The sequence below is a fragment of the Tachysurus fulvidraco genome, chromosome 11 (genome assembly GCF_022655615.1).
Source record: "Tachysurus fulvidraco isolate hzauxx_2018 chromosome 11, HZAU_PFXX_2.0, whole genome shotgun sequence".
Taxonomy (NCBI): domain Eukaryota; kingdom Metazoa; phylum Chordata; class Actinopteri; order Siluriformes; family Bagridae; genus Tachysurus; species Tachysurus fulvidraco.
In genome coordinates, this window is record NC_062528.1 from 16100732 (window position 1) to 16231248 (window position 130517).

The following is a 130517-nucleotide window of genomic DNA, read 5'->3' on the forward strand; positions in this document are numbered from 1 at the left end:
CAGCCTTCTTCCCCTTCAGCCTGGGCAATAGCTCTGTCTGCAGAGATGGCAAAAGTTCCTCCATCACCAGGTTGGCCAACACCTGCTCCAAAACACACACATACACACACACTCAGTTTGCAGAACTCACAAAAATTGTGTCAGTTCTAAAAATAAAACCTTACCCAATACCCTTTAAGTAACGATTCTTAAAGGGTTTTACTCTGAACACGGACACTTTTAATTGCACATGTTTGCAGTCTGTGTGAAAAACGAATGTGATCTTCATTATGAATAAACAGACTGTCCCTAACTCTGAGAACCTTCACCTATGTACACACAAGACAAGTTTGCCTAACAGTCAGACCAGGCATAACAAGTCACATGTCATATTTTACAACACAAAATTGCTATAAGTGTATATGAAGCCGAACTAACAACTAAACACAACAAACAAACAGTCATCAAATGAACAGACATCATTAACAAATCTATAGACATAAAAAATGATGCACTGTTAACGACCCGAGGCAAAGCATCTTACATATATTTGAAAAACAAGGAAATTGGTTATATAAATACAAATAAATATTTTGTCCTCATGATTATCTTCACTTAAAAAGGTGAAAATTTTGTTTTTTTAATATAAACGCATACTCTTCAAATTTTATAATATTGATTATGAATACACTATAATATTAATTACACTATAATACTGATTATGTTTCTTTAATTCTCAAATGCATTTGAGGACGCTACTGCAGTACATTGATCAATTTCTATAGACAATCAGGTGCTAATAATCTAAAATATAGAAGAGAAATGACAAGCTTGTGCTGTACATAACTTAGGATCTCTAGACCACGCTTTTGCATTTTGTTTTTCGAAAAAGTAAAATTCCAGTCATGTACATGATGCAAAATCTATTTTCTGCTCATCACCTGCTTTACATAACAAGTCGATATGTTTTTTGTGAGATAAAGATACACTACAGGGACAAAGATTCTGTGTCCAACACCGAAAAGGAAAGCGGAGGTGTTTCCTTCACGGCTCCTAGACTTCCTGTGGTTCAGCTTGCAGTCTTATATTTCAATCCCCAATATGGTATGGGATAACATTGGATATGAGGGATAATAATAGCACTATTATTATGGTCCAAATCTCTCAATGCGCTATTATATTCCAAATCAGAAGATGATGAAAAATTCAGATGATCTGTTCTACTGAGCACACAAATATCTTATGATCCTTGACACATCCTAAGAGAAATACGTTGAATAAATAAATCGGTGAAAGTAAATATATATATATATATATATATATATATATATATATATATATATATATATATATATATATATATGTAAATGTGTTCGTAATGCATACTCAGTTGCTCTGCTAGTCTAAAAAGTGTACAGTTGTTATTCTAGAGCGTCTCAATAGAATTAGTGATTAGCAATAACCACATTTAGTGATGAACTACATTAAATTTCAGAACCATTTTATTTTTTACCAAATATTACTCAATGCATTAGGAATGTTTCTTGGTGTTTGGTTAAAGAACCATACATTCAACACCCACATCTCAGACAGCGAGGAAAATGCAGATGATATATTTGTAGCTACTGGAATTCCCATTAGCAAATTCTCTGTAATTTACCGAGAAGTTGTTTTGATGGTTATAAGGCTAAAGGGCAGGACCATTAACCACAGTAACGGTAGAATTATTCTTGTATTTTTTTAGCTTTAAAACCAAAAGTAAACTTAGCCAAGGCAAAAAGAAAACTTTTCCCTTGTGGTCATGGCAGTTAAACGAAGCTGCGACTCAGATACGCCTGTCTGACAGCTGAGGACACCGCCTCTCTCTCCACACACACACACACACACACACACACACACACACACACACACACACACACACACACACACACACACACACACACACAGAGTCACACACACACACACACACACACACACACACACACACACACACACACACACACACACACACACACACACACACACACACACACACCTTTCTCTCTTTACAGACACACAACCTTTTTACAAAGACACCCATCTCTCTCCCAACTCTCCAGATACACACCTCTCAATTTACACACACCACCTTTGTGCACAGTTATGATGTGCTGTAGTGTTTTGCAGTTGTTTTTTTTAGGTCAACATTATTAACAATAAACTAAATACTTGATAAGATGCTCACTTGACAGTCTGTGCCCACCAACATCTCCCATGATTCATAATGTCCTTTCTCCTGTCTGTAGAAATGAATGGCCTTAAGGAAGGCTTGGACTTCACATGTCGTCTTCTTCAGAGCGTCTGAATGTAGACAGAGGAGGAAACAGATATTAATGATTCATCAGTCTGAAATGCTGGATTGGTATTGTGTGTTAGAAAAGATGTGACCCATTTGCCTGTGCAAACCACCCATGTGTTTTCCTACATGGCATATGTGTGGTAATATGTAACACATATCCTGCACATGGATGAACTAAAAAAGTTTTATGTTTTTTAAAATAATTTTGAAATAACATAGTCAAAAGTGTATGGTCATCAGACCGTTACACCCATATGCGCTTTTTCTAGATGTAATCTCCCTTTGCTGTTAGCATAACCTCTAGGCTTTCCGTTACATTTTGGAATGTGGCTGTGGGGACTTTTGCATGAGATCAGGCGCTGATGTTGGCTGAGGAGGCTTGGGTGCAGTCAGCATTCCAGCTCAACCCAAAGGTGTACAGTAGGGTTGAGGTCAAGGCCCTGTGCAGGACACTCATGTTCTTCCACACATCTTTTTGTGCATAAGGACACTGTCAAGCTGGAACAAGCTTGGGCCCTTTAGTTCCAGTAAAGGGAAATCTTAATGCTTCAGACAACTGCATGCTTTGGCATATGGGTCTGATAGTCTGGAGTCTGAACATTTGGCCATATAGTGCATATTAAATAGAAATAAAAAAAAGGATATTCATTACATTGTCTTAATATAATTACCAGTGAAATCTTGATAAATAAGCAACAGACACATAAGCTTTCTGGGAAATAATACCTATAAACTATTTCTTTATTGTTAGTTAATAGAAATAATTACAAATGGAGGTCATTAAAGCAAAACCTTTTAGCAAGATGTCAGTATCAGCTTTCAGTTGACTCAGAGCTCTGGTTTCTGGTACACGTGCAACTCTAATAAAAATGTATATATTTTATATTTATATAAATTTGTTCATGTGACGAACTTCTGAGAAACTTCTCCCTTGTGGTCAGTACGATACCAAAACCAAGACAAAGGGAAGGATAAACTGATGAAACTGAAAAAACGCTTTAATTAGAAACTGGGTTACGAAATATCTCTTCCAACATTCAATGCTCATCGCTTACACAACAAGTGCTAGTAACTTGGATAAGGAATTTCTTAAATTATTATTTCTATAAGAGATGCACAAGCACCTTGCTTCAATTCTGATCAGTCAGTTAATCATCATCATGTAGAATGTGTAATTTTGTGTATCCTTTGACAGGATCGGTCACTTTCCATGAATTGACAGCGTGTGCTATTTAAGTAATATGAAACACACATATACAGCGGGTGTTAAAGCAGCAGGTGTTGAAGCAGCACAACAGCAGCACAATCCACGCTTGATGCTACAGAATGTGTAACCGTGCTCTGCAGAGGAGAAAAACCGCTAAAACCACTGAATGTCAAGTCATCGAGACCATCTTTCCTCCAGCGCAGGAAGAGCAGCCTCTGTACGTGTGATATTATTAGTGTTACCAAGGCCACCAAAAAAAAACACAACAGCATCGACCTTACAGTTTTAAGTAGGCAAGACATCTTTAAGCTCTTTCTCCTTCAACTCTATTTATCTGTCTACTGAGGAAAATGTTTTTACAGTAGATGTTTATCAGGCCCATCATTCTAAAGGGAATCCCTTTAGAAACCTTGGTTTCACACTGAACATTTTAAAGAGCCCCACGAGAGGAGAAAGTGAAGAACCTTTTAAGGTTGTTAGAAGGAAAATATCTATCTATCTATCTATCTATCTATCTATCTATCTATCTATCTATCTATCTATCTATCTATCTATCTATCTATCTATCTATCTATCTATCTATCTATCTATAAATATTAGTTATAGTATCTTTATTTGTGTGAATGAGTGTGATTAAGCTGCATGTGTCTGACTGTGATTCTGTGTGTTTGAATGTAATGTTGGTGAATGTGTTTATGTCTGTTAGTCAGACAGCTGGTTTAAGGTGTTAGAAGTAGTATTTTATAGAAGTAGAAGGATGTCTGCCAGTCTGCAGTACTGTATCTCTCTGTCTGTGTTTGAATTTACTCTGTGTGTGTGTAGGTGTGTGTGTGAGAGAGACAGATAGCTCTCAATGAGTGTGTGAGATGTGCCATATGTTTTCTGGTAACATTTTAACCAACAACGAGATGTTGAGAAGGTGATACATGACATACGTAATGCAGCCTCTGTTGTTGAGTGTCAGGTGCTTCCCCTTTCAGATTCTAAACAGTGGCCTGTCTCTACTACATACCTCCTCTCACAGCACTCACCGTGGTTTTGATGGCGGATGCAGTCAGAGAGAATAGAGACAAAACGAATCTGTTTGTCCTCCTCTTTGAAACTGAAGTAGGCATCTCTCCTGTATGGGAGTTTCAGGAAGACAGGAAACGGACCTGGAATGGTCACCATGGGTGTAGCGACCTCCTCTTTCGAGCCTAAAGGGTAAGGAGTAGGGTAAAAGGAGAGGGTGTGTCAAAGATCTGTTTGTTTTGGGTGGCTTGTTTGTGTTTTTTTTTTTGTTGTTGAAAGAAATTTGAAAATCATCAATGTTATACACAGTTCACACAGCAGGGCAAATCTAGTTTATTTTTAAACACTGTTCCAAGTGAGCAAATCTGATTTGTTTGTCTACATTTTTCTCTTGCTTGAATGCCAAAAATACTTGCATTAGACAAACACTTGAGTCCCAATAAGGCTTAAGACATCTGAAACAACAGAACAACTCACTGTTCAGGTCAGGGAAAGCCTTGTCCACTAGAGCACAATATTTCTCCTCCGAGGTCAGCACAGTACCCCCTGTGAGCTGGAGTGTTTGACGTGCAAGAGTACCTTTTGCAAAAGCCTGCATATTATAAAACATTCATAAAACAGTGCATTATGAACGATCGCAACAATCAAATAATACTTTAAAGATTTGCTTGCATGTAAACACAAACATATTTCCAAATAATTATGAAGGTACATCATGCTATGGTGAAGGTACATCATGCTATACTTCTGCTATGATTGTAAATTGTTTGGATGCCTTATAATTTTTTTGTGATTTATTTTCCTAATAATAAGTTGCATTATTGGGTTGTTGTGGTACCTCCTGGCTGTCATGAAGCTCCACACTGTAGTCTGCCCGCACTGTCGCAAACCTCTCCTTCCATTTCTTACTGTCATCAAAGTACAGAATGCTGTCCTTATACACCAAATCAGAGGCTTGTTGAGGCTCCTTCACACACACACACACACACACACACACACACACACACACACACACACACACACACACACACACACACACACACACCACACACACACACCACACACACACAAACACACACACAGACAGTTTAGAAATATACAGTGTGAATGTTGCTCCTTGCTACAACTGTACAATACCCTGTAGCTTAGAAATTGTTAGCTGTTAACTAACCTTCGAAAGAAGATATTTGAGTCTAGATTTGCATTCTTTAGTTTATGTAACAGCAGCCAAATTATAAACTATATAGTCAAAGGTTTAAGAAGACTTGACCCTCAAACCCATATGTTGGCATTCCACACCCAAACTATTGCCACAGTGTTGTGTGTGTATAGTGTTTGTGTGCTGTAGCATTGCAGTATCCGTTCACTGGAACTAAAGAGCCCACACTGGTTTCAGCATGACAACACCCCTGTAAAAGACTCATTATTGTAATTGGGTTGGTTGTAATGGGTAAAGTACCTTCTGTTTAAGGAGCTGTGTGTGAACTGTCTGCTGCTGCTCCACTTCATCCTGGAGCTGTGAGAAAAACGCCACACAATACTGCCTCTTATAGTGAGGGCTGAAGTTGTTCAGCTCAGCCTCACTCCGTCCTGCACACACAAAAAAACACACATATATATAGGTTTAATATATACAAGTTGTGTATTCATTCCACATACACAGTGGCAATTGAAAAATGGACCACAAAATGCAGATATAATGAAAAAAGGTGTGCCGTCTTTCCCAGCTTAGTAGACGTTACAAGAGTAGCTGCTCTTAGGGTTGTTTTTCCATTACTAATATATTCATTTAACATTTTTAAATTATTAATTTTAATAATTGATTACAAAGGATAAACTCTGAAACTAAACATACTGTAGGCTTTATAAATGAAATACCTTTATTTTGTCATAGAGGTGTACAAATATTGTACAAATGCACTGCTATTGGAATGACTTCAGTAGTGAATCTTTAAAAAAATATCTATAAATAATCTGATGAGAGACCAAGAATGTTGCCATAACTTGGTCATTAATGTGTTTTTAATCATGGACAGTATGTAAAATTGTTTATTGTATATTATGGCTGCAACATTTAAGTGGTATACCCCATTTTGTATGATCTTGTGTCTTAAAAATCCATTAAATCCTCACAGTCTGGTCTTTTTTAGATGTTGCATTTGTAAGAGGAAAAACAGATCTACAGTCAGAGCCAACTCTATGATGCATTATGGAGAAATTTGAGCTGAAACTTAACGCTTCACTGCTCTGCCAAAATAACATGGCACAATGATGCAGAGTCTGCATTTCCTCCTATTTCCACTCTCGAGTCCAATGACTTTCTCCATTTTGTATAAATCTCCTTATTTTCAGAGAAAATCTGCCTGAGAGAGAGAAAGAGAATAATGTGTTTTCCTCCATTCATTATGATAAGTGTGATAATAGGTTTTCCGTCTCTCTGGTTTTGATTACTAAATCATCAACATTTAATTTAATGAAGCTATATGCTCACATTGTATTTTCGTACTACACTAATTGCCTAATATGTTATGGAAGGTTCATGACACTACATTTGTCTGTATTTTTAATATTATGGATTAAAACTGTCTTTAAGGTCCTTTAATTTTGCAAAGGGATGGGACATATGAAAGAGTCTTTGTATAATGATTAAATTAAATGTGTGCCTGATTCCTGTTATCCAATCAGCCTGCTCTTCATCTTTTGCTGATAAGTGAATTAAGAGGCAGAGGGATGAGATAACGGTTTCCTGTGAGATTCCTAACTGGCAGATTGTGTGCTTTTCCTCTTTAAGGCGCATAGCAGGCACGCACACACACACACACACACACACACACACACACACGCGCGCACGCACACGCACACGCACACGCACACGCACACGCACACGCACACACACACACACGCACACAAATTATGCCCTTATAAAATCCACTCAATAAATCCACTTTAGTGTTCATTATAACTTCATCTTCAGTGACAATTCCGATACTCTCCAACTCATCCATTACAAAATCAATACTCAACATTTCAGGAAGTGACTGTGCAATAATGTGGTCAAGTGTGTTGAAATATATACAGCCATGCAGAATAATATATCTTTTTTGTGCCCAAGCTTTTGCAAAGGCAACAATAAGAACAAATCGTCCCTGAACAACTTGTATATTAATCTGTTTGATTAACGTATACTCTTCAATACAGCATTTATTTTGACAGGTAGCGTTAGCTAGTCCACACAGGCAATAAATTTTCTAGGGTTTTTTTTCCAACAACATTTAGTTCATACTATAGTGACCCCTAAATTATTAAACACAGTCATAATCACACATATTCCAGGTTTGGTTTGAGGAAGAATTAAATAATCACACTGTATAGCTGGATGCAGTACGCTATGACTGTTGCTTTGGGCATGCATTTGGAAATTTGCTTAAGTGATACACTATCCTAGTATCTTGGTATTTACATACTGGTTTTTAGCTTGAACATTAGGCATAGTACTCACAGACCCCTTTTCAGTTTGGCAGAAGGCTTCAAGGGTTGTAGGTGTAATTGAATGTAATTGTGCCACCATTATAGCTACATATAATTGCAGGATGTTGATGAAGATAACACTGGAACATGCTGAGGCAGACAGAATTAAGCTAAATTCATAAAAGCAGCTGTTTTATAAGTCAAAATCATAAATGTATAAAGCTTTTCGAAACACAAGCAGCAAACTAAGTAGCAAATACTTAAGTAAACACTGTGAGATTGTAAAACTTGAGTTATAATATACACCAAATGGTCAAAGGTTTGTGGACCACTGACCATCATAGCCATATGTGGTCTCTGCTAAGCTGTTGCCACAAAGATGCACAAGAAGCACATAATTGTATGTGATGTGGTTGTATGATGTAGAATAAGATTTCCCCTAACCGGAACTAAGAAGCCCAAATCTAAGTGCCTCTGTACACAAAACGAGCTCTGTGAAGACACGGTTTGTCAGTGTTGATGTGGAAATGTCCTGTATACAGCCCTGACCTCAACCCCACTGAACACCTTTGGATTGAACTTGAACACCAACTGCACCACAGACCTCCTCATACACCATCAGTAACTGACCTCACTAATGCTCGTGTGGCTAAAATCCCCACAGCCACGTGAAAATTTAGAGAAAGTGAAAAGTAAGAGTTATATAATAGCAAAAGGAGACTAAATCTGAAATGGGATGTTCAACAAGCAAATAGGTGTGATGTTTAGGGTCCACAAACATTTGGCTATATAGTGTACATGCTTTAGGAAATAGTCAAATTTAAGTTCGGGGTTCCATTCACTTAATTAATCTATGGTGTGTGAACGGACTTGCCTCCATTTCCACAATATTATCTGCTCCACAGTTTAGTGTGCTATGACCTGCAAATTAATGTGATACCTTTACATTTTTTTTAATTAAATTATAATTAAATATTATTTTAAATTAATATTCGATTCATTTATTTTTAATAATTCGTTCAATGAGTTAGAAATGTTTGTGAACCAAAAGATGCACTTTCTGGCCAACGGTAGATATTATTTATTTATAACAGTCTGCAATTTTACTTATAATTAATGCTTCAAAACTTTCAGAATTTCCACTATGTCATTTAATCCTTTAATGAACATGAACAACTAACAACAGTGGTGGAAAAGACGGTGTAGCGCAAAGGCATTTACGCAGATTTGGATATGTATAAAGAGTTGTGTATATGTATAATAAGATTTAAGGTCAATAAAAAAGCAGCTATATATTTTGGCCAATCAGCTGGATTTAAGATCAGAGTTTTATTTTAGTCTAAAACTTTGCTTTAGGTTTAAAAGATTTACAGTGGGTCTGAATTTACTCCATGTTTACTGTTTGTGTGTAATGCACTGTTTGGGACAACATTTTGTAGTGTTTTTACAAATGTCTGATTTCTCAGCAAACACATTATGTTCTCTGAATGGTGAATTATTACCCACAGTGCATTATAAATCCAGTATATGACTGATGTTCACTCCTTCACCACAGTGTGTAGAAATTACTTTCGGCTCAATTTTACTGGTCATAAGTTTCATATTTACATGATAATAAAAAAGTGTAATGACTACTAAAGCTGACATTTCAGTGGAAAATTTAATACAGTAAACAACTTTAAATACTTCTGTATTTTGTGGTCTTTATTTGCTTATCAAGTGTCAAATGTTCAAAATATCTAATGGTTGTTTCACCTGTATTTTCGTTCCACTCACTGGACCAAATGTTGATGTAAAATTTGAAAGGAGTCAGGTATTTCTTTTGTTAGTAGACACTAACAAAAGAAATACCTGACTCAAAATTTACGGGAATAGCACTGTCTGACTGTTCCAGAGTTGAAGTGGAAAGACAGTGATCAGAAGAGTAAGATCTAAAATTTACTGTATATGGAAGCAGCTCAGATCTTTATAAATGTGAATGGTTTTTATCTAAAGATTCTTTTTTAATTGAATTCAGTATAACAGATCTACATGTGAAAAGCATGCAAAATTCATTGTCTTGATACCTTCAGCAGATGCACAAGATTCGTGCAAGAGACTTTCAATGTAGGGGTAAACAAACACAGCTGAAAACTAGTTCTTTATACTGACATCTGGAGTGGTTTCAAACTGCCCTGCATCATGCAACACGCGAACACAGCGCTTTTATATCTGGAAATCCTGCACAGGAGGGTGTCTGGGGCTATGCTTTTGTTCATGCTTATGGCACTGATTCTTTCATCCAGCTGTCTGTGTACATGTGGGTTATAATGTGTATGCATACGAATGCAGTCTTAACCAGGATTTCACAATATGATTATGTCATATCTCAAGACAAACTTATAACAGTGCAATAGTCTTCCCTCCCTCACACATACTCTGTTAAATCTATGAATGAATTGTATTAAGTTTTAAGGAAAACTCTCAGAGCTGAGCAGCTCCATTATTGCAGAGGGTGGAGCTAAATCCAAGGACAAAATAATATTAAACAAAAGCTAGAAATAAAGAAAGGAGTGAGATACCCTGAATCACCATATTGTGAATCAATTATTTTATGGTTTATAAAAAAAAAAAACGAAAAAAAAAAAAACATTATTATTGGAAGTTTAGAAATAATTACAGATTAGACCACTTTTAACGTCAGCAACTATTTTATTATTTATTTTTCATATCTCAGAAAAAGGTCAGGTATTCTGATATTAAATATTTTTGACTCAACCCAAAACTGACCCCATCTTGATCAAAGATCTATTGCCACATTGGCATGAGGCAAAAACAGTTTGCCTTTTAAATAATATCCTTTCTAAAAGTCTTTCTCAAACATTCTCAAACAGACAGGTCATAAAAAAAACCAAAGTGAACAAAACAGTGCTTTATGATCTGCTTTATGTCCTGCAGCTTTCAAAACCATGCATCTACTCTAACACCTTTTCTGCAGGGAGTCAGAACTTTATTTCTGCACAAAGTTTGAAGCATGAAGTAATTTCCTGTAGTGTGTCCCTTGTCGCACTTAAGCAGCTGTGAGATGAAACTTTCAGTGAGAATAAAATGTTTACCTGATTTCATTTGATCAGTTACTTAAAACTAAAACAATTACATTTACAAAAAAAATCTTTGTACTCCTACTGTCATTTTTGACATTTCTCAAATATCAAATGTATATATTTTAATCTTATTATAATATGTAACAACAATTTCTTTAAAAATGAAAAAAAAAACCAATGTTGCTAAAAATGTTTCACAAACATTTCCCACTTCTCCTTACCCCAAAGAACAGCCATATAAGCAACTATAAACATCTCTTGCTCATTAGCTACGTTGCTCTTCCAACACAAAAATTAAGAAGCAAAGTTCAGACCCCAAATATTACGGCTGGTTGACTACGTTTAGATGAAATGGGTACAGGGTTGAGCTGAATTTGGATCCTATCCTATGAACACTGGATCCTTTATGAAACCAATTTTTACTTTTCTTATTCCTTAATTTGCATTCGTGCTCAAAGCGGGAACCGCTGCGGTGTCAGAAAAAGTTTCTATCTATTCATCTCTTCTAGTTTATAAGTTTCTATCTATAATAGCTCTTCATCTATATCTATTTATAGATGATAAAATTGAAAAACGTTCATTTTATAAAGCTAAAATTGGGTGGTTTTACCTAGTAACCAAGGCACATGTACACAAAGTAAAAGGTCAACATAGTGATGCATGTAGGGAAAACCCGATACAACAAAATGGAAGATAGCAGAGGCTCACCAGTGGTAGATAGAAAAATAGTCTTCTATGCATCTATGTTTCAATTTATGCATCACGATGAAACAAAAAATGAGTAATAAAGAAGGAGCAAGATTGTTGATAGGATGAAGTCATTCCATCTTCCTGTTGTGAAGGGAGGTGAAGTAATAAACATGTGGGAGATCAGGAAGTTGTGGAAACCAGTGAACGACAAAGTAACCAGAGGCATAAGGCAGAATAGGGCTTTAATGTGTACCAAAAATTGCTGAACACTATGTCTGTTCATAAAAGTTTGTGGCAGTTGGAAAATAGTGTCAAGATGCTAGGCTAAGCAAGGAGTCTCTCTGTTGCATGTAACAGACGTGCATTGTGTGGTTGTGCTGAAATATTATTATCTGTATAGCAAAAATGAATACAGTTAAGTCATTCATTCACTGAGGAAAATGTAATTGGTTTAGTGAGCGCTTAATGTAGAATGGAAAAAACACCTCAGATAAGACCTGTGATCTTGACCCTAGTAAATCTAACCTCATATCAAATTTATTTTCAGATCTGAACATCCTGAAAGAAACTCCATGTGTGTCTATGTGAATGGTTAATTCACAACTAGTTTTTTTATTAATTGCCTTAGTATGACATTTCGTTCTTGCTCTGTCGATATTGTTTGACGTTATGCTGATAACATGACGACCACATCCTTTTGTAATGCAGCAGATGTTTTCTGGACCTTTTGCTGGATATTATGCCTTATTCAGGAATACAAATACATAGTGGAAATGATGGTTACTAGTCATAAAACTACTTTTTTATTCAGTGTCAAACAATATTTCAACATAAATTGATAGCATGGCTTGTTTAGCTGCATTTGTTGGCTCATTCCACCAGAAAGATGTGAGAAAAAAGAGCTCCAGACGGACCACATCAGACTGTGAGATCTGCTTTCAGCTGGCCAACATATAACACAGAAAAGAAACAGCTGGTGCAGAATGAGATTTGAGCAGAGGGAATATGTATGTAGAGCAGATTTTACTCTTATGTTTTTATACTTTAAAAATGTTTAGGAATGAAAATGAATTAAAATAAACTGTGTGGGTCGAATGTCTGTGGTCTATCAATTCGCTAATGACTCTCACTCACGTTCCTCCTGATATTTTGTCAGTAAACACTGAAATATACTGAACTTAGATGCTGTTAAAAGCTGCCATGTGGAAGCACAAACACTTTATTCTGCCCTGATCCTCTGAACAGTAAGAATAGGTTAAAATAAAACAACTTTCAAACCTGAAAAGCCAGATATAGAACGCTAATTATCTAATGGACAAATACATGAATCATCTATTTGTTTAGCCCAAGATACATCACCTAACTAGTATTAGACGTTAGATGGGTGGCATTAGCACAGTCTATTTACTAGAGGTGTATAACTCTACTCAGAGAAACATACCACTATGGCCGACATCCAAAGCTAGAGACATAAAGGTGCATCTGTAACATTTTAGCATGCCCACATTGTTAGGTATCTAAACACTGCTGAGAATATTAACCGCAAATAGTGGAAAATTTCAACCCCCAAAAAATCAGCAGAGCAAATGGAGAATGTGCCAGTTGTGGAAACACAAACATGTCACACGTGTGCTTCTCTCACAGGGAGGAGGCAGTGAGGGGAGTGAGTCTAAAATCAGAACGGCCTGTCAGAGAGTGCGAGTAATTTCCCCAGGCCCGAATGCAAGCCAGAAAAGAGGGCCTATCCTGAAGTGACCTTAAAACACCCACACTGAAATGCACGAGAATAAATACTGCCAACCGAAAAATAGGATGTGGCCGATTTGAAGGATGATAATAAGGAGCTGTTCAGGCCATAGAGACGCTTGGGTTAGCGATCGCATCCTAAATCATTCTGTGCTGAAACTCGACTTCTTTTCCGAACATGACAGCTGGAAACAGTTTGGTCAGAGTCAATTCATAGATTCCTCTTTCTCTGTCTTTCCTTCTGGCTTATTCTAACCCTGTCTCAATCTGTCTCTAGTAAACACACTGTCAACTTTGTAACAGAAGGGAAGCACATCAGGAGATTTTCTGAGTCACAGATTTCTTTCTCTGTGCTCATGGTGTGAGTGATTTCACCCAACCCAGAGCCCTGTACCATCTTTGAAACTCTTGAGAGGATACAGGCAGCCTGAAAGGCCTAAAACAGCTGGAGTTCAGATAAACAGACGTGTCATCTGAATTTCTTTTCAAGCAGCTTTAATGGTAGAAATTCACTACAGAGGTACTTCAAAATACCTACCACTGAACCCTGAGCAAACATAAGGATTCACATCTGTAATAAATGCCTGCATGAATCCTTGATTTCAAAACTCTCACATGTAAATATGAGCAATAAGGAGCAGCAACATTACTTTTCTAAGCGTGTAAATTATAAGTAGAATCTTGAGGTTTGTAGCAAATGTAAAAATATCTATAGCAGTAGCATACTAAAGTGCAGCCATTTATTTAGTTCACCATTTCATCCATGAGTCAAACATAGCTAACACATATGCAAACTGCATGTCTAAAGCATGATACTAGCTGTAAAGTTGTTCTGTATCTCAAACAGGAGACCCTTTATGACTCTGCTTTTGCTGCTTGGTTACAGTTTCTAGCTCAACCAAATGATCAACAGTGAGGGTGTATTTCCATTTACATGTAAATGTAAATAAAGCTGTACATACTAGACAAAGCTAGTCATAAAAATGTTTACAAGGGCTTTAAAATGTGAAACAGACCAGCTCATGTCCGTGCCATGGATCTACTGTACCGAAAGACCCAAAAAAATGGTCAAAATGTTCACAGAATACACTAAAACTTATGTGTTTTTTGTGTCCAGTTTATTCTAATTTCTGTGAAATTAACTATGTAAAAAAATGATTACCACCTAGAATATTGTGTATTACATATAATTAAAAAAAAAAACAGGTAAAACAAAAATCTGCACATTAAATCAATCCAGATAATAAATCATGACATAATTTAGAAAACTGCTGTACATCTGCTTCATTAGTAACTCATTCTATTCATTTTTTTAAGCTGCTGTCACTGTGATTACTACCATATGATCCTCCAACTTACTCCAAGGTCTACTCTTTAGTTCAGGGTTTAATGCATGAAGTAATTTCCTGTAGTGAGGCCCTTGTCACACATAAGTAACTGTGAGATCAAACCACTTTTATCGAATGCTGCAGAGTCTATAGTAGGGTTAATGTGTTACAATACTACATCATCCTTCACTAATCACTTACTAAACACTGAAATAGAAATCTCCTCAATTTTGCGATTGCCATCAGCCGTGACATGTCTGGTGTCTAACATATGCCTCTTTAGTTTGACAAACACAGTGCAGCTAAAAAGTAAAAACACAGCCTCCAGTATTGTATCATGCAAACTACGTAACTTAATCATCAGGGTGGTACTACCTAATGTGAGCCATGCTCCATAGTTCGTTCCTGATTACATGCAACCACCTGCATAAGAGTAAAGAGATTAATGATTGTGAGTTAGATTGTGATTAATAAAAAAAACTCAACACAGTTTGAGGTGAGTGTGTGATGATTTAAATATAATCTTGTACCAGTATCTACAAACTGCTCTTACATCTCAGCCCTATTAGTCTTGCAGCTTTGGTACAAATCTATGTATCATAAATAGATTTGGGTTTAGGTGAAAGTGTATATGAAATCAATCAATCAATCAATCAATCAATCTATCTGTCCGTCCGTCCGTCCGTCCGTCCGTCCGTCCGTCCGTCTATCTATCTATCTATCTATCTATCTATCTATCTATCTATCTATCTATCTATCTATCTATCTATCTATCTATCTATCTATCTATCTATCTATCTCATCCAGTATGCTTTTTCTGTGTCCTTTAAATCCATGAACTCTACTCTCACATCTCTCTTTGTCCTATATCTCCCTATGTCCTTGTCTGTCTTTCAGTCACTTTCTTTCTGTCCTTCATTCACTTTATCTCTTTCATTCAACACTCTTTCCATTTCTACCACTTTCTGTTCATGTCTCATGATTCTCTCTCTTCTCTTCTCTTCAGATCATCACTTTGAGGTCACTGTGAGGAAGAGGTCACTGTGGCATCAAGATTGTTGCCTAACTTTACACTAAGCTGTGAAAAGTATGTAAGAAGGAAGTAAGTTCTCCAGTCCAACTGATCAAGCAGAACAATCCAGACGGGTGCAGAACAGAGCTGGTTTCCTCTTTTATCCGACACTTCCCCTAAATCAGCAAACAATCCTCTGGACCAGCTGCTCTCAAACACAGGAAGGAAACACGTTCTCCTCATCATGCTGAACCCCACATGACATAAAATCCTCTATGCCTCTAAGCCTAAAGAGTTGGACAGATGTAGCAGTGTTCTCAGAGTCCTGCTGGATCAATTTGTACGGCATTTAGTGCAGAATTTAACGCATACCATCCAAGTGAAATGGATGGCATGCAGCATGTGTGGTGCAGGGTAAGAGTTATACTGGAAATATGTAGACCAGTGATTCTAAAAGTGGATTTTGGGGAAACCCAGAGATACAGTATGTGATTCATAGCCAGGGGATCATTTTCTTTCTTTTAATGGGTCCATTAGTCACAACTTTATTGTACACATTTAAATAATGACCATAATATTTGACTAGTTAGATCAGTTAGATCATGTTCATAAACTCAATCTGTCCTGTCTTTTGTTTCTGAAATGTATCAATCCCTGACTACAAAAAGTTTGAGAACCTCTGAATCCCAATTTCACATTAATTACAATATGTACATTAATACAATACCATGTACAATATCCCATTGTGTGCAACATCATAGTATGTGCAGTATGTTCTAGTTCCCTAGCACCTTTGTACGTTTGTATACATTTTGTATATATATACAATATATATACTTTAATTATATTTATTTCTCTTGTTATTTGAAGAGGTCCTGGCAAAAAATCATTTGGGATTAATATCTTATCTTTTCTAATCTTATCTTTTCTTATCTTGTCTTATATCATCTTGTCTTATCTTATCTCATCTTGTCTTATGATCCTGAGTTTCTGTGCATGTTCTTCCTGTGTCTGGATTCTCCAGTTCCCACACACTTCCAAAAACATGCCAGAAGATGTCTAGGCTATGTTAAATTGCTTATTGGTGTCAACAAATGTGTAAATGTGTGTGTGTGTGTGTGTGTGTGTGTGTGTGTGTGTGTGTGTGTGTGTGTGTGTGTGTGTGTGTGTGTGTGTGTGTGGAGCCCTGTGTCCTGATCAGTGTGGGTTTTTTTGCCTCTTGTTCAGTATTTCCTGGATAATTCCCCACAACTCTGACCAGGAAAAAGAAGCAACTGGAAATGAACAAATTGTGAATGAATCTATTTTTGTTCCAACTGTTTAAACATTCTTCGTTAAATTATTTAATATCTTGTGAAGGTTTTGTTAGTAAAAACTAAATATTCAAACATATCTAATATTGTGATGATATTTTACCATGCCGTCAAGCAGTACAGGGAGTCCTAATATTAACTAAACTGAAAGGAAAGAAGTCAAACTTAGCTGACCGACACATTTTTTATTGCTTTTATACTAAGAACATTGTTATTAACCTACAGTATCCACATCCTGGACATACTGCACTCTACATACATCAAAACCTCATAGATATCCTGCCTAGAAGTCTGATCAAGATGATAAAAAAGCCACACAAAAAAAAAAAGAAAAGAAAAAAGAAGAATACATTTTAAGATAGAGAGAATGCAGAGAAAAGCAAAACAACCCAAACGACACAGTTACTCTACACAACGTAAGGCAGAAAATAAAAGTAACAGTGGCTACAATGAATCATTTAATGAATCAATTACATAGACTTTAAGATATGTCTAAAAACACTTCTTACCTCTGATGTAGTTACATTTACTTTCGTCTAAAAGACTGGAGGAAGAAGCTCCCATGGTGCACAACGCTTTCTCTGTGTCCGTTAACTCAGTTTCTCAAATTCCGCACGTCTTTACTGTCAAGAGAAACTACTAGGGCTGACGCGTGAATCGCAGACGAGTCGGATCTTCATAAGTGATTCTTTTAAACGAATCGATTCCCTGGAGCTTTGTTAGCTATGTTCAGTCCCTTCTCTGAAACTTTATACATTTTTCAAACTGTAGCGCCGCCTGTTCACCATTTTCAGCAGTGACCCTACATTATAGAAACACTGGATTTTATTAGTTAATTGCCGTAAATAATTTTGTACTATATACCAAATAGGACAAAATGTAATAGTAGCAGTAGTAGGAGAATTATCAGTCTATGTAGGGATGTGTCCTGAGCCCACTGCTATTCTCCCTCTACACTGACTGCACTTCAAGTGACCCGACTGTTAAACTCCTGAAATTTGCAGATGATACTACGCTCATCTGTCTCATCCAGGATGGTGATGAGTCTGCATACTGTACCAGCAGGAGGTGAAGCGCCTGGTGCTATGGTGCAGTCAGAACAGTCTAGCGCTAAACACCCTCAAAACTGGCGATGAGAGTGGACTTTAGGAAAGACCCCTTAACACTACTCCCCCTCACAATATATAACAGCCCTTTCATCTGTGGAGACCTTCAAGTTTCTTGGCATTACCGTGTCCCCAGACCTGAAATTGGAGTGCCACATAAACTCCATTATCAGAAATGCCCAGCAGAGGATGTTCTTTCTAAGTCAATAAATGAAAGCAAAGTCTGCCAGTCATTGAATCTGTCCTGTGCACATACTGTACATCCATCACCATCTGGTTTGGTGCAGCAACTAAACAGGACAGGAACAGACTGCAACGCACGGTAAAAACAGCAAAAAAAAATTGGTGCTTCCCTGCCCACTCCCAGGACTTGTACCAGGAAAAATCACTTCTGAATCTTCACACCCTAGACACAACCTCTTTCAGCTCCTCCCTTCTCTCAGGCGCTACAGAACTTTACCAAAACTGCCGGATACAGGAACAGTTTCTTTCCCCATGCACCAGACAATCACCCTGATTAACAACTCACCATAATTATTTTCCCTGCATCATATCTTTGGCTTCATATCTGGGGCATGTGGAAGCCTAGTGGTTAAGGTCTTTTCAAACAGTGGTTGAAGACCTACTTATTCAGGAAACATTTCAACTAGAACTTCTTTCCTTATCTTTTGCATTTATCAAAAAAACATTTGAAACTTTTTCATTGTAACTTTGAACGATGTTTTAAATTCATGGTATCTTAAGTATGTAACCCATTGAACCAGCATTAATGTGCCCAATAATAAAGATTTATGCACTTACGTACGTCACTCTGAATAGTGCGTCTGCCAAATGCTGTAAACGTAAATGTAAATGTCTTGGGCTGCCAATTGTAAGGTTGTGAGTTCGATCCCAAGTCCACTAAGATGCGACTGTTGGGCCCATGGGTAAATAACGTAAGTTGCTCTGGATAAGGGTCGTCTGCCAAATGCTGGAAATGTAAATATCTGTAAGTACTGCATTATCAGAACCATCATGTTACACACGCAGTAGCACAAAAAGCACAATATTTTTATTTGTACTTCTCACACTTTATGTACGTAACTGATTTTTCATATATTCTGTATTCATATTTAATACTCATACTGTCTATATTGTAGCACATCTGTATTGTCTCGTATAGTCTGTATTGTCTTGTATAGTATAGTGTTATTTATGTCTGTATTGTCTTGTATAGTATGGTGTTATTGATGTCTGTATTGTCTCGTATAGTACGTGTTATTGATGTCTGTATTGTCTTGTATAGAATAGTGTTATTGATGTCTGTATTGCCTTGTATAGTATAGTGTTATTTATGTCTGTATTGTCTTGTATAGTATAGTGTTATTGATGTCTGTATCGTCTTGTATAGAATAGTGTTATTTATGTCTGTATTGTCTTGTCTTGTATAGAATAGTGTTATTGATGTCTGTATTGTCTTGTATAGTATAGTGTTATTTATGTGTGTATTGTCTTGTCTTGTATAGTATGGTGTTATTGATGTCCGTATTGTCTCGTATAGTACGTGTTATTGATGTCTGTATTGTCTTGTATAGAATAGTGTTATTGATGTCTGTATTGTCTTGTATAGAATAGTGTTATTGATGTCTGTATTGTCTTGTATAGTATAGTGTTATTGATATCTGTATCATCTTGTATAGTATAGTGTTATTTATGTCTGTATTGTCTTTTATAGTATAGTGTTATTTATGTGTGTATTGTCTTGTCTTGTATAGTATGGTGTTATTGATGTCTGTATTGTCTCGTATAGTACGTGTTATTGATGTCTATATTGTCTTGTATAGTATAGTGTTATTGATGTCTGTATTGTCTTGTATAGTATAGTGTTATTGATGTCTGTATCATCTTGTATAGTATAGTGTTATTTATGTCTGTATTGTCTTTTATAGTATAGTGTTATTTATGTGTGTATTGTCTTGTCTTGTATAGTATGGTGTTATTGATGTCTGTATTGTCTCGTATAGTATGTGTTATTGATGTCTATATTGTCTTGTATAGTATAGTGTTATTGATGTCTGTATTGTCTTGTATAGTATAGTGTTATTGATGTCTGTATTGTCTTGTATAGTATAGTGTTATTTATGTCTGTATTGTCTTGTATAGTATAGTATAGTGTTATTGATGTCTGTATTGTCTTGTATAGTATAGTGTTATTGATGTCTGTATCATCTTGTATAGTATAGTGTTATTTATGTCTGTATTGTCTTTTATAGTATAGTGTTATTTATGTCTGTATTGTCTTGTATAGTATAGTGTTATTTATGTCTGTGTTGTCTTGTATAGTATAGTGTTATTTATGTCTGTATTGTCTTGTATAGTATAGTGTTATGTCTGTATTGTCTTGTATAGTATATTGTTATTTATGTCTGTGTTGTCTTGTATAGTATAGTGTTATTTATGTCTGTATTGTCTTGTATAGTATAGTGTTATGTCTGTATTGTCTTGTATAGTATAGTGTTATTTATGTCTGTATTGTCTTGTATAGTATAGTGTTATTTATGTCTGTGTTGTCTTTTATAGTATAGTGTTATTTATGTCTGTATTGTCTTGTATAGTATAGTGTTATTTATGTCTGTATTGTCTTTTATAGTATAGTGTTATTTATGTCTGTATTGTCTTGTATAGTATAGTGTTATTTATGTCTGTGTTGTCTTGTATAGTATAGTGTTATTTATGTCTGTATTGTCTTGTATAGTATAGTGTTATGTCTGTATTGTCTTGTATAGTATATTGTTATTTATGTCTGTATCATCTTGTATAGTATAGTGTTATTTATGTCTGTATTGTCTTGTATAGTGTTATTTATGTCTGTATTGTCTTGTATAGTATAGTGTTATTTATGTCTGTATTGTCTTGTATAGTATAGTGTTATTTATGTCTGTATCATCTTGTATAGTATAGTGTTATTTATGTCTGTATTGTCTTGTATAGTATAGTGTTATTTATGTCTGTATTGTCTTGTATAGTATAGTGTTATTTATGTCTGTATTGTCTTGTATAGTTTAGTGTTATTTATGTCTGTATTGTCTTGTATAGTATAGTGTTATTTATGTCTGTACTTTTGAGAGTCACAAACAGCTGGAACCGAATTCCTTGTGTGTGTCAACATCAACACACTTGGCCAATAAACCTGATTTTAATTCTAATTCTGATGTATCTTATCTGTCTATTTGAATAATAAATGTATCTACGGTCTAATCACATAAATCGACAGAAAATCCGGATCAGAACGTGTAGTTTTTAGCTCTTGTCTCGTTGTCGCTACACTAGCAGTCCTACATTTCCCACAACCCTTTTCGGGGTAGTCATAAAATCCGCCATATTGAGATTTTCATAACGCGCAGTGTCGAAGGGGAGAGTATCCACAACAGAAAAGGGTAAGTGTGTAAACAAACTCTATTTGCGATATATTTACACGTTTTCAAATGGTTATAAAGAGTCCGTTGTAAACAGCCAACTGGTTAGCCTATTTACTGTACGATAACGATGTAATCTAGCCTACAGAATCATGTTTATGTTGCTAATTAAAGCTACATCCTTAGCTGCATTAGCCAGTTGGTTCGTCGCCGTCGTTCCTAGGCTGCGATTTTTCTTGACAGCGCGAGACAAAACTATATATTCACTATAATATGTAACGTTTGTACAAGTTTGCAATTAGTTCATGGTCTAATGCACACGTTTATTGCTCGAGTTTGTCTGGTTTGTTGTTAGACCTTCCTACGTCGTCGCTAGCACAAAGAGTTGAGGTCCTTTAGCTATTAGCTTTAGCCCTTTTCTGTGTTTCCCTCAGTAATGTGATGGACATTATAGTTTTCTGCTTTATTACATCTGATTAAACCAGATCTGATGTTATATGAGATTAGACAGAGTGTTGGAAATCATTTAAATGAGGAATAAGGGGCAGATTGTGGGGAAACACTGGCCTGATTGACTACACTGTTATTAACATGATCATTTGTTATTTTACTACATTCATTGAGCCAGTTAGTTCTCTAACATGTAAATAAAACTGAAGTGAAAAGGTTCCATGAAATAATCTGAACTTTTACTATTACGTGGTAAATACTGCAGGTACTATAAGGATTTGACAGGTATTGAGAATGAATGTCATTATAGGTTTCAGCCTAGGATTGTTGGAAGAGTTGTTATGTTATATGTCTGCTTCTTATGGCTGATCGTGATCTAGGGATATGACTACGAATCATACCAAGGTAAACATGAATCAGTGTTTTAATTCGTTTCCCTTCTGCTCACACTATCATAGACAATTCTAATCTACAACGATGACTCAGACAGTGCAGACTAACGGGGTTCAACCCCTGAGCAAGACCTGGGAGCTCAGCCTCTATGAGTTACAGAGAACTCCACAGGTGAGTGGTCAGGGTGGCAAAACATTATATGATATTGGCTAATAACATATTACACATGTGTAACACTTTAGTACTAGTCTTATCCCGTACTGCTGTTTCATTGAGCATGATTTACTTTAAAAAAAAAAAAAAAAAAGTTTGCACATAAAGGTTGGGGATTTGTCACAGTAAAAATCTTAGGACCTTGTTTTCTGTTTCTGTGGAATATAACATTTATATAACAAGATAAGCTAATTATTTTGTATGTGTGTGTATGTATATGTATATGTGTGTATATATATATATATATATATATATATATATATATATATATACACACACACACACACACACACACACACACACACACACACACACACACACACTGGTTTGGGTGCTACAAAGAGCAGCAATAAAAATCTAATTATTACCAAAATTGGAATAATCTGATGATGAGCAATACAACTAACAGTACAGTAGTTATTACTGCACCCATAACTCAGTCATTAAATTAGACTCCTGGTGTTAATCTCTGTGGATGCTGTCCTTCGATCAGGAGGCCATTACAGATGGTCTGGAGATTGCTGTGTCCCCTCGGAGTCTACACAGTGAGCTGATGTGCCCCATCTGTCTGGACATGCTGAAGAACACCATGACCACCAAGGAGTGCCTGCACCGCTTCTGCGCAGACTGCATCATCACAGCGCTCAGATCCGGGTCAGTCATGCACTGTTTCCTAAACAACACATTAAAGCATAAACAGCACTCTATATAGTTGTCTCTGCCACCACACCTACCCCTGCACATGTAAATGTATATGTGTTTCTTTCACTCGGTGCTGTAGACTGGAATGGTTAAGTAAAACGCACATGTTAAATCATCTGCAATTGTGAAATCATAAATAAAACAAACAAAAATATCCAACAGCTAGGAATAGGTCAGGGTAAACAAAGACGCAGCAGTGTTTACAGTAAAGACAATTGGGTGTGTTGTAGACAGTCTTGTACTTAATTGAAACTTTTGTAAGCGCTTATAGTTATTTGAAATGTAAGATCTACTCAGGCATGATACAGAAAGAAGCAGTTCTTATAGTATAGTATGACTGTAAAAAGCATATAAATGATTAGATTGAACCACATAATATGTGTAAGTCGGGGAGGGGGTGGGGGAAATACAATAGTTCTTGAAAAGACCTAATTTGCATGTGTTAATGGAATCGTATCGTATGGTATTTTCTGACCGGAATATCGGAAGCCCTGAATGAGTTTTCAAAGATTCCAATTTCCTTAACAGCCGACATTTATGTGTCACTTAGTGCAAGCCTTATTATGAGTAACCCATCATTTGTGCAGGAATAAAGAGTGTCCGACATGCAGGAAGAAGCTGGTGTCAAAGCGCTCGCTTCGTCCTGATCCAAACTTTGATGCCCTGATCAGCAAAATCTACCCGAGCAGAGACGAGTACGAGGCGCACCAGGAACGAGTGCTGGCTCGCATTAGCAAACACAACAACCAGCAGGCTCTGAGCCACAGCATCGAGGAAGGCCTCAAGATTCAGGCCCTGAACAGGTCACTACAGACTCTATGTTTATATATGTGTATTATGAATTATGGAACATGGTAGTTTTGGTTGAACTTTATAGGCTAGAAATTTCCTCTCCTATTTGTGCACTTTCACATATACATGTATATTTTCACAGGTGAGAACACAGCAAGTTTTCGTACCAAAAGAGATGTGAAACAGCCTGCAAGTGATTTTGTTCTACAGCCAAATCCTAGTGCAGTTTGATTGAAGTGATGCAGTTATAGACTTGGACTACTAAAAAATTAGGGGGCAAAATCCTGAATACGGCCACAGAAAAAGATAAATGTTTGTTGTTTTTGTGGTTTATATATGTGCTTTTTATTTATTTATAAGTACTCACTTTTTTTTTAGTCCCACCCTTTTTCAAAGTGTTTTCCCCAAAGTGTAAAGCTGTGAGATGTTAAATAACGTCTAAAGAAAGAGCAAACGAACCCAAGGCATCAATTCCACTGTGACACACTTGCTATGTACAAGTTCACACATTACACCCACTGGCCTCCTTTGCTAGCAGTGTCGGGAAATTGCGAATCAAGTCCAGCTGAGTAATAAGAAACTGCTTGGCAAGCAACCATCAGTTTTGGGACTTTGTTCTGTATGATGCCTGATTTCATTTATATCAGATTATTCCAATTATTATTAAATGTGAGGCATGTGTTATTTCATCACAAAACAATCATGTTCCAGTATCCAAATACAGACTTGGACACTATAGAGATAAAAGCCGTTTCATTTTGCATAATTGTGGATTTTCTAATAAAAGTCTGTGTTTCTGTGACATCATCTAATTTTTTGGTGGATCTGTCAATATCTGTCCATCCAGACTGCAGAGAGGGAAGAAACACCAGATCGAGAATGGCAGCGGGGCAGAAGACAATGGCGACAGCTCGCACTGCAGTAATGCCTCTGTCCACAGTAACCAGGAGGCAGGACCAAGCATCAAACGCACCAAGACCTCAGATGACTCTGGTCTGGACATGGACAACACCACAGAGAACGGAGGAGGAGACACAGCTCTGGATGGAGCCAGTGAAATCGAGCTCGTCTTCAGGCCTCATCCTACTCTTATGGAGAAGGAAGACGCTGCCCAAACCAGGTAACTGAACACTGAAAAAATGTTTTATTTATTTTAAGCTATTACTTATTTTTTGTTTCAGTTCTTTTTCAGCTCTTATTTTTATTTTCCATATCATATAGTCAACACGACTTTATGCTTCATAAAGAATGGAAGAATACCACAGTAGCTGTTATGACGATGAGAACCATTCTAACAGTCGTATAGATGCTATGGCCAGGTCAAATACCTGCTCTTTGTATACATTTGAGATAAAACAGAGAGATGCTGCCAGAAAGTTGGAAACACACAATTGTATAGAATGTCCGTGTATACTGTAGCACTACATTTGGCTAAAATGCCTTTGAAATAAACTGGAAATCCAGGGCCTTCTCTCCCAACATCTGTGTCTGACCTCATTAACAACCTTGCGGCTGAATGAAAACAAATCTCTACAGTTATGCCCCAAAATCTAGTAGAAAGTCTTCCCTAAATAGGTGGACCAAATCTGGAAAAATGTTCACCATTCACATGTGTGAGGTGATGTTAAAGTGTCTACATACCTTTGGCTGTATAGTGTAAAACTGTTGGGCATTTACTGTGCATTAAAGCTATTGTTTTTATATGTTTGAGCTTCTATAATAAAGTTGCTTTTGAATATTATTAGGTACATTAAGACCTCTGGCAACGCAACAGTCGATCACCTCTCAAAATACCTGGCTGTTAGACTCGCTCTGGAGGAACTGCGCAAGAACGGAGAGGCCAGTCCTATCAACGTGGAGGCTGCCAGCGAGAAACAGTACACCATCTACATACCTACACCCAACAACCAGTTCACAGTGAGTGAATAATCATCATATGCAAGGGCAGTCTCACTACAGTGATGCAGGATATTTATATCAACTGATCCACTACAATCGTTTCATATGTCTCTCTGTTGCAGGTCCTCAATGGCTCCTTCTCCCTGGAGCTGGTGAGTGAGAAATACTGGAAGGTCAACAAACCCATGGAGCTCTACTTTGCCCCGACTAAGGAGCACAAATAAACCCAGCAGGATATGAAGCTCTAGGATGGACTGATTGATGTTCTTTTTGTTCTCTCTTCTCTTTTCTCTCTCTATCTTTCTCTAGTCGTGGAGCCATTGCTCCGTAACAACTGTGGCTGCTTTTTTTTAACTGTCTTTTTGTAGGAAAACAGACCCATTGGATTAAAGATATTTGGGGGGGGAGACGGGGGACGTTGGGAGACATACTGGTATTTGATACTCTTTTCCTTTTCCCCTTTAAGTTGACACGGTCAGTTTAGTGTCCCATGAGCAGCGTTCTGTTACGGACAGGAGTCTGATGCGGCCTTCGCTAAAGTTCATATCTAAAAATACAATCACAGCACTATGTAAACATGTGATTTCTTAGTGATTGCTTGGCTTCGGGAAATAATTAACCATCCATGGCAGCCGATGGCAATACCCTTACACCTTAGTATAAACCATTGCGGTCTCCCAAGCTTTAAGAAATCATAAGTGCATTTTAACGACCAATCGCTCTTCTTCTATAAGCATTTACAAAAGCTGATTTGCCTTTTGTTCCACTGTGTTAAGGTTAATATGACGACTCAGTCTGGTCTGCAGAGTCCATGCCACATCACACACAAACATTATAATACTACTGTATATTTTCATCTGGCTGTATTGACCTTTCACCTTGTACATATGACCACTTCAGAATAAGGCATCTTGGAAACCTGTCACAGAAACCATCGACTCGCAACACATCTGTAGTGGAGCAGATTTTTGAGATCATAAAAGAAACACCATTCATGACAAACTTTTTAGAGCATGAAGTATTTTTAGTTGGACACCATTTGCATAACTATAAGTTCATGTTGATGTTTTGGGGAAATCTGTATACCACATTTGTTTGGAAAATAAAAGACAGTATGCAAGAGCTGCAGTGAGCTTTTGTACTAATGATGTGCTTTTGTTTATATGATTCACACTATTATTCCTTGAAGTCCAATATAAGCGAGTTATTAAAGACGTGTTTGCTGTCCGAAGTTTGCTTTATTAGATCTAATAGATCTATCATATGTATAATATTTTAACATAGATTTTCACTTTGTTCCAGACCTCATACACAAGTCATTTACCAGCAGACCTTTTGGTTGAGTTGTGCTGAAGAAGAGAGAAATGTGAGATTTAAGATGTTAGTGTGTTTAGGGGAAGTAATAGGGAAAGAGGGAGGGGTAAAATAGGGGTAATGCAATTCTGAGAGTAAAATACAAATAACGCTCAATGGTAGGTAGAAATAGACCTAGAAACATCCGTGAAACCTCATAAATACAAAAAGTGTGGAGCAGACAAGTTTTCGATTGCTTGTAGCCAGTGTTGTTTTTCCTGGCCACTTTAATGGGAACTGCATTTTGGCTGTGTGTTAGAGGTGGATCTGGAACAGCAGAAATCATTTTGGGAGTGCTTATTAGGAACACAGTGTGCTGGGTCCAAACACAGGCAAGTTGCTGCCCAAGGCCTGAGCCAGAACTTGTGTGTCTGTGTGTGTGGACTGGAAAAGCTGCACATACAACAGAGGTTATTCTACACTGCAGAAACAGAAACTGCATGAAAGTGGAACTGTGGAACTGACATTGTGCTTTAAACACTGTTCTGAAGCAGGGAATATATCTGATCCTGCACATGGAAAAGTATATTTGTGCATTGTTCATTCATTCATTCATTTTCTACCGCTTATCCGAACTTCTCGGGTCACAGGAATCCTGTGCCTATCTCAGGCGTCATCGGGTATCAAGGCAGGATACACCCTGGACGGAGTGCCAACCCATTGCAGGGAACACACTCTCATTTACTCGCACACCACGGACAATTTTCCAGAGATGCCAATCAACCTTCCATACATGTCTTTGGACCGGGGGGAGGAAACCGGAGTTCCCGGAGGAAACCCCCGAGGCACGGGGAGAACATGCAAACTCCACACACACAAGGCGGAGGCAGGAATCGAACCCCAAACCCTGGAGCTGTGAGGCAAACGTGCTAACCACTAAGCCACCGTGCCACCCTATTTGTGCATTGTGCTTTACATAAACATTGAATGCTCAGGAGTCACTTTGGTTACTGGGGCAGATGTTTTGAGTATCAGGAATGGACTTTTATGTGCAAAATATGACCATAAATAAATCAATTAATCTTTATTTCTCTAGAATTTAGGATCAATATCAGACACCTGAGTGATTTGCTGAACAACTAATGAGCTTTTATTTCAAACTTGCTCTTCGTTCATGCCAGCAACCTGTCCACAGCTGTCTGATTTGGTCCAAATCCAGCATGAAAGAAAGCATTATTTATGGCTGTTGACATTTTATTTTCATCTCAGCCCAACTTTTCATTCAGACAATTAACAATGCTAACTAATGTCTGAATTTAGAGATGCTTCTCGACTGAAGTAGTTCCCTCTCCATCCGAGTGTAAATCTACTTAAGAACAACTATCTCATGAAGCGAGAGATCAAAACGATACCGGAGACGTTGCTTACTGATGAGAAACACAACCTGATGATGTTTAAACATGAAAAAAGTACACAAAGCCTCAAATATGACTGATTTAAATCAACAAAGCAAAGTCCAGTCCTTGAACTGGTGGCTGATCTGGATATGAGAATGTGCATACATATTGTATAACACTTTATACTCCTATCTAGAAAACTTTGTCTGTGAAGATTCTCAGTCATTCGGGTGCGTTTTTTTCTCTCTAGAAACTGAGTCATTGAATCGAATCCAACAAAAAAAGAAGTCCGGTTGCCATAACAGAACTTCCAGATTTATTCTTCCTGGTTATTTGTTTATGTTTATTTGACATGCAGCAAAATCAAACCAGAATAATCACTTAAAAAAAAACAGATTTCATTTAATACAATTTTTATTGCTTGCAGATGGACAACACGTTATAAAAGGAATAATTCATAAGGCAATTGGTAAACTGTTACGTTGTATTCGCACTTGATCAAATGAATGATATGCAAAACACTAGAAACTCTCACACATGGCCATGTCAGTCTGTTCATCACATATGGCTTCACTGATTGACTACATAAAGACTACAATAAGAACAATTCCCCAAATCCACACAATATAGAGGGAATGCAAGCACACGCGCGCGCGCACGCACACACACACACACACCCTCGCTCGTTATATTTGTGTTCAGCCTCTCTGAAATCAGCTTCTACACCCAAACGTGATCAAGATATACATAAACATGTTTCAGTACAATACTCAGTTGATTTTATTTGATCAAATCTGCATGCTGATGCTGAAGCAGTCTTTGGCTTGTCCTGTTGTTGATAAAATGAAATCCATGAGGAACAGTGTGTCTAATAAAATAAAGCCAAAATGAAAATGTTCAGCTATAACTCAAGGTTGGAGCGGTATTGCAAGAAAACTGTACGAAGTTCATACGATCGTCACGTGCATTTAATAAGTTTCAAAACGGGAAGTCGTTTATTTAATATGCTAAACGGTTATAGAGGTCAAGTTTTATATACGGACAATATAAAGGTGTAGCGACTGTGGAAGCAAGAATAAACTATCAAGAATATGACCTTTTTCCACAGACGTGATGTTGGATTTGTAAGAACTGACACGTCTAATCACACACAGCGTCAAGTGCTATGTGAATCTCCACACAGGTTCGGCTATGATGAGAAACGTCAATATTGCATCACATCTTGTGAACTCAGTTGTTTCAGCTGTTACACCTGACATCTTTAACGCTGGAAGGCTGTTTGCATGGACGTTTCTTGTTAACAAGCCCATATTTTAATGCCACATAAACCACAAAGGAGCTGCGGTTGCTGTTTGACGGTTCAGTTTTTCACTTAGTAAAAAAAAGTAAAAAAAGTACCATCTAGTACTTTAATGTAGAGAAATGCAGAACTACAAGGTTCTCTGAGATTCCTCTCTATTAAATGTTTAAAACTTTTTAGTACTTTTCACACAAGGATATTTACACCTAGATAAGTGATGCATACCAGTACCCCGAAGCTCCGTGTACCTATTTGTATTAAACACTATACTGTCCTACCACTAGTTATAACCGAACACAGTCTTTATTTTGGATAAACCTTTAACATTAGTCAGATGCTTGCAAGACAAAGGCATAGTTTGTAAGTCAGTTTGTGATATAAAAGTGCCAAAACACTGGATCCAAGCCCTGCAGATTTCCTAAGCACGCATGTATGCTATCCATGCCCTTATATGAGCTGATTAGCATTAGGTAACTGTTTGGTGAGAGACCGTATGACATTTCAGCTTACATAACAAAACATACAGGACAACAGTCTACGGCCATATCTGAAACACTCGTACGTTCCAGTATATATAATCATAATATACCAGAATTACATACATCTTAATTCATTCAAAGCTATTTTAACAGTTTCTTGGGGTGTAAGAGGTGGAGCAGATGGAGATAACGGAACATCTGCTTTTGTAAACATGTGAAGAACAGAGATCAGATCTGCAAATCCACTTAGGAATGCTGCTGCTCAGGTGATATACAGATCTGAGTTGTTGTGCTTTGTCGTCTCTGGACAAAACCCAGAACAGGAGCAATGTAATGAGAGTAGAAAAATCACAGAAAAACAGAACAAGAAAAGAGAGAAAGAGAGAGAGAGAGAGAGAGAGAGAGAGAGAGAGAGAGAGGCTGACGTCCTCCACAGTGTAACGATGAGCCTGGCGCTGAGGTTGTGCCAGCCAATCCCTGTGCCAGCGCTGCCAAGGCATCCTGCTGGAGTGTGTTACACGGTTTTTCTAGCTGTGAGCACTCGCACAATGGAGCCCACACCACCTACAGAAAGTGCCTACATACACATACACACAAGACATTTAGATTCACACTTGCTGTATTAACGAGGTATCTCTCTGTCTTTCCATAAACAGCATCTAATCCTAATTAACATAAAACATTGGATCATTTTTCATGCATATTTTAAGATAAGTCTATAATTACTGCCATTTTATATGTGCACTTATAAATTGTGTGTAGTTGTGCTTTTAATCTGTCGGGTCAAGTCTGTTTCTGTTTTATCCAAGGTTCTTTAAATAATTCACACCAGCTCTTTAAGACGCCTCGTCCATCCTCTTGTGTTTTTATTCATCAGGCCTAATTTTACTGAAGTATAAGCACAAAGACTGGTTCAGACCACATATTTAATTAGTTAATAGTGTAATGTACAACAGTATACTATATCCGTCTAGAAGACATGGGGGTACAAACTTTTGCACTATATTGTATTTCATTGTAATTTAGCAAACTCAGCTTCTCCAGCATTCTAAATAAGCACACACACACCCCACTCCCACGCGCGCACACACACACACACAAACACACACAGTACCTTCTCATGCCACTGAAGCAGCACTGCACTGCTGTTCTCTGATGGCCGTTCAAATCCTTTATAGATGTATTTCATAAGCAGATCCACTTTAGACTTATCCAGTGACTGTACCGCTTTCTCGATATCGCTAGTCTTAAAGGCAGTGAGGACTTTCAGTATCAGACCCTCAGCTCGGTCCTACACACAAACACACACACACATCAGAGAAAACATCTGGTATAAAAATACCTCTAACAATCCGAATCTCTTCATCTTATGTTCTGAACACCAGAAGGTTATCTTTATATCCAGACAGTAGGCACTAAACACTAATAACTTCAGAACTAGCAGGAGATCTACAGTGTGTGTTTATTTCACATAAACCATAGAGGGTGTGAGAATAATAAAATCACTTTGAAAAACAAATTACAAATTGACATAAATCATAGACTTAATGGCGCAATTCGTTTTCATTTATTTACCCGTAATGATGTATTCTTTCTGTTGATTTTTCCATTGAGATTACATTTTCTAATGTGGCTGAAAAACAGGGTCTTCGTGTACATTTACACGGTTTGACAGAAGCCCATATCCAGAGCGACGTACAAAAGTCTTGTAGGTAAGAGACCCTTCATCTAGGCCAAATCCCAAATCATAAATGTTCCATATAATATTATATTTATATAAAAAAGGGACCCAGATGAATGTCATACCATTTTATATAAGAAAATGATAAATAATTATAAGTCAGAGCCCTTTTGCTACATCAAGACATAAGGGATGTGGTAGTCTAGTGGTTAAGGTGTTAGACTACTGATGGAAATGTCATGAGTTCAAATCCCAGATACACTAAAGCTGCCACTGTTGGGCCCCTGAGCAAGGCCCTTAACCCTCAATTGCTCTGTATAAAATGTGTATAAAATAAGTCACTTTGGATAAAAGTGTCTGCAAAATTCAGTAAATGTAAATGCATAAAAGACTCAATCAGATTTGTTACTTAAATAAATTACTGTGATGAAAATGTCTCCTATTTAAATAGTAATATTCAATTGTAAAGGAATGAAATTCTGTATTTCCTGTTAAATGACTTTACAGGTTGTGGGGTTTGATGGAGCTCACCTTGACGTTCTGGTTCTTGGTGTTGATTGGTGGGTTCTTCAGTGCGGCCTGCAGCGCCCCCATCGTGTTCCCTGTGCAGTGTGCTAAGGAAGAACCGACTCCAACATCAGAACCATCACAATTACATTTATACTGGGGACCAGAAATAGAATCAAATAACCTTAGGATGCCTGTATCACTTGTTTTCCATTCTCAAATTATAAATAAACTTCACTGTTTAAAAATCCCTTCCTGATTTAACAATTTAAAAATATATTAATTGCAAAAATGAAATGTTTTCCTTTTCCCCCCTCTTACCCGAAATACAGGTTGAGGCCGTGTCCTAAATACAATCCTTTTACACTACGTAGTTCGCAGCCCAAGCGGTAGAACTTGTTTGTGACGTCACCTAAGTAGTGCTCTAGTGTACGGACTAAGGTGCTGTTTAGGATACAGCCGGCGTAAAGAATGAATGAGACCTAACCACACCCATTAAATTAGCTCTCCGTCAACGCTGAAGCTTTTAAACAACCAGCGAGACATACATACGAACTTTAAACATCGTATAGCTCTAAAATGAGCCAAATGCGAGTGTGAATATTAGATAAAAGGTTAAAACAGAAAGGATATTGTCTGATGAGGGACTCGACCTCGGCCTCGTCTGGACCCAGTTGATTCTCTCCGCCTTTTTCTTCTTCGTCCACAAACTTGTTCTCGTCATATTCGTCGACGTCAACCTTTCTAAAGCGATCCGATACCGTGTTTTTCGACATGATTAAACGTCTTGTAAACTTATTATGTTACAGAAAGAGTAGCCAGAACCTCTGGTACTTTCAGGAAGCTAGTAATCCTTCCGCACTCACTTCCGCGTTAGAGCGCCCTCAAGCGGTTCATGACTTCCGGTTTCTATGTCATTGTAATGCACCAAATGGACCACTAGGAGGCAATGTTTAGCTTCTTATGCGGAAAAACTGATTAAAAATGAATTTTGACATTGTTTTACAAATTGTAAAATAAACCATGCAGTAATAATTAACTAAGGAAACTCGTTCGGTAGCATTTCTGTCGACTTCAGATACATTTTTTCACTTGAAGTCGTCTGTGCACAATTTTGAGCCAAACTATTTGTCATCGTGTGGAATCGATTCTGCAGCTTTGAAGTCGACTCTCTAGGGTCGATTCTTTTTTTTGGCATCGATTCTTTGCTTTTCTAAATATTCACAGAGGCAGCAGTGTTCTGAATTCACCTCAGTCCTCCTTTAAGCTTTTATTTGACATGGAGGTTTAATTAGAAACAGATCGCATGGAAGAATAAAGACATTTAAAGACACTGTTCAGTTGTTGCTGTTTCTTTTGGCAAGGTGTATTGTACCTCACTTTCATACTGAAAACATTAATATGTATGTTATGTAATACGTATGTCTCGCTTGTTGTTTAAAAGCTTTTTATTGCTTTTAAATGGAAGGGATACATTATGTTGAGAGAGAGAGAGAGAGAGAGAGAGAGAGAGGTTGGCTTCTTTGGATATGCAGTGGAGCTACAAGAATAATGTAGCTTAAAAATAATGAATGCTTATAGCTACCAATTTAAGACTTCATAACAAAAATAACAAAACTGCATGGCAAAAACATATGCCACATTTACCTTAAGTTGTTAATGATCTAAGATAGCATGTATAAGTATCTCATATATGCATGTATAAGTATCTCAGATAGCATGTGTAAGTATCTCATATAGCATGTATAAGTATCTCAGATAGCATGTGTAAGTATCTCATATAGCATGTGTAAGTAGCTCAGATAGCATGTATATCTCGGTCCTTGGATACACTTGAATATCCCCCGAAAACTATGATTACAGTATAACTCATTCTGGTTTAATAGTGATTTAATAGAGTGAGATTGCAAAAGAAAAATAAAGATGCTATCAGAAGTTTTATTATAGTATAACAACTTAAATAGTTACATAAGTATTCAGGATAAAATGATATATTTAATATTATACTATTGAATCAGTCAGAAATTTTAGCAGTCTTTAATTTAGGATGCATATCCAGCACATGTATGTGTCCCTTATAGACTGATACTGATTTCTGAAGAGATTTTTCTTTACTGTTGGTCAATAAATGAAATAATGAATGATTAGTCTAGGTAACTTAACTGTTTCCATAACCAAGAAGACAAACAGTTCTCATTGTGTAGTGCATATTGATTTATCATATTTCATACTGTTAAAATGTATAATTTACTATAAAGTTCATAGAGACATAAAATAAACATAAGTCTTAAGCTCTTGAGTTATGAGCCTTCGATTTTTCACAGAAAAAACATAAAAGTCGCTGTGAGTAGAGTGACTCTCGTGAACATTTACTTTTTAAGTGCGGGAAAGTCACTATATTAATAATACATCTTGTTCTAATTAAAACAGTAGACTTGAATTTCATGCCTAGGCGTCATTCTGATACCCGAAAGTGTGCATGAAGTCAGGAGCTGTGTGTAGACTGTCTACACAACCTGTAATGTCATGCCAACTATTGTTATCCATTCAGGCATCTTGTGGAAGGACAGGTATGTGTCTCTGTGTACTTTTATCTTTTCATCTATGACTAGCTTTAAAATCTCAGGTCTTTATAATGGATCAACAAACAAATGTAAAGCGTGGCAGTGAATCAGCTGGTTGTCTTAAAGCATAAGTGTAGATTAATCATCAGTCAATCTAACAGAAAAAGGTTAAGCAGTAGACAGGATTTAAGACCATGATAAGGCTAACAACACAACGATTTTTTTTTTCGTGATTAATTGTAAGATGATGGCATTGCATTATGGGTAATACACACTATTTCCTGAGACTACAACATATAAACACTGGGAAGACATTTTGGCAGAAAGGATTGAGACTCTTCTTTAAATTTAAGTCAAACTGCATTGGTACATGATGGATATTCTTCCATTCCTTATTCATACCACAGGAGTACTGTGGGATTTCACTTTGTGAGTGCACTAACTATGTTTTCAGACATCACTATGCACTACATAGTGAACAGTATATGAGATTGGACACTGTGACACTACAGCCTTAATCAGTTCAGTCCGTGTGTGTGTGTGTGTGTGTGTTGACCATTAGAGTGTGGGGAGATTTCTCACACAATCAAGCCCTGTGCGTGTTTTTTTACATACAGACAGCACAATCTGTCTCTTTGTTAACGACAGCTAAAACCTTTACAAATGTGGTAAAAGGGGTACAAGTTATTGTAAACAATACTATCAAAAGCTAAAAGCATCCAAAAAAGTCAAAATGCCTATCAAATACTGCATTGTAACAGAGTGTATCCAGTTATGCTTGTTTTAACTTATTTCCATTTTAATCTATTGTCCAGCAAACTTTGATACGACATCCATACTCTCAGGAAGCCGACACTGATTTATCCACTTGCTGTGTTTATCTGTTAGGTGTGCCCTTCTTTATGCTGCCTGTGCCACGTTTCAGGAACTTCTTGTTTTCAATCTCACTGAGCGAAAGCGATACATTGCAGCGTGACGGGTTCATCCGCCTCTGAAGAATGCTGTCTTTGATGGCGTCTTTTATAAGCTGAAAAGGAGAGAGATAGAAAGAGAGAGAGAGAAATTCTACAATGAGACTTTGTCCAAGACATGTTTGTCTCTTTGGCCTCACTTATTTACCTCAAGTTGTTAAGTATCTCAGATAAATAACTTTATTCCTCAGCGAATAGTCGCTTTTTATTTTGCCACAGCAACAGGCTCTGGTAGGAGGTGTGGCTCAAAGTTTATACAGTACATTAGAAATTGTTTAGATAATTTCACTGTGATTGCTGTTCTGAACTAAAGCCTATTCTGCTATTTTCTAAAGCTGTTAATGTATGCGTGTGGCATTTTGCACTATAGTAAACTGGAGGCTATACTATTTCTTTACATATTGCTACATTAGCTTCAGAAATTATATTATTTTGACTAATCCACTACATATAGGATAAGAGAAATCTAACATATCACATTAGATTAGCATGGGATGTATTAAAATTATTGTAAAGCAATCATGAATATTAGAGGGCATCATATTAAAAAGTATGACTTAATATTCTTCTTATTATTAGTATTAATTAATTAATTAATTAATTAAGCAATATATTACACTACTACAAAATTATAACATTTAAGGTCTGTTGTTCTATAAACTCTGAAGGATTAACATATTCCTTTCTGAATGAGGAAAAAAGCAGACCTCGATGTTGTTGAGCGTGTTGAACTCCATGAGGTCGTGCAGCTGTTTGAACGCCTGATTTGAGTACTTGAAGTTGAATGTGGAATATGGGGTCTCAGCATCATCAAATATGTCAAAGTCAGCAAACTCCTTCTCCTTATCTGTCTCCCTGGGAACTCCTTCAGAAAACAAAAGCCGTACATGTTATCTGTATTATTAAATGGCATATAGAGTCTTTAATATAACAACAATTAAACATAAAGGATACAGGTTAGAAACGACAAGGAACAAACATTAGAGGTTATAGTCCGGACTACAAACTGGAAGAAGAAGGGAGCAAAGTGTGTGATGATCTTAAGGTTCGCTTTCAGCTGATTAACTGGGAAGTGTCAGATTATTTCATATTATATAAACTGGTGTTTTATTTAATTGATGCAACAGAAATACGTGTGCCAAATTGTTCAGAGAACGTGATTTCAAATCCAAACAATGGCACAGCCATCCATGGCCGGGAGCCAAGAAAGCAATCCTGTCTTACCTTTGCCTCATGATGCATACGCATGTCTGTTCTTTGTTCACTCGTGATGCTTTTGTCATGATGTCGTCACGGTTTATTTTTCTTTGTTATTTTATCCTTGAGCATTAATTATATGGTCTTTAGACTATTCAGTGTAAAAGTCGACCGTATTCATATTATGTTTAAACTTAACTCTTTGTAGACAATAAACCATCTCTTTGACTATACTGTAGTCTGTAGTATCTTGATTCTACAAGTCATCTTGCTTCTGGTAAACCTGCAGTGTTTTTGATTGACCAGAAAGATTTACAGCTCTCTAGGTGGGATGGATGACTTTCTCCAGGACCATGGTGCTACATAGAACAAAGACTGAGCTAAGGACTTAAGTAAGTTAGACCTAGCCACATCACAACCTAGTGCACCTGTGAAACCTGGTGAAAATAGTGCAGGACAAAGGACAAGAAGACAGAAAGACAGTGCAGGACAAAAAAACAGTGCAAACAAAAAAAATGCAAGACAATACACAAAAGACAATAACACAAAAGACAATACACAAAAGCAGTGCCAACCAGTGTCAAACACAGTAACACCAATTGTGTGTGTGTGAACTATTGTATGCAGAACAAGGCAGACAGCAGTCTCTAATAAGGGTGTGTTTAATGCTGCCCTGTAAAACAATATGAGAAGCAGTTTAAAAAAAGATGTGGCTGGCTGGATTCATGTGTCTCCAAGAAAACATGTGTGAGACGTCACAATAGATATCACATGATTAAATGAGCAGTCTGGTGGACAGGTGAAGAATTTAGAGAAAACTAGAAAGAAAACCTTTTACATCACTTTCAACACTTTCAGCAATTGTAGTATGTATTAATAATGCACTGTATTGGTGAATTTCTCAGTGTGTACACACTAAATTAACACAAAGAATATGGTTACATATAGTTCCATAAAAAATGTGTGTTTTATTTTGTCCTCACCGGGAGCCTTGAACTCCCTGAAGTGGATGTTGGCCAGGACGAAGTGGATAATAGTAGGGCAGTGTTTCTCTTCTGGCCTGGGCTTGAACACATAACATTCCTGCAGACCCTCACGATCGAACACCTTCACATCGATCTTAGGGAAAGGCAACTTGTTCATACGTGCCCATTTCTCAGCCAACAAAAGCTCCTGAGAGAAAAGATACGTCTCAGTATCATATTAAACGCTTGCACCAGTAATAAGATAAAATCATATTAAATTATTTATAATATGCAGCTACACTATATTGCCAAAAGTCTGTGGACACCAGAACATCATACCTAGATTTACATACTGTATATAGATTTAGTGTTGTATAACTCTGCTGTTATAACAACCTTCACTGTTCCACTGCTGACTTAATAACACAAACTTGTTCTCATTTACAAAACACATGATGTAAAAATGTTTAACATTCTCTGTTCTGCACCAATCTGACTACTTTCCACACTGACCTTAAAAGGAGGACTGGAATCACTTGGCCTGGCTGAGAAATCAAAAGATATGATGAGATCCACACCACGCTGGGGTCGCAGGATTAAGGGGTAGGGCAGGTTAAATGTCAGCCCACTATCCACCACGTGAATCTTCTTACTCCTTACATCCAGAGGCTCGTAGATGTGAACAAACTCGTTGGGATCTACAAGGAAAGTATATCTGTAAGGACTTTAAAATGTGATCAGTTATGATGAACTCTGAGGAGAGAGCATGAATAAATCAATCTTCCTCAAAGACCTCAAGTCTTCATTTGTTTCTGTCAGTTACAGTGAAGGAAACCCAGCCTCAATACTGGTTACTCCCAGTACCTGTTGGCCCGCGAAAGGGGGGTGTGACCTCATTACAGGTCACTCCCAGTACAGGGTGTGTGGCCTCAGTACCTGTTGTTCCCAGAACAGGAGTGAGGTATCATTACCAGTACCATCACTCCCAGTACATGGGGGTGTGGCCTCAGTACCTGTTGTTCCCAGAACAGGGGGTTTGGCCTCAGTCAGGCCTATTTGTCAGGTCTAGTCAATGAGGCATGGCCTCAGTTCCTCTCAGATACAAGAAAAGTGGTATGGCCTCAAGCACTCGGAAGAAAGGGGGTGTGGATTCAGTGCACTGTCAGTCTGAGTAAAGAGGTCATGACCTTGGTACCAGTATCAATTCTAGTAAAATGGGATGTAGCCCCAATACCCCTCAGTCACAGTAAAGGGGGTGTGGATTAATACCTGTCAGTCTCAGTAAAGTTGACATGGCCTCAGTACCTGTCAGTCCCCGTAAAGGAGGCATGGCCTTTACAGACAGGCAGCAGCTAGTGCGACTGGGTAAACTCAAATCTAGCACCCGCACCGTCAGCATTGGCGCCCCCCAGGGCTGTGTTCTCTCCCCACTACTCTTCTCCCTGTACACAAATGACTGCACCTCTAATGACCCATCTGTCAAGCTCCTGAAGTTTGCAGACGACACCACACTGATCGGCCTCATCCGGGACAGTGACGAGTCTGCCTACAGACTGGAGGTTGAATGGCTGGCTGTCTGGTGCAGCCTTAACAACCTGGAGCTGAACACGCTCAAGACAGTGGAGTGGAGTGGACTTCAGGAGAAACCCCCCTGCTCTTCCCCCAATAACCATCATGGACAGCATTGTCACAGCAGTGGAGTCATTCAGATTCCTGGGAACCACAATATCCCAGGACCTGAAGTGGGACATTCACATTGTGAAAAAGGCTCAGCAGAGGTCAGCTGAAGAAGTTCAACCTGCCACAGGATCTGCTGAAACAGTTTTACACTGCCATGATCGAATCCATCCTCTGCACCTCGGTAACTGTTTCAGTAACTGTTTCAACTGGTTCAGCTCAGCCACCAAATTCGATCTCAGAAGACTACAGAGGGTAGTCCGGACTGCTGAGTGAATCATTGGCACAACTCTCCCCACTCTCCAAGACCTGTACTCCTCCAGAGTGAGCAAAAGAGCAAAGAAAATCACTCTGGACCCCTCACATCCAGCACACTCCCTCTGAACTGTTGCCATCTGGTTGGTGCTACAGAGCCCTGAGCTCCAGAACGACCAGACATAGGAACAGTTTCTTCCCTCAAGCAATCCACCTGATGAACAATTAACACAATGGAACACACAACACCTAATATGTGTACTATGTATACCTCAATTGCACATTTCATACTTGCACTCTGTACATACATGCATACATATTGTCTGTACTGTTTACTTCAACTGCACATTTCACACCTGTAAATGTGTACATACAATCTCTTCTATACTGCATACAGTATGACATCCTGTTACACTGTGGAGATTATGTCACTAAAACAAATTCCTCGCATGTGTAAACATGCCTGGCAATAAAGCTGATTCTGCCTTGCTCCTTAACAATATTTTACAAAAACATTCTTAACATGATTATAAAGCAAACTTCCTTTTAATCAAAGATCAACTTGGCAAAACACATGCAGGATAATGGGCTACACTGTTACACGTCATCATTAAATCTAGCAAAAGGTCTGAAGTAGTCTAAAATTCCACACATGTTTTAGAATGTGTGTTGAACATGAACTAACTGTACTTTCTCCTCACCTCAGTGTGACTGGGAACTGGCACTAACCTGTGAGCTGACTCACTGAAACAAGCCTTTATATATCGCTGCGCAGTAAAAGCAGCACAGCTCAGTGCTTAGGGCCAAACCTGCAGTGGCATGCAGGAGAGCAAGCGTGTCTGCATAACAGAATTAGTCATTTATCACAGATGGATAAATTCACAAATTGACAGTAAACTGAAGAAGCTGATGTTAAACACTAGCAAAACACCTAACACAAGTCTTTTCACCTAAACACCTAAGTGTATAAGCATGTGTGTTCGTGTACCTGTGACAGCATCCACCTCATCCTCTACAGAGAGCTGTGGCTGTAAAGAATGGCGTGGTGTGAATGGTACACTGGTGTTTAGGTTCAGACCCAGCATGAAGTTGTGCACTTTTCCTGCACGGCCTTCACGTGTGTTAAACAGCGATGTGTCACCCACGATGGAGCTAAACATTCGCTGCACCCAGCTGGCCTGAGCATTACGCTGCCGCTCTTCCTCCGCCTCTGAAGACTCTGTACCCACTGAGAGACAGGTAGAGGAAGATGAAAGTGGAAGAGAAGAGATAACAATAAATGGAAAGAGTGGTTAAAAAAAGAAAACAGGTAAGGAACGAATGAAAAAGAAAGAAAAAAAAAGGACGAGAAACAGGAAGGAGAGAGAAAAAAAATATAAAGAAAAATGAAAAAACAATTCATGGTAAAAAAAAGTGATAAAATGAGAATGACAAAATACTAAAAGTTTGCTAACTGTAGCTCAGTAAAGGGAAGGTGAATTTGTGTAAATGACAGAAGTATAAACGTGACTCACTCCTGCGCAATTCCTCATCGTTATCTGTTGTGTCATTTCCAAGTATGTGCTCTGGTTTAATTTGCTCTGCAAATATTAAAAAACAGAACAGCTTAAAGCAAATATCTGCATACAAGTTCTCTACTCTTACAACTTCAGCTATTACTTCTTTTTAGTTTTCATTCTATATGGTTTGGTACATAAATATTCAATATGACATACGAAACCTTCTTTGGAGACACCAGCAAATATTTAATCTTTTTGGAGACATTGTTCCTTGCTTATGGGTTGCGGTGCACAACTACACAGACTACACTTTAAACATACAGACATGGTGGTATCAGTTCAGTGATGCTGAACATGCTGATCTTTTTTTTTGTTATATTTACAATTCAAATGGTTTGCTACATTAGCTTGTGTATTGGGGAAGTCGTGGCCTAATGGTTAGAGAGTTTCACTCCTAACCCTAAGGTTGTGGATTCGAGTCTCGAGCGGGCAAGGTGCCCTTGAGCAAGGCACCGAACCCCTCCAACTGCTCCCCAGGCGCCACAGCATAAATGGCTGCCCACTGCTCCGGGTGTGTGTTCACGGTGTGTGTTCACTGCTGTGTGTGTGCACTTTGGATGGGTTAAATGCAGAGAACGAATTCTGAGTATGGGTCACCATACTTAGCTGTATGTCACGTCACGTATGTGTGAGAAGTGTGTCTAAACTAATGTCAAGACTGAATGTATCACCCAGACTCTTAGAGTGAGAAAGGAATCAAAACTTTAATCACACCCACTGTTTAGTATAGAAGCAAAGGTGTCATTTACTAGAGAGCAAATATGTGCAATTAAACCAGACAGAAATATGTAATCACGTTCTGTTTTCTTTGTTAGGATTAGATAAATGTTATAACAAAAAGGACAAGTTGTACCAAGCTCCTCCTCCATAGTGCTGCTGCAGCCAGTAGTCTCCTTCACTCCAATGACTCGATTAAACAGGATGGAGAAAGCGCTTCCCCACACACCTATAACACACACACACATCCAGCTCTCATTCAGGGCTTTTCCATTTCATGCCAAACTGCCACTCTTTGGCTCCTGAACAAGGTGTTAACCCTATCTGGTGTCATATCGTGGCTAACCTTGCATTCTGACCCCAGCTTCTTAACAAGCAGCGAAATGCGAAGAAAATAATTTCACTGTGCTGTAAAGTACAATGACAAGTAAATTCTTCTCTCTTATTCCACTCTGTTCATTCAGCCAGGTGACATTTCTTACAAGTAATATGTACATAATATTTTGATTTAACCACTAAATGAATCACTCTTCTCAAAAACCAAGACTTGCAATTCCTGTTCCCCCATAATGTTCAAAACATTACCTAATCCCATTACCTGATTATGTCATGTAACTGTACTGACAGATGGCAAATATTTGAGTTGTCATGGGTTCCAAAGTGTTACTTCAGTATTAACTGCTTATGTATTTTTTATTATTATGTATACATTTATTTGACTGCTTATCTATTTTCTATATCCTTTATGCTGTAGGGTGATATATATATATATATATATATATATATATATATATATATATATATATATATATATATATATATATATATATATATGTGTGTGTGTAAGGTGGTATATCAGGTGAAAGGATATTTCACGCAGGCATTTCATTTAGTCAACGAGGTTTCTATGTATTAAAATGCATGTTTAATTGGATTGTTTAAATAATTTTTGTTATATAATTTATATTGTATAAAAATAATTGGTCAATAATTTTACCACATTCTGAAGAATAAAAGTACTAACATTATTTTAAATTGATGCTTTAACAAGAACATCTTCAAAAAGTTTTATTTCTATTCTCCTGAAGGATCCCAATAATTCTGGAGGTAACACAAAAGGTTACAGGCTGAGAATGAGGCATTGAATGAGATCTAGTTATAAAACATGTTTATAGCATTTTTGTACTGTTAAAATGTCTTTCCTCATTATCTTACCCATTAGGAAATGTAGTGGGTTCTCCTCACACTTTTTCACAACGCTGCCCATGAAGAACTTGCTGCCAAAGAACTCCGGGGCCATGAAGGTGCCATATTTTGCCATGCCAATCTCATAAGGGCTAAACTCCACCCAGTCTGTTATTGGGGAAAGCGTGTAGAGAATTAACAGGAAGTTTCAGCTGGTTTACATTCTCGGAAATCTTCAGTCAGTTTCATAGTTTATTTTCAACCTGAAATGAAACATCTCTAAAATGATCATGCTATATGCCTGCTATAACTTCTAACAGTCAAAAATGTCATGTGTCACAAACTACCCTGTTAGAAGGTCACTTTCACTACAATCGGTGAAAGAGTTGTCACTGCCTCCATGACAGATCAGTAGTATGTCGATACATCTATGCTGATCATGAGCAGGCTTTGCATATCTGCTGTGAGCTATACAAATTTAAGCAAATGTGTTTAGTTTGTGCAACCATGAAGCATGAGCTCGACCCACAGGAAACTCCAATTGAATGAATACTGACTTTTTGACCTGCCAAGTTATTCTTGAATTAAAGGTGATGACGCAATAAATGATGAACCATCTGCTGGTAAACTGTTGTGTAACTTGTTAGCGAGAGAATGAAAATAAATGAGTAATAACCAGAAAAAAAATGTTATGTGACCGTGGAATAGATGGACAAAAATGTAAAAAGCTATTCATTCAAAACTAAATTTCACAAAATATTTTAAACTTAAGAAGCATGTTCTTACCAGCAAACATGAGCTCAGAGACATTGGGTTTGACATGCAGGCAGGTGAACAAAGGCAAAGGAGATTGACCAAGATTCACCTTGTCCTGCAAGGAGCTCAGTGACATGTCCATCCGCTGAAACACACACACACACACACACACACACACACACACACACACACACACACACACACACACACACACACACACACACACACACACACACACACACACACACACACACACACAAACACACACACAGGGGAAAAAAACTTGTTACAATTTTTAAAAGATTAGAATTCTCCAGGAACAAGAACAAGAACACCCTCTTTTCTGGCTTCTAGCTGATTTTGAAATCCAAACCTTTGAAAGCAGGACACTGTGTTTCTTTTTCTTTCAGAGATATGGGCTTCCTTTAGTGTGCCTGGCACCGTAGTCAGGTTGGGTGTTTCAGTGTTTCGAGAATATTAACACTGTTGCTAGTATAGATCTCATAATGTTTATACTATTAAAAATCTGACCAGGTGAGAGTAAGACTCTAGTCGGAGGTGTGAAAAAAAGAAACGTTTTCTGTCACTAGAGACTCAAATGATGTCTGCTTAAGTGTGGAGTTGACTTCTAAACTTAAACTAGGTCCAGTTTCCATCAAGTTTAGATCATAAAGCTTTAATTTCTGCATGTGCACAGAAGTGTGTATAGCCTGCTCACCCCCGGGATAAGCGTTTCTCCGATGAGCATGCCAAAGATGTCGGTAAAAGTGACAGGCTGGCCGCTTGCTTTCTTCTTCCACAGAGCTTTAATGTAGCGTTTGATGTGCTGTGGCATCAGCAGCTTGAGTGGACTGCTGCTCACACTCTTCATCAGCTCCTGATTGATGTCTCGGGGGCCTTTCTCAGGAAACTCGGGGTGTGAGTATAGTGAGGACATGTACCTATGCAAACAAGTCCATTAAATGATCGGAGAGTGTCACAGCCAGTAGAATGCTTTCACAGACTGACTGAACAACGTGTAATATGTATTTAAAATATATGATGTTATTTGGTGTAAAAAGGTGAAATTTTTAGAGAATTTCAAAAGCTTGATTGATGAATTGATGGATGAATGGATAAGTGGATGGATGAAAAAAGGTAGAGAAAGTGAATGGGAAAATAAATACAGATTTATATACATACCATGTTGATCCAGAAAGTCCTGCAACATAAGTAGCACAGTCCAGCACGCCAGACTCGTACAGAGCCTTCATCACCCCAGAGAAGCCCACCATGGCTCGGAAACCCCCTCCTGATCCCACTATTGCGATGGTGGGAACCTGCACACAGCCAAGGCATGGTAATAATTAATACAAACTTCTTGTAGGAGATAATGCATTGTCGTGGACATGGTGGCTAAATGGGTAAAACCTCCAGGGTTGGGCGTTTGATTTCAGGGTTGGGCGTTTGAACATGTGTTTGCATGTTCTCCCTGTGCTTTGGGGTTCCCCCCGTCTACTCTGGTTTCCTCCCCCAGACCAAAGACCTGCAACGTAGGATAATCCAAAACTCTGTGTGAGTGGGTATGTGCGTGTGTGTGTGTGTGATCATGCCCTGTGATTGGCACACCCCTGGTATAGGCGCCAGGTTTACGTATATCTGTTGGCTATGTGGGTGTGTATGTGTCAATTCTACGGGACCCTTTCCAAAGGTTAATAAGTTCCAAAAAATTTAGAAAATGGGGTGATCTGTGTGCACCTTTTTCCGGATTGGGAGAGAAAAGTGTAAATGACTAAAACTCACCTCGTTCTTCGAGGTGGGCAGGAAGCGTGGGTTTTCCATGTCAAGGAATTTTTTGATACCTAACATTACTCTGTCCCTACGCATCTCCCTGAACATCTTCTCCTGGTCACACAGGGCCATACTGAAGCGCAGATCAGTGGAGGAACTACAGCAAGAAAGGTGGTTGTTAAAAACACAGCAAGGCAATAATTTTAAACAAAGGCTCGCTTTTCTGAGGAGACTGGTGTACTTACCAGACTTCTAATGACATCTCCAGATGCACTTTTGTAGTCTGATAATAGAAAATAATAGTAATTTATTATTATGGAAATTCTACCTTCTGAATTTGCATGCATTGCTGGCAGTAACAAAAAACATGTTATATTCACTATTCCTCTTTAACAGTCACAAGACAAGTAAAAAAAACAGCAGGAAATAAAAAATATTTTAGGTTGCGCTGGGAAAATCCCCTCACTGGTGTCACTCTAATTCCCTTCACTAACTTACCTCTATTAGCTTATCCCCAGGTTATTCTCATAATGCTAGTGGAAAACCAATAAAGCAAAAACATGCCTAACTACAATAGCAATAAGTGGAAAATTTTTTGGTTTTGTTGTTGTTTCATTTTTGACCAAAGTATTGCTTAATGAAATTTTTACTATATTACACCCACCAGAAGAGAGACCTTATGAGAAAAATGTTTTGAGAAACCTCCAGTTTGGCCCCCTGACCTTCATACTTCATACTGTAGAATGTGTTAGTACTTAACATTCTTTCCCTTTTCCAAGGTTTCGCAACACGCTTATGTCATCCACCTCTACATGTTACTGATTATCTGTTAAGATTATATTGTTATTTAATCCCTCAGCACTGTGCTAAAGCTATATTCAGATATGCCCATGTGCAGACATAAGCTATTATTGGTTAACCCTAATTTAGTTACAGAATATGAAATGCATATATTTGGCATTAACACATTCTTAACAAAGTCATGAGTACAGCTCTATTTACATATAATGAAAGCATAGAGGTTAAACGGACACATAAGCAAATCTGTTTCAGATGATGAAAAAGTAACATGCCTTCAGATGGATGTGTGACTTAACCATGTAGTTCAGCTATATATTTAGGGTTAAAACGTACGTCTGATGACTGATAACATTTGGAAGAAATGACCTATTAATCATCCTCATTCATTCCCCTATTAGCACTGCTTTACAAATGTAAACATTACAATCTCAACCATGCATAATCATTAGCTTACCTTTCCAATAGACAGAGTCACCATCTCTATCTGTCCTACTTTCATGTCGTTAACTGCATATGTAGCTGTGCCCAGAGTCTCATCCATGACATAGTTGGCATCCATTAAAGTTATCTTTAAGGTGAGAAAGGAAAGGGTGATGACAAAGGAAGACTGGCATTAAAATCATCGCTAAGTCAGTGCTAATCCACATTACTGCTGTTTCTGTGACCTGATGATAATTAGAAAATGAGTAAAACAGAACAAGGTGTGCTGTTGTATAAAATTAACAACTGTTGTGGTGGCGTGACGAAGCCCAGGCTGAAACCGAGTGCCACTACCACAATAAAGAGGTTTATTTCACTTTTATCACTGCGGTTGTGCATTTCCAAATACACATTTCTATTGACTAAAGAAAAAACAAACAAACTGCTATCCATTTAATAACATTTAATATATGATTAATTTATTCATTAAAGCTCTTTTTATTATCAGCCTTCACTGTGAATGATCAGTTACTATAGAAATGATAACATAAGATGGAGTACTGCAATAGTATGCTGACCATTCTACTGCCAATTTCGATTTTAAGCTAAATTAAATTAATCAACACCTTCCGATGAACCAGAACTGAGAATTCAAGTGCTGTGGTATACAGTTGGATACTATTAGATCTGATTACTGAAATCTAGTGATATATTCAGTAATAAATGTTTCACCTCCAGCACATTCTCCTGTTGGGGGTCCAGAAGAAACTCAAAGGTTTCGTTCCACTTTGGATGGATGTCATTGTCTATGTGACGTGTTCTTTTTCTCGATTCAGGAGCATTTGGGATTGAAAGCTCTACATAGGGGTCTGGCGTGTCCACTGTTCACAAAGAGAAACACAATGTATGCTTCATGATACACAAGACTTTGCTATAAAGGCTGATGCTAACAAAACAAAGTCTACACTCACACAAGTCCCCAAGCGCGCCTTTCGTTACATTTTCCGCTCTCACCACAGTCACTCTGAACCTGTGAGAATATTGATGTTGAACCTGACAACACAAAACACTCATATCAGTGACTAACAAGTGACACAAGGGAAATTCATACAGGAGCACCAACCCAAGAGAAACAGACAATTACGTGTTTGTGTTCACGCAGTTGTGAAATAAACATAAACTGAATTTTTATAGACCTGGATAAGATTTTTTTTATACATATCAACATCTGGGCTTTGTAGATGTGACCCATTCCTATAATTTCTCCAATTCCATAATAAACAGATACAGGCATGTTTAATCCATTCTAGAGAAATTAACTGTTAAATGTAAAAAAGTTTGAACAATATCACTTTCAAAACAGAAAAAAAAAACTCCCTCCAAAATACAAGGGTGAACTTACTACAATGTACTGATAGGGATCTATGGAGGACATCCTGCCAGCAAAGAGTTAGGGTTTCACTGTGGGGAAACACATTTATATGTCAGGAAAGTCTTCTGATTTTCGTGGATGGCATCTGTTAACTAAAGAGAAAAATGCGGTAACAAATTGACAATGAGGAATGTCCCAAGCAATACAATTAAAATACAAAAGCTAATAAAGCTATGCCATACATCTTCTGCATCTAACAGACCTCTGATGCTTATGTCTATAACTACAATCCCAGAGGTATATGCGTGACGTACCGGTGAATTTAAACAGACCTCAAGCTCGTTATCTCAACATTTCAAACTAATTACAATCTCAGTGAGACAAAGTTTGTTGTGAGAAATGTATTGTGGTATCTCAGGATACATTTGTGTTATTCACATGTTTACAGTCAACAAAAACTTATTACAAGAAGTACAGTAAATAAAATAAATTAATTGAAAGAATTAAGTAAAGTAGGTATAAAACCAAGAACTTTTGTACTATCTATTTGTCTGTCTGTGTGTGTCTGTATGTCTGTCTGTGTGTGTCTGTCTGTCCTGTCTGTGTGTCTGTCTGTGTGTGTCTGTCTGTCCTGTCTGTGTGTCTGTCTGTATGTCTGTGTGTCTGTCTGTGTGTCTGTCTGTGTGTCTGTCTGTGTGTCTGTCTGTGTGTCTGTCTGTGTGTCTGTCTGTGTGTCTGTCTGTGTGACTGTCTGTGTGACTGTCTGTGTGTCTGTCTGTGTGTCTGTCTGTGTGTCTGTCTGTGTGTCTGTCTGTGTGTCTGTCTTGGCTGGGTTTGAAGTTTGATTATTATGAGAACAACAGGAAACAAAAAGGTGGCACAGAGCAGTTTCTTTAAGTGCTGCAGCAGAACTACAGCCATTATATTCTCGCGCATGCGTGTTAACCAGCACCAAAGGTAATCTTTTTTTTGTTGCATGAAATGTTAAAAAAGTGCAGAATTGGGAAAACGAATAAACCACCAACAAAATGTTGCTCTGTAACTTTATTTAATGTCCAACTGAAGTAAAGTTTTCCTTTGAAAAAATGGCATTCTGTTCAGCTTACCTTTACCGTAGAGAAGAAGCATTTCCTAAAATTCAGCCAACTGTGCTGCTCTTTCAGTCTCTCTTTCAGTCTCTCTCTCTCTCTCTCTTTCTCCCTCTCTATCTCTCTCCTTTACCGTGAATCGGCAGCGTCAAGCCCCGCCCACTATGGAAAGCCAATGGGAGCACAAAGACACTGATTATTATTATTATTATAGCCTATCATGTTGAAACAATATAGTTACAGTATCAAGAAAACCTCCTTTTATATGAGTCAGTCTTTAGTCACATCGTATCATTTATATATATATATATATATTTATTTATTATCACCATGTTACATTTTGTCTTTAGTGCAATGCAATATGTCGTCTACAATGGGGTGTAATGTGGGAAGGAAAGGCAAGGAAATTGATTATTATTGATTATAATTGAAAATAAAACAATTATTATCAATGGCACTTAAGTACAATAATAACATTTAATAAAACTAGATAGACGTCTGAAATCTAATTAAAAATGTTCCTTTGTGTAAATAGGCTAAAGATGAGCTGCCCAAACCTCTGATACTTCCAATAGGTAATAATGGTAGATTAAAAATAGCAAATTTCAGATTCTGTTCAGATACTGATCACAGGTTATTAAAGTTAATAATACTGTATCACATTACAAACCAGACAGTAAAATAGTCAAATATTAATTCTTGTACTTGTGGATCAAATCTGTATTGTACTGTAGCAGATTCAGTGATGTTGTCCAGTGTTGGTATATTCCATTATCATATCATGTGGAAGACTGCAGTTTACACTCCAAGATCACATTATCTATATTTTACTCATATTTTTTGTATATTGTATTCTTGCACTTATCTTAATATCTACTTTCTAGATTTTTAGAGATTGTGTGTGTGTGTGTGTGTGTGTGTGTGTGTGTGTGTGTGTGTGTGTGTGTGTGTGTGTGTGTGTGTGCGTTCGTTGTTATTCTATGCTGTTATTCTGTGTTATTCTGTTTGATGAGATGAGGCACTCGGTAATAATAATGACGACGATGATGATGATTAATGTATCTCAGAATTTCCACAGAGTGGCGCACAACGTCTAGTCGAATACAGGGATTTCTCCTGTCGAGACACATGGAAACTTTCACGTTACAGGGGCGGTTCTAGGAGTTCATCTTTAGGGGGGTTTAGCTCTCAGTGTGAATTTAAAACAAGAAGAGTTTTATATGATATATTATATGACTACATAGTAAGCCAAAAATATTTTATTATTTAAAATGGCAAAAATGGACACCAAAATGTTATGCATGATGTAATGATGCCAGTCTTGAATCAAATCAGTTCATGTATGTGTGCATTCTCTACGAACAGTGTGTCCAATGAATGCAGTCATTAATAAACAAATATTCACAAGACAAAGACCAAATCAATAAATGTTATTTTTATTTCGTATTGAATGGATTATTTGCATTAATATTTTGTTTGTGCTATCAACTCTGGTAATAAGAATAATGAAATTTCACTAGTATTGGAATAACTGATCTTCACTACTATAGCAGAACCATGCAGTAGCAGTACAACTTCTTATAACTGTACCTCCAACAAACTTTTACTTGTGAGCTCTAGTCAGAATTTTCTAAATGAGTTTTCTTGAGTTAGAAATGTTTCATTTGTGAGTCAATACTTAATTGCTTCAGTTTGCAAGGAATAAGCAAACTAGCGAATCGATTATAGGATTAACTCATTTTGGTAGACTTTGATAACACTGAAAGCACTTTTGCAGGGTAACAAGGTAAAAACATTTATAAAATACCTTCTATACCCGTCTTTCTGCCGATTAACGTTATATAAATGCCTCCTCTGACTGAGATTCTCCGGTCAAATAAAGCAGACAGCTGATGACGCACTTTTGAAAGACTACAACACACGCGCGTAAAAGCAAAATAAAAAAATCGCTCTTGGATCAAACTGATAAATATATTTTCATGTCCTGCATTTTAACGTATTTTTTATTTAAGTAAAAATTAAACTTGTAGTTTTAGGGTGGCTGAGTTCACAGACATGGGGGCTGGGGCCATCCCAGCACGGTGACTAAACACACTGTGGACATAATAGAATTTTTGGGATGATGTCATCAAAACGTAACACTTTCTCCCGTATAAAAGGAGAACATGGGCTGGGAGCTTGAGATAATTCCACGTGCTCAGGGCTCACACTTCAGCACATTTACGCGCACATAAGCAAACGCGTCTGAAACTTGGAAGAAAACTCTCAATAGTTGAGAAGTTTCAAACAATCAATCAGTTGGAATTTTTTGGAATGAATAACAAGGTTATTTGCCTGGTCTTGCTTGGAAGCTTGATCTTTTGCTGTGGTGGAGGTAAGTTTACTTGAACTTTACTTGAATTTTGTGCAATATACACAAGTCGGTTCTAAAGACTGAGTTGTTCGTCTTCTGTTCTTCTTTTTCTCTCTCCTTTTTATTCTGAAAACATTCATTTTAGACCTGAATTAAGCTGTATTATCTTTGTACAGGTGTTACAGTGGATCCCTGCTGCTCAGAACCCTGCCAGAACCAGGGTGTATGTGTATCTAAAGGCTTCGACGCCTATGAGTGTGACTGCACCCGGACTGGATACTACGGAGAAAACTGCACCAAACGTAAATCAAATAACTCCAAGTGTTCAATCAGAACTACTTTACACTATGATGCTCATGATCCTAACATTCTCTCTCTTTTGTGCTTAGCGGAACTTTCCACATGGATCAAGTCCATTCTGAAGCCAAGCCCAAGCACAGTACACAACCTGCTTACACACTATAAATGGATATGGGACATCATTAATAATATCTCGTTCCTGAGGAACACTTTGATGCGCTATGTTCTCACATGTAAGTTCAATCTCTTAAATAAATGAATGCCATGTTTATTATATGCATATTGTATATCAAATAGGTGTTGGACGGAAAATATTTTTTTTTATCAATTACTTTTTTAATAGATTTTAATTTAAGGGCAGCTTAGTTTTTAAGGAAGTGAAAATAGTTATCTTGTCACTATTTATTTTCACTGAAATCTTCCCTTTTTGTTAACTATTTTAAATTGTTAATTTACAGCAAGGTCAACTTTGGTGGAAAGTCCACCAACTTACAATGCTGATTATGGCTACAAAAGCTGGGAGGCATACTCCAACTTGTCATACTACACTCGTACACTGCCCCCATTACCCAAACACTGTCCATCAACGAACTCTGTGGCTCTTCCTGATCCCAAGGAGGTGGTGGAAAAAGTCCTCCTGAGACAGAAGTTCATTCCTGACCCACAGGGTACGAGCCTGATGTTCGCATTCTTCGCCCAGCATTTCACCCACCAGTTTTTCAAGTCTGACTTTAAGAAAGGACCAGCCTTTACCAAAGCCCTGGGCCATGGAGTGAGTGCAATTTACACACGTTTCTATTCATTCTGTTGGCACAAGATTTTCATCCAAAGTGACATCATTATTAATTATGTTTTGTATATAAATTGTATATATTTAAGTATTTTTTTCTTATTGTTGTGTTGTGTTTCAGGTGGATTTAAATCATATCTATGGAGGCAACCTGGACAGACAGCACAAACTGAGACTTTTCAAAGATGGAAAGCTGAAATATCAGGTATGTTCTTGATTGAAAGTCAATAGCAGAAAATCAAATTGAATGTTTTATAAGTCAACGTTCTCAGCAAAAATAATTTTGTCCTTTAGATTCTAGTGTGATGCAGTGAATTTAAACTTAAATGTGTTGTGATCTTAGGTGTTGGCTGGTGAGGTGTACCCTCCTCTGGTTAAAGACGTTCAGGTCGAGATGCACTACCCACCTCACATTCAGGAGGAGTTCAGATTTGCAGTGGGCCATGAAGCGTTCGGCCTGGTCCCTGGCCTAATGATGTATGCCACTATCTGGCTTAGAGAACATAACCGTGTGTGCGACATCCTGAAGCAGGAGCATCCAGACTGGGACGATGAGCGTCTTTTCCAAACATCACGTCTTATACTGATCGGTACAAACTTCCAGTCTACTTGTTAAAATATTCAACCTGGAAAATTAATTAAGTTGCATTAATATTGGCAGTCACATTTCATGGCAAATTTAACAAATAGGAAAACAATCCATCTAAACTTATTGTATCCATCCTCTCTATTTATGTTACTCTTTCAATCCCTATGTAAATGGTGTTTAGATTTCTATTATTATTGCTGTAAAGTGCTAAAAAACCCATAGAAGTTAAAACTCACACTATTACAATATATCCTATAGGTGAGACCATCAAAATTGTGATTGAAGACTACGTTCAGCACTTGAGCGGCTACCATCTCAAGCTTAAATTTGACCCCGAGCTTCTCTTCAACGAGAAGTTCCAGTACCAGAACCGCATCGCATCTGAGTTCAGCACGCTGTATCACTGGCATCCGCTGATGCCAGACACGTTTCACATCCAGCACGAGGTGTATACACACCCCCAGTTTCTCTTCAACAACTCCATAGTGGCACATCACGGGATCAGCAACCTGGTGGAGTCTTTCAGCACGCAACAGGCTGGCAGGGTCAGTATCTCCTCATAGTAATCCCTCTACATTAATTATAGATATAGAAATGAAAAACAGTTCTGCTTAAATAATACTTTCTAAACATTCACTTTAACAGAAGTATTAACATTGACCAAAGTTTTTCTTGCAGTCATCATTGCTGGATTTTATTTAGTAGTATTATTAAATTCATATACAGTACCCTCAAGATAGAATTTCAGATATTTAACTGTTGAACTTAATCAGCCATTAAATCAATTAAAAAATAAACCCGCAAATAATCCCTATTGGTTTAGTTGAAATCTTTATCTGACTTTATCTAACAGATCTCTGGTGGAAGGAATCTGCCTGCTGTAGTGCAGAAAATGGCTACTAATGTCCTGGAGCACAGCCGAGAGATGCGTTATCAGTCCTTTAATGCTTACAGGAAGCGTTTCAACATGCAGCCATATAGATCGTTCGAAGAACTGACAGGTGAGGCTTTAATTTTCTCTTTCGTTTTTTTAAACAAGTGGCAGCCTGTTTTTAACATCTTTATAGTATTTTCATAAAGTTGTGATGCCATTATAGCTATTTTGAAACTGCACTGACTAGTTAACTAGATTTTTAAAACTAGTGATGAGAATCATTGGAAAATGTTAGCTTGATATAAATAGTTATCTAGGAATTAGCTCCAGGCTAAGAAGTAAATCGTAGCTAGCATAAGACTGAAGAGCTGTCTTTGGAATAGTTAATTAAAAATAGCTTTCTTGTCACAAAACCTGCACCAAAAATTTAAATTTACATCTCTTTTTCTGGTTTGTTTCAGGAGATAAAGAGCTTGCAGCAGATCTTAGAAGCCTATATGGAGATGTGGACTCTGTGGAGCTCTACACTGGGCTTCTGGTGGAGAAACCAAGGCACAATGCTGTCTTTGGAGAGACCATGGTTGAGATGGGTGCCCCCTATTCCCTCAAAGGGCTTCTGGGAAATCCTATCTGTTCACCAGAGTACTGGAAGCCAAGCACCTTCGGTGGCAAAGTGGGATTTGAGATTGTAAACACAGCTTCTCTGAGAAAGCTCGTTTGCCTCAACCTTCAAGGACCTTGCCCATTTGTGTCCTTCAAAGTGCCTGATGACAAAGTTTACAATTTAGCAAACATTAACTTGAATTCAACTCCTGTTGAGGGAGACATAAATCCAACTGTTTTATTGAAAGAACGGACATCAGAGCTTTAAGTATTTTTAAAAACGTTTTTAGTATTTTTTTTAATTGTTTATGAAATGATTTATTTAATATTTATTTATTTATTGGTTGCAGCTAATTTGTAAAATATTAGTCAAATATTTTACAACCATGTGTTTTTTTTATTATTTTATTATTATTCAAATGACTGCATTCTCGTTTTGTAATTTTTATAAAAATAAAATTTGAATTAAAAAGCCATATTGTTGGCAGATTTTCTATTACTATCTATTCTATATTTCTATTTTTATATCTTCTCTATATCTATTTCATTTCTATTTAACTATTCCCTAGTATACATTTCCACCCATCAAATTCTAATCTAAAATGTACAAGTCTTTCCGATACAAGTGACGTGGGGTTAATCCTGTTTACTCAAAGAGTGGGTGATATTATTACTCAAAGTCTGTGTTGATGCAGCTTTATAAACTAACCTAAGTTGCAATAATTCTTCACTAGAGCTTTGGTGTAGCACTGACGGGCCTCTTTTTATGACTCACAGCTAAAACTACAAAGTCATTGCATCTAATGACTAAATGTATTAACAAAATAGAAGCCGTTGTTGTGTTTAGTGACCCTGAAAATAGATTTGGTCACCCACACAAACAAAAAGGAACAGGGAATACATTTACTTACTGCTCTTATAATTGTTTTCCAAATGCTGAAGATATTGAGTAAAATATCATTTTGGTCACATACATTTCCCCTATGTTGGCAAAACATTCATCATCTAACCTTAAAAGTGCCTTTAACAAAAGAATTAATAAAAAACAAAAATCATGATTTTATATGCACAATTTAATTTCACATGTTTTAGCACAGTTTCTGTTTTCATGTGATTAATACATGATTCATTAATTTTCTTTTACTAGTGATACATTTATTAATTTATGTGACATATACAATTCAAGTTCAATTCAAATTTATTTGTATAGCGCTTTTTTATACAAAATATGAGATAAAAAGTCTATAGCCTTGCATGAATCGCCATCTAGATGTGTGTGTTTTATCTCAAAGGATATATAACATCCAGAGAAATTAATTTCACCGTGAAATTCCTCTATGGTTTCCTAACAGCTGGCTGTAAGTTCCTGAGCAGGAGCAGCATTAAATGTGTTTACTCACAGAGTGCGGATGTGTACTGTACAGTTTAGTGGAGGCGTTGTTAACGCTTGCGTGTCTGCGTTAATGCAACACTACAAAATGAATTATGAGTTGCACATATTTGGAGATTTAGAGTAACACGTGATTGTTGGCTATGACACTATAATATGCATTGCCGGTCAAAAGATTTTGAACTTATAAAGCAAATGCATTAAACAACTTTTAATTTTCAAGTGGGACTATGGAGCTTTTTTAGTAGGAATCCCAAGGCTCCAGGATAATTTATAATGAATTTCGACTTACTGTAAACATAATATTATATGATTCTCCCACATTAATAAATGTTGCCTTCCAGTCTATCCCAACACAAATACAATTTACTACTACAATCGAATACTAACGTCACAGCATGTGGTTTCTGCAGAAAAAACAAACTCCAGGCTTTTCTACTTTTCCAGGCTTGCATCTAAACTCAGACATGAACGAGACGTTGCCCAGAACTGATCCAGATCACAAATTCAGCCTCATAGAAACAAAGCTGAACAAATACACACTGTGAACAATGGCTGTTTGTTCAAAGTCAGAAGAGCAAAATGACCCACATTTTGGGAAAAGTTTATCATGTATAAACTTACTGGAAGAGAAGAGGGAAAGAGTAGAGCCTTAGTTCTGTGCCAGAAGAGGAAGCAGACTATTGTGAATGAAAACATTGCCTATGGGAAATAGCTGAGAGGTTGTGTTAAGTCTTAGCTGAGGATGGATTTAAACTGGCAATTCATTTTCTTTTAGATCTTTAAACTTGTAAAACAGCTTTAAATTGAAATGAAACCTACTTAAGCTGTTAAACTTAATTTTCTCTCGAGAATAGATAATATACATTTGTGGTGATGATAATAATAATAATAATAATAATAATAATAATAATAATAATAATAATAATAATAATAATAATAATAATAATGGGGATTTGTTTTACAGTGTTACCCAATATGTTAAATCATTAATTACATTTCTTTTTGTGATTTCAGTCCCTAATTTGTAGCATTTTCACCTCACAGCTCCAGAGTCTGCGGGTTTTTGGTTTTTCCAGTTTGACCACTTACTTCACACCACCCATTTTAAATTGCCCCATTTGCAAATGAATATGGCATTTCATACAGGGTGACAGGGTGTATTCCTGCCCCACATCCTCTGTTTCTAAAATCCTCTGTAAGCCTGATCCGGATGAAGAAGTCATCTAAGCAATTAATGATTATTAAATCATGGAATATACTATATATTTAATGCCTAGACATAAAAACTTGCTATGATAAGTCATTTGCCTCACCATCCCAAAGTTAAGGTGTAAATGGTATTTTGCATACAATTAACTTTTTGTTCGAGGGGCACGGTGGCTTAGTGCTTAGCACGTTTGCCTCACACCTCCAGGGTCGGGGGTTCAATTCCCGCCTCCGCCTTGTTTGTGTCGAGTTTGCATATTCTCCCTGTGCCTCGGGGGTTTCCTCTGGGTACTCCGGTTTCCTCCCCCGGGCCAAAAACATGCATGGTATGTTGATTAGCATCTCTGGAAAATTGTCCGTAGTGTGTGAGTGTGTGAGTGAATGAGAGTGTGTGTGTGCCCTGTGATGGGTTGGCACTCCGTCCAGGGTGTATCCTGCATTGATGCCCGATGATGCCTGAGATAGGCACAGGCTCCCCGTGACCCGAGTAGTTCGGATAAGCGGTAGAAAATGAATGAATGAATGAATATTTTTTTGTGCATTTCTATGCAGATACCGTCTTTGCCTGTTTGAAGACTGCTTCATTCATTTAGACAAATTCAGTGAAATTAACTCCAAGTTCTTAGCTCTAATTAAAACAGAAGTGCGTGACTTGTTGTCACTGTTTAATACTCAACATGCACAGTCCTGCTTGTTATACTGTAAGATTCTACAATATTTTAAAACCCACAGGATGCTTGTAGGAGGTGTAACCACAAAGCCTTTAATCATATAAATAAGCATGTTGAAACTGGCTGAAAGAGGATCTAAGAGCATCAGTAGGAGACAGATGAGAAAAAAAAATGTGTGAGTCACAGGCAGCAGAATGAATTCAGCTCACGCTCTCCAATCTGAGGAGTGGCCTAGGGTGTGTCACACGTGACCGTTTCAGAGGTGTGCTACGCAAGTAGCTCAACAGTGCATTCATGCCAGCTAAAAGAATATGCACTGCAAACTGCTGGTTTAAACTGCAGGTAAAGGCTTGGATTTAGTTTCACAGACAGTTTCACCTCCTACACAGTGCATCCACAGGCACTCATGTAGTGACAGTTAGGTGGTAAAAACTATGTGGTCTGAGTGGTCTGAATGACTGAGTTGACACAAATTAGGTTTTTAAGCTACTTTTGAACTGGTGATTTTGGTAGTTTTTCTGTCCCTAGGTTAGGAATTTTGCAAACACTAAATTAATGTTTAACACAAAGTATGTGCGAGCATCAAAGCCCTCGTGTGCACAGCTGTTGATTCTGTTCTAAGCATCGACTCCTGGCTATGTCTTTAGTTATGTGAGATAGATGAAAGTGATGTAGTTGCATGTAAACAACAACAACAACAAAAACTTATTTCAACAGAGGAAAAAGGTTAGGACACCCTGTGCTCTAATAGCTAGTGTTTCCCCCTTTGGATAAAATAACTCTTTTAGCCAGGTACTAGTTTCTGGAAGAAACTCAGCTGTGTGATGTTTGAGGGGTTTCTTGTATGCAATTCAAATCACCATACAGGATCTCAGTAGGATTTATATCTGGGCGTTGACCTGGTCATTCCAGAATTCTCTGTTTTTTTACTTTTCAGTGAGTCCCTGGTGTATTTACTGGTACTTCAGTTTTTTGACAGATGGTCTCACATGTTCCTCAAGCACTTTCTGATATAATGTAGAAGTATATATATGCTTAATCATAAGGCATGTGCATAATAATTTATGCACATGCCTTTTGATTAAGGATACATTTTATCTTCAACTATTATTTTACAACGAGAATGTTATTACATGTGAAAAAAATTGATACTGATGTCAACAGTTTAAAAACAAAAAAACAACAACAAAAAACCCCCCACAAAATATGTTGTTACACATAATTATGCAGAATTCAGTTTGAAAACATTTAATGGTTTATTATGAACTCAAAACAGAACTCTGTCTACAGTTCAAGTTACATATGCACCCTTCTTGGAGATAATTTTAACAATTCTCTCATTCATTGAACTTGTAAGTCCATGTATAGTTTCTGTCAGTATTTCATTTGAAGATTCAGTATTCCATAGCAGAAAATGGTTTATTAGGAACTCCACTTATCTTGCAGAGGTAATTTTGATACTGTCGAGGACACTATCCCACTAACACTGTCTCACTTCCCAATTTTCCAGCCCAAATCATCACTCTACCACCTCCTTGCTGACGTATCAGTCTTGTTGGAACAGGGTGGCTGTTCGGCATCCATCCAGAAATCCATCCATCTGAACCATCAAGTGTAGCACAGCATTCATCAGTAAATAAAACTATCTAATCATGTAATTCTGATCAAAATGCAACTTTACGCACACCTGCCAGCCTCTGAAGGATCCTGATGGATTGAGAGATTCTTGGGACTCCAAAGACGCCAACAGCTTCAATTACCTGTTTTTTTTTTTATAGCTTGAGAACTGTGACTTGCTTAATAATGTGGAACAACCTCTTTAAGTTGGTTTCCCTTTAACTAAGATCACTTGAAAAACTAATTACCTTACCTGTCTAAGATTAATACCAGTTGTCTTAAAACCTGAGAAATAAAACAAACACTTTCTTGGAAAAAAACTAAAACCTGGATTTTTATTTTAATGAAATCCTACATTATAACACACATACATAAATACATCAATAAACATGAATTTTGTGTTTTGATCTGTTCTTGTCATGCTGAACTGGCTGCTCTGGAACTGTTTGACCACATAGGGAATTTAAAGTTTTGTTCATTCTCACACAAACATTATTCTTAAACATTATTTTTATTATATATTATATAATATTATATATATATTATATATATTATATTATAAATAACATATTATTATTAAGCATTATTTTGAAAATGCAGTTTTATTGCACATTTTTTTTGTCTTTTTGAACAGATGTTTGAGATGTGTACTGCATTACAACCCATACATTTGTGATGTAGTCCTTAGATGGACAAGTTGATTAACTGGATTAATAACGTGGTGATGTGGTGAGAAAGTGCCCAGCCTTTGCTGAGAACAAACAAGTAACAAATTCCCCAAGGAACATGTGTGCACAGGTTTTTTAAATTGCTCTTGTTTTAGTGGTTTCCAACTTAAGCACCCAAACTTCAATAATCTGAGCCAAATCATGGGTGTTTTTCCATTGTAATGCATTTCACTTTTTATAAATTTTTCTACACTTTTTTAAGCAGTTTATTTATTTTTTAAATATACGCATCTATATACAGTAGATGCACATTTACACACATTCAGGTAGCAATTGCTTTTAACCGAATCAATTTATAAAGAGGGAAATCTCAACTCAATCAAAGAGCCGTTAAAAGAGTAAAGTCCACTCCAAGTGTTCGGAAGTTGAATTCAAAAGATTTGTTCAGACATAATTTGAACTGACGCCCAGACAGATTACTGAAATTAGTTCACACCCCAGACGTTGCTAGTCTTCTCTTTAGTTTTCCAGTTATGTCTAGACTATCCCTTTAAAAAATGTAATAAGCTTGAAATTTGAATTATTTCATATATTTTATATACTTTTTATTAATCTACCTCCTTTTGGTTTTATTTTTATCCTTAAGTCCATTTCTTTTTATGCTTGAATACCGGACAGACGTAAAAAGCATTTTACAGCATGTCGCTCTGTATGTATGTGTATGTGACAAATAAAATTTGATTTGATTTGAATCGAACTAATAAATTTGATCATTTTGGAAGTATGATAAAATATAATGTTAAATGAAATAAAAAAACAAATGAGAACCAATTAATTTGGTGTCACTAATATGACACAAATAGAAAATATATGTAAATTAAATAAACTTTTATTAGTAATATATATATATATATATATATATATATATATATATATATATATATATATATATATATATATATATATATATATATGTATGTATTTGCAAGAGTGACGCCAATGGAGTGGCAAAAATTAAAGTGCCAGGGCAACACACACCACCACATCACACATACAATCCCACACACAACTCACCACACCTCCTAACAAGATTCCCGGCTGGAAAGTCACTCTGAGTAACCAGCTCGATTATACAGGTACAGTATCCTCTTGTTCACACCCTACATCCTGAGAAAATGCTTGAATGGCTGATCTTTCAAAAGTAAAAAAGGATGTCATACAGGTCTAATCTGAAGCAGCAATTTATCAAGGCATATCAGAAGCACTTTCAGATAGGTGCAGTGCCCTTAAAAACTCATCTCTTTAGTCAGGCGTACACATAATACATCCTATAATATCATGCACCAGTACATCAGACCTGCACATTTTTATGAACAGCAGATATGTTAATCCCTCTCCACTGCTTCTCTCTTTGTACCCATCCCAAGGCATCCAGACATTGTACCAGCTCCCAACGTCATCTGTGGGACGAAGCCTTTGGACGTCCACTGAGCCGAGGCCACTCTAAGAATCCTGACACATCTCCAGTTGGACTCTGTGATACTAAGGAGATCTGAAGTCCATGATCCTTACACCAATACAACATTTGTTTGACTGTATATTACAATCACAAACTCAGTGTCACCCATATGAGGATGGGTCCCCCTTGAGTCAGGTTCCTCTCAAGGTTTCCTCCTTTACCAATTTAAGGGAGTTTTTCCTTGCCAATGCTGCCCGAGTCACCTCAGACTTGCTCATAGGGGGATAAATACACACAGATTGTGAACTATATATATATATATCTAATAATAATCTTGAATTTTTATTCTGTTAATTCTTTTTCTTTTATTATTCGTTATTTCTTTTATTATTCCTTATGTTTACCTTCTGCTCTATGTTTATGTTCTGTAAAGCTTTGAGACAATGTCTATTGTAAAAAGCGCTATACAAATAAACTTGAATTGAATTGAACTTGAATTCTTGATGTGCAGGAGGTGATCATAGGTATTTATTTATTCATTCAGTTTTAGTAATTGTTTTATCAGGAAGACACAAGGTGTGAATGCACATTTACACCTGAATGTTTAGACAGGGAACTGTACAAACCTTTATTACAAACTCATTAATAGACTCATACAGAAACTCATACAGATTCATTCACACCTAGCAGCAATGCAGAGTAGCGAAACAACCTTTCTCGGAAAGTACGAGGAAACCAGAGATAATTCATGGAAGACATTCACAAGAACATGGGAAACCCACACAGACAGTTAACCAAGTTCAGGGTGAGCTCCTGGAATGTATGCATTTATTTAAATGTAAAGAGACCCTATAAGTCTGCTTGCAATGAGCTCATCCTGAGCAACATGTCCATCACTTCCAGGTGCTGACTCTGTTCTGCTCTACTGCAATTCCTAGTTCCTGAATAATCAACAGGTGACAAAGAACGGTTTGTTTATTCAGAAGGTGACATACTTATGTATGTCACACAATCAAAGCAATAACAGTTTGTCACCTACCAGTCAGTAACATTACTGTGTGGCAGCTGGTTGGAGTCAAACTGTGAGTCAGAAGGTTAGAAATATACAGAATATAAATTATTGTTTTCAACTATGTCTTTCTGTGTATTTTTTGATTTTTCTCTTGCACAGAAAAAAAAATTCTTTGCCTCAGCAAGCCATACAAGAACTTATCACTAGCTTCCATTTTAAACACTTGCGTTTTTCTAATTTTAGTTAATCTAAAGTGTAAATATTTTCTGAACTCAGAAAAACATAAATATGTTCATTTTTTTTCTACTTATTTTTCAAATCTGATGTGATATCCTGATATCCCGAGTTCAGCCAGTTTACAGCTAAGCTTTACACTCTATTTTCAAACACAGTAATTTCACATTATCATGAAGTGGCTATAGAAATTTTGCAACACTATTGTTCCTAGAAAATAAGACCTTTTGAAAAATTATAGATTGCAACATGAATCTCTGGGCTGTTATCATTCCTAACTATGCCTTTATTCAGTTTTCCATTCCTTTTTTAAGACACTGAGCTCACTTCATTCCTATTTGTCTCGACATAATGCCTGAGATGACGCACATAGAAGACGGGCCCTTTTCTTACATGTCAGAATTTAACAAAGTTCTCAACAAATATTTTTTCCTTAGCATCATACATGCTAAGAAGAAGCAAAGATTAATATTGCATTCCCATTTTGAGGTTTTTTTGTCTTAGTTGATTAATGACAAGTATATTTAGCAAATATGGACCTAAAGAAAATTGTGTAATGGATTGTTTTCCCAGTCTCTTTGCTAACTTGACAACAAAATATCTGAATACAGACTAATTATTTTTCTGATTACTATCCTGAATAAAATTTGTTGCCCAATCATCATTTTTTGAATCATTACTCACACGTAGTCCATTAGTCCATTAGGTCTGTAGTCCATTAGTTGTGAGTTCAAAAGTGCCATTTGTCTTAATGGCATAACATAAATGGTTAAGTCAAACCTTAAATTACTCTGAGGCTACATGTGATTCTGTATAACCGTAATATACTCAAGTTTGTTAGCTTAAATATTAGCTAGAATGTGGCACATTTATGTTAAATAATGTTATCAATGCTAGCCTAACGTGTCATTATCAAAGAAAAAGCTGTGAGGTTTGTAAGGAGTATTTTGGAGAGCTAATGGAAAAATTGTAACAATTACAGAGTACTACATTGTATGTAATAGATTGTAATACGTTTCATTAATACTCAAGTGAGGTATAAATATGCCAAAATAATATGTAAGCATATTAATAAAGTAAAGTTTCTCAAGTACTTTCCATCCCTGCATTTCTTTTATCACAATCTGTTGTATGGACTTACTGTATATCTCCTGTCTAAATGAACCATAAATCCATCTTCTTAAGTTAATTTGCATATTTCAGATTGGCAGTCTTTCAAAACCTTTCTATTCAAAAACTAAAAAACAAACAAAGAAATAAAAGGAATTTAAATTATACAAAAACAAACAGCAGAACTAGGTCATATACATTCTTTCTAGCAAGTGTAAGCATGTGTAAAGGTTATGATATTGTCTGCAATGAGGGCAAAGGGTAAGGAGAGGTGAATACGTGATGTGGGATGTGACAGAAGCGGATGTGTGTGACTTTTAAGGACTTTTCCTCAGGTGAAGTACTGTTGCTAAGGCAGTGACTCCGTTTGTTTGTTTGTTTCCTGCGGAGTGTTTAAGTTAATGGAGGGTGAACTCGATTCTGTCACATTTCCAAAACAGACCTGCACTTTAATAATTGGGTTTAGTTAAAAGATTGAAAGGATTTAAATAATACTTATGAATGTTTATAGGTGGATACAAGTGTGACGCTTTTTTAAACTGATTTTATTTCGCAACGTCTGTCTTATGAAACCTTAGTGTACGTTTACTTCATGAGCTCATTTAAAACACAGCACTTTGAGAAGAAAAAATATTTATGTTTTTCTTTACATGAAATTAAAATATATTCAAATATTCTGTGTGTGTGTGTGTGTGTGTATATATATATATATATACGTATATATATACGTATATATATATATATATATATATATATATATATATATATACTGTATATATATACTGTAATATAGACATATTGCTTATATACATACTGTATATAGTATGCTTTAACTCTCTTTATTTGAATATATTGTCTTTTGTGTACTATCTGCTTAACTCACTTTGTTCTAGAGTAGTGTGATTTGAATTTTGTTATATTCTACAGCATTGTTGATCTTATAGTGTTCGTCTTTGCTTAGTTGTTCTCTCAGCTGATTAACCATGAGTAGTTTCAGTCTCCCTTAAGATGTGAATTGTGGACAGGGCTTACTCATTTAAATTGAAGGTTTGTAAGTGTCCCTCTAACACATTGTAAATGTCTAGTACTGTTTGATATATTGTACTGTACCACACCACATCTTATATCTTACCCTTGGTTGGCTCACTCTTGGTTGACTGCAGATATGTGCCTCAAACCCATCTCTGTACTCAACTCTTACTGTCACAGATGCTCTCACCTACAGAGCAGAGGTCACATTTCCAGTAACCTCATCTACCCTCCTCTGTTGTGTGAGTCTCAAACAGTGGTGGTAGGTAGACTCTGGAATTGCCAGTCTGCTGTAAAGAAAGCTGATTTTATCTCTGCTTTAGTTTCCCACTGCGCAAACAGAGACCTGGATATCCCCACAGAACACTGCTACTCCAGCTGCTTTATCCTCTGTTTGTGCTTTCTCTCACTCACCATGAGAAACGGGCAGGGGTGGTGGCACAGGGCTATTATTATCGAGGAGATTGTGTTTTATACCTCTCCTCTTATCTTATTTAACCATCTCCTCTTTTGAATTCCATGTCGTTTCAGTTACCTCTCCAATTAACCTTGTTATAATTGTTGTCTACCGCCCTCCTTGTCCCCTACGAGACTTCCTGGAAGAAATGGACACACTGCTTAGTGCTTTTCTTTCCGACAGCACCCCTCTGACAGTTCATGGTGATTTGAACCTCCCTCTGACAAGCTTCAATCTTCTTCCCTCCTGACTCTCCTGGACTCATTCGCCCTGACACTCAATGGCTACATCCCCACACACAAAGGAGGCAATGTCCTGGACCTGGTTTTCACCCGTCCTTCCCCATGACTGCTACCCTACTACACATCACCGATCATCACCTAGTATCCTTCACCATCACTCTCCCTATCCTACCTAAAACTACCTCTCAACCCCTTGCTCTTACCCGCCGCAACCTCCACTCTGTCTCCCCTTCTTCTGTAGCTTCTGACACTCTTTCTTCTCTTCCTGTTCCTGAGTCCTTTTCCTCACTACCCTTGGACTCAGCCACAGATACATTTCTTTCCTCTCTTTCCTCAGCCATGGACTTTCTCTTCCCTCTGTCCACTAAACCCAAGAAAACTTCTTGTTCTGCTCCTTGGCTTTCAGATGTGTTGCACAGCAATCAAAGAGAGACTCCACCTGCTTCATCCTCCCTGACTGCAGATGACTTTGCTTCTTTCTACCATGAGAAGATTGAGGAAATCTGCAGGACCTTCACTTCTGCCCCAACTGCACTTGCATCTCACAGTCTGGATTCCCCTACTCCTTTGCTGTCACATTTCTCAACTTTAGCAGCAGAAGAGATTTTACAACTCCTCCAGTCCTGCAATCCTACCACCTGCCCAATGGATCCACTCCTTTTCACTATGCTCCAGACCATCTTGCAAGACCTTCTGCACTTCATTACCACTATCATCAATCGATCTATAGCATCTGGCCAGATACCTACTTTCAAGAGAGCAAGGGTTATTCCCATCCTAAAGAAACCTGCTCTGGATCCATCAGACATAAGTAACTACAGACCGGTATTACTTCTTTCGTTTCTTTCAAAAATTCTTTAACGCATCGTCTATAATCAACTTTCTGTCTATCTCTCACAGAACAATCTCCAAGCTCCCAACCAGTCTGCCTTTAGAGCAGGTCAGTCCACAGAGACAGCACTTTTGGATGTCTCTGAGAAATTACATGTTGCTAGATTAGCCAAACTTAATTATCCGTACTTATCCTTCTTGACCTTTCATCGGCATTTGATACGGTCAACCATAAGACTCTCTTGTCCACCCTCAGGAGTCGGAATTTGAGGATCAGCTTGGGAATAGTTTGCTTCCTACCTGGAAGGACACTCATATCAGGTAACATGATGGGGAGTGACATCTGCTCCACGCAGACTCTCCGCTGGTGTCCCACAGGTCTCAGTACTTGGTCCTCTTCTTTTCTCCCTGAATACTCACTCTCTTTGTGAAGTTATTTCCTCACATGGGTTCCCTTACCACTGCTATGCTGATGATACACAACTTATCTTCTATTTCCCAATCTCAGATATCACAGCTTCTGATCAGATCTTAGCATGGCTGCCAGAAACATCATCATGGATGACTGCTCATCAGTTAAAGCTCAATCTTAGCAAAACTGAACCGCTGATCATCCCAGGTGATTCATAGCCAGGTCATGATCTTGCAATATCCCTGCATAACGATCTGCTCTCCCCTTCAGCGACAGCTCACAACCTTGGGGCAACCATGGACAATCAACTGTCCTTTTCCTTTCATGTTGCTAATGTGACTTGCTCATGTCGGTTCCTTCTCTACAACATTACAAGGATTCGGCCATTTTTGTCCACACAGGCTGCTCAGGTACTTTTTCAATCTCTTGTCATTTCAAAACTGGACTACTGCAAGTCACTGCTGCCAGGTCTACCTATGAATGCAATTTGTCCTCTGCTACTGATGTGTGCAGTAACTGCACGCATCAGATTCAAAACACTGATGCTTGCCTACAAAGCCAAAAATGGATCAGCTCCCTCTTATCTCAAAGCCCTCATCACTCCTCCCACTCCACCCTGCACCCTCAGATCTACCAGCACTGCTCGACTGGTTCCACCATCTATCAGGGTAAGAGGTGACTATACAAGACTCTTTTTTGTTCTGGCACCAAGGTGTTTACCTTTCCCTAGGGGTTTGGACAGCTGAGTCACTGGCAATTTTCAAATGACGGTCGAAGACCTACTTATTCATGAAACACTTCAACTAGAACTTCCTTCCTTGTTTGTTGCATATATGTTTATTAAAAAAAAGTATGTAACCTAGTGAACCAGAGTTAATGTATCCAATGATAGAGACTTAAGCACTTCTGTACGTTGCTCTGGATAAGGGCATCTGCCAAATGCTGTAAATGTACCTGTGTCTATTTATGTTATTGATTAAGTTATGTATTTCCTAAAAAACATTCTCGAATAATATGTATGAACTATAATACATTCGGTTATATAATCTATTAGTTCTGATTAAATAAAACTGAATAATGACTATAGTGGACTCAACATTTACAGTTCTTCTAGACATATACTTCATTTTTACTCATATTAGATTTAATGAAAGTAGTTCTGTTGAGAAAGCCATTCTCTTTGAGACTACAGTGGTTTATATTAATGAATAAAATGATCCTTATGCTCTCACACCTCTAGGAGTTAGATAGACAATTCACGTGCCATGTCATGAGATTAATTTCACTTTTTTCACTGACCACTGCCACCGCAATCACGTCTCCACATCCACATTGCTTTCCAACTGACTCATGGGTAATCTTATTCAATCTCCTCTCATGGTGCATATGTGTGTTTCATAAGTGAGTAAAAGCGGTTGGAACTGGCTTTCTGATTCACTAAGCCACTCTCTATTTTAGGAGGTCCCATTTGATTTTTACATGCAATGAACAAAAGAAAAAGGTGTTACAGCCTATTTTCTGTGCTAATACTGTTTCTCCTGTTCTGGATCTTGTTGTTTTTGTGGTTTTTTCCTCCTGTGTAATCCTGGGGTCGTAATGCTTGGGTGTACAGTTGGAATTTTGTATGCAGAGCAGAACAGTTGGTAATAAAAAAGCAGCTGTTTAAAAGCTTCTTATTCTGGGTGGAAAAAACAGAAAGAAGAACAGTGAATTTTGCAGTGTGCAGGAGTTTGGCTCAAATCAACGTACTTGTTATTATACTCCAGTGATTCACGTCCAATTATAATGAAGATATGTTTGACGAATATATGTCTAATTTAAAAGAACACTAGGTGAAAAATCTGATTCAAACAAATTCTCAAGACACTTCTTTCATCCAACATGCAATTGATTAAATACACTATTGCTGCAAACAAATAATAAAAGAAATATCTTCCCCAAGCCACATCAAGTTGTTCAGTGAAGTCCCACAGACATTGTAATGATTTTTAGGACACTACGACTGTAATCTAGAAACGTGAAAAAAAATCTATTCCTTCATGTTCAGTAAACACGTGATCCCTTATCCATTTCCAATTCACCTTCTGGCATGTTTTAGAAGGTAGGAGGAAATCCTGTAGGAACCTGTAGGAACCCCATTGGATAGGTACAAGCTAACCTGAATTTCAGGATCTAACCTTAAATTTTAAACTTCTGAAAAATCCATAATTAATGTGTTTTTGTTTTTTTGCTAATAATAAAGTCTGCAAAAAATAACAATTCAATAATAATTCAAGGATTCAGTACTGAATCAACAGTAAAACAAGTAATAATAAATAAAGCAAACTAAATGGATGGTGAAACTAATATTTTAAGGAAGGAAAACAAACTCAAAGCAGTCACCCGGGCAGAAGTGGGGCCATGTTTAGGCATGTTTCTAGAATGTGCTTGTTGAAAGAATGCAGCTGGCTGCATGTCAGAGAAAGAAACGGGTTCTCACATAGAAATGGCACAACCTCATCCTCAGATCTCATCCACAGATAACACTGCTTACAGTAATAACATTGGAATTCCTTACAAATGTCTGTAAAATATAAATGAATTTACTAGACCACCTGATACTGTCCAGTGTCAGATAAAGGAAGTTCCGCGATTTCCTTTTTGGGTGGCTTTTTTTTTTTTTTTTTAGATTTCTTCTGCATGCCATGTATGAGTGTTTCAATGTGATTATCACATTGCAACTGTTTATTGTGTGCTGTGTCTTCTGTGAAATTGTGTACAATTAACCTAGATGTATAATTAGACATGTTAATTTTACAACAGACCAAACTATTCACAAAGTAATCATAGACTGTGAATATCCACATAAGAAGCTCTTCTTTCTTTTCTTTTAGTGGATTAAAAATACAACTTTATTACTGGGAATTTGCTGAGTAATAGGTTACTGTGTTTTGTCTTTAATTTCCAATAAAACTATTAGATCCCGGTCTCGTGAATAGATCCTGAGCATTCAAAACAATGACCTCACAAATGAAAAAATACAAAAGCGTCATTTCCTTAGCATTTTAGACTGAAACTCATACATACTCACTACTGCAGGTCTCACGTCTACACACTCACTACTACTGGATTGAGGGGGTATTCAAGCTTTTCCAGATGAGTAGACTAAATCTTTCTGTCCTCAAATATTCTCATCTTGCACAATCAGGCCAGGCTGCATTCTTGTGCAGAAGTGTGCTAGGCACTGAAGAAAGTTCAGTTAAATAAAAAAAAAAACTCACATTAAACCACTGAGTGTGATTCAAACCACAATCTCTCAACACTTTTAGGGAACTACACAGACCTTTTATATTAAAAGGTCACAAAACATCGACAGAAAGGATCCTGGTTCTATTATCTTCATTTTGTACAAATATTCTAGATTTCAGAATAGCTGATAAACATGCACAGATTTTTGTTTTACATAATGAACACTGGAGAATTTTTCACTCACTAAATACTCAGCGTTCGGTGTTAAAATCAACTGTTATCAAAACTGTTATGAAAACAGTGAATTTATTTCACAGACCTTCTGCAATAATCAATAAACAGATTATGAATAAACATAAATATTACATATCTACAGATATTAGATACAGGTATTACATAGAGATAAAAATAACTAGAATTGGCAAGTGCTTCATAAAAAAACGAACAAACAAAATATTTACCACATCTAAATGTTTAAAAGACAAGAGAAATTAGTTGTTTCTTAGAAAGATTCTGTCTAGCAATTTAAACTCACATGACTCATTATTGAAACATTGTGTGTGAATCCAAATGAAACTAGATTTGTAAAGTCTGTCATGACAAACTTTGCTGTTGGCTTTGTGCTGAGTGTTTTCATATAAGATGTCCATTTTGTTTTAATTTTGTTATTTTGGGGGCGGAGCTGCACACAACATTACGTGACATCATCCAAATACCCTTGAGGAAGTTCCCCTCAATGTTCTGATATGTCACATGTCAATGTTGTAAAAAGTTTTTGGATTTAGCATATTTTGGGGTCGGGGCTGCGGGCCAAACCGAAAGGCCAGTTGGTACACCAATTTAAAGAGTATCACCCTAAAGAACCTGGTCGAGTTCGGTGTAGATTGTTCGAAAGCTTGCCGAGTTATAAACCTTCAATAAACCTTTCATAGACCTTTCTACAAAGCCAACATAAATATCCAGAATCATGAATTTGTTTCAGGTGTAGTCCAATTATCAAAGCCAGATGCATGACACTATCCAGAAACCTAAAACAATTAGTAAAGACAAATGCAAGCACTCTCACGCAGGGGTTTCTTGGAAGAAATTGCTGGAAGGCATTTGTGGTTAAGCAGAAACACGATTCACTTCTGAATCAGTAGGGTGAAGGAGGTCAATCAATTCGCATTTTAAAAATATTGATTGTTTTTCAAAAAAAATGACAATTTAACACAAAGCTGTAACATTTCAGATATTTTACAACCATTCTTAAAAGCTCTACTTCTTTAAACATGATTTGTTCTGTTATTCTTTATTCATCTCAGACTCAGACTGGGGGTTGGTGGAAAACATGGTGGGAATTTGTGTCTGTGTGTCTGCATTTATTCCTCCGTAAAGTTTTTCATGGTTCTTGCCTCAAAACCTAATACTGTCATGGTACAATGGTATCTGAAGCCTGTGGGTTAGAAACTACTGCTCCCTGAGTTTCTGTTATAAGCTTATTGGATAAAATATTCTTTGGACCGGGGGAGGAAACCGGAGTGCCCGGAGGAAACCCCCGAAGGCATGGGGAGAACATGCAAACTCCGCACACACAAGGCGGAGGCGGGAATCAAACCCTGACCCTGGAGGTGTGAGGCGAACGTGCTACCCACTAAGCCACTGTGCCCCCGTTAAGGATTTCACTAATGTCTTAATTGAGTTTCAGACATTTTTAGCTTACTCTTCCCTGTTTTCGGTGGACAATATAGATAAAATTCCTGGGGCGATTTCAATATTTCAGCTGCTTTTTTGAATAATCCTTCAAGATTATCTTGTCGTTTGTAGATGTCAGCTGTGTGTTGTTGTTTCAGATGTAACACATAAGATTTATATTAATGCACTAGTCTAATAGATTAGCATTTCTACTATAGAATAGTATAGTATAGTATAGTATAGTATAGTATAGTATAGTATAGTATAGTAACAAACATTTAAGTTTATAAGACTTATAAACAACTTACAAAAAATGTGCTGTTCTTTAACAAAGAAAAATGCATAATCACTGATGTTTTTATGAGCTGTTGATGTAACATCGATAAAAAATCTTAGATGTTGTAGGTTTGGAACATGACATGGGTCCCTGATATGATTAGGACAGAGGAAAGTGACTTTCCGGGTGCTCAATCACATGAGGTATTACAAGGAGTGTTTTTTTTTACATCAAGATAAGAAAGGATAGGCAAGACTATTTAGGCAACGACAAATTCTAGCTAAAATAATGAACGTGATATAATGTACGTACTTGTCTGGCAAATGTATATTAATGTTGAAAGAGTACAATATGCCATTTTTTTAAATAATTAATTAAATCACAAGCATAATCTTTAAGTCATGCTACATATCACATCATCTGGATTGAATTATTTTTGTCCTTTGCATGTTATTCCTCACATTTTCCACTCTTCTTCTTCCAACCATCCATCCATCCATCCATTTTCTACCGCTTATAACGTTGTTTCTTCCTGTGATGATCTCCACATGTTTGAAACACACCAAAGTTAAATTAATCTAATAATAAAAATAACATCCCCAAGTTCGATATTTCTGGTGAGCAATCACAAATGACCTGTTGAAAGAAATGTGAATCAAAAGTCAGTCATTTCCTTTCCCATAAATATATAGCCTGAATTACAACGTCATGTTCATATAAAGCTAAGATTAATCAGCATCCAAAAAACTTACAAACTGCAGTGGAAAAAAACAGAATTCCAACTATGAGAAAGCCCCATTGATGAAAGCTGTGTTGCGCAATGTTTTGTGTGTGGCAGTAAAAACCTGTTTCACTAATGAAATTTTGTTTTGGAAGCCAGAACCCAGGGTTTCCTGCAGGTCAGTGTGATTCATGCTAGACTTAGTTTATCGGAAGGAAACATTTCAACGCCATATAAACATGTCTGGGAGCACAGAAGACATGAGCAAGGGGTGCTTTCATGCCTCCTCCTCCTCTTCCTCCTCTTCCACCTTAAAAGGCCTCAGGAAGAGTCTGACCTGCCTGGAAAAAACCCTCAATTTTACTGCCATCTAGTGATCACCGAGAAGAAGCTTATTTTTGGGGTAAAAAAAAAGCCCCAGAACGCATATACTGTATAATAGAAATACTTTGAGTGGAACACATACATGTCAGATGGAGGCAGACAGTAAGCAAACTGTATTTTAATTAAGATAGTGTTAGAATAAAGGCTACGACTTACAGTAGTTAAATTTTCTATTTTACCAAATAAATAACTTCAATTCTTCTTCACCCACATTTCCTAAAATCTATAATATATCTATAATCTTATAATCTATAATCTTTTAAATCTATAAAAGTTCACAGCAATCAGCAATCTTTACAGTCATCTCATTGTCTTTCTTTTTTAGTTTTTTTTTAATTTTTAAAACTCTTTAATTTTTTGAATTTTTTTTAGAATTTTTAGAATTTTTTCTTAACTCTCATTTCAAGAAATATATAAAAAATATAAAAATATAAAATGTTTTGAAGTTAAAATAAAAATCAGTTTTGCTTTCTGACTAATTTAAAGTCATGTGGCAAAAAAATGGGTTCACAATAAATACTCACAATAAATACACAGTAAATACTATTTATTTTTTAAGTGTGAAGGAACTGAAGTACAAAGATAGAAAAAACAGCAGAAAGAAATTTTATATTTTCATTTCCTTATAAAACAGTGGTGAATCAAAGTGTATCATGTTCTCCAATATTCTTTCTAAGCAAATTTTAACTAGACAAAGTCTAAGGATGGAAATGTCTTCTAGAGTAAGAAATGTAGGGAACAATAAAAAAAATCATAAATTTAGTCTTGTTTTATATTTACTGGGCATATCTGTATATTTCCACAAGACAAAAAAAATGAAAGAAAAAGTAGAGTGGTGTCTGGAATAGACGAGACACAACATGCCCACGCTGCTTTAGAATGCAATCATGCAGTGTTATAATCTTCTTTAGCCTAGAGCAGAAGAAAACTGTCATTAACTGCATAATGGCATCAGGTTTCAAGCTAGCCACGTATAAAGCAGCTCTGCCACCCAAAACAGATGTGTAAATGTGCTTCCTTTCTACATTCCAGTGAATCTTCTTCTTACACTTAGACCCTGGGATCATTCCATGCTGAACACAAGAGCAAGAAGAGTGCATTTAATTACTAACAGAAGTTTTGACTATAGAGTTGTCCTAACAATGAACTGCACCTGGTGAATAAGTCTTACCTAACACAATGAGTCTTTGTTAAAGCTTCTGAATAAATGGATTCCTCATGAACACATCATTCTTGAACACAGTTATTGTCAAAAAATAAGTGATTTGTAATTTGTAATTCTTGTATTTGATGTAATTCTTTTTCATTCTTTCTTTCTTTCTTTCTTTCTTTCTTTCTTTCTTTCTTTCTTTCTTTCTTTCTTTCTTTCTTTCTTTCTTTCTTTCTTTCTTTCTTTCTTTCTTTCTTTCTTTCTTTCTTTCTTTCTTTCTTTCTAGTAAATGTTTTATTCTGGTCAACATGGGTCCATATCCTATCCTGGGAACTTTATGGTGACACTCATTTTTATTCTAATTCATAGTCAATCTTGCACTTTTCAATTTGAACCCTGTGAATGACTTCTTATTAACCCTCCATGTGCATATTTATATAACATACCAATGAATAACTTCTTATGGGGGCACGGTGACTTAGTGGTTAGCACGTTTGCATCACACCTCCAGGGTCGAGGTTCGATTCCCGCTTCCGCCTTGTGTGTGCAGAGTTTGCATGTTCCCCCAGTCCAAAGACATGCATGGTAGGTTGATTGGCATCTCTGGAAAATTGTCAGTAGTGTGTGTGATTGTGTGTGTGCCCTGTGATGGGTTGGCACTCTGTCCAGGGTGTATCCTGCCTTGATGCCTGAGATAGGCACAGGTTCCCCGTGACCCGAGGTAGGTCTGATAAGCAGTAGAAAATGAATGAGTGAGAGTGATGGATCATTTAACCATTCCTAAAGCAATATATAATCTTTTAAATCTATAAATGTTTACATCTATTAGCAATCTAAACGGTCATCTCATTGTCTTTCATCTGCCTTCATGGAGAGATTGGCTTATGAAGGAAACTTAATTCTCCTGCTTAATCTGATTACATGCCATGAAATTATGTCTGCGATGTCATCATGATGTCCACGTTTAATTCTAATAAGAACCTTAGACCACACCCACAATCTAAAACGTAGAGCGACCACCAGGGTCTGAGATCTTGTAAAGAAAATCCATAAACACATCGAAGAGGCATCTGTTCAAGATACACTATATTGTCAGGTAAGCCAGATAGCTTTCTATCCCAACCTTTTTGTCACTTAGATATGATTTTGTGTGTTGCATGAGACAAATGCACTTCATTTCTAACAGTTAACAACCATCTTTATTCAAATAGAAAAAAATGTTAGAAAAAATAAGGATGCTGCATAAAATTCAAATCAATTCAATACAGGAATCTAATTGTCTAATAAGGCATTATATATTGTACTGTACATCGTATATCTACAGTAAAAGCACATATATAAAAGTGTTTTGTATATTTTTTATATATGATCCTACAAACTCATGGACAAGCTGTAATAGTCTTGTAAAACTCTTGTAAATGTAAATATCTTTGAATCTTTGGTCTGTCGTCAGAGGGAAAATGATTTACACACACACACACACACACACACACACACACACACACACACACACACACACACACACACACACACACACACACACACACACACACACACAGGAGTAGAAATTTATCAAACTATTAAAGCATGGCAGCCGTGTTGCGAGCTCCGAGGAAATTTTGCAGTTTTTCATTTATTTCCAAGAATTTCACTCACTCACTTCACAGGCACACATGTTATATACAAATGTATTTCCATCGTATTCAAACTGTATAAATATAAAATTAATTATCGACTTGTTAGCTTTATGTCTAGTTACAGGATTCATTACATACATAACATAAAAAGAAAACCATAAAACTTTACTAATGAATGAAAAACTTTGCTGCGATGATGCCCGTCACTATACATACTGTAGCAGAATTCATTTGGACTTTGCTTTTCATAAAATTTTTTAACCTACTTGCTCTCTAGGGATTTCCACACTCAGTATGTCTACTTAAATGCAAAACAAGTGTGTAATTATGTGTATTAATCTTATAATCCAATCTCAACCTTGAAGTGTAGGTGACACTGACATCTCTAATCCATCTTCTTGTAGTTACATCATCATAATCAGGGTGGTTTAATCCACCACACCTGCTGACATCCTTCTCTTACTAGCTATCACTCTATCCATTCACTTTATCATTTATTCATTCATCCTTTTCTGTAGTTATATGCAAAACATTGTGTCTGAACAAGCTAAATGATAGCATACTGTGGGCTGTATCTTAGTATGCCAAAGAACTTCTCCATTGTTGATCATTGTTGATTACCCAACAGGAAGTTGCACAATTTGGGCAAATTTGGAGATTATTAATCCTATTTATCCAGGAAGTCCTATTTTTTCTTTTCTCAGAAGAGTCACAGGACATTCACTGTAAAGATGTCAGATGTAGACCAGGAAGAGGAATTATTGGAACCACAGACAGGTAACACAATGACACTGATGACAATGATCATTAGTCTACTATTATTCTATCACATTTATGTTTAGTTATTCAAGCATCATTCAACACCACATAATAATTCCACAAGTTCAATTTGTTTCATTTCTATAAGAATAGATATTGTCACACAGAACCTTTACAGAAATTTGGATATAAGTAAATGACAGTAACAAAGAAAAACTTCCTAAGATGACATAAGGATGAAACTCAAACCAAACTCAAAACAGAACCCATCCTCTTTCTGATGACACCACAAAGTCGGATTATAAATCGTTATTGCATACACATGTAGAAGAGTAAAGACAAACAGCACTAAGTGTGATGAAAGGATCTTCAGCATAAACAGATTCTCAACAACAGTCCCCAGGATGAGACAGGCTTTATGATCACCGCAGCACTTCCTCGGTATTCAGGTTAGATAATCCAATGAAGTATGTCCTTGAAGCATAGAAATCATTTGGAAGTCCATTTATCTTTGGTAAGCACTACATTCTAGTCAGGATCACAGTGGATCTGAAGCTTATTCTATGTACAGTATACTGCATGCAAGGCAGGAAAACACCATGGATGGTATATTAGTCTACCACACTCCAGACTTACCAGAGTAATAATTAAAAAAAAAGTAATAAAAATTGTCACAAAGGAAGAACGGAAATGCTTAACCTTAAAGATTTATTTATGTTTTACATAATAATTTTTTTTTACATAATACATTACATAATACATTTTTATTGCAAACAAAGTTAAATAACAATACAGAATCCCATTTTGGTTTTACCTGAAAAGGAGTAAATTAAAAGAATTACAACAATAACAATAATAACAATAACAGAAAGGAAGTAAAAAGAAAAAGAAGAAAACAAACCACCCACCCCGGGTCCTGACCCTTTTGAATTATCGAATACAAGTCATTTAAATTTACAAAAGAAAAGAAAACTTTCCATTGAAGAAGAAGGCGACATCTGGCCAACATGTAAATGTAAGTGTAAATGATGTAAAGCTAATAACTTCTTTTTGCATAGAGTTTAACTGAGAGGCTTCATCTGGAAGTCCAATTATAACAATTAATGGGCAGGGTTGCAAATGTAATCCCAGAATTGTGGACATTGTACTGAAATAACCTTACCAATTATTATATATTCGTGGACAGAAAAAAAACGTGAGTTAGGGCATCTGTCACATTTGTCCTCGACATCTGGGTAAATCTGATACAATCAATATTTAGAAAAATGCACCGTGTAAATGACCTTTTACTGGATAAGTGTGAGATGAGCACATGAGACATTACTAAAGCCATTCACAACACTATCCCACCACCCGTCCCCAAGCCGAAGTCCCAGTTCTCCCTCCCAAAACAATAAAACGGAACTGCACATATGTACTAATACATATTAAATTCATAGCCTCCTTAGAATAGTGAACTGTGAGTGTACGACAGGACGATTTAACAACGCCAAACATACCACTATTACTGCCTGGCAATGTTCTTCCAATATTTTAGAATATATTAAAGAGTGAATCCATACTGTATAAGTCTTCTTTGATTGTTTGTTTAAGGATGTTAGCTTTGGAAAAGCAATAAAAAATTGATCACAAAAAAAAAAGAAAAAAAAAGAGAGAGTAAACAGATTTAGCAAATTATCTGGTGTTTTCACCGGATAATATGTACAACATTCATACAGTACAGAGGAATAGAGAAACCCTAAAAAATAACTACAAATAAGCCCTATCTATAGCCGGGGTCTTCAATTCAGTGACCAAGTTTCAAGAAGAGCACCAAACTAGTAGGAATTCTGAGACTCTTTTACTGGAGTTGTTGACTTCATGAACTGTCAGGGAGAACACTGATGTAATGCTTATTAATGAAGTATTTCACAAGAAACCAGCATAGCTAACAACACAATGTGTCACAAAAAGAAAACACTCAAAGTTGGTCATACACAAATATTTTGATGCAACATTGTGAGTATCAACTTGTAACAGTGAGACTGCTTCATGCTAAAATGAATACATTAGTAATAGCAACATACCAAACCATAGAATCATAAAAAAATTATCATTATATTTTCCACTACAATATGATTCTGATACTTAATCTTAGCGTAAATTGTTGCTAGGTTTTGTTTTTAAAGTGCATTAGGTCAATTGTGTGTGAGTGAGTAAACAAAAAACATTTCATTTATTCTCTTTCAGTGTTTGCAGTTTGTGAAGTTTGATGTAACACTAACAATCTACAGCATCTAGTGGGAACACATATACAAAATCTAATGTTCTTAGCAAATTTGGAAAAAAAAACAAGAAAACAAATCTAGCTAATATATTGCTAACAACATATTGAAACTAATGCTGCGGAGTTAACATCCAGCTCTCACGTTAAGCCTCTTTTTTTAATAATTCCATATAAATTCTGATTCATTTATAGATTACAGTAAGTGTCGATGATTCCTGTGGTTTCTGCAGGTCCCAAAGGAGTGATCCATGACTGGAGGAAATTTAAGCTAGAAAGTGAGGACCATGAGAACACACCACAGAAGCGGAGAGAGCTCCTCAGACAGATGTCCAACCCAAAGGCTAACAACGATGATAGCCAGGAAAGAATTAACCGCAAGGTCATTAACCAAAACCAGCTTGTGTGCTAAGTAGATATCTTAAAATTACTAGTAAAATATTACACCAGCTGTCATGAACGAATGGAGGATTTACAAACACATAGAAAAAAATCACTTTGAATTTAAAATATTATTTGTTTTAATACTTGTTTAATATTTGTTTAGAAACACTTTATTTAGAAATATGAATTATTTATGGCTTCCATTTACCAAGCCTTATGAGTCCTTTTGCTGCCATACAGAACAACTCCCCATGGTGTCTGATGAAGACATCACCTGAGCCAGTAATATAATAGGAAAATTGTGAAGGGAAATCAAAAAGGGTATATATAAGAAGTATTGAAATACAGCCTTTATGTGTCCATGTTATAAATGTGTTTATATGGGGTTAATAATAAATCATGCAAAAAAATAGGCAATTTCCTTGCTCTAAAGGCAGATGATTTACCTCATCATTACTTTGGGCCTCTAAGAACTGAAATTTTTGACTTCCTGATTTACAGGCTGAACTCTGATGTAATTCTTTTTCATTGAAAATGTCAAACGAAACCAGACTATCAGCATCATAATAATGTCTGGTGACGTGTAAATATGTAGCACTGATAACAGAATAATGTGTCACCCAAAAACAGATGAGTGTTCAGGAGTATGAGATGATCCAGGAGGAGGATGAGCAATGTCTGAAGAAATACCGCAGGCAATGCATGCAGGTAATGCATGACCGCTTGAGCTTCGGGCCCAAGTTCGACAGCGTCTTTGAGCTGGAAAGCAGTGAAGCCTTCCTTAAGGCCATTGAAAAGGAGCACCGTCTCACGCTGATCATCGTGCACATCTATGATGATGCTATAAAAGGCTGTTATGCTCTCAACAACTGCTTGAACAGCCTGGCCATCGAGTACCCCAGCGTGAAGTTTTGTCGAATCCGGGCATCCGCCACAGGCGCTGGAGAAAGGTTCTCTGACGATGTTCTACCCACTGTGCTAGTGTATAAGGCTGGAGAAATGCTGGGAAACTTCATTTGTGTTACCAAGCACCTCAATGAGGAGTTCTTCGCTATTGATGTGGAGAACTTTCTTAATGAGTACGGCTTGTTGCCAGAGAAGGAATTTGCTGCCTGCCCTGATGATGATGAAGAGCTTGGGGTAGAATAATCTAGAAAGATCACACTAGTGGAGAAAAGCCATAGTAGAAGATCCATGGTAAATGTTTGGGACCAAGCATACAGACAGGCAATAAGTTTGTCATGTATAGAAGCTCATTAAGTCACATTCTCTAATCAGATAGTCACATCCCATTGCAGTTACTATGCATTATTAGAAACATGTGAAATAAGGCAATGCTTAAGCACACTTATATTAACCAAAGCAAAGATGTTTCTTATCGGTAACTTACTGAAGACACCAAGATTATTCTAGCACATTTCCATAGAATAAATAAATATAAATGACTAAAAACCAAACATTTTAGCTGATAAAGAATAGCAGGTCCTTGCTTACAACGATCTGAATAAGGACTAACCCGAATAATCAGTGACAGGTTAGTGCTAAAATTGGTTGAAATGTTTGGCTCATTTTGGGGCTTCGTGTTACCGCTTTTGATTATTGCAATCTCCATGGTCTGTTGTCAATGTCAGCATTTCTTTCTTTATTGAACTAGCCATGTTTGTAAGTTCACTAGAAAGAGCAGAGCAGAAAAGGTAAATAAAATCAATATAACTAGGAAACTTTGTGAAAACGTAACTTATTGTGTGCTTCTGATATTTTTAGCCAAAGTCGGCACAAGTAAGTAGGTAATATAAGTAGGTGAGGCAATAGAAACAGTGACAATATGCAGCATCATGAAAAGTTTTATCATCCAGTGGAAAAGTGCAAATCTTGAACACAATTCTGAGACACCAAAGTAGATTTTGTTTAGACACTATGAGACATGTAAACATTTAAACCCAGGATACATTTTGGGACAAATTTACAATTTGATATGAATCTTTTACAATTAAATTCAAGAAAATATATTTGGTTGAAATATGAAATTTTATCTGTATCCTACCAAATAATTTATACTCAAAGGTGCAAAACTTTAGGCTTATAGTGGTGGGATTAGCCTGTTTTTCCTTTTAACTTTATTTGTCTGAACTAAACCCAAACTTCAACTTTGCTTGTTCAAATTAATACAAAAGATGAGAATAAAGAGAATAAAATAAAAATAATTAAAAATCAGTATCTGTTCATGTAGTAAAAATCAGTATCTGTTCATTAGTTTTTATTATGGAATTATTTGGAATAATAGTATGAATGAATAATCCAGATTATGAAAAAATCTTTGATTGGGAAATTAACATGCATCACTTTTCCTCGTAAATATTAAGTAAAAACAAAATATTACACACTTTATTATATAAGTACTCTATAACAGAAATGTGATCTATACATAGAAATGTGTTATGAGTTGTTCTGAATAAATGATTTAGTATTATTGATATGTAATACACACTAACATGAAACATTATTATTATTTGTAATTCAATACTATTGAGAAATAAAACATTTCTTAAGAAGTAGAATTGAACACTATGTTGGGTAGGGTTTGGAAAGTGTTCAGAGAATTTGAGGTTTTTGGAAAGAGCTCACCATTTGAGATTAATTCCTATTACCCTGCATACTGCGCTTTTACAAACTAAACTGAGTGTATATCTTTCATCCACTTACCTATGTGTATGGCTCATATGATATTCTGAAATATTTCCATGACAATATTTAGGATCGAATGCTTCAAGATGCATTGTATAAGTGACTATTAACCTATGCAAACTACTGACATTATGTTTAAGTTTACCATAGTGGCTTGTTTAACTATATTGTTTATTGTTGCTGCAACCTAATAGAGTTGATTAATAAATAATGAAAAGGCATTTTTATTCTATTACTTACCTTTTTTTTTTTTTTTTTTTTTTACAGTATTATTCCATTATACCTTTCAGGTCTAGGTTCCTCAGTTTGATCCTGAACTCTGTTCTCCCAATATCCAAATAGGTTTCCTCCAGGTTCTATGATCTTTTCCCAGCTTTCAAAAACAATCTGTTAGATGGATTGGACATGTAAAATTACCCAGAATGTAAATTAGGTGCCGTGCGATTGACTGGCATTTAATTTGGGGGTACATTCCTGCCTCTTGACCAGTGATGAATGAATTAATGAATTAATGAATATAAATATATCGATGGTGATACATAAACAAGTGCAGCCTCACTGTTTTTTTGGTTCAACCAATAATTCACATATCATACATAAAGGAAGGAGAGATACGATAGTCAATTCAGTGGACACCGAATATTGTGTTTTGACTGACACACAGACTAAGAGTGACCACTTCTTGGACCTAAAATATTGTCTTAATACTTGACTTTTCTCCAAACCATTCCTTGAAACTAAAATCAAGATGTTTTTGAAAAGTGTCATAGATTTTCACAAGAAGAATTGTTCCCTGATTACAGTAAGCCGACAACAGTCAGACACAACTGGTTTATCAGGAACATTATACAGATTACACATACATTATAAATTAGTGTTAGTACTGAAAGATTGAGAAAAATTGGTGACTCATGTTTTCAACTGTATCTAGGATTCAGCCATAGTTATGTCATGGAAACAGGTTTGTATTTAAAAACAAACTAAGATTGGGTATTTCTCTAAGAAATCTTGATGAGTTATTACATGTCTAAGTAAAGATCAAGACAAGGACTTAAACTTTTTGGCATATGGGTTACACATAATCCTTTTATTATTGGTAGATTTTAGGTGTCATTGGAACAAGCACAAGAAGATTTTAATGTAAATGTTCTTATGCTGCCAGAACTTTGTCTCTGATCTCAACTGACAAAAAATGTGTAAATCTAAAATCTAAATAAATATAATGTGAAGGTATATGAATTAATGTCTTCAGGAATACACAACTGGTGGTTTTTGTGTGTGTCTCATCAATCAGCAAGTTACAACTCAGAATTTATTAGTGAATATGTTTAGTGATGAAGCGGATATAAGGATGATGACACCTCTCACTGCTTGGAAAATGCTCCAGAGGGACAGGACCCTGTGTTAAGGAGATGTAAACAATGTGCTCATTACACAATTTTGATTACAGCCATCAGTGTGTCACTGCTTTGATTCTTTTATGGGTCATTTTGACTTTTGAAGTTTTAATTTAACTCATAAATATATCCAAATATATTCAGAAAATATGCAATTAAAAACAGATAAAAAAAAGTAATTTACTGTAGTTTATTTTGGCAAAGTTATAAACAGCTGTCATTGTACTGTTATTCATTAAGATAGAGTAGAGAGGTCGCTGTTGCCAAGAGGGCAACTGCAGCCGCCACCACCATTCCTGCAAGGAAGAGAAACAAAGAGACCATAACTAATGATGGTTTTTACTCAACACACTCTTTAGTGCCTGTGGAAAAACACTGCCATTAACAATGCCCATTGTGAGTCACTTCTAATTAGGGACAGTTAAGTATGTTTTCTCTCTTACTCCAAATGTAAACGGCAATCTGAGATATGTTCGCTGTCTCTTCAGTTCTGCGCTTGAGTTATAAAACTAATGTAACCGTGGCATGGTTTTAGTGCCAGATCAGTTGGATTGAGTATTTCAGAAACTGCAGATCTTGAGATTTTCATACACTAAAAAAAGCTTGCTGAATTTACTTAATTAAAATGTGTCCATGAGACTGAATTGTGCAACATTAAAACAATCCCTATTTGTGCATCCAATATGATTGGAGCATGTATTTTCAAAGCCTTGAATAAAATGAAACATCAAGCGCGCACCCAACCTGAGACTAAAACCCATGATGCTGGTGTTCTGCAGCAGATACATTACTCCTGTGTTAAATTTAACACTATAGTAAGGGTTCACGTGGGTGCCAACATCCTCGTGAGGTTTCACGCTGTAATTGGTTTACATTCAATTTAATAAACAAAAACTGTACACAATGAAAAAAAAATATTTTTTAAGAAAATTAATCTAACTAACCACATTTTCCTTTTTGGTGGTGAAAATAACAAAAAACATCCAGTCAGTTACAGCTCTGCAGTCAGAAACTCCTTTTTTTTATAACAGAGATCAGAAAAGACAAGCCGGACTGGTTTGAGTTCAAACAAAGGTTTCATTGTAACTAGACAGTTTGAAGATGTGAAAAAAGTAGTCTGAAAAAAGGTGATGGAACCAGATGTGATCTCATGCTGTTGTAGCTCATCCACTTTAAGGTTAAACGTATTGTGTGTTCGGAGATGCTTTTCTGCTCACCATGGTTGTAAACAGTAGTTATATGAGTTGCCTTCCCGTCAGTTTGAAAAATCTGGCAATTCTTCTCCAACCCGTGACTCACTAACAGTCCATTTCCAGCACATTTCAATGCTGCTTAATTAATTAATTTTTTTTTTTTTGCGCAACATTCTGTGTAAACTCCGTAAACTGTCATGAGTAAATCCCGGTTTCTATAATATGGAAAATTAGTCCATATGGACACCAACAACCATGCCACACACAAAGGAACTTAGAGGATACAGTACATTTTTTCCCATTTTGATGTTTAAGATGAACATCAACCAGGCTCTTTTACCCGTATCTGCAGGACGTTTATACATTGCACTATACTTTGCCACAGGAGGATTCTTAATGAAGTGGTGTTCTGAGTGAAAAACAAAAGGTGTAATGATTTTGCACAGTGACTAACTGGTGGCTATGTGCTGTCCTTCCCAAAAAATGAAATATTATGAATACTTGTTTATTGTGATACATGGAATAAATAATAATAATAATAATAAAGTGACATTGAAAATGTTTAGAACCTTTTGTCTGTAACGCACCTGTATACTGTAATGCCGTTTTCTTTTTTGGCACCACTTCACTGCTGGCTTGTGTAAACACAGTGTAAGTGGTTTCCTCACACCCATCTTCCACTCCCAAAACAGAGCAACGTGCTAAAACACACAAAAATCCCCACATTTACTCTATCCATATTTTATTGGCTCATTTCCTCTGCCTGATTCATTGGTATTGTATGTATTAACATTTCAGATCCGCTTTTCAGAGTTTGTTCAAACTGGTCTATGCAGGATGAGGCAATGTTCACAGAGATTTTATGATGACTTGGCACACACTCAATTAACATCACTCTATATACTCGATATACCTAGGATTATTCATGTGTTAATATGTCTCAGCAGGTTAAAGCACTATCGCTTTTAAAATGCCTGAATTACCGGAACACTCACTCACTCACTCATTTTCTACCGCTTATCCGAACTTCCTGGGTCACGGGGAGCCTGTGCCTATCTCAGGCATCATCGGGCATCGAGGCAGGATACACCCTGAACGGAGTAACCTACCATGCATGTCTTTGGACCGGGGGAGGAAACCGGAGTACCCGGAGGAAACCCCCGAGGCACGGGGAGAACATGCAAACTCCACACACACAAGGCAGAGGCGGGAATCGAACCCCCAACCCTGGAGGTGTGAGGCGAACGTGCTAACCACTAAGCCAACATGCTCCCCAATTACCAGAACATATTTCTTTAAAATTTGTAATCAATGGATTGCACTATGAATATTATCGTAAAGGTTTTTTGGACCGATCTAATGATGCTGTGGTACAAATTTGATTATGGAAAGAATAGGAAAAGAAATACATTTGTTTTGATTATTTAAACCTTCTAAACAGGAGTAAGAGTCCTGATGATTAGAAGTTACATTAAGTTGTTTACATTTTAATTTGTTCGTTTTTTTTGTTGGTGTGATTAATCATCCCTGGTTTCTTGATGCTACCTTATAAATTTGCTGATACTCTAATTGAATGTTTGTAAGAATAGAAGAGAATTGTTTTCGAAAACAATTCTAAATGGCAGAAAATTCAGTATAGCAGAAACGAAAATTATGGTGTGAATTTGGTTTTACCCAAAAGAAAAATGGAATCGTGTTTCTATGGCAATGTGTATGGAAGTTTTTGTGGACATATATACAAATGTGCTCAAAAAATGCTAAATCTTTGCTCAAAAATAGCTAAAATTGCTGTGAAGGTCTCGGACACAGTGTTAAATGTCAAACAAAGGACAATGGACCACTAATCAATGATGAAATGTGTGATTTTACTCTGAGCCTCCATGCTGATGTCTACGTCCCCCTCTTGTAAATCACAACTCAGCATTTCTTTAAAGCGTTCAGCCACATCCGCAGTGTTCTCATCTGGGAAAATGTAGTCACACACACTCAGGCCAGAGCCGGATAAGGGGGCAAACACACGCCGGGGTAGATCCTGCTGCCCAGAGGCCAGATCTGCTGACACAGACATGAAAAATAATCATGTTGTACATTCAAATATGAGCTATGTAAATTTGACACGATATATTCCCTAAATGCACATGTGTAATAAGTAAAAGGCTGTCTTTCTCAGTTCAACTACTACTGAAAATGACCCATTTTTATTTTTGTCCTCTGAATGACTCAAAGTGTGGCTTCTGCAAACCCAAGATTACGTAAGTCAGTGTTTTTCTGCTTTAACCCTTAAAACAAACCGCATCCAACATGGTTTACATCTATCATCACTTCAGGGAACGATATTAAGAGTTTTAAAACATTAAACATACCATATTTGTGTTTTTCTGCGATTTTCTAAGGTGAAATTTAAGCACATCCACTCCAGCTTTTCCAAGTTAAATAATCATGTTCAGTTGGACCACAGTATAATAGAGATTAAAGTTGAACACATTCTATTGAGGTCTACAGTAACTTTCTATTGACACCAAACATGAGACCATATCCACATCTTTATAGATACCTTTAACTTATCACCTTTAACTTTGACTTTCCTGGGAATCTGAAGTCAACTGTCAGCCAGTTATAATGGTGTAATGCAGTGTTTCCCAATCGTTTTACAGAGACGTACCCCCCAGGGACTTAACATCATTCTGCGTACCCCCTCTCACTCATATTTGTGGTCTTGATTTTTTTAAAACGTGCATTTTAAACACATGTACCTTCATAAAATAACTTATTTGATCCAACACAACTTTAGTATACAAATAATTTTTTTAATGACTCACCGTTTAATGAGATGGATGTGATCGAAATGACTTGAATAACTCTGGGATGTTTGGTTGTTTCGGAGACAGTTTTAGTCTTAAATCATTCTCTATGCAGAGTCTGTGTCGATATTTGTTCTTTATGCTGGTAAGTGGTGAAACCCCACTTTCGCACAGGTATGTTGTCGAGAAGGGCAGTAATGTTTTCAAAGCGTGATCTGCTAAGGCAGGATACTCTGCATGCAAGGCGGAATGCATGCAAAGCAGAATGCTTCGTTTCTAAATGCCTAGAGTATTTTTGCACATATAACGCACTGTGGTTTGGGATTTTTTTCACTGCCAATGTATGTAAACCCATATGAAATTAACTTATCATATTTGCACCTTTTTGATGGTCTTTCTGTGAATTGCTGAACCTGAGCTGGTGCCAAAACCTCCGCTAAATCGCTGTCTGTATCGGTGTTAACCGTAGCAGGGGTTGGAGAAACACTTTCAGCTGAAATGGAGGAACCCGGGGTGCAGTCAGAGGACTGTGGGTCATCCAAGCTACTGGGAGTTGATTTTCTAAATCTTTGCAGCCACTTATCCATTTTTATCTGCTTGTTAAATTATGCTTCGTTCTTAACCGTGTGCATTGGAATTACATGCGATACGAAAAGACGTGCACTTACGCATGACACTTGAGTGGACACAGATTTTTGTCGACTGCAGATAGGGTGATTTGATCGGATGTCATGAATTTGACCTTTTATGGCACTTCCTAACTACTTTTCTGTTTGTACACTAGAGGGGGCACGTCTTTATATTTAGAATGAGAAATACATGTGTGGTTGAATATTAGGTGCGGTATAATTACATTAACATACAGTATTTTATTCACGTACCCCCTCCGTCATGGGGAACCACTGGTGTAATGTAACTGGACAGAAAAATACCTGATACTCATAAACATCACCTGCTAAAACACTTCAGATTAATGTGCAGAAACCAAATGTTAACATTACTCTCACCTCCACTGAGGGAACTTCTTAGGACTCTTCCACAAAAAACACACAAGACCAGACACGTGTGAACAGTGAAGTGATTCTTTTACATGTTTACAAATTCCTACATAGCACCATCTAGTGCTCATTTCCCAATACATCTATATTATTAACTAGTGCCAATTATGCGGTTAATGCATACAGATTTATTCTGAATCTATAATTTATAACCTAGATTTTTAGGCACTTTGGATAATATCATACATAATTTTTTACCCCCATTATTCATGAGCAGATCCTCCAGAAGCATCTCGATGCGGCTGAAAACCGTATTCACTACGTCGCTCTTGAGTGCCTGTGAAATGTGTTAAAAAAAGTTAAATGTTAAAAATGGATAAATAATAGTATGATAAAGGTGTCAAAAATATTAAATATATATTTTTTAATATATAATGATATCAAATTATTTGGTTAAAGAATGTGCTATAATCTAATCTAATCTTTTTATTTATACTACTGCACTGCATGTCACATCATGCTCCTGAAAATACACCGGAGACCTTATATCAAGGTTTACAGGTTATATAGAGAAATGACTATAAATGTTCAGGTGCTGAGCGTAACAGGGTTGAAGAAAAAAAAAGCACTGAAAGTAACACCTTTGTTGTGCTCACCTGTGCGGCGTGTCTGGTTTTAGGTTTGTTGGTGTGAATGTATGCTCTGCAGTGAACCGCTCCGCTCACATGCACTGAGCCGCTGCACTCCTGCACCACAGCGCTGGACATCTGGCCTGCATCTGCATCCTCCTGATTGACACAGGTAATTAATCAGAGCAATCTGACAATCTCACACAGCTCATTTATCCAGATAATACTCACTGCTGAGACGAGGAGCTGCGCTCGAACCGTCTGCTGCTGGCTCGCCTTGGTGCTCTTTTTCTGCATTAGAAAATGAACATAGATGATATCAAAGTGACAAAAATACTTCCCCCTTTTTACCCCATTTGCTACTTAACAAGGAGGTTTAACCAGAGTCATTTTCTTCCGGAGTACAGAGCTTGGTGTCACTCTATGTAAGCATCAGAATCGGGTAGCAGAATTGTAAAAGAAATTTATAAATCCCTTGTCGCGTTACATGTAGCTTATATAATGCTATTAAACAATCAACAAATTTCACTGCTGATTTCCTGCTGATCAAATGTTTTAGCGTGTCTGTGTCCGCTGAAGGAAAGCAAGCAGCATTCTAATCACTTTCTAAACATCACTAGAATTCATAACAAAAATCACACATACAGTAACATGCTGTTAAACTGGCAGCTCAAAAGCTTGAACTCCACATATAGCCCAAAAACAAAAGCCCAACTCACCGGCCCTGATAGGAGCTCACCGTCATCAGTTACAGTTTTACCATTAATAAGACAGAGAGCAGAGTCGATCTGTTTAGCCCACGTCCTCAGTCCATCCTGTAACATAGCACACAGGAATTAATCTCATTTAGTAATTTAAGTGTCAAGCAGCTGCAAGTTAACATATAACTATTATAATTAACCGGTAAAATAAAAGTTCTACTAAGTGCCAGTTTGTACTCAGAATGAACAGCCAGCAATATAGCTGAAGCACCAAAATGTGCAAACGTTCACAAGAAACTTCTTTTTCTCTTATGTGTACCAAAAAAATGATCAAATCAAACAAACAAAAATAAAAAAGCACTGATAGCATGGACACAAATCTGCTTGACGGGGGTGTCCAGGCTACTGATTTAATCTAGTTGTATCACTGAATCTTACACTTTCCATTCAATTCATTTAAACGGTTAAGAATGGACACCATGACACATTTAATCAGTCCAACTCTACACTTGTCACGATTTCATGCAGTGATCAATTTCAGCTGGAGTGCTTTCATATCTGTGTTGACTGTAGCCATGCTTTCCAGAGACAGCGTATCTGAATTGCACTTCACCTTTATGGACTTGTCGATTTTTTCAGACGTGACGGGGATCTGCAAGTCGACCTGCACGTTGCATGTGATCATAGGCCATGAGGAAGTGATGCCACTCTGATACTTCCAATCTGCAGGCTTCGCTGAACACTGAAGCAAAAGTCAGATGTGCATGATTGACAGTGTAGGAAAAATAGCCCAGACAGTTAGATGACTTTACAAGCAGACAAGAGTGACACACCTTTGGATCTTTGACATCAAATGTTTTGCAGACAGCTCTGTTGGCAGTTAATTAAGGAAGATTTACAACATTACAGATTCATTAACAATACATACAACAGACTATCGATGAAAAAATGCAGAATGTTAATATGCGATCCAAGATGTCAAAGACAATAACATGACAGCGTTCAGCTACACTGTGAGGTTTTCTTATGTTTATACAGAAGATCACTGTAAATCATAGTGTGACCTAAACCATTTAGGACTCAGTGTTTGTTCTTCTCTCACGTGAATAAGGATACTTCCTTGTTTTGGAACAGATGTGCAGGGTGATGCGCTCAGTCACATCATCCTCTGATGGATCCCACAGCTTGCTTTTGGATATGGATTTATCCACAGCAAAGACAAGCTAAAGAAACACATATGCTATTGAAGACAGGTAGAGTAGTGATACAAAACCTTTTAGAAACATATTTTGTCTTTCCAGTTCACCTTTTTCAGTGTGTTCTGGGCTTCTTTTGACGCCTCGGGTGGGGCGACAAGAAACAAGCCGAGAACGCTCACGCCTCCGGGGAGCATCCGTGAAACCTAGAATTTGTAGAGAACACAATGTCTGGTAAGTCATGCAAGTCATTTTGAATTCAGTTCGACATTCAGAATCTTGTGTATGTGAATAAATATCTAATTATTGTGTCATTTTTCCATGGAAGACTTTCAGGTGAGCCGCGATCAAAGCACAAACCCATGCTCTTAGACACATATACACAATTGCAGTAGGCTTAGACTGCACATGTTCCCCACCTGTCTGGCATGCTCAGCAACCCACTCCACATCAATGCTGTCCAGTGAGCTTGGCGTTCTCTGGTTCTCTGTGGTTCCTTCAGTCTCTCTGTGAGGTGTCTGCACAGCCAGAACCACAAAGTCCCTCTGTGCTGAACACTAAATGTAAATAATAAAGGATATAAAAAGGTGGAAAATATGGCATATACATTCTTTACTGGAAAATGATAACCTTGGAGCTACTTCAATGCCCAAAGCCTGACTGTGACACTGATATGTACACATTGTCAGTGTTGGATTAATATCGTGTCTCAATCAATACACAAACATTTAATATCAAATCTAAAATGAGATCTAAAAGGCGAGCTGGTGAATGACATAATGATGATGTGTCTGTGGCATTAATGTCCTGACCTGGCCAATGAAAAGTCCAGTCTCACATGACCCAGCAGCTGCTGACAGATTAGTCAGGTACTTCTCCACACATCCCTCAACAATGTAGCCTCTGCCCATCCTGCACATTCAACAGACCATCATAACACATCAGTACATTATAAAAGTCTGCTTTGTCTTACACACTATAAAAGCTTTTACAAGGTAGTACATGCGTCTAAACCATGCATTTAATAAATAACTAGAATACTGATAACGAATGAGTGCAAACACAAGTGTAAACAAACCTGCTTATATTTCATCTAGTTTCATCTAGTTCTTCACTTTCTGGTCAACATGAATGAAGAACTTATGGCTCTGTGGTTCAATCCCATATATCACTGTATTAAAAATAGTGCACTATTTGGGGTGTAAAAAAACCCTAGAAGTCAAGCACTTTAACAGGCAGTGTGGAGACATTTGGAACACGGCACGTGTCTGATGTGTCGCAGCATAAAATACACGTCATTGAATAGAAAAAGTCTGATTGGACGGTTCGATTTTTACAATAGCGTTTTTAGACGATAGAGGGCGCACGAGGCTCGTTCCGTCCGCGTTTGCGATTGGTCAGAATGTCAGGGAAAACAGACGAATCAAAAACGCCGAATGAGGCGCACGCGACCTCTCTGCTGTTCGGCTAAGTTTGGCTAACTGTTTCGTTAGCATCTGTTTTGGGAAGAAATGGCGACAGCTTTGCAGCAAGTCTTGGAAAGGAATGAGATAAGCAGACTGACCAAAGCAGCTCAGAACAAACTCGAGAGGTTTCTCACGGAGAAACAGCGGCAGTTGGAGGAGCTCAGGACAAGCCATGAGAGCTATAAAGCGGACTGCGGTGAGCTAGGCTAAGCTAAGCTAGGCTAAGCTAACTACCTGAAAGTCTGTTATTATTACTTAATACAGTTTTAATCATATTCATAGAGTTTCATGATAACTGGCTTATCTAATTACAAATTAGAATATACGGTCAAGGAAGGTTTTCTTGTAATAAAAGACAACAGTGTTGACTTTTATCTAAATATTGTAGTATGATATGATATGGTATGATAGTATAATATGCTTATGCGTCATTGTAATAAAAATCTACATTCTCCAACAACACAATCAGAATGAAGCCGTGGTAGTGAGTTGTTGTGAAATGGACATGATAAAAATGGGTATAAGTTGGAAAAAGATGCTATTAATACCTAGAGATATATTTAAGAAGTGTGTTTGGAAACAACAATTAAATTTGTAAAACAAAACAAAGTTTGGGATAAACAGCTGAGGTCTGTGATTGGTCAATGGGAACATCAGCTGTATGAATTTGGGCTTTACACACTTAATGAAGAGTCAAGTTAAACAAGATGTTGCTTGGAGAGTCATCAGCACATCATGATTTCTAACATTCACCAGCTGAAGGATTTTATAAAATCTGTTGACATATTTTATTAAATTGACAACACTGCACTTTTCAGTTACAGTATCTTAGTCTGGTCAGGATTGTGGTGGATCCTCGAGTCATTCCCACAAGGATCTGTGCATTTATTCATGTTGTGTTTTTCAGCTTTACAGATATGTCTACAGCACTAAAGCTGTAAGACTGAACTGCACATGCTTATGATTTATTTTACCTGATAAAAAATAAAGTCTTACTTGAATTAACAAACTTTGTTGGTTGGCATGAATGTAACCTACGATGTGTGTCTTTGTGCAGAACAACAGACAGCCAGCACTGAAAAGAAGATAGAGGAGCTGCAGGAACAGCTTGTGTCCAACAGTAAAGAGTGTGAGACCCTTAAAGAAGAGAGAGACCAAATCAGTGAGTGACTGCAGCTTTATGCCAACTTGCATTTAAACATTACATTTATATTTTTACTGCCGAGAGACTAATCCTTAAGCCTTTAAGAGGTTGTAAACCAACATATAGTAAGTTATGCACATCAGGAAAGATGTTTTTATTGGCTGTCTCTTTGTATAACTGTAGAGATATATTCAGTATTGTAGCCAGTTATACACTATTAGATAATTATTTTTACACAATTATTTTTTCATCCATTTTAGCTGAAGAACTCAAGAAACTAAAAGCAGCTGATGATGAAGAAGGAACATTGCAGCAGGTATGGCTTTTGATTTTTGTTTATGCTCCGGGATTTACATTATAAAGGGCTTGATTCATTTCTTGGGAGGAAAGAGAAACGCTATTCATCTGACACCTATTCTCAGTTTAAGGGATGCTTTTCACTTATGTAGTGTTTAGTTTGTTTGAATCAAATCTCTCTCTCTCTCTCTCTCTCTCTCTCTCTCTCTCTCTCTCTCTCTCTCTGTGTGTGTGTGCCTATATATATATATATATATATATAATGTGTGAATATGCTCTAAAACACTGTGTAGTTTTATGCTTGTAATGTAATACTAATTCTTCTTAAAGTGTATGGCTGAAACAAATTTAGATATAGGGAGTAAGCAATTTTTTCATAGTTGTGTAGACCATTAGAGTAATTTTGACTGAATATAGATATATCTCCAAAACCCATTTAATGAAAATCTGTCTGTTTCAGGATAAACCTTCAAAAGCCAAATACGAGATCGAAGCAGAAAACAGAGAGCTGTCTCGCATGCTTGAGAGGAAATCACAAGAGATGGAAAATCTCACTGGTAATCTAACTCCGTGTGATAAATCTTAGTTTTGTGATTGATTTCTACAGATATAGTCAAGATTATTGTACATGAACTTATTCTGTGATTGTTGACTTTTCTGTAGATGAACTAAAGTGTACCAGGGAGAAACTAGAGGAAACCAGCACAGTGAAGATGGAGCTTCAGCTGAAACTGGATGAATTCCAGTCATCTGAGCTTTCTTTTCAGGTAAATACATTCACTCTTCTAACATTCACTCTTCTAATGTTGTTCATTCACCATGCCTGTATCCCATGCTTTTATCCATTCCGCATAACTCCAAATATGTTCATGCTTCATAGTGTTATGCATAAACATTGAGGTTATGCTTGAGGTTTAAAAATATTATAATTACTATATATAATATTATAATTACTATAAGAAAGTTAAGGCTAAAAGTAATAAAATATGTTTATCTTATAACACAGTGTGACCACAAAGGTCGTTTTTTTTCCTCTGATGAATTGGGCAGTTTGTCAAGTCAGGTTGCACTGTTTGTCTTTATAAATGATAGCCATGTTTATCTTTGAACTGAATGCTCAATATACTGAGATAAAGGAGCTCTGGGTTTGTCATGTTGCAGAATCGGGAGAAGAGGATGGAGCAAGAGAAAGAGCTTCTTCAGAACCAGAACACGTGGTTGAACTCTGAGCTAAAAAGCAAAACAGATGAGCTTCTCACAGTGACAAAAGAGAAGGGTATAGAGATCCTTCAGCTTAAGTGCTCACTGGAGAGCAAGACCGATGAGGTACATTACTTTGGCCTGCCTACAATTATACTTCTCCATTATATTGTAGTCCATCGGGGACCACCTGGCTTTGACTTGTGCAACTGGCTTTTCCTTTAGGTGACTAGACTTCAGAGGGAAGTCGACACACTAAAGAAAACAAGTGAAAACCTGCAGGAGTCGACAGAGAACTTGATGGCCAAACTAAAGGAGGTCTGTCATTGGCTCTAATTTGGCTTTTCTTTTTTAATTTTTTTTTACAGTGTACAATAAAATTAAACTATGCCACAAATATATCTCAAATCCAATTGATCAGAAGTTATCATTCTAAACCAACAACCAACTGACAGTAGTGATGGCTGCACAAAATAAAAAACACCACATATTTATATTAATGTGCTTGGTAATCTTTTTATTAAGAATCATTTGTTTAGCATTTTTGGAAGGACTCTCCAGTGTTGTATCTGTTTTCTTTGCATGCCAATATGTTTATATTGACACTTCCCTGTGAAGGCTGACTGCTTGTTTTTATTTCTGAGACAAAGTATAAACTTGATCTTCTCCATCTTTTTCTTTACACCTCAGGAGAAAGATCAGTGCATTGCAATGGAGGAAAAATATCGCAATGAGCTGAATGCCAACACGAGACTCTGCAATTTATACAAGGTCAGATAATCTAAAAATAGCCATGTGTTGATGAAAATATTCATATATATATATATAAATACTTTAACCTGCAGCTCTATTTTATAGCTTTGTTTAATATTCATTTTCAAGAAAATACAAACTTGCACCGTACACACAGACCATTGCTCAGGTTTAGTTTGACGTACGTGTCCCTTGGTGACACATGTTTTCGGATTGTGTAGAAAACCCTTCCACAATCCCACTAAGAAATGTGTCCTTGATTGCTCGGGTTAGTTTGGAAAACACAAGATCAACTATCAGAATATACATTTCTACCTAAACGATTATATTAATGCTTTATTATTACAGCATTTCAACAAAACTGAACTACTAATATTGCAGTGTAATATTTTGAGCCTCTCTAAATCGGCTGAATTTTTACCCCCAGAGTGCAGCGGCTGACTCTGAGAGCAAGAATGCAGAACTGAACAGAGGTGTGGAGGAGCTTAACAAACTGTTCAAGAAAGCAATGGAAGGTATGAGGTCTTTTTTTTTCCCTCTTACTACATTACAATTGAAGGCTATTCATGCTTTACAACATGGATGTAAGCAATATGTATATACGGAAATGTTTCTTGCCGACAGCTAACAATAGTTATGAGAAGAAACTTTCTGAGCTGGAGGGCTCCCAAGGTAAAGTGGAGGCCGAGCTACAGGAGAAGATTAGAAATTTGGAGAAAGAAGTGGAGAACGCTAATACATGCCTTGCAGACTTCAAGCGGAGAGGTGCCGTTTTTTATCATCTATAATATCCCCTTAAGCGAATGCTGTTTAAAGCTGGGCAATTGTTATTAAAAAAAGAAAGAAAAGGTATTTGAAGGCTTATTTGTTCTCAAAGCTTTGAATAGAATAAAAGCTAGACTACACGTTTGTAGTCTACCTGTATGTGTGTCCTGTAGTCGTAGAAAACCTGTAAGCATTTCTGATATTAAATGAAAACATGATTTAAGGCATTTTTGAAATAAAACATTACTTGAAGTGAGTTTTTGTGCCGAAACAGTGAAGTGTGTACTTGAAGTGTGTTGTGTTTTGTGGACAGGAGTTCCAGCTCTCACTGAAGAGGATCTGACCAAGTTGTCTCCAACTGCAGCTGTAGTGGCCAAGATTGTAAAACCTGGCATGAAGCTTATGGAGGTAGGACAAAAGTTTTTTATTTTCAGGACCCAATCTTATGCAGCCAACTCCCAATATTGTTGGCATTGAATAAATAAAAGAAGTGACTTTGTAGATATTACTTTAATGTTTATTATTAAATTGTGTTTATTTAAATTTAATGGAAAATGTGAATGTTATGATTCATTATGTGGCTGGGTGTTTACTTCTTTTACATCATAAATGTCTAGAACATTGTCTTGGTATCACTTTCTTCTGTCTTTGAAATTAGTTTTGTGACTTCTATTGAGACATCCACACTGACAACAAAAATTAAAGAGTAATCAAACAAAATCAAGTTGTGATTTGATTCGAACCTGGGTGTCTTCCCATTCTGTAGACACTTTCCACATGGCTGCCATTCTGGTCTCAGTACTAACGATACATGAACTCAGTTATTTGGGACTGGTGTATTGTTATTTATATTGTTTATAATGCTTATGTTGTCTGCTTTACTAGCTGTATAACGCTTTTGTGGAGGCTCAGGATCACCTGCAACTGGAGAATTTGGAGAACCGGCGTATTAATAAGACGCTGAGTGAAATGAAATCAGAGTTGGAACGTAAGACGTCTGTAATAAAGAGGCAGAAAGAGGAGCATGAGGACTTGCAGAAGTCCATGAACAGCATCAGGTTAAAACTTGAGCAAGCCACAAAGGTATGTCAGTATATATGTGTGCACAGGTATCTCCAACTGTCTTAAGTCTAAAAATAAGTCTACTAAAATCAGAATTGTTATTCATGAAGTAAAATAAATATAGAAATATGTTTATATGTTTGACAGGTTGAAGGATGTGAATTTATGTATTGAATAACATGCTTAAATGGAGCAATTTGAAAAATTCACACTGGGATCGCTGAAAATACCCTTCTGTGCTTAGTGCTCAAGATGTAGTATATAAAATTTAATTAATCAATCTATTATTAATGATTTAATTTTGAAACAGCATTTTTTTACATCAAGATAAAATGAAAATCCAATATTTCTTGATTTAGGATGGAAATAATAATAAAGCTCTATTTAAAGCACATTTAATAACTGAATACTAACATGTGTACAAATCCTTGGTGAATGTTTTTTGCCAGGATATGAATAAACTACAGGAAGAAAGTAATGATGTGAATAAGCGATCCTCCTTGCTGGAGAAGGAGAATCAGAGGGCAAGGAAACAGATAGCAGACTTGTCTCATCAGGTAGTGTTGGCTGATTATGTCTTTCTTACTGTTTATTTATACCCGTTTATGGTTTTGCTCAGCCGCAACACAGAAATCTGTTTTCTTATGCACAAATGTATGTGAACCTTGGACAGGTGAGGGTGTTGCTTGTAGAGCTGGAGGAGGCCCGTGGGAACAAAGTGGTGCGTGAGGAGGTGAACTCTGCCGTAAGCAGTAGCTCTGAGTTTCAAGGCCCACGTCAGGTGGCCTTTCGCAGTGTAGAGGAGCTCCAGCAGCAAAACCAGAACCTCCTGATCCAGATACGAGAGCTGGAGGAGCAGCATGAAAAGAGCACAGCTGAAGCAAAAATTGCCAGGTAGCTAGACTAAATATGTAACTACATACGTCATCTTTCATTTCTATATCAGTCTGATCACCAGACCCTGTGTTGAATTATACCTCGTTCCTAACACACTTGCAGGCAGACAGAGTTTGAGCAGAGGCTGGAGAAGGCTCGGAAGGAGTTGGAGCTCTTGAAGGAGCAAAGGAACCAACAGAAGCAGGTGGCTGACTCCGCCATGAGACAGAGGGACATGTACCGTATCCTCTTACAGACGACTGGGGTCGACCTTCCTCCACAGGGTGGGTTCACTGTAGTATGGAGAAATAAAATCTCTATCAGCCACGTTTTACATAATTGGGCCACATGTATTCACAAAATAAATTTGTAATGCAAAAAAACCTTTTTGATTTTAATTTTAAATTATTTTTATATGCTTATTTCTGGTAAGAATGTGTGCGTGTCCATTGGTCAGCCAGCTTTGCTTTGTGTTAGTTCATCTGCTATAGTCTGGTGTTTTGTCGAAGGAGAAAACAATGTTTTAGAAAGTGTTATTAGTTACATCACATTAAGCAGTCTTTGTGAGTGTGTGTGTGTGTGTGTGTGCGCATTTATTTATTTATAAAAAAATTTTTATGGGTGTTTTAGCTACAGAGGGTGTCTCTGAGTCCTCTACTCCAAGCAAACCTGCAGTCACGATTACCCGGTCCTCTACAGGCCAGTCTGTGGCTTCAGAGGTGGTTCAGGCCATACAGACTAAAGTGGCATTCAAACAGGTCAGTCCCACAACTAATGATGAATCTGGCTGTATTGATAAGATCAGTGTTGATTTGAATACTTTTTTCATGTTAATAGTTAATGTACAAGAAGGAACAATATGAGGTGAAATGATTCATGCTATTGGGATTTCCTTAAAATATGACTTGCAGCCAGATGTTCAGGTTTGGCAATGTTTGTTGTGATTGCTTTCATATGAATAAACTGTACACTTCTTCCCCATAGCTAAATGAAGCCTTCGCAACCTACAAGAAGGAGAAGGCCGAGAATGACAAGCTTCTGAATGAGCAGAATGAGCGCCTGCAGGGTCAGGTGTCTGAACTAATTTCCCACAAGGCCAAGCTCTCTTCTCAGCTTGAATTTGCCTCTAAGAGGTGAGTGGGGCTTCTCTTCCTGTGACCAGGAAGATGTCTCCAGCCTCGTCCATAGTAACAGATAGATCTGTTTCTAAAGCAGGATTATTGTGAATTCTGAAACAGAGTTTTTGTTATGCATTATTCTGTATTAGGAATTTCATGTTTTACTGCTCATATTTAAAACATTTAATGCAGCATTTTTAAAATGTCTTGTGTTAGGGGGAACTAGGCCTCAATTGATCCACTAACCATTTCACTTAACTGAAAGTGACGTGACATAATTGATATATTTAATTGATATATTATCATTTTTCAATAACTACAGTTCTAAATCAAATGTTTTTTTTTATTGTTTGTTTGTTGACAAACAGGTACGACATGCTTCAGGAAAATCTGAACAGCTACAGGAGAGAGATCAACTCCCAGCGGGAGAAGATACAGAAGCTCAATGCCACATCCCAGAAATATGAGCAGATCATACACACAATGACACAGGATCTGAGGGAAGCCAATGAGAAACTAGCAGTAGTTGAGGTGTGTCAGAGAGGCTTGATCAGAATGTTTTCATGTTTAATGCTGCTGTTTTGCTTGCAGGTAAAGGAACAAACAGAAAAATATCTTTAAGCTGTAAAGATCATGTATATAACATGTAATGGAAGCTTGCGAACGTCCAAATAGTGACACACTTTCATAAAAAGACATTTTTTGAGCTGTAATATTTGTGCACTAATAGTTCGAAACTATAATAACAAAAACTAAATATATTTAAAAGGAAAAAATTAACTACTATTCGCTTGAACATTTTTATAACCAAAACCACACAAGCAAATCTGTTTGAAGATGCTGTTCAATATATCAATCATGAACATGAGGTTTCTGTATGATTTAGATATGCAGTTTACACCATGCAACACTAATGGCTTCGAGGTGGTCTGTTAGTGAAATTAGCTGTGTACCTAAAAATAAGGTAAAAAAAATCTTTTGCTTTTTCTCCTTAGTTGCGATATGAAAACCTACGTAAGGAGCGTGACCTTTTGAAGCGGGCGGAGAGTCGACTTAACCAGGAGAAGGAGTCCATCCTGACTGAGCAGCGTGGACAGAACCTGTTGCTCAACAACTTAAAGTCCATCCAGGTACGACTCTGATCGCAGTTCTACACATTGTATGTATTGTATGTATGGGCCGATTGATGGCTAATTTCACGGTACCTGTGATCAGTGACGACTGTGATTACTGTTTTTTGTGTGTGTATAAAGCCCCATTACCTGTGATACCCATAAATGTGATTACTCTGTGCTCTGTGATGTTCCAGCTAACGATGGAGCGGTCTGAGGCAGAAACCAGACAACGCTATGCTAATCAGATCATGCAGCTGGAGAAGGAGATCGCACAGCAGAAGAAGAGAGTTGAACAGGAGGTGGAACAGAGGCACACTGTGGAGCGCAACCAAGATGTAAGCTGCACTCTGACTTTTCTGTTTTTAAAATACAAATTTGATACAATAGAAACCAGAGCAATAAAATTTTCAACCCAAATGGAGGGAGAGCTTTTAAAAAGGTCAGAATGATGGATTTGGAGTCCCGACAATGTGGTATCTGGAGGTTTCACAGAACCTACGTGCTTAGCTGTTCCAGGCTGATTAGTGATGGAAAAAATTATGATTATGGCACATTTATAAATAAATTAACAATACAAAAATCCTGTCTTCTTGTGAACTGCTAACATTACTGAACATAATGATGCTTATAGTTTGAGGATGTGTGCAGAGGTTTCTAGGCTAATTTTGTTTAGTTTAAAGAATCGCTCTAACATCTGATTCATTAGACTTTGTTGCTTTTATGTAATGCAGGCATTTGTAGTGAACCTTTCCTATTAATGCTTTCAATTTTTCCTATTTATATGTCAAAATATATTTTCCATGATTGTTTTAATTATTTTATGGCCCTGTCATGGTTAGGTTCAGCTGGTGGAGGCTAAGAAGCAGCTGGCAGCACAGAACGCTCTGCATCAGAAAACCAAGGAGCTACTGAAGAGCACTGAACAGCAAGTTTCCACTCTGAGACAGCAGCTAAACAACTTGGAGAATCAGAATGGCAAGCAGCCGGTTAAATCCAGCGGTAGGTTCTGTTGCCTTTAAAATTGTTTTGTTTAATGTAAACAATATATGGGATTTTTCAGTTATTGTTGTTTAGAATTAAAGTACTAAATATGAGCTTTATAGTAAAACATACATGTATTTGTCCTCTTGCATGTCGTTACTGTGTCGCTGTTTCTGTGTTGTGTATAGATGATAATCTTTGTAGACTAAATGCTCTCCAAACCATTAGTAAAGATATTCAAAGCCAATTTTTAAAAGCTGACACTGAAACCTGTTGATTTGAGTGTTCCTGATGATATTCCTGATGTGTTTTTGGTACTTTCTTCAGCTGAAGCTCCTGGTGTTCCTGAGCAGGAGGTGGAGGAGTTGCGTGCACGTCTGCAGCAAACTGAGGACCAGAACTCAGATCTGCAGGAGCGCCTGAAAAGCGCACAGAACAACCTAGAAGAATACAGGACCATGGTGCTCAGTCTGGAAGACTACATCAGCAAGGATAAACAAGTGGGCCTGGCTGCATTTTAGATATCTTATTTTACCAAAGCCAAATCTCTAGACCTGGGCTTTTGAGAAGGTCTCCCCTAGAGACCCTAGATTCACCCCTAATTGATCATTTAGATTTTTTTGTTAGCTTTCAAATGTGCACTTGAGATCATTCCACACATGCTTTCTGTCCCATTCAGGCACTTGAGGAGGCACGCCTATCTATAGAAAACCAATTGAAGGAGGCCCAGGAGCTTAACAGGCAGCTGGAGGCCCGGATAGCTGAGGCAGAAAGGGAGAAGCAGGAGCTGCATGAGGAGAAGCTCAAGGCTGTGGAGAATGTGGAGAAGCATGTAAGAAATCAGAATATCTCTCACTACAGTGGTGGCTTTTTAAACATCTGACACATTTTGAGTCTCCGATTAAGAGGAGCAATGCAGAATGTTGATGTATGACTTAAATTTAAAACCAGCAATTGTTTTATCTTTTCTCCCCTACTATGTGGTAGGTAAAAGAGCTGAAACATAGTCTGACAGAATTGCAGACTGAGCTGCAAGATGCACTACAAAGGGCAACATCTGCTGCAGCCAAGGAGCAACAAGCCACACAGGACAGCCAGCAGCAGGTGGGAGTATCAATAATCTCTCAATTTACTATTATTGTTTGTGGGAATACCAATACAAATTTTTACTTTTTTTCTTATCACAATGTTTCTTCTCAGATTCCCATTATTTCAGTTAAGTGAGAGAGCTAAAAGTCATAATTGTGTTTGAAATATGGTTAATTATAAAGCACTATGCCCAGTAGGGGTGGGCGGAATGACCAAAAATCTGTTTCACGGAATAAGTTATTTTATTTCACGGTAGCAGTATGTATCACGGAATAATTATTTTTCAGGTAAATCAACAAAAGGAGCGCAGCTGTTGGCTTTCGTTGTATTCTTTGACATGCTTCATTTTTAGATGATAAAACAAGTTACTCGTGCTAGCATGGCTAACGGTTACATTCGCGTGACACATTTGTCAGTCTTTGTAAACCTGAACCATGTCCATACCACTGATGTCGCGCCTCGTTTCACAACAAGTTCCTCCTCCTGCTCAGGATTGGGTTGTGGGATTTCTTTATCAGCATGTATGTCTTTCTCCATGTTTTTCTTCTTATCTACGCTTATGTGCCGCTTCTCAATCATTCTCAGATTCAGGCGTGCTACATGTGAGGTTAACCACGCCCACTAATTTAAATTTCCCGGTATGCACGGAATAGAAAAACCTGTAACGGTAGACATTTTATTTCGCGGAAACGGAATATACCGTCATACCGCCCAGCCCTAATGCCCAGAGTGCTTCTCTTTATGCATAAAGCAAATTGACTTAGTTGGAATGAGAAGAACGTTTGTGATTGTAGCAGTTAGCAATAGTATTTCTCACCTTGTCATTTTCTTCCAGGCTAAGCTGGCCATGGAGGCACAGAATAAGTATGAACGGGAGCTCATGCTGCATGCTGCTGACGTGGAGGCTTTACAGGCTGCTAAGAAACAGGCCCAAGAGGCAGCAAAGAATCTCAAAGAGCTGGAGGAGAAGGTCCAAAAGGCCACTGCTGAGCTCCAGCAGGGCCATACGAGCTGGGGGCAGCAAGAAAAAAGCTCAAAGGTAGTAATGTAGATAAAGGTGTAACTTAATACAAGTAAAGAATAAATAACGTTGTAATACTGAAATATTATTTTTTTCTTTCATTTTTCTGTCACTTAGTCTTTTTTTTGTGAGGTGATCATAATCTCAGTCTCCCATTTCGCATACTGTTAATGTTGTGGTCAGGAGGAGCTGGTGAAACAGGAGCAACGTGTTGAAGACCTTCAGAAACAAAACAAAATGCTCCATGAGCAGATGGAACAGCTGAGTATTAAAATGGCTGCCATTGTTCAGGAGCAGGCAACCGGAGATGGCATGCTAAACATTTCTTTTAACGAGGACGACAAAAGTCAAGAGCAGGTCCTTGAGATCCTCAGGTAAATGTCTAACATAATCCTACGAGGCAGTTTGACCTGGTTCTCATTCTGTTTAAAGTATGTATTGTATATTTGTCTAACCTGTGAATCACATCTTCTGTAGATTTGTGCGTCGGGAGAAAGAGATAGCTGAGGCTCGGTTTGAGGTCGCTCAAGTAGAAACACAACGCTACCAGCAGCGCATGGAGCACTTGGAGAAAGAGCTGAAGGAGGTCCAAGACAGCCTGACAGCTGAGCGAGACAAACTACAGGTTAGATGCACAAAATGTATAGACGATACAGTGTATATCTGATTAAAATAATTATTGTTTATGGTACATGTTGTATTCTGTGTATTCTGGTCTGTACAGATGACTACAAAAGCAATGGCTCAGCAGGAGGAGAAACTGAAAAGGCTGGAGAGCTTGAATGCTTTGACTGAGACCAATAAGATGCTGAAGGAGGAGAAAAACCGGTTGGAACAAGAGCTGCAGCAGAACCGGGCCAAGGCAAGGACACAAGCACAGTTCATAAAATTTGTTAAATATTTCTTCCTTCATGTTATTATGTATGCGTCGTTCCAAAAGCTCAAGAAACTAAGCATGAAAAAAAAATTCACTAGTAATGTTAATAAATGTTTACAATTGAAGTATGTAATTTACCACAGTTTAAAAAGGGCTTATTAATGATCTTAAAATCCCCGTATGTATATGATATATGAATCTGTATTAAAATAAAAACTATAAAACTGGAGCTCCTGATATTACAGGAAAGTGTTTATCAACTCTGATAAATCTATCGGTAAACCTATAAAAAAATATATATGTCAGCAACTAATCTTTTTTGCTAATTTTTGTGAAAGTCAATATCAGAAATTATTTTAATTATAGGTTAAAAATACCACCAAGTGTTTATTTTTAAAGCATTCTATACATTTCAGATGCATAAGCTCGAGGCAGACATGAGGCCTCTGCAGGAAAGCAATTCCGAGCTGAGTGAGCAGAGCGGCATGCTGCAGGCAGAGAAGCGACTCCTGGAGGAGGATGTCAAACGCTGGAAGACTCGCACTCAGGTCTGAAGCTCTATGGGTTTCATTTTACTACTTAAGAGAATATGTGAAGTTGTTATGGCAAGTCTTGAAGGGCAGATGATGAGTGTGTTTGTGTGTACAGCAACTGATAAACCAGCAGAAAGATAACAACCAGGAAGAAAGTAAGAAGCTCCAAACCGAGAAGGAGGCCCAAGTCAAACGCATCCAGCAGCTTACAGAGGAGACCGCCAAGCTGAAGAGCGAACTGGCCAGGTCAGTAATGAAATACGTCAGCCTTCACCTCAATGATAAATGACATCTAATGTGACAGATTTAAAGAATAGCGTTTAAAGGATATTAGGCTAATTATCATTTAATTTAATTGTTGTTGGCAGCTGGAGTGTCTGAGATTAGTCCTGAATAACACATTTAGGGTCCGTTTGCATAAGTATTTTTTGATATATAAATCTAAAGATCTTTAGTATGGTTGACTATATATGCCCTAATATCAATTTTATAATCACTTATTTTTTTATGTGTGAGCAGGGCAAATGCTTCTGCAACCGCATCACAGAGTCAAGGTCAGAACCTGAGGGAGAATGTGGGGAAACTCACCACAGAGAGAGACAAGCTTAAGAAAGACCTAGAAGCCAAGGTTCAGGACATCCTGGAGAAGAGCAAAACCATCACACAGGTCAAGAAAATTGGCCGCCGCTACAAAACCCAGTATGAGGAGCTTAAGGCACAGCACGACAAAGTACGTTAGAGATTTTCCTTTTTTTTTCCCCTTTTTTTTTTGCATGCTTTGGTCAGCTGAATGTAGCTCGACTCTTCAGCATGGAAAATAAGCCAGTTTTCTTCTTAAGAAGTTTTTAAGAACTATAATTAACTACAATAAAATACAAGACTGACTAAAAATAATGACTAGCTTTATTTTATAAATAAATAAATGTTTCTCATCTTTGTGCTGCTTTGCTGTCTCAGATGGTTGCGGAATCAGCTGGTAAACCTGCGCAAGTGGATGAAGCGGTGATGGAGGCACAGCAGGCTTCTGTGCAGGAGATTCAGAGCCTAAAAACATCCCTAAACCAGGCCCAGAGTAGAACCACAGACTTGGAAGCACAGGTGGATAGCATGCAAAAGGTACTCTTTAACAGATTACATTCAGTTTTACAATTTTGGACACAATCCCCCCAGGAGTTAAATTGGATTAAAATTGATTTAATTTTTACATTTAAATGAATTTGGGAAAAAATATAAGATTTTACTCCCAGAAGGTAGAGTGTATATGAAGGGTATTCTGAGTTTATGTGGACCTGTAATTGTTGTGCAAGCAAAGAGACGGGTAGCATCATGTTCTAGCATATAAGCAGGGTTTCCCGCAGAAAATGTGTTAGTTAAGGCGGTAGGGTTGGGCGGGGTACTATGTTTAACAATTATTAAAAACAGGCACGTGCAACCTAGCTAGCAGTTGAAGACTGCAAAGACTGCAAACAACAAAATCACCAGCTAACTTACTTTAAATTTGCAAGAACTATAGACTAATACAATAACAGGCTTAAATAAACCCAAAACATAATTCCACTTACAGTTCTCACGGACATGCATTTTATCAACTGGCTAGTTATCCTCAAGACAGTGACTGACCACGTCTTTCTCTCATTTCGGCCGTGTGGCGCGCGAGCGCCTTTTGTGCAGCAGAATTATTTATTTTTTTTGGACGACCTAGTTAAGGCGGTAGGGTTTCCCAGCTTAGGCGGGCCGCCCGAATTGCAAAGTGCTACGGGAATCCTTGGTATAAGCCAGAGTTTGTGTTGTTGACATGCAGGCTGCAGGAGAGCGGGAGGCAGAGGTGAAGAGTCTTCAGGAGCAACTTGCACAGATTCAACTGGAGTTGACGCGTCTCCGTACAGAGCTTCAGGAGAAGAGCAGTCATGTGGACCAGCTAAAACAGCAGAACACTGAGAAAGACGAGAAGACCAAGAAAGCCATCCTGGTAGCAAAGCAGAGGATCAGCCTGCTCAACAGTGAGTGGAGTACACTCTCAAGTTGTGAAAATGTGACCAGTATCTATTCTTTTGAGTTGTGTCCACTTTTTTTTTTTAGACAGAATGATGCTACTTTCTAAGCTTTATTTTCCTATTCGTGACCACCCAAAGATAATTAGTTTAATTTAGTTTGGTGTTTAGGTTAAATCTGCCCTGTAAGATAAGTTTAACTGAGTTTGTGTGAATGACCCAGGTATCAAAGAGAAGCTGACTAAGGAGAATGAAGAGCTGAAGCAGCAGCGAGAGGAGTTGGATGTAAGGATGAGCGCACTGAAGTCTCAATTTGAAGGCAGGCTTAGCCGCCAGGAACGGGAAATCAGAGAGTTGCGTGAGCAGCAGGAGAGACATGGAGAACAACGTGATGAGCCTCTGGAGCAGGGACAAAGCAAGGTATGACTTTCTGGAGACCAGGACAGCACTCCTCTATTTAGCAGTAGTCCATCTGTCTTTTATTTCATTCCTTATACAAAACACTATAGTATTGCTTGCACATCTGTATATTCAAATACATTTTTAGGTCTTAACTCTTGAGTCTGTATTTCTTATTGTTATGCTTTACTTACCTGTGGCTTTTCAAATGGTAGAATTTTAGACTGCATTGATCATTTGTTTCAAATTTGTGTCAGCAAAATGAAACAAATTAACCTAAAAAGAACATGCTATACTTTTGCAGGCTCAGGAGCAGCAGAGGCCATCTGAGAGCAGACAAATCACACTGAAGCCTACACCTGCAGCTGACAGAGGAAGGTAATGGCTCAAGAACTAGAGAGATTTAAAATAATTTAATTTTGTAGGACTTATTTTTTGCCGACACTTTAAGGCTGAGGTTGTCATCTCCTCACTTTCACTTTTAAGTTATTGGTATTTTTTTACACAGAGCTTAACAATGCAAAAAGTTGCATCATGTAATTGTCAAAATATTAAAATGATGGTATTACCTTCTTAAATATCCACAGTGCAAGTACCAGTGAGCCACCTACAGCAAACATTAAGCCCACTCCTGTATCTGGAGCAGCCAGCAAAGCTTCGTCCATTCCAGGCAGCAAGGCCACGCCAAGAGCAAGCATCAGACCAATGATAACACCGGCTCCTGTTACTACACCAACTCCGACCGCGACAGTCATGCCCACAGCCCAGACAGAAACACAGGAGGGTGAGAAACATAAGCTACGTTTTCATCGCAGTCAATATCACTTTAAGCCATAATCAGATATTAATTTTAAATATTTATTTACCATCATAATCGTTACAGCTCAGCAACCGTCTGAGACTCCAGTGGAACACGTGACCGTGTTTGGTAGTGGCTCTGTGCGCTCCACCAGTCCAAATGTTCAGAGTAATGTTCAGAGCACTCAGTCAATCATCACGCTGCCGCAGAACCAAACCACAGCCTTTGTCCAGCCCACTCAGCAGCAAACCAGTCAGGAACCAGCAGTTCCCATGGTGGAGGCAGTGCACAGCTCTCAGATGGAGAGACCCTCTACCTCCACTGCTGTATTCGGTACAGGTGAATATTAAATGTGATGAGCTCTAGGCATTATTCATGTTACATTCATTTTTTATTATTTCTTTATTTTTACTAATTTGGTACTTAGTATCTAAAAACACTGTTATAATATTTAAATATAATAATAGTTTTTGGCTGCAGTAAGGGTGTGTGATGTGCATGTCCAATTTGTGTTTTAGTGTCTGCGAGTGCAGGTTCCTCTCTGCAAAAGCGGATACGTGAGGAGGAGCTGGAAAGCACCACTGAGGTGACTGAGAGCACACAGGATGATCTAAACGAACCCCCTATGGCTAAGAAGATCCGTTTCATCCGAGTCCTGGAGGTGTGCTTCATAACAAAACATCATGTTTAAATTAGCTGATTAGAGTTTATAGACAGTTCTAGCAGTAATAAGAACTAGATGCTGTCTTGCTAGTATAGCTCTCACAACAGCATGTCCTTTTTCGGTAAAATTTTCTAAGAAGGTTAATTTGTCTCTACAGGGCGACATCGACACAGAGGGCAGTAATGAAGCAGAAGCTGAAGCTCCTGAAGTTACTTTTGAAGCCCCAGATGCTAGTGAGGTAAATCATGCACATAATGAGATTGTGTTTGTATTTAATTACAGAACAATTCATCAATTTATAAACACATGTGACATCCAGATTTGTGTTAAAGAAACAACAACAACAAACTAATAGTTTATCTCTGGCTTTTGTTAAAGTTCTTATTCAAATCGAATTGAATAAGAACCATCTGTGTCTTCATAAAATTTGATTTAAAGAGTGTACAAATGCTGCCTAACTATTAGGCATTTATCTTTTTAAAACATGTATGCATATATTTTAAATTAAATGAGAATTTTTTTTTGCTTGTGTATTATAGGTGGCCTACGGTGTATTAAGTGTAGAGGAAAGCCTTTCTCAGTCCGTTCCCTTGGATCAGGTGAGCGAGTCTCAAGAATCAACCTATGAGCACAGGCATGATGTCATCATCATTGAGACAGACAGCAACAGTGATGAAGAAGGAGGGGTAGAGGAGACTGGACAGGTCAGATACTTGACAGGGAAATTATAGAGTACCATGAATGATTGTTTAATATCAGTATTCCCTATGCCTTAATAAAAATCTGTCCTAAAACCGATTCATGAAAAATCTTTTGTAACAGATATTTGAAGATTGAAGTGTTCTGTGGTATTTAGATTTTGGATGCGTGACTTTTTTTTGTCCTGCCTTCAGCAGTATGGAGAAGAGGAGGAGGATGACGAAGATGAGGAGGGTGTGATGGCAGAAGGAGAGGAGAGTAACGAAGGCAGTGGGGATGTCAATGAGCCATTTGATGGCGAGGACCCTGAGGTACATATTTTAATTGTTTTCTGACAGTGTGCTTTTATTTTTATTTTATTTATTTTTGTTTATTTCTGCACTAAATATTATAATCTTTAATAATCCTAAAATTGATCTCTGTTCTGTTTTATGCTGTATCATCACAGACAGTTGAGGCCAACGAGCCAGGCACTGAGAATGAGGAGAGTCAGGGAGCATCAGGCACCACTCAGAAACACACCGATCCTCAGATCAGTGGTAAAGCTGCACACACACAGTCACATGTACATATTTCCACTATATGCATAATATTATTGTTCTTTAAATGGCCTTGTGTGGCAGACTAATGATTAGTGTACAGATAGCTGCCTCTAGCCATTTTGCCCAAAATGTGTGCTGTGGCTAATGCTAAATTAAAAATGAGCACACACTAAGGTTCTAACTAAAATAGATTGGCTTTTGTCATAAAACATATTTTAAACAAACCTTTTTTCTTCTTCTATGTGTACAGGTGAAACAAGTGTTGGCACAATGGAGCCATCTACTGTAGTTGAGCCTGTGAGGGAGGTTCAGCCTTCCCCCAGCATGATCAGTACCACCAGCAGCTCCTTGACCTCCCAGGGACCTCGACTGCCCCAGTCACCTCGCCGACCACATCAGACACCCCCACCTCGCCTCAACATCCACCCTGTTCCTGAACTTGGGCCTCCACTCATGCAGGTACAGTATTCCTGCTTCAGTTGTATAAATAAAATGAATCATTTTATTGGTTTTTATATTATATATAAACCAATTTTATATATTAATATTTTTTTTATAGAACTTGTCTATGGTTTTCTGTCATTTAGTCATAAAATTTCAATGCAGCTAAGTCAGAAATATAATGTTAAAGATTAATCCCTCTGTTCTAAAACATGTCTTTGATTTTATAGCATTAGTATGATGGTAACTAATAAGTATCTTCACTATTAATATAAATTAATGCCTTTACATTACATTTATTCATTATACGCCCTTATCCAGAGGGACTTATATTTTATACAACCGAGCAATTAAGGGCCTTGCTCAAGGGCCTGGCAGTGACAGCTTTGTGGACTCACAACCTTCACATCAGTAGTCTTACATCCCTAGTAGCTACCACATCCTTTCATGATCCCATGCTTATGGATCGTCCTGGCTTGTAAAAACTGATACTAATATAACTGGTGATGAGATGAATCTCTGGAGTGACGTAAAAAACACGCACAGTGTGTTTCATTTTATTTTTTTTTAATTTAATTTGATTTTATTTTTTAAACAGAGGCAGTCGGGCCAGTCTAGACGCCCATCAACGAGCCGTGTACCCCAACTCACGCCTGGTATAGGAAGCATGGTTAGTCTCACTCACTCACTCTCTCTCTCACTCACACTCTTTCTCTCTGTCTCTCTCTCTCTTCCGCTCGCTCTCTCATTCTCTCCTACTGTTTGTGTTTTATGTTTGCTGAATTCCCTCTTCTGTATTTGCCCTATTATTTCTCCAGCAGCAACACTTCTTCGATGAGGATGACCGTATGGTTCCCAGCACTCCAACTCTAGTGGTTCCTCACCGTAATGATGGCTTTGCTGAGGCAATTCAGTAAGTAAAAACTTTATGTATTAATTTGTTTTGTTTTGGACAACAAATATAGTGGATGCTTGGAGCTCTGTACACTTTTTGTATAAGTGTAATATTATAGAAGCCCTGACTGAAGAGCAGACGAGTCTTTCTTACTTTGATTCTAGATGATTTTGTCTCTATTTGTTGCAGAGCTACATCTATGGTTAAGTGCTATGGTTTTAAATGTAATTATTTTATTTATAGTCTTTAATTTTGTGGGGTTTTTTTTTTTACCTATTACCTAAATTGGTTTTGTTACCTATTAAATGTGTGTTACTTGATCTTATACTCTGGCTGTGTCTCTCAGTTCCCCTCAGGTTGCTGGTGTCCCTCGTTTCCGTTTCGGTCCTCCAGAGGACATGATTCCTCAGACAAGCTCATCTCATTCTGACTTGGGACAGCTGGCATCTCAGGGTGGTGAGTTTCATAAAGCCTCACATGGTTTCTGTCATTCTTAATTTAATCTGTTACCACCACATCTTTAAAGGTTTCTGTGACTTATGTATAGTGGTTATATGCTATAAAACATTGAATTTAACCTAAATATTATCAGGTTTGGGCATGTATGAGAGTCCTCTCTTTCTGGCTGCTCATGATGAAGAGTCTGGAGGAAGGAGTGTTCCCACCACACCTTTGCAGGTTGCAGCTCCAGGTAGCCAGTCAGGTCATTTATCAACTAAATATTGCTTTGAGTTGTCTTATATTCCTTTTTACTGAAACCTGTTTTTGTTTGTAAAGTGAGCGTTTTTGCAGAGAGTCAGCCATCAGACATGGCCGAGCCAGCCTCACAGTCCGTCCCAATGGTCAGTACATCCACAGCAGCCATGAGTGGACCCGGAGAAGCTGTTCCTGGGGATGACGCTGATGATGTCTTTATGGCAGAAGCAGAAAGTGAAGGGTGAGAGGATCTTTTTTTTTCTCTCAAGTGTTACATTAGTGGATGTTATGTATTCCTACATTTTTGTTAAAGGCTATGACTTATTTGAATTATTTGCTTATTTTAAAGGCAATGCTTTATTTTAATAAATCATACACGTAATCACTTTTTTTTTTAATTTTTAAAAAACATGTCTGTGAGCAGAACGAGCGGTGAGGCGTCTTTGGAGAGCCAATCTGAACTGGAACCTGCTCAGCCCTCTGATGACGCAAGTCTGCCCTCTACCAGCCAAGAGCCAACCTCCAGCTCTGCTCCAGGTGCACACATTTACACCTAAGATTTTAAAGATGACTGAAGTGAATGGCAGACTTAAATGGCGTTTTTTTATTATTGTGAATTAGTCATTAATGAAAATTAGGTCTTAAACATTGAAAAGCGGGTTTCATAGTTTACGTCTCGCTGAATTTGAGGGTACCTGCAGACAACCCTTTGTTTTGTTGCTTATGTTCACATCCATGTTTCTGCAGATATCAGCAGCAGTCAGCAGCCCAGGTCTGCAGAGAGAGCTCGTAGAGAAAGTGCTCAGCCCCCACGCAGAGCCCAGCTTATCAGGAGAGGTACTTAAAGTCTCTCATTCACGCTCCAGTAGTCTCAGCTAGACTACTGCATCTTCATATTGTAATGCAAGAGCTCACATCTCATCATATATATCACGCACCTCATAAGACTCAAAAATGGTTGACGCATTAAGCTTATATTTTCATGCACTCAGATCTTTTTTCCATCCGATGCTGCGTGGATGAATTTTATAGGATATGTTTTATGTAGATTGAATTGTCAGTATTGGGAGAGTAGCATAACGTACACTAATGAACAAAACACACAAATGCAAAATAGCCATTTTAATATTTATTGAAGCAAAGTATAAATGCAGAAAAATGCAGCATTGTAGCATGACATCATTCATTGCCGGTTATTACGTAGGGAAACTAAATGTCTTTTTCCTGTCGTTTACTTTCAGGTGTAGGTTTTCCTCGTGGTGGTCGTGGCCGAGGCTTCAGCAGAGGCACGCCGTTCTGATCACATCTCAGTGCTAGTTGTGAAATCTTCTACTTGTTGCCCAAAGGTGTTTAAAGAAGTAAAGCTTCTAATTCAGTGCACCAGTTTTTCTTTTGTACATATTACATTTTTAAGTTCTTGTAGTTGTCTCAGCTGTAGTTCTGCTTAATTATGATTCCGAATTGCAATTTTGTACTGTATGAATGATGTTCAGTGTTTTGCTAATAATGAATAAAGCTGTTCAGTGTTTTTGCTGATATAAGGTGGCTTGCTGCTGAACGACGAGCTCAGGCTTGTATTTGCTTTTGGTTTATTTATTAAGGACAGTTGAGCCAGGTTTTGACATCATTTTCAGCAGACGGCTTAGCAGTAGATGCCAAAACAGGATTATCACCGCTGATCTTAATGCTGAAGACTTTAGCTGTAAAGAAAGACAAATAAAAAAAAAAACTGAATTTAGCTACAGAAATCTTTCTTCTTTAAATGAAGTAAAGTCAAGAAGCACAGTGAGACAATGTTTCTTCAGGACCAGGGTGCTACATAAAACAAAAAGAGAGGCACATAGAACAACACAGAGCTAAGTTCTATCCACATATAGTGCATATGTGCAAAAAAGACAGTGCAAACAGACGATTACAAAACAATACACAAAAGCAGCACTAACCAGTGTACCTACCGTATATTCTACAGTACATGTGTAATAATATAGGAATGAACACTTAACAGCAGTTATATAAGTTATTGTAATTTGTGCAAAACATCAATTGGCTGAATTTGCAAGACAGCATGTTAGGGGTAAATGAAGGGGGTTAGGGATTAAAGGGGAATAAAGGGAAACAAAACTAAATTCTACAGTATATAGAATATAGCTAGCTAGCTTTTGCAAGCTGTGTGTAAAAGTAAACTTACGCCAGGAGAAGACGTAGTGGTCAAACCCATCAGGTTTCTTTGAGTTGGCCATGGAGAGAGCAGAGGTCACCGGGGTGGGGAACCCCTTCCACTTCAGGCTAATGTTGATCTCTCCGGATAGTTTGGCTTTTGTCAGAAATGTTGATGTTAAGGAGGACATTTTTGTATGTATTTTTTTAGCTCTCATATTCTCTATACTGATTGGTCGAACATCAGTAGCTCAGACGATTATGCTGGCAGTAACTCAAATCATGTTTGTACATTATTTCTACACAGACCACACGTGCTTGCATGTCGTGTGGTCTAGCCACATTCACAAAGATTTTATTTTAACTTCAGCCCATGATGGCCATGACAATCAGCTGATCGAATTAGGTATATTAAATGAGGTAAAACAACTCTATTTTATTAGCCCTCCATGTCTCGAGTCTGACACACCTTCTGAACATAATTTAAAGCTAATATTTTTTTAAATGTTATTTAACAATGTAAATACATAATTAAATCTTAGTTTTTGTCTTTAAAAAAAGAAAGAAAAGAAATGATTCACCTGGTTGCTGATTCTTAGCAGACATGGGGTTCTTTCCTTTTTTCCCTGTGCAGGTTTGCCCACTTCCAACAGGGTAGGTGAGTTTCTGCACCGTACCTCCTAGAGAAAGGGCAGAATTATTGACCAAGTGTTCATTAAATGAAGTATGTTATAGGGGAGTTAAACCGTTAGCCAGATCTAGATTGGTGCAGGTATGAATATACAAACAAAGTGCAGGTATGAATATATCATATTCTGAATCCTGATCTGTCACATCACCTTTCCTGAAGAAGTAAATAGTCTCTGGCTTGTTCCTGGTGGCAGGGGCAGAGAGAGCAGCAACAACTTTTCCAGAAAGCCCCCCAAAGTCCCTAGACACAGATCTGGGGTAACCTGGCTCTTTCACACCATTTTGAAAGCTCCAGTAATTATCACCCTGTCAGAGGAAAAAAAAAACTGTTTAGTTGTTGAGTCCATGTAGCCGTATAAATGCTAAAGGTATGGTGAAAGAAGTTTGAACATATTACAAAAGAACATTTCCATATAATTTTAACTGCCTAATCTTACAGCACAGTTTAGGAATTTATTTATTATTAAAATCGACATTACACCAGACAGAAGAGTATTGCCCTTTGAGCTAATAATTCAGAAGCTTTGATCATGGAAAGATGCAGTCTAACACAGTTAAGTGATTATCCAACTCAACATACATTAACCTACCAGTTGAGCTGAGTTAAGTGTTTTTATTTAGGGGAATTACTGAACTGTGTTTGACTCTGAACCTCCAGAAGCAAAGGTTGGCCTTTTATTTAAACTAGAAATCTCAGAAATAAAATAAAGACCTTGATAATGTAGGTCTTGCCCTCGCAATTGCAGCGAGTGAAGGCAGTGTCAATAGGTGAGGGAATGCCTAGGTCTGCTGTAATACTGTGTGCAGGACCGGCTGATCTGGTCTTGGGGTCCAGGAGCCAGAAGAAATGACCTGAGAGTGAAGGAGAGGAATAAAAACAGCATTATTCTTTATTAACAGAATTGACCTATTCTGTTTAAGCGAAATGTTAGTTAAATATGTGCAGGGCTAAATGTTATATCTGTGTTGCTATTAAATGTGGAGGTTTTGTCAATGGGAAAGCACCAAGTAGAGATCAGACTGTTGAATTGAGGATGAATTACCTTTGAAAACAATGATGGAGCTGTTGAATGGTGAAGCAACACCGTTGATAGGGGGACCATTGCAGAGGCTAGGGCTTGAGCTCTGATCTTTAACTGGAGAAATTTAAAGTATAATTATAGCTTTTGACAAATGATCTAGCTTCTGGTTGTATACTTGGACATATGATACCTGGAGACACAAATCTATTGTCCATTATACTCAAGCTGTCTTTTTGCTTTATTTGCTTTTATGTACAGTTGAAGAATGATGACCACGTTTCTAAAAAACAGCACTGTGCTACAACACGTCATAGATCAGAGAGATATGCATTACTTACTTGGCTGTCCTGCTGTGTTAGCGGCCTCCAGAGCCTGAGCTATGTCTGTCAGTGTGCTCGGTCTTCCTGCAGAAGGCTCCAAGACACCAGAGGGTTGATTAGGGCCTCCACTTTGGTCAAGCATAGAAATAGAAATCTGGACTTGTCCATTTCCATCGGTAAGAGATTCTCCAGGAGATGAAGTCCCAGCATAAAGAGGGGCTGAGATTAATACAAAGAACAACAGCTACAGTCGATTTCAGATCATTTTGTCAGAGACTATTGTCTTGTTCAGCCTCACACCTCACATGTCAGCTATGATTAGAAGTCTGAATCTATAATGCTGTCATTTTAATGTAGTAGACTTCAGAAAAAGCTTATAAAAAAACGTGAAAAATGTGGTATTTAAAGGCCATGAGAAGAGCTTTACAAATGCACTCAATAAAGTCTCTCCATCTATATTTTCTGCTGTGCTAATTTACAATTCATCTCATTAAGAGGTGTTCAAAACAAGCCCATAAGAATGTTCTCTTACCTGCTGTATTTTCTATAGGATTTTCAGGAGGAAGAGGGAGGTAAAGAGCAGCAGAAGATGCAGCTAGATCTTCAGTGAGTGGCACTGGCTTCACAACAATGCCTCCTATGGAAAAAAATCACGAATCAACCGGGGGCTCCATATTGTATCTACACTGGCATCTGTAGTGCACTTACCGGGAGGGAGCGCTGACCTGAACTCACCGTTAACACAAGCTAAATACAAGTGAGACAAAAAAATCTTTAATTTTGTATACATATCTGTTGCCAGGTGGAATGGACCGATTAACAATACAATATTAGAATATTATTGTACCTCCGGACTTTTTGCCGTTCTTAACTTCTGGTGCAGTATAATTCATATCTGAAATAAAGCAAAGTAAAGCAAACTTTAATTTTCTACATTTGTATAAAAAATCTTATTTATATTTATTATTATTATTATTATTATTATTATTATTATTATTATTATTATTATTATATTGACCAAAAAATAATGAATAGTTTACAAAAGGTTAAAAAAAAAAAAACAACAACAACAACAACAACTAACATATCTACTGTGCCATCAGGAGGAACCTCAAGAATATAGAAAGGTTTTTGGGTAGCTTTTTGACCTTTATTATACCAGGGATCACTTATATAAGGATGAAATAGTTCAAAATAGTTGTTTGCTATAAAATCTAAATAAATGCTCTGTGGAGAGTAACATGCCGCACCGCAGTGTGTGTTGTAGTCAGGACAGCAGGAGTTGTAAAGGGTGCAGTCAGGGTCACACTCACACTCCCTCCCTCTCCTGAAAGCTTCCTGGCATCGACCCTTGCATGAGTCACCTGGGAAATGACAGCATACAAGTTCAGTTGACCTTCATCTTCATCACAACTCTCAGAACCTCTCATCAACCATCAGGAGGTCAGAGGCTCTGTGCTGTACCATGGATTAGATCCTAGCTCACATAGTTCCATTAGACATCCAATAAAAATGTGACAAGAGTGAAAAGATTCATGTAGAGAGTCATAATGGAAGGTGGTGTGTGTTTAAAGATAGGATAAGACTAAATCTGTCTTACTGGAGGTACAGACTTTCTCATAGTCCTTGCAGCATTCGTTGTGAGTGAGACATTCATTATCACAGGTACAGATCTGCCCACGTGAGAATGGCTCTCCACATCGGCCCCAGCAGCTCGCTACATAAAACATAAACCACACCCTGAATCAAACACCCAGCTCTCACTGTGTAGTCCAAAAGGTCATCAAGAATGCTTTTGTTTCAGCTTTTATCAAAATGATATTTCTCAAAAACAGATATACTTATACTAATATCTGTATATAGAAGAAGACAATTTCTCAAACAGATCAAATATCTAATGTATAATATAAAATATCTATATAAGTTCTACATGAGCATACAGAAATGTTTGATTTTCACACAAAACCTCTACCCAAGAAAAAAACCAAAACATACCCCCCCTGACATTTGTGTGCAGTATTATACATTATATGGCATCAAACAATTCAAATAACTATCAAATTATAATTTGATATGTGTATTTAAATCTAAAAATGACATCAGCTTAATAAAGGAATAAATAAATAAAGAATAATGAGAAAAACAGTTCAATTGATAAAAAAAAAAACAAAAAAAAACACTGTACTCCATGTAAAGGCAAGTACTATATACAGTATTATTGGCATTTACCCTCCATGATTAATGCTGAATAAAGAAAGTTGGAACGTTGTCAGGTCAAAAAAGGTTGAAAAGGAAAATATAGTGAGAAATTGTACTACTATGTGAAGAATGTGACTGACTTTGAGCGGCACAAAGCTGCAGCAGGACGCAGGCTGTTAGCAGCACAGAGCAAATCAGAGTCCATTCAGCCATCGTAACTCTCCAAATACTCGGTTTCAACCTGTTCACTTTCCACACTGAATGATCCAAACAGCAAAATCTATCAAAGGAAGTAAACGTGTATAAATCACAAACATTGTGCACAATTAAACATAGAAGTTATATATAATAATGAAAAAACAGTGTCTAGCTTTAAAATAATTAATCTGCATGTACAGCTGAAAATTATGTTTCTCTGTAAGCATCTTTCATAAGACATAGACCATAACTGGAAATGTTTAGACAGAACTACTCATTGAAGTGGTTTCTTTATTTTAACCACATTCCACATTTTAGAGTTAAATACCTCAAAAATACCTCTTAAATGTTACATTTCACAGCTTTAAAAGTCATTTCTGATTTTAAAACTTTGCAATAAATTGTTAGATTTTATATAAATTTAACATAAAAAATTTATTCAATTGTGCAGATAATTTAACATTAACAGCTCATTTTAACAATCATTTATGGTTTTAATATTTGTACATTGTCAGCTTTCTCTGTTCTTTAATATCCGCACTGTAATGTAATGCTTTGTAACTAATGTGTTAACAATATTGTTAATTACTTGAGAAAAACTCATATTAAATGAACTCTAAATTTAAATAACCTGTGTACAAACTATAAACTGCATAATTCTGTGGTTGATTTTAAAATTAATTTTGAAGTTAAAAGTAGGTATTACATTTAGTCAGTACAGAAAAAAAACAACACTTAAAAAAAACCTGACAATAATAAGGTGTTAAATCTGTATAACTCTTGTGCTGAGAGTAAATTAAGATCATGATTAGTCTTTAATTTTGTTAATTTTTACTAAAGATAATAACTGCTTATAAATATTTTTAAATAATTGAACAATAGTTATTAAAGGAATAAAAAAGGTACAATATCAACAATATCAATTAAGAATATGAGAACATAAATAAATAATTAAATAGATAACTAAATAAATAAATAAATCTCCCATTTAATCCTGACAAAAATGTGTAACATAAACAATTCCTTTATTGTCTAAAATAGTTACCTTCCAAATGAACTATTTGTTATCTTTTTTTGTAATTGTAATTTTGTACATATTTCATTTACTTTATTTATTACAGAAATAAATGTATGTACAGGCAACAACTCTATGTGAAAATCAATTTAACATTTAATACAAAATCAGATCTACAAACATTTTTAACCGGTACAGTATATTTAGTGTGTAGCTTATGTCTTACCTGCAGGTGATTTGGTCAAACTTGTTGAACGTTCCTTTCTGCTGCACTTTTGTCTCTTATATAGCATTGAGCAGCTGGATTTCTCGACTGGACCAGAACATTGTGTAATTAACCACCACAGACTGATTAAACCACAGTGATTCAAGACTGGCCTCCTAGACACACACCCCCATATCCACACACACACACACACACACACACACACACACACACACACACACACACACACACACACACACACACACACACACACACACACACACACACACACACACACACACACACACACACACACACACATTTGCCTTACATTGTCTTTGTGAGGACCTTCCATTGGCATAATTAGTATAGCTAATTATGACCGTAAACTTAACCTCAGCAAAAAGATTAAAACATTTTGGCTCTTTAATGAATGAAACACTCTATTTTACTGTTGAGGATTAGCCAATTGTTCCCACAAAGTCAAATAGATATCCCATATTCACATGTTGTATTACTATCTTTAAGGGCTTTTGCAGATTTTCCAGTATTGCCGATACTACACACTAGATCTTTACACACTAGCTAATCAAACTAATTTTTTTTCAGCATTTCAAGCCTTTTGATGCCATGAAATTAAGCGAAATGTCACACAGTCTGAAAGCTTTCACATTTTCCTGTCATTAGTATCACTAAGACAGTAAAGCTGAATTTACACAAGGATAACAAGCCTGCATGCACAATACTGGTCAGTTTAATAAGTGTCTCCAGTTCAAATGAGGCTGCATTTGAAGAATCCTTCAATTGACCTTCAAAGGTCAGACTGGATTCTCACATTGTGTGGTCAGAATGGTTTTTATCACCAGCCTGACCCTGGATTTTACAATCTAATTCCGCTGACCTTCATCTTCGCTTCAGTATTTTTCACATTGTTGAGGTGAGACTGATTGTTTTGGGGCTGAATGAAGCTTTTTGTCTCCCACTCACACAGATGTGCTCATTCTACAAATCCTGAAGTGTTTATTTGAATCCTCATTTAAAGTGATTTTATTGGTTCTTACGTGGCATTGGATTTAAAGTCAGACAGGGATCAAGTCTTTTTTTAAAAACAACATAAACTTCCATCTTTCTGGTAAAATCACCTACAGCCATGTTAATGCACAACGTTAAAGTAACTGGCCTTCAAAATCAAAAGCTTTCTTAATCCCTGTTTAACCGTCTAGCAGATTATATGATTTTGATTTTTGTCTAAATTTGATTTGCTTGATAGATTGTAAGATCTTGGAAGATCTTGGTGCAAATCATGAAAACCTTAGTGTAGAGTTGCTGCTAGTGATGAAATTCTAAGAAACTTTTTAGAAATGCAGTCATTTCCCCTTAAAATGAAAGAGAAAATCTATTAAAGATACAAGTTATTCATAAAGCATTTTAACCCTTAGAGTAGAAAGTGGCTGTAAGGTGAAGAGGGAGAAGAAATGTTTCGCAGACAATATTTAATAATGATAATGAGTTAATAAGGTGCTGTAGATTAGATAGTGTAGGGATTATTACTGTGACCAATCGTATTAGAGCTAACATCTCAGACGCCGAAATTTCATAATGATATAATGGCGCTATGACTTTTCTGCTCCATGTCAGAGATGTTTACATTTACTTTACATTTATTACATTTGTAACATACTGTACAGATGTTAGCGCATCTCTAATATGATCAGTCACGAACGTAATCCCTACACAATATAACCTCAAATATCTTAACATAGAGTCAAAGTGAAGGCTTATAATAGACCAGATTTTAAAAGCGCTCATATTTTATTTTTATTGGACAACCAATCTTATAAAGAATGTGTCATCACCTTGTAACAAGTATCATAGATTTTTGTATTTTTAGAACGCTCCTAAGCTAAGATTCATAGTTAGAAATGTTCAAGCTAAATAAGGAGCTCTCTGAGATCATTCTTAGAATCTTTATGAATTCAGGCCCAGAGCATGAAGCGAATTGATGCCTAGAAAGCAGACGAAGGCTATAAAAAGATACCAAAGCACTTTCAGATAACCAACATGTAATTGAGAAATGACAGTTAAGAGGACCTATTCAAAGTCAAGGCAAGATCTACTAAGTGGTCTGTCAGATTGAACTGCCTGTATGATGAAAGGGAAAGAGAACATCTTTATATCACATTAAAGACCTGCAAGAAGGCTTCGCTGATAATATGGTGCACAGTCCTACTCTGTAGCCTTGCTTACATGGCTAAAAAATGCTGATACTGTCAGGAGACTATAAGCTGAATCAAAAACACACCAAGATAATGATGCAAAGGTTAGTTCAAGCTTCACAAAGATGCACTTCAATGATGGCCTGTCTTAAACATTAGTGAAAATATTTCAGTAGATATGAGCATGCTGTGCATACAAGTGAGTGAAAATTCAAACTCCTAGCTGGGACCAAAATTTTGGCAAGCTGTGATATCTGCCAAGAGGGCTGTTAGTATGGTGTTCACACTTTTGCACAATTCAAAGTATATATGAATAAAGTAACTATCCTGTAATATCTGCAGAAAATTAAAAAGAAAAAAGTGTGTAAACTGTTTACCTTGTGATCAATAGAGCTGCCTTTTTCTCTTATATTTCCAGCATTTAGCAGACGCCCTTATCCAGAGCAAATTACATTATCCTGTTCTTATACAGCTGAGCAATTGAGGGTTAAGGGCCTTGCTCAGGGGCCCAACAGTGGCAGCTTATCGGACCTGGGATCAAACTTACAACCTTCTAATTGTTAGCCCAACACCTTAACCACTAGGCTACCACATGCCCACATTTTCTCTTCTAATTCATCTCAAAGTATTTTATCTCCTATCTCAAAAACCTCATCTCAAAATCTCATTTTTGTCTCATTCTATTTCTCTTAAGGAAATTAGAAGAAATATTTGAGACATATATATATATAAACAAACCATGAGTGAGACTATAGAAAAAATTTTAATATTCCTCTGGCTTTTGCTTGACTGGAGCTGGAGCTGTACTGAATCATATACTGACAAATATTCAGTTCCTCAAACACAAAGAGTGAAAGTTGACGAGGGATTTGTGTTATTAAGCAAAATTTACAAAACAGCTGCGTGAATGAAATATTGTTTTATGTGTTTCTCAAATGACACAGCTTTATAATGATGTAATAGTATTTTTTACTAGAGCAGTAAAAAGAGTGCGTGTGAAGAATAAAAGTATGTGTCAGGGAAGACATCCGCTTTGTGGGCTATTGCCTTTGCTGAGGTAATGTCTTTCTAATGAAAATGTGGTGTGCCACACCAAGGAGCACATTGTTCTGATTATTAAAGCCTTCTGTTAAGGTTATGAGCTTTAACACAGTCAAACGCTGCAGTCCAGACATGCGGCTACCGTCTACTGCTTTCCCAGTTTTACTAAAACACATGCTCAAATCAGTCTGATAAACAATACACATCTACGTAGGCCTGGATTTCCATTTTAATCCAGAAACCTTTTTTTTTCTTTTTTTTCTTTTTTTTTACACAGCAAAAAACATCTTAGTGAGTGAAAATATCTAGAAAAATTAAATCTACTATTTTATAAGATTACAATAAACCAAATAAAATATTAATGACATGTTTTTACTATATTAATTGTTCTTAGTTTATTAACATGATTTTGGTTCTGTCTAGAAATTAATGCTTAAAAGTAATAAAATAATCTGCTAATAGAACTAGAAAATGGAAATCTTATAACTAGACAAATTTGTCTAGAAATAGCATTAATAAACTTTTGGATTGGATTTTGATTTGGTTTACTGTAATCTTATAATTAGATATAGCAGATCAATTTAACTAGAGTCAAGATATACTTAGAACCCTTTTAACAAAGTCATATTAAAGAAAAGCCAACTGATCTATTAAATAATTTTAAATGAAATATATTTTGTGTATGTATTGGATGAATATTGAACATTTGTAATTGCTGTGTGATACATGTTACCATCCACAATTGTTCATAAGCACATTTTTATGATATAAATGATAAGAACGAGACATAATGAAATATTTTGTGGCCCAGAAATGTTTAGATGAAGATGTAATCACATTGTGTTGTAAAGACACACACACACACACACTCATTCACACCTTGGGATGGATTTTAAGAAGACGGTCCACTTACTGTATTGCCATTTGCTGGAAACCAGAGAACCCAGAAGGAGACCAGTGAAAACATGACCAGTGAAACTCCATACATTCAGAGACCCGAGCATGACAAACAATGTGAAGTTCATTGCAGGTGAACATTTTATTCCATTTGTGGTGGAAAACCAAACGCTGTGTCCTAATTTTAAAAAATGTTATTTATTCTTTTTAAATAAAATTTTAAAATTTGCTTTGAACCATTAACAAAGAAAAGAAAAATATCTGATAGTATCCTTCATATTAGCCTTCACAGTCTGTGATTTCAGTGTCTTATACAGAAAACAGTGGATAATTAAACAACTTTTTATTCTTTTTACATAACATTACAAAATACAGGGCACTTTACACAATTTCACACTGAACAGAATCACTTTGTACTACAATAGTAGTGAAATCTATTTGCAAAATTAAAATGAATTCTCCGCTTTTTGGTTAATAACAATTCAAATGTCCTTTGTTTGAAATGTGATATAAAAGAAGATCAGCATAAAAGGTGGATATTTACAAGGTGGGTCATTGAGCGTCACGTGATTTGATGTGGAGCTTCCAGCATCTCCATGAGGAACGTGTCTATCGGTGTATCACCGATGAGCTTAAAGAAGAAAAGATGCTCCAGACACTTAAGGCCGATGGAGCGAAGAGCTGGAAGACGCAGCAGGAGCTTCGCAAACCTGCAGCAACGAGTCCATAAACCAAGAAATGAACGAAACAAAAAAGTGCTTTGGTAAAAATCATTTCTACTAAAATATACTGTTTGCCTCTATTTTTTCAGAAAGCAGTAGGAACAGTAAAAGTGATTGATATAAGAAGCCTAATGAAGTTTATCTGCTTACTTACTTATTTATTTTGTCACTTCTTAATCATTTAATTACTCATTACCTACCTATTTAAGCAGCCCATTTCTCATTTACCAGGCTATGTATTTTTTATGTTTTATTTTATTTTATTGTGTTGTTTAATATAAATGTAATGTTATATGAGAATTATCTCACAGTATATCATTTTTACAAACACATCTTTATGTTTATGCATTTTATGTCTACATCTGTGTACATATAGCTAAAAAATTATCTATCTATCTATCTATCTATCTATCTATCTATCTATCTATCTATCTATCTATCTATCTATCTATCTATCTATCTATCTATCTATCTATCTATCTATCTATCTATCTATCTCTGTCTGTCTGTCTGTCTGTCTGTCTGTCTGTCTGTCTGTCGTCCGTCCGTCCGTCCGTATGTTTGTATGTATGTCTGTCTGTATGTTTATATGTATGTACAGTATGTATGTCTTTCTGTCTGTCTGTCTGTATGTCTGTCTGTATGTTTGTATGTATGTCTGTCGGTCTGTCTGTATGAATGTATGTCTGTCTGTCTGTCTGTATTTATGTATGTTTGTATGTATGTATGTATGTCTGTCTGTCTGTCTGTCTGTCTGCCTGTATGTATGTTTGTATGTATGTATGTCTGTCTGTCTGTATGTATGTCTGTCTGTCTGCCTGCCTGCCTGTATGTATGTTTGTATGTATGTATGTCTGTCTGTCTGTATGTATGTCTGTCTGTCTGTCTGTCTGTCTGCCTGCCTGTATGTATGTTTGTATGTATGTATGTATGTATGTATGTATGTATGTATGTATGTATGTATGTGTGTCTGTATGTATGTTTGTATGTCTGTCCATCTGCACTTCTGGAATAACATATAAGCTTCAATTGATTATGCTGAGTGTATGGGGTTAATAAAACTGGGAAAAAGATCTAACACACTTCTGGGTTTGCAAATAGCGGTTTAATACACTGTCTGTAGTTCAAACAAAACATCGAGTGCATAAACAGTTCATAGACATGTTGTCATCTACTTTGAAGTTTAGAATAACACACTTATTTTTTGAGGAGTGAAAGCTCATTTCTCTCTCTTTCTCTCTCTCTGACTCTCTCTGTGTGTCACAGTCACATGCAAAACCCCTTTTTTTTATCAATGTATGTACTTTAGTAATATTCTAGCTTAATATTATTATTACTATTATTATTAATATAGTAGTAGTAGTTTCACCTGCCCGGCTGGTCTGGATATTTGCTCTTGGTGTATGACTCCAGTGAGGCGTAAACCTTTTCCCTCAGTGCCTCTACCTCAGATGGACTGGATAAACCTTTAGCATCTGTGGGCAGATTCAGCAATTTAACAAGGTCAACAAAAATGTAGCTCCTATTAGCATTACTGATGAAAATGTAAATGAGTTCCTGATATTCTTACATAGTTCTAGTAACAATCTTGTCATATTTTTCAGGCACCATGAAGATCATTGTGTGGAATAATCACAGAAAGATTGCATGGAAATATTCTAGTTATTAATGTTTGATCTCAGTGGGTTTATTTGGATGTGAAAGGGTTGTCATTCGGTTTTGTACTATTAATCAGATTAGTATTATTAATAAAGTTTAGAGGTGTTTAGGGTAAATTGTTACCTGGGTTGAAGAGAACGATGGCTCTGAGGCAGCCGAGCTCTGTCTTGTCCATCTGCATGTCCTTCATTTTAGACACCAGCTCAGAAAGAACCCTACAGATACAGCTATCAGATCAGACTCTGGAGAGATCAGACACTACAGAGATCAGCTACGAGAGCTCAAACACATCAGTCATTAGAGAGACTAAACACTAGAGCTGAGACACTATATTTGGGGCACAGACAGTAGAGAGATAAGACTCCACAGCTCAAACACATCAGACACCAGATAGATTAGACAAAATATATCACACACTGTATACATTAGATATTAGATTAGATATACTATATATTAGAGAAAATGTACACAAGAGTTCAGACAGGAGAGATCAGTTACTAGAACAGCCAGACTTTTAAAATCAGACATGAGACACAAGAGATTAGATGCAAGAACCTTTAAAGAGCTAATTTACAAGAGGGATCAAATACAATATATATATCCAAAAAAAGAGAGATTACACCAGAAAATACAGTGATGTTAAAAATCAGACATATTAGATTTCATAGATCAGACATAGATCAGACATCATACTATATACAAGAAACTGTAAAGTAGACAGGTCAGACACTAGCGAGATCAGATAGCCAGAAAATAAGGCAACTGATAATAATCTAAAGTGGCTGATGAGTGTGTATACTTATGTATGTGTGTTTGTGAGTGTGTGTAGATCAGACCTGTCAAAGATTGATCCCACTCCTGCAGTGTGGGCGCTGTTGCGATGGACATGCAGCCCTGTGCCTAACACAATACCATCCTTCACTGACACAGAGCGATGAGAGAACGAAGCGATGAGAAGCTCGTTCCAGCCTGGATGCATAAACACACACACACAAACACACACACACACACACACACACACACACACACACACACACACACACACACACACACACATCAGCCACTTCCGAGGACAGCCACATGAGTTATTACACATTGTGAGTGAGCTACCTAACATGTTTGACCTTAACCCTGTGACCAAAAGCTCAGCTAACTATATTGTCCTTGTGTTACTGTGGACAGAAGGTCTTTACTGACCTGCTCGTAGGAGGATGACCTGGTCATCCAGAGGTAGCTGTGAGAAGTGTGGGATACGTTTTGCCCACTCCACCAGGGTGAAGAGCTGTTTATCAGCTGCCTGGCAGATGTTGGTGACAGGGTCGTTAGTCTGTCAGAAAGCAGAAAACATTCTGATCAAAACCACGTTACAATAACCAAGTACCAAAATGTAGATAAGTACTGTTCAGGTCTGAGTCACTGAAGAGTCTACGTGTAGAAAGGAAAGTGTAGCCTGAAGCTATTCTGGGTGAGGGGAAGGTGAGGCAAAGGTTTTAATGTGAATATAGTTTTTGTGAATGTAAGAGAAGTTTGTGCGTTGCAAAAAATATAATTGTCATGTAAAATTTTAAAATACAAAAATAAAAATAATAGAAAATCATTTCATGCTTGATATCAGATATTTTTAGCTATTTCAAGTATTTATTTCTAGAAATAAGCTAAATTATTTATAATTAAATGACTAATTGTATCAATCTTATTCATTTCTATAAAATATTAAATTATATTATGTAATAAGAGCATTTGAACTTAAATTTAGTAATAGGTCTACAATTCTTATATTTGTAATAAAAAAAAAAGATTTGACAAATAATTTAATGATTTAAAATGAAGACATATTATTTTTTACACTTTTTTTTAGATTTATTGAATAGAAGTGAAGCGTACATTTAGCATGTAGGACACAAAACTCTGCCTGGGTCTAAAGGCCTTGTATACTGTGTGAATCAGGAAAGGAGTTGTTTTCTTACTGAGTTGTCTGCATTAATCTGGATGTAGGTGTCTGTTTTTGGCTCCACAGATATTTCAGCATCTAAAATCTTTTCCACTGGCATTTCTTCATTTAAACTACAGCTGGAATCAACCTCGTTGTCATTTTTATCTCGTCCGCGTTGTCTTTCTTCCTGCACAGCTACACACACACACACACACACACACACACACACACACACACACACACACACACACACACACACACACACACACACACACACACACACACACCCCAGCCTTGTGAGGACCTTCTTCATACAATGCTTAAACATAACCTTACATTTGTTAGAGGCTATTTTAGTTTTAGTTCTTTAAATTGAATGCAGACGTTTTTGTAACAAAAAAAAAAAAATCTGCGGAAACATTAAATGTCTGCAAGAGAGAATGGGACTGTTGCCAATGACAAGTAAAAAAAAAATCATCGCTGGAATATAAACATGTACATTTTAACAGACTATGCATGTGTAGTGCTGAAGTGAGTATTGTTTCACTCAGCTAAATTCTTTTTTATTAAATTCTAAATTCCATTCTATTCAGGTTTGAAAGAAAATTTAAAGAAGGAGTCTGTGGAGGTCTCACCTTCCCTCTTCATTCCCATTGCCAGGCATTTCTGATAGCGGCAGTATTGGCAGCGGTTCCTCTGCCTCTTATCTATTAAACACTCCTTACTGTCCCGGCACGTGTATGTCAGGTCCTTCCGGACGGTTCTCTTAAAGAAACCCTTGCAGCCTTCACAGCTGTATACTCCATAGTGTTTA

The 130517-nt window shown here is 37.2% G+C and overlaps 10 protein-coding genes across 16 annotated transcripts in view; 4 read left to right on the forward strand and 6 right to left on the reverse strand.

Annotated features, from left to right (window-relative positions):
* niban1b (niban apoptosis regulator 1b) overlaps positions 1-17841 on the reverse strand; it is a 24329-nt gene extending 6488 nt beyond the window's left edge. Inside the window, exons 1-7 of the mRNA XM_027147903.2 lie at positions 17685-17841; positions 5995-6125; positions 5374-5502; positions 5013-5127; positions 4556-4720; positions 2204-2319; positions 1-82 (exon numbers count right to left, since the gene is read on the reverse strand). The exon at positions 1-82 is cut by the window's left edge and continues 23 nt beyond it. Of these exons, the coding sequence (XP_027003704.2) occupies positions 1-82; positions 2204-2319; positions 4556-4720; positions 5013-5127; positions 5374-5502; positions 5995-6125; positions 17685-17739 (793 nt within the window). The 5' untranslated portion in view covers positions 17740-17841. The remainder of the gene's footprint in view (positions 83-2203; positions 2320-4555; positions 4721-5012; positions 5128-5373; positions 5503-5994; positions 6126-17684) is intronic.
* A 3711-nt stretch (positions 17842-21552) lies between these two features.
* Positions 21553-27247, forward strand: rnf2 (ring finger protein 2). Its single transcript, XM_027148009.2, has 7 exons — positions 21553-21697; positions 22585-22690; positions 23226-23386; positions 24022-24237; positions 25074-25346; positions 25972-26143; positions 26248-27247. Exons 2-7 carry the CDS (start codon positions 22604-22606, stop codon positions 26347-26349), a joined length of 1011 nt encoding a protein of 336 aa, XP_027003810.1. The 5' UTR covers positions 21553-21697; positions 22585-22603; the 3' UTR covers positions 26350-27247.
* Positions 27248-29211: 1964 nt separating this feature from the next.
* Positions 29212-33669, reverse strand: arpc5a (actin related protein 2/3 complex, subunit 5A). The gene is made up of 4 exons (XM_027148010.2): positions 33416-33669; positions 32807-32879; positions 31709-31885; positions 29212-31171 (listed from the first exon to the last, which is right to left on the reverse strand). The coding sequence occupies exons 1-4, from the start codon at positions 33556-33558 to the stop codon at positions 31109-31111; spliced, it is 456 nt and encodes a 151-aa protein (XP_027003811.2). The 5' UTR covers positions 33559-33669; the 3' UTR covers positions 29212-31108.
* A 1037-nt stretch (positions 33670-34706) lies between these two features.
* pla2g4aa (phospholipase A2, group IVAa (cytosolic, calcium-dependent)) lies at positions 34707-50241 on the reverse strand. Of its 3 annotated transcripts, none has more exons than XM_047820514.1 (18): positions 50098-50241; positions 49022-49080; positions 48591-48672; positions 48352-48500; positions 47654-47767; positions 46644-46681; positions 46411-46555; positions 45811-45947; positions 45347-45569; positions 44659-44773; positions 43903-44040; positions 42824-42916; positions 41926-41991; positions 41400-41666; positions 38993-39177; positions 38498-38687; positions 37025-37182; positions 34707-36373 (listed from the first exon to the last, which is right to left on the reverse strand). In XM_047820514.1, exons 2-18 carry the CDS (start codon positions 49052-49054, stop codon positions 36224-36226), a joined length of 2283 nt encoding a protein of 760 aa, XP_047676470.1. In that variant the 5' UTR covers positions 49055-49080; positions 50098-50241; the 3' UTR covers positions 34707-36223. The 3 variants fall into 3 exon arrangements, with proteins under 3 accessions (XP_047676470.1, XP_047676471.1, XP_047676469.1); XM_047820515.1 differs by having other exon boundaries at positions 41400-41639; positions 49022-49143; XM_047820513.1 differs by having other exon boundaries at positions 49022-49143.
* Positions 50242-52247: 2006 nt separating this feature from the next.
* On the forward strand, positions 52248-56090 carry ptgs2a (prostaglandin-endoperoxide synthase 2a). The gene is made up of 9 exons (XM_027145559.2): positions 52248-52453; positions 52609-52734; positions 52822-52965; positions 53191-53504; positions 53644-53727; positions 53866-54112; positions 54370-54656; positions 54965-55112; positions 55447-56090. Exons 1-9 carry the CDS (start codon positions 52393-52395, stop codon positions 55854-55856), a joined length of 1821 nt encoding a protein of 606 aa, XP_027001360.1. The 5' UTR covers positions 52248-52392; the 3' UTR covers positions 55857-56090.
* Positions 56091-76356: 20266 nt separating this feature from the next.
* On the forward strand, positions 76357-82345 carry pdca (phosducin a). The gene is made up of 4 exons (XM_027145579.2): positions 76357-76459; positions 77705-77777; positions 80256-80404; positions 81037-82345. Exons 2-4 carry the CDS (start codon positions 77732-77734, stop codon positions 81553-81555), a joined length of 714 nt encoding a protein of 237 aa, XP_027001380.1. The 5' UTR covers positions 76357-76459; positions 77705-77731; the 3' UTR covers positions 81556-82345.
* Positions 82346-84663: 2318 nt separating this feature from the next.
* On the reverse strand, positions 84664-93262 carry odr4 (odr-4 GPCR localization factor homolog). Its single transcript, XM_027145565.2, has 14 exons — positions 93085-93262; positions 92819-92918; positions 92426-92563; positions 92117-92212; positions 91927-92033; positions 91644-91680; positions 91424-91552; positions 90829-90924; positions 90341-90400; positions 90137-90268; positions 89739-89817; positions 87551-87733; positions 86269-86382; positions 84664-84784 (listed from the first exon to the last, which is right to left on the reverse strand). Exons 2-14 carry the CDS (start codon positions 92915-92917, stop codon positions 84717-84719), a joined length of 1338 nt encoding a protein of 445 aa, XP_027001366.1. The 5' UTR covers position 92918; positions 93085-93262; the 3' UTR covers positions 84664-84716.
* A 150-nt stretch (positions 93263-93412) lies between these two features.
* tpra (translocated promoter region a, nuclear basket protein) lies at positions 93413-114957 on the forward strand. Of its 4 annotated transcripts, none has more exons than XM_027145543.2 (51): positions 93413-93668; positions 94530-94634; positions 94877-94932; positions 95374-95470; positions 95577-95680; positions 96075-96239; positions 96339-96431; positions 96804-96884; positions 97294-97381; positions 97491-97631; positions 97945-98039; positions 98517-98714; positions 99143-99250; positions 99367-99587; positions 99693-99853; positions 100200-100327; positions 100554-100702; positions 101056-101218; positions 101683-101817; positions 101997-102137; positions 102642-102801; positions 103111-103283; positions 103463-103615; positions 103771-103887; positions 104708-104911; positions 105077-105267; positions 105371-105518; positions 105618-105755; positions 106187-106318; positions 106419-106549; positions 106823-107033; positions 107261-107419; positions 108105-108303; positions 108518-108714; positions 108998-109071; positions 109281-109477; positions 109577-109831; positions 110011-110153; positions 110314-110394; positions 110696-110860; positions 111050-111166; positions 111304-111394; positions 111648-111856; positions 112437-112508; positions 112657-112751; positions 113080-113189; positions 113326-113424; positions 113511-113670; positions 113854-113966; positions 114177-114266; positions 114671-114957. In XM_027145543.2, exons 1-51 carry the CDS (start codon positions 93518-93520, stop codon positions 114727-114729), a joined length of 7023 nt encoding a protein of 2340 aa, XP_027001344.2. In that variant the 5' UTR covers positions 93413-93517; the 3' UTR covers positions 114730-114957. The 4 variants fall into 4 exon arrangements, with proteins under 4 accessions (XP_027001344.2, XP_027001354.2, XP_027001358.2 ...); XM_027145553.2 differs by having other exon boundaries at positions 112660-112751; XM_027145557.2 differs by having other exon boundaries at positions 111053-111166; positions 112660-112751.
* prg4a (proteoglycan 4a) lies at positions 114678-121398 on the reverse strand. Its single transcript, XM_027145560.2, has 14 exons — positions 121257-121398; positions 119958-120097; positions 119219-119335; positions 118869-118982; positions 118466-118513; positions 118327-118365; positions 118151-118255; positions 117637-117837; positions 117320-117412; positions 116989-117128; positions 116426-116582; positions 116168-116266; positions 115618-115743; positions 114678-115129 (listed from the first exon to the last, which is right to left on the reverse strand). The coding sequence occupies exons 2-14, from the start codon at positions 120028-120030 to the stop codon at positions 115026-115028; spliced, it is 1416 nt and encodes a 471-aa protein (XP_027001361.2). The 5' UTR covers positions 120031-120097; positions 121257-121398; the 3' UTR covers positions 114678-115025.
* Positions 121399-125717: 4319 nt separating this feature from the next.
* The window catches only part of rxrga (retinoid x receptor, gamma a), a 9255-nt gene continuing 4455 nt past the window's right edge, over positions 125718-130517 (reverse strand). For both annotated transcript variants that reach the window (XM_027147728.2, XM_047820846.1), the window contains exons 4-10: positions 130339-130517; positions 129738-129898; positions 128968-129097; positions 128607-128739; positions 127894-127985; positions 127481-127586; positions 125718-126099 (exon numbers count right to left, since the gene is read on the reverse strand). The exon at positions 130339-130517 is cut by the window's right edge and continues 1 nt beyond it. In XM_027147728.2, the coding sequence (XP_027003529.1) occupies positions 125952-126099; positions 127481-127586; positions 127894-127985; positions 128607-128739; positions 128968-129097; positions 129738-129898; positions 130339-130517 (949 nt within the window). In that variant the 3' untranslated portion in view covers positions 125718-125951. The remainder of the gene's footprint in view (positions 126100-127480; positions 127587-127893; positions 127986-128606; positions 128740-128967; positions 129098-129737; positions 129899-130338) is intronic.

What these genes read in the sequence shown, in the direction of transcription:
- prg4a (XM_027145560.2), bottom strand. Translation starts at nt 120,030, where the DNA reads ATGGCTGAATGGACTCTGATTTGCTCTGTGCTGCTAACAGCCTGCGTC. An exon ending in CAGGTCAGCGCTCCCTCCCG is followed by an intron (nt 118,256 to 118,326) that starts GTAAGTGCACTA and finishes TTTTTTCCATAG; the next exon opens with GAGGCATTGTTGTGAAGCCA. An exon ending in CCACTACGTCTTCTCCTGGC is followed by an intron (nt 115,130 to 115,617) that starts GTAAGTTTACTT and finishes CTTTCTTTACAG; the next exon opens with CTAAAGTCTTCAGCATTAAG.
- pla2g4aa (XM_047820514.1), bottom strand. Translation starts at nt 49,054, where the DNA reads ATGTCCTCCATAGATCCCTATCAGTACATTGTA. An exon ending in CTCTGAGCTCATGTTTGCTG is followed by an intron (nt 44,041 to 44,658) that starts GTAAGAACATGC and finishes CCCCAATAACAG; the next exon opens with ACTGGGTGGAGTTTAGCCCT. An exon ending in CAGGGAGTTCAAGGCTCCCG is followed by an intron (nt 37,183 to 38,497) that starts GTGAGGACAAAA and finishes TGTTTTCTGAAG; the next exon opens with GAGTTCCCAGGGAGACAGAT.
- tpra (XM_027145543.2), top strand. Translation starts at nt 93,518, where the DNA reads ATGGCGACAGCTTTGCAGCAAGTCTTGGAAAGGAATGAGATAAGCAGA. An exon ending in AGAGATGGAAAATCTCACTG is followed by an intron (nt 95,471 to 95,576) that starts GTAATCTAACTC and finishes ACTTTTCTGTAG; the next exon opens with ATGAACTAAAGTGTACCAGG. An exon ending in GTTTCATCCGAGTCCTGGAG is followed by an intron (nt 110,154 to 110,313) that starts GTGTGCTTCATA and finishes TTGTCTCTACAG; the next exon opens with GGCGACATCGACACAGAGGG.
- pdca (XM_027145579.2), top strand. Translation starts at nt 77,732, where the DNA reads ATGTCAGATGTAGACCAGGAAGAGGAATTATTGGAACCACAGACAG. An exon ending in ATTATTGGAACCACAGACAG is followed by an intron (nt 77,778 to 80,255) that starts GTAACACAATGA and finishes TGGTTTCTGCAG; the next exon opens with GTCCCAAAGGAGTGATCCAT. An exon ending in AGGAAAGAATTAACCGCAAG is followed by an intron (nt 80,405 to 81,036) that starts GTCATTAACCAA and finishes ACCCAAAAACAG; the next exon opens with ATGAGTGTTCAGGAGTATGA.
- rnf2 (XM_027148009.2), top strand. Translation starts at nt 22,604, where the DNA reads ATGACTCAGACAGTGCAGACTAACGGGGTTCAACCCCTGAGCAAGACC. An exon ending in AAGATTCAGGCCCTGAACAG is followed by an intron (nt 24,238 to 25,073) that starts GTCACTACAGAC and finishes CTGTCCATCCAG; the next exon opens with ACTGCAGAGAGGGAAGAAAC. An exon ending in CACCCAACAACCAGTTCACA is followed by an intron (nt 26,144 to 26,247) that starts GTGAGTGAATAA and finishes TCTCTGTTGCAG; the next exon opens with GTCCTCAATGGCTCCTTCTC.
- ptgs2a (XM_027145559.2), top strand. Translation starts at nt 52,393, where the DNA reads ATGAATAACAAGGTTATTTGCCTGGTCTTGCTTGGAAGCTTGATCTTT. An exon ending in GATGCGCTATGTTCTCACAT is followed by an intron (nt 52,966 to 53,190) that starts GTAAGTTCAATC and finishes GTTAATTTACAG; the next exon opens with CAAGGTCAACTTTGGTGGAA. An exon ending in GCACGCAACAGGCTGGCAGG is followed by an intron (nt 54,657 to 54,964) that starts GTCAGTATCTCC and finishes TTTATCTAACAG; the next exon opens with ATCTCTGGTGGAAGGAATCT.
- arpc5a (XM_027148010.2), bottom strand. Translation starts at nt 33,558, where the DNA reads ATGTCGAAAAACACGGTATCGGATCGCTTTAGAAAGGTTGACGTCGAC. An exon ending in GTCGAGTCCCTCATCAGACA is followed by an intron (nt 32,880 to 33,415) that starts ATATCCTTTCTG and finishes AGCACACTGCAC; the next exon opens with AGGGAACACGATGGGGGCGC. An exon ending in TGCTTCAGTGGCATGAGAAG is followed by an intron (nt 31,172 to 31,708) that starts GTACTGTGTGTG and finishes ATGTGTATGTAG; the next exon opens with GCACTTTCTGTAGGTGGTGT.
- odr4 (XM_027145565.2), bottom strand. Translation starts at nt 92,917, where the DNA reads ATGGGCAGAGGCTACATTGTTGAGGGATGTGTGGAGAAGTACCTGACT. An exon ending in CGCAGCTCCTCGTCTCAGCA is followed by an intron (nt 90,269 to 90,340) that starts GTGAGTATTATC and finishes TGTGTCAATCAG; the next exon opens with GAGGATGCAGATGCAGGCCA. An exon ending in AACGGCATTACAGTATACAG is followed by an intron (nt 84,785 to 86,268) that starts GTGCGTTACAGA and finishes TCTTCCTTGCAG; the next exon opens with GAATGGTGGTGGCGGCTGCA.